The sequence below is a fragment of the Coffea arabica genome, chromosome 3c (assembly GCF_036785885.1).
Source record: "Coffea arabica cultivar ET-39 chromosome 3c, Coffea Arabica ET-39 HiFi, whole genome shotgun sequence".
NCBI lineage: Eukaryota > Viridiplantae > Streptophyta > Magnoliopsida > Gentianales > Rubiaceae > Coffea > Coffea arabica.
In genome coordinates, this window is record NC_092314.1 from 9,604,289 (window position 1) to 9,745,920 (window position 141,632).

The 141,632-nt window shown below is 35.5% G+C and overlaps 13 protein-coding genes across 22 annotated transcripts; 6 read left to right on the plus strand and 7 right to left on the minus strand.

Annotated features, from left to right (window-relative positions):
• The first annotated feature begins 7,813 nt into the window (after positions 1-7,813).
• Positions 7,814-13,112, plus strand: LOC113703410 (uncharacterized). The gene is made up of 7 exons (XM_072082205.1): positions 7,814-8,558; positions 8,903-9,005; positions 9,194-9,720; positions 9,870-9,963; positions 10,075-10,940; positions 12,426-12,530; positions 12,627-13,112. The coding sequence occupies exons 1-7, from the start codon at positions 7,911-7,913 to the stop codon at positions 12,708-12,710; spliced, it is 2,427 nt and encodes an 808-aa protein (XP_071938306.1). The 5' UTR covers positions 7,814-7,910; the 3' UTR covers positions 12,711-13,112.
• A 749-nt stretch (positions 13,113-13,861) lies between these two features.
• On the plus strand, positions 13,862-17,761 carry LOC140037792 (putative late blight resistance protein homolog R1A-3). Its single transcript, XM_072082916.1, has one exon. It carries the CDS (start codon positions 13,862-13,864, stop codon positions 17,759-17,761), a length of 3,900 nt encoding a protein of 1,299 aa, XP_071939017.1.
• Positions 17,762-20,752: 2,991 nt separating this feature from the next.
• Positions 20,753-22,402, minus strand: LOC113703861 (xyloglucan endotransglucosylase protein 1-like). The gene is made up of 3 exons (XM_072082207.1): positions 22,077-22,402; positions 21,353-21,546; positions 20,753-21,265 (listed from the first exon to the last, which is right to left on the minus strand). Exons 1-3 carry the CDS (start codon positions 22,335-22,337, stop codon positions 20,905-20,907), a joined length of 816 nt encoding a protein of 271 aa, XP_071938308.1. The 5' UTR covers positions 22,338-22,402; the 3' UTR covers positions 20,753-20,904.
• A 9,004-nt stretch (positions 22,403-31,406) lies between these two features.
• On the minus strand, positions 31,407-35,880 carry LOC113704555 (protein TIC 22-like, chloroplastic). The gene is made up of 7 exons (XM_072082206.1): positions 35,099-35,880; positions 34,482-34,556; positions 33,323-33,379; positions 32,419-32,478; positions 32,247-32,324; positions 32,018-32,053; positions 31,407-31,860 (listed from the first exon to the last, which is right to left on the minus strand). Exons 1-7 carry the CDS (start codon positions 35,741-35,743, stop codon positions 31,780-31,782), a joined length of 1,032 nt encoding a protein of 343 aa, XP_071938307.1. The 5' UTR covers positions 35,744-35,880; the 3' UTR covers positions 31,407-31,779.
• Positions 35,881-43,785: 7,905 nt separating this feature from the next.
• Positions 43,786-50,625, plus strand: LOC113703691 (uncharacterized). 2 transcript variants are annotated; one of them, XM_027225138.2, is made up of 5 exons: positions 43,786-44,064; positions 44,491-44,691; positions 44,829-45,068; positions 47,113-49,278; positions 49,677-50,625. In XM_027225138.2, the coding sequence occupies exons 1-5, from the start codon at positions 44,028-44,030 to the stop codon at positions 50,354-50,356; spliced, it is 3,324 nt and encodes a 1,107-aa protein (XP_027080939.2). In that variant the 5' UTR covers positions 43,786-44,027; the 3' UTR covers positions 50,357-50,625. The 2 variants fall into 2 exon arrangements, with proteins under 2 accessions (XP_027080939.2, XP_071938309.1); XM_072082208.1 differs by having other exon boundaries at positions 43,881-44,064; positions 44,494-44,691.
• A 1,581-nt stretch (positions 50,626-52,206) lies between these two features.
• On the plus strand, positions 52,207-56,759 carry LOC140003939 (pentatricopeptide repeat-containing protein At4g14190, chloroplastic-like). Of its 3 annotated transcripts, XR_011841559.1 has the most exons (4): positions 52,214-52,760; positions 53,178-55,178; positions 55,814-56,064; positions 56,269-56,759. XR_011841559.1 is itself a non-coding variant. In XM_072082209.1 (2 exons), the coding sequence occupies exons 1-2, from the start codon at positions 52,383-52,385 to the stop codon at positions 54,318-54,320; spliced, it is 1,401 nt and encodes a 466-aa protein (XP_071938310.1). In that variant the 5' UTR covers positions 52,207-52,382; the 3' UTR covers positions 54,321-55,429. The 3 variants fall into 3 exon arrangements, 2 of the variants coding, with proteins under 2 accessions (XP_071938310.1, XP_027119179.2); XM_072082209.1 differs by lacking the exons at positions 55,814-56,064; positions 56,269-56,759 and having other exon boundaries at positions 52,207-52,760; positions 53,298-55,429; XM_027263378.2 differs by lacking the exons at positions 55,814-56,064; positions 56,269-56,759 and having other exon boundaries at positions 53,178-55,429.
• Positions 55,660-61,828, minus strand: LOC113736423 (protein PUTATIVE RECOMBINATION INITIATION DEFECT 1). Its single transcript, XM_027263377.2, has 9 exons — positions 61,384-61,828; positions 60,748-60,857; positions 60,491-60,666; positions 59,335-59,640; positions 58,064-59,027; positions 57,245-57,959; positions 56,885-57,165; positions 56,144-56,810; positions 55,660-55,960 (listed from the first exon to the last, which is right to left on the minus strand). Exons 1-9 carry the CDS (start codon positions 61,822-61,824, stop codon positions 55,733-55,735), a joined length of 3,888 nt encoding a protein of 1,295 aa, XP_027119178.2. The 5' UTR covers positions 61,825-61,828; the 3' UTR covers positions 55,660-55,732.
• A 2,730-nt stretch (positions 61,829-64,558) lies between these two features.
• Positions 64,559-73,124, minus strand: LOC113736411 (protein transport protein SEC23 E). Of its 3 annotated transcripts, none has more exons than XM_072082210.1 (13): positions 72,130-73,124; positions 71,867-72,040; positions 70,855-71,016; positions 69,820-69,962; positions 68,946-69,021; positions 68,650-68,819; positions 68,389-68,470; positions 68,099-68,176; positions 67,409-67,570; positions 67,058-67,321; positions 66,626-66,730; positions 65,108-65,283; positions 64,719-64,927 (listed from the first exon to the last, which is right to left on the minus strand). In XM_072082210.1, exons 1-12 carry the CDS (start codon positions 72,916-72,918, stop codon positions 65,134-65,136), a joined length of 2,355 nt encoding a protein of 784 aa, XP_071938311.1. In that variant the 5' UTR covers positions 72,919-73,124; the 3' UTR covers positions 64,719-64,927; positions 65,108-65,133. The 3 variants fall into 3 exon arrangements, with proteins under 3 accessions (XP_027119158.1, XP_071938311.1, XP_027119159.1); XM_027263358.2 differs by having other exon boundaries at positions 64,750-65,003; XM_027263357.2 differs by having other exon boundaries at positions 64,559-65,283.
• A 7,370-nt stretch (positions 73,125-80,494) lies between these two features.
• On the plus strand, positions 80,495-84,941 carry LOC113736412 (pentatricopeptide repeat-containing protein At1g79490, mitochondrial-like). Of its 3 annotated transcripts, XR_011841561.1 has the most exons (4): positions 80,527-80,675; positions 83,666-84,016; positions 84,125-84,259; positions 84,414-84,941. XR_011841561.1 is itself a non-coding variant. In XM_072082211.1 (2 exons), exon 2 carries the CDS (start codon positions 80,998-81,000, stop codon positions 83,122-83,124), a length of 2,127 nt encoding a protein of 708 aa, XP_071938312.1. In that variant the 5' UTR covers positions 80,534-80,675; positions 80,870-80,997; the 3' UTR covers positions 83,125-83,288. The 3 variants fall into 3 exon arrangements, 2 of the variants coding, with proteins under 2 accessions (XP_027119160.1, XP_071938312.1); XM_072082211.1 differs by lacking the exons at positions 83,666-84,016; positions 84,125-84,259; positions 84,414-84,941 and adding an exon at positions 80,870-83,288 and having other exon boundaries at positions 80,534-80,675; XM_027263359.2 differs by lacking the exons at positions 83,666-84,016; positions 84,125-84,259; positions 84,414-84,941 and having other exon boundaries at positions 80,495-83,288.
• A 1,998-nt stretch (positions 84,942-86,939) lies between these two features.
• LOC113736414 (peptidyl-prolyl cis-trans isomerase FKBP62-like) lies at positions 86,940-91,686 on the plus strand. Of its 3 annotated transcripts, XM_072082212.1 has the most exons (14): positions 87,232-87,422; positions 87,885-87,971; positions 88,090-88,156; positions 88,265-88,525; positions 88,626-88,700; positions 88,778-88,858; positions 88,931-89,125; positions 89,211-89,297; positions 89,476-89,651; positions 89,745-89,867; positions 89,957-90,231; positions 90,520-90,640; positions 90,763-90,802; positions 91,285-91,686. In XM_072082212.1, the coding sequence occupies exons 1-14, from the start codon at positions 87,375-87,377 to the stop codon at positions 91,422-91,424; spliced, it is 1,776 nt and encodes a 591-aa protein (XP_071938313.1). In that variant the 5' UTR covers positions 87,232-87,374; the 3' UTR covers positions 91,425-91,686. The 3 variants fall into 3 exon arrangements, with proteins under 3 accessions (XP_027119165.1, XP_027119166.1, XP_071938313.1); XM_027263364.2 differs by lacking the exon at positions 88,090-88,156 and having other exon boundaries at positions 86,940-87,422; XM_027263365.2 differs by lacking the exon at positions 88,090-88,156 and having other exon boundaries at positions 86,973-87,422; positions 90,763-90,826; positions 91,285-91,454.
• Positions 91,687-91,839: 153 nt separating this feature from the next.
• Positions 91,840-94,539, minus strand: LOC113737321 (receptor-like protein EIX2). Its single transcript, XM_027264569.2, has one exon. The coding sequence runs from the start codon at positions 94,537-94,539 to the stop codon at positions 91,840-91,842; it is 2,700 nt and encodes an 899-aa protein (XP_027120370.2).
• A 3,830-nt stretch (positions 94,540-98,369) lies between these two features.
• LOC113736416 (small ribosomal subunit protein eS8-like) lies at positions 98,370-101,308 on the minus strand. Its single transcript, XM_027263366.2, has 5 exons — positions 101,140-101,308; positions 100,977-101,049; positions 99,667-99,997; positions 98,756-98,931; positions 98,370-98,674 (listed from the first exon to the last, which is right to left on the minus strand). The coding sequence occupies exons 1-5, from the start codon at positions 101,141-101,143 to the stop codon at positions 98,593-98,595; spliced, it is 666 nt and encodes a 221-aa protein (XP_027119167.1). The 5' UTR covers positions 101,144-101,308; the 3' UTR covers positions 98,370-98,592.
• A 10,843-nt stretch (positions 101,309-112,151) lies between these two features.
• On the minus strand, positions 112,152-113,383 carry LOC113737804 (CYC02 protein-like). The gene is made up of 2 exons (XM_027264975.2): positions 113,250-113,383; positions 112,152-112,725 (listed from the first exon to the last, which is right to left on the minus strand). The coding sequence occupies exons 1-2, from the start codon at positions 113,332-113,334 to the stop codon at positions 112,433-112,435; spliced, it is 378 nt and encodes a 125-aa protein (XP_027120776.1). The 5' UTR covers positions 113,335-113,383; the 3' UTR covers positions 112,152-112,432.
• Positions 113,384-141,632: the final 28,249 nt, after the last annotated feature.

Below are 141,632 nucleotides of genomic sequence, written 5' to 3' on the forward strand. Positions count from 1 at the left end.
TGGCCTCTCTATCTTTTTCTATCTCTAGTTCTCTTCATACTCACTAACTCACTCACCACACCTGTCTCTCTCTACACCACTGATTACCATTGCTGACAGAGCCTCCACCATCACCAGGACCACGGTTCACTAATGCTGAAGGTAAGTTTAGTGCTTTACTTTATAGATTAATCAGTTGCCCTAATTTCGAAATTTAATTGATTTGAAGCATGTGTAATTTTGGGTGAAACTGAAAGAATTTTGATGCTATTGACTTACGCACAAACACAAAATTTTGTTGCCATTGATCCTACATTGCATGTTTATGAAAGTCGTGGAAGAGACATGAAAAACGTTCATAGATACCGTTCTAATGGTTCTTTTTCTCTTGCTCCATGAAGAAAGACAAATATGTTAAACATGCTTTGAAGCATGTGTAATTTTGGGTGAAACTGAAAGAATTTTGTTGCCATTGACTCACGCACAAACACAAAAAGTGTTTTTTTTTCTACTGCCGATTGTCTGTCAGCATAGTAATTAGCATTTCTACTGTCCAGTGATGACAATTCTATATTGCTTTAGTATTGCTTTAGAATGAAAGGAAATGATTCTTAATATATTGACACACTGGATTTTCTAGCGTGTGCATATGGACTTAAATTGATGGACTTAGTGAATATAAGTAGAAAATAAGGTAATGATGGATCTAGCGTCTTATTGGCAAGATGATAATTGACACTAATCAGATGCCACATTATTGTTCTCCAGCGTCATTAGTACTAAAGAAGTGATTTTTACTTCTGTGCAAACAAGCAAAATGATTTCCAAGTGCCAGGGGATGATTGCTGTCATTATTGTGTTGTCAAGTTTTTTTTTTCTATTGTTGGTTGTCTATCAGCATAGTAATTAGTATTTCTACTGTCCAGTGATGACAAATCTATATTGATTTAGTATTGGTTTAGCATAGTATTGCTTTACTTGTTCCATCCTGAGATTAAAAGCACAATTCTATATTTTCATGAGAGCTAACAGATTCTGCTCTTGACTAAGTTGATTAGTTCTATGCTCTTATTTCATTGTCTAATTGAATTTATATTTATTGATAATTGATTGTTGCACTAAATTGTATAATTTTCTTGCTCAGATTTACAAAAAAAAAAAACTGAAACTATGTCTACCGATGGTGAGAGTAATCCAAGTCACGAGAAGCTGGAACAAGAAGGATCATCTGGAACTCTTCCTCCTAGTCCTACTACACGAAGCTGTGAAGAATTTGGTTTTGTCAATAAAAGAGGAGAGTACAATAAGAGCTTCAAAACTTGGGATCATTTTCATGTAAAGCATGTGAATAGAGTTCATCATGCAATCTGCAAGTACTGTAAGAAGGACATAGTTGCGGATCCCAAAAGTAATGGTACGACTCCCCTTAATACTCATGTAGCTAAATGTCCTCTAAATCCTAAAAATAAGCAAACTGGTCAAGCTACATTGTGTTTGGGTGAAACTAAAACCTTAGAGGGAGGGGTTAAAGGGGCACTTATAAGTTGAAAATTTGATGCGGAAGTCATTAGAAAAAGCATAGCTTATATGGTAATTGTTGATGAGTTGCCATTTAAACATGTAAAGGGAAGAGGTTTTCAATATATGATGCAGACTGCCTGTCCATCATTTAGAATTCCTTCGAGATGGACTATTTCTAGAGATTGTTATTAGCTGTATTTAGATGAAAAATTTAAGTTGAAACATCTCTTGAAGAATAACAGTAGCAGAATTTGTCTAACCACAGATTCCTGGACATCCATTCAAAGGATAAATTATATGTGTCTCACTGCCCATTTCATAGATAATGATTGGAAACTGAAAAAAAAATCCTAAATTTCTGTCCTATTGCTAGTCACAAGGGAAATGAAATTGGTAAGGCCATAGAAAAATGTATATTAGAATGGGGAGTTGATGATATCCTAATTGTTACAGTTGACAATGCAAGTTACAATGATTTAGCTATCCAGTATTTACGAGGAAAACTTCAAAATTGGGGAAAAGCTGTGTTAGGGGGGAAATGGACTCATGTGCAATGTGTAACTCATATGGTGAATCTAATTGTTAATGATGGCATCAAAAAACTTGGGAATTCAGTTGATTGTATCAGGGCAGCAGTTAGATATGTTAGACAATCACCTTCTATATTGAGAAAAATTCAAGGAGTGTGTTGAAATTGAAAAAATTGAATGCAAAAGATTGCCCATTTTAGATGTCTCTACTAGGTGGAATTCTACATATCTAATGCTAGACACAGCTCAAAGGTTTGAGCAAGCTTTTGGGGGGTTTGAGGAGCAGGATCCTTATATGCTTCAAGAGTTAGAAAATCTACCAACAAAATCTGATTGGACAAATGTTAGATTCTTGGTAATTTTTTTGAAAAACTTTTATCAGCTAACTGTAAAGGTTTCCGGTTCCAAATATTTGATTTCAAATAATTTTTTTCACTGATATTAGTCACATTCATGGCACTTTAATTGAAATGACAGCAAGTGATAATGATGAGTTCAAAGGCAATATCAATGAAGGAGAAATATGATAAGTATTGGGGAAGGATCGAAAAGATGAATATGCTGATTTTTATTCCTCCATTCTTGATCCTCGAACTAAACTTGAATACCTTAAATTTGTGGTTTGCCAAATTTATAGTGACTCCAATGGTACAACACTAGCTGACCTTGCAAAAGATGCAATGTTTGAGTTGTTTAATGAATACAAGATGCTCAACACACCTGTCTCACATTCTGCCTCTCATGCTTCTTCACTTTCAAGCGATTCTCAAAGGATGTAATACTATATTTCATGGATATGCCTTTAAAACAATCACTAATAGGTACAAGTTGGAGTTTAAGAAGAGAAAAGCGGAACTTGGAAGTAGGGATGCAAAATCTGAATTAAAGAAATATTTGAATGAGGAGTGTGACGAAGATGATGAGAGATTTGATATCTTGTTATGGTGGATGGCCAATAGCCTTAGATTCCCAATTCTCTCCAAAGTTGCTCGTGATGTGTTGGCAGTCCCAATTTCTACCGTGGCCTCTGAATTTGTTTTTAGTACTGAAGGTCATGTTCTTGATACATTTAGGAGTTCTTTGACTCCTAGAATTGTACAAGGATTAACATGTGCTCAAGATTGGTTTTGGTCCTCCAAGATAGAATTAAACATAGAAAAAAATCTGGAAGAGCTTAAAGCCTTCGAATCTGGTAAGCTATCAAAATTTTTATTGCAGAATTTAAAGTATTTCTTTATTTCTAATAATTGCCTTTATGATACTTCATGAATTTTGTTTGTTCTTGCAAAGTTGCTGAAGTTTGCGTTTTGAGAGTTGAACCAACTCTTCTGGCAAGTTGCAGTTTCTAGACAATTGGGTTTTAATTCTGGAGTGTGGATTGTAGTTTATGATTTCTAGACAAGTTAATTTCGACTTTTATTTCTATTGAGTTATGATTTCTGGATTGATTTATGATTGTGGATTGTTGTTTCATGAATTTTATTTCTAGACAAGTTAATTTCGACAAATTTATACTTTTATGGATTGTGGAGTGTGAATTTTAGTTTCATTAGTTTGTAGTTTGTAGATCAGTGATCCAACTATTATGTGTGTTATAGATTGCAGAATATCAGTACTCATTACAAGTTCATGTTTGTTTCATTGTTTATGGCTCAGTTAGTGTAATAGTATTGCTATTTGCTGATAAAAAATGTTCCAAAGAATTTCTTTTCTGAAATTCGGTTAAATCGAAAAATGTCATTTATCAAAAATTACCGATTTCAAGCTACTGAATTATCGACTTCGAATTCGATGCTCACCTCTACTCTATACAATAAGATACTAATTGCACATTACACCCCTAGCAAAGGACTATTTGGTAGCTTCCCTAATAGTCCAGTAAATTTTCTTAATTTGGACTTGTTGGAGGAACAATTTGGCATCAAATTTCCTGAGTCAGAACCTCTCCCCAATACTTTTTCCCCAAATTTAAGATTTTAATATTTATCTATCCAATTTTTAGGTGGTATTACATCACAGTCCACCGTAAATTTATTCAGAAAATTATGTTGAGTCTCTTGTTGATTTGCACTAGTATCTGGCTAACATCTTATATCTACAATGACAACTCAACATAATATAGAAATCCTGAGTTATAATACATGCAAGTTTTCCAAAATCTTTTTCTTTTCTTGCTATGCTTTTACTTGAAAGACAAACAAAAGAGGAAGAGAGGTAGATGACGAAAGTAAAAATCTGAAGTGTACGTTTGCGAGACGTAACGAGTGTATTATACTAGGACCTTCATGCAGAGTCTGTGCTAGTTTGATTATTTCAAACCTAATTTTTCTCTATAATTAGTTTGTGCAAACTTGGAACAAACTAGAACAAATTCGTAGTACCCTAGTTCGAAGGAGTTAGGATCTAGGCAACTTGAAATCCTAAACTAGTTCGACTACATTTTTGCAAGCATCATGAATGTGTTTAAAACTAACCTTGTAAGACATATTATGTATAGTTTTACAAGCATATTTGCAACAAAAAGGTAATTTTATAGGAGTAAATCTTATATATATATATATATATTGACAGTTTATATACTATCAACGTTGGATTCATGACATATGTGCAAAGGTTGAATTTCAAATTCAAACGTTACATACTTGTTATTCATCTAATACTGACAGTGTATAGGAAAGATTAATCCATTTTATACATATAGAAATTTATTCACAACAAAAGTATTGAAACTAAATTAACAAAGAATAGTTGAGATCTAACTTGTTTTTGAATAATCGATGCATATGTTTTTCAAAAAAATAAAAAAGAATAACCGATGCATGTATATAAAGCCAATTAAGTACTTGCGAGTCGCTTTTTATAAGCAAGATGCTAGTGAATAGGTTACCCACTAAAAACTATCTTATCAAACTACTAAAATACAACTAAGTAGGGTTGTAAACTAATAAAATCCTTAATGAATAGTTTGAACTCGATTTATTAAAGGTTTGTTTGACTTCAATTTTTAATGAACTCGAGTTCGACTTCAAACCGATATTTTGAAAATCTAGCCCGGATCGCTCAATCAAACCGTCGACCGGATAGTTTTTTGGGCTAAGTTTAGGCTGAAACCAATTAGTCAAAAAACTACTTTATTTTGAAAGAACTAGCTGCACCGTCCAGTTGAATCAGTGAACCAACAAATCGGGACAATTTTCACTAAATCGTTTGGATCTTGATTTCAATTAAAGAAGCAAGGCCCACTCTTGATACACGTTGTGCAGCTCCTAGCTACTTTTCTTATATTTTTCATCTAATCCTTTTGTTTTGTTTAGATTACAAAGCCACCCTAAATTTTGGCAATATATATTATTGTGGTATTTCACCTTCTAAAAATTATAGTTTAGTTCTAAATTATTTAAAACTTCAAAATTTTTTCCTAAATTTTATATTTCTATCTAAAAAAACATTATTGCAATTCTACTATATATATTGTAGCTTAATTTTTGTATAAACTTTTCAATTTTTATTCATAAATTTGTAAGCTTTTTTATTTTTAATATTATAAAATATCATGTTTTATGAGAGTTAGTCCTTTTTTCGTTTGTAATGATCTATATAATAATAAAAATAACATATTAATCATTTATGACATATTTATAACATCATGGGTCAATAACGGGTCGATTACAGTTGGCCTAACAGTTGAACCAATAACCCTTGATCCAATAAGATTTTTGGTTCACTAAACAGTCTAGGTTTCAAAACCTTGCTTCAAACAAGAGTTGATATTTGATTAAAATATCAATCAAATATGAATTTGTATATATTTAGTTTGTTAAGGCTGACAAGGTTTGACTATATTTTTATATTTTTGCTTAATATTTTTCAATAATTTATACATTTATTATTTTATAGTGTAGATATTATATGTGCATTATTGATAAAATTATACTAAAAATTTGTAAAATTAAATAAATTTTTGAGCTCTCGAATCAGACTTGAGCCATTCAAATGTTAAATCGAGGCAAACACCTAAGTTCAAAAAGTTAATCATTTTAATTCAATTCATTTACAACAACCTACAACCAGTGTTTTTAGAATCGAATCAAACCATCGATTCAATCAATTGGACTGGCCGTGGTACCGGTCCGGTTCTAAGAGAAACCTAGAAAGTTAAAAAAACCAATTAGAGACGGTCAAAACCGCTAAACCGAAATGAATCAGTTAAAATTGGTCAAGTCTCGTTTTTGAATTTTGACTTGGACTTTTTTGTGGGTTGCTCAATTTTTGTAAGCTTTTGGGCTTTGTCAAAGCCAAACAACTATAGCTAATAGTCATCTAGTACAACTAAGTTGATTAGTTAACTTGATGGGCCAATATTTCTCTCAATAAAAAAAAAAAAAAATCTTAGTTACCCAATTTAAAAACAAAATGACTAATCCAACTAAAGTTGTAAACAAATCGAATTGAGTCAAATTTTGAACTTATAGAGTCTAAATCAACTTGTTTATGTGTGGGCTCAAGTTCGAACCTGAGTTCGACAAGTCAAGAAATTGGAGTTCAATCTGAACTCGACTAAGGAAAAGGCAGGTTCAAACTCGAGTCAACAAGACTTGCGAGTTGAAGCTCAATTCGTGAGCAATTCGAATTGTCAACTCGTGTTGTGTTCGATTTTCTAGATCACAAGCAGGTCAAAGTCAACTCGAAATTGTATTTAGGAAATCGGAATTATTGTAAATTGTAATTGATAGAGAGGCAATTATGTAATTTCATATGCACTCGAGCTAATCAAACGGCTCGTCAAGCTATCGAGCTTGCGAAAATATCAATTTCGAACTTGACTCGCTTATGATAACGATCCACTGATGTTCGACTGGAGCTCGGTCTAGTTGTATGCAGCCTTAAATCCAACTAAAAACTTAAAAAACCTTAATTCTTCCTCTTCCAAGAATCTCATCTCTGAGAGCCATACTCCAATCTCACTCATCTCCCTTTTTTTTTTGGCCCCCTTCTATTTTTTTCATTTCTTTTACATTATTGGTGGTGAAGATAATGATGAAGTTGAGTTCAATAGATAACTAGACACACTTGTTTTCCTTTTCCTCATCCATCATTTCTTTTCATATTCATGATTTTTTCCATTAATTTTACAAATCTAATATACAAATATGATATTACAAATCCTATTAGATTTGTTATTGAGTTAAGAAAATTAAACTCTTCCTTGTTTAATTTAAGATATTGGACAAATTTGTTCATAATTTTGTTGATTCCTTAATTTTTTTATGAAATACTTTTTCTTTTATTTGGTGGATGAATTAGAAGGTACTAGATTAGTAAATCTTCTCTAGAAGATATTACAAAATTTATGGTTTTTGTGTTGATTCTACATATTTTCTACTTATTTGTTATTTCTTATTTTTTAAAATTAAAAAAAATCAATGAACTAGGATTAAACCAGTTGAATCTTGACCTGGACACTTTACCAATTCACCCACCGGTCCAAGTTTCAAAACATTGCCTATTACTCCTACTAGTTGAAATTGCATCTCACTCACCATGTATTAAAACAAGAAAAATAATTATAATAGCCCGCCTTTTTTTTTTAAATTTCTGCATTACATCTAATAAATCATATGCATCTATATATCAAAAAAAAATCTTGCAATCTTCACTTGCATTTATTTAATAACAAATCATCATACCAATAAGCATTTTATTATCATTATATATATATATTTAACGGCCACCAAGAAAATCTCCCGCCAATAGCTTCATCCACTACTAAACTTCCCGCCAAATCCCATCCCCATCCCTGGCATCTTCCCGCCAAACAAAAACCACTATTCTTTCAGCCCTCTCCTCCCTCAGCTTCGATCAATCGTTCTTTCAGCAGCCATGGAGAAATCATTGCAGATTCGTCCCCGAAAACGGAAGCAATACTACTCATTGAAAACGTCTTCAAACCCCTTCATGGGCAGATTCACTCGCAGCAAATCTCAAGTTCATTTCCACCAAAACCGCTCCGGCCGGACCTGGACCGATACTACCTCTGATAAGTCAATTTATCACCAGAAATTGCTGCAAATTTCTCCTCTCAAGAAACCCAAAAGGGTCCACTACGAGATAGTAGAAAATGAAGCTGCATTGGACTTGTCCATTAAGGATCTTCGGGCCCGGGCCCGAAGAGTGTTCTCACCCACTACTGCAGTTGTTGAAGGGGAGAACGGTACTTGTCGGGTGGGATTTGATTTTGGGGAAGAGAATTGTAATGGGTCCTCTAAAGTGTTGAAGAATTTTGGAGATCTTGAGTTGGGGGTAAAGGGTTTGGATCCAGATTTGGGCTCCTGGGCAGGCTTTGGTGTGGCTAACCAAAAGGAAGGGAGGAATGAGAATAAAGAAAGTGTTAATCCGGGTTCAAGGGATCCTGAACCGGGAACGGAAAGTCATGGGCCTGACAGTAAGGAGGATGAGGTGGATTTGAGCAAGATAACCTCACCTGTCAAGGAGAAAAATGGGTTCAACAAAGTTTCTAACTCTGGAATGGTAATAAATTTGTTTAGTTTTTCTATATTCTGTTTTTGTATAATTGTTTTAATTGATCTTTGTAAGGAAAATGGTTTATATGAACACTCAATGGGAGCTTAAATTTTGCAATTTTTGTGCCTTGGAATTAGATGGACTAAATGGAAGAGAGAATGAGATTATTTGTTAATTTTTTACTGCAATTCTATTGCTTGGTTACTTATCTCCAATAGCCATAGATCCTTTAGTAGATGATGCCCAATTACTATTAGTCTTAATTTTGGTATTATTTTGCTTTCTTTTTGTTGTCCTTTTTTGTGTTTTCTGGGCTAATGGTAGAATTTGATGTGGAATTTCTTGTATAGATACTCAATTCCTTGTCTCGAAGGAAGGTTTTCAAGTCTCCAAGCTCTTTCAGCTATAGAAGATTGCTACCATTTCTAATGGACATGGCGAAGGATGATTCTGGTTAAGTTCTTCCCCCTTTGAGCAGTCCTTACTTTTTTCTTTTATGGACAAGTAGTTGCAAATGTATCAGAAGAGAGGTTTCTTTTTCTTGGTCATGTAGTAGATGATATGGATCAAAAGTAGAATTAGTGGAAAAAAAAAAGAATTGATAGACATCATTGTTAACATTCTCTGTATTTTGTTTATAGGTACTTCAAGAATTGAAATTGTTGACAAAGATTTTTCTTGCCAAGTTCAAAACCTGAGTAATGTAGATTATACTGTGTCATCAGCTCTGATGGATACTGAGAATGCTAAAACCAAGGATGTTGGTCAACATATTGATGATAATAAATTGTTGGAGAAAAGAGATATTGAGAATGTCAAAAACAACCTTCATGTAAGGGAGCAGGATCCGAATGATCCCAACAAGAAGTTGCTTCAAACTGAAGAAAATGTCAGCTCATTTGTAGAGGGGATTGCTAATGAAAATGGTTTAGCTAGAGGTGATAAATCGATCGAAGATTGTGTACAGACAACACCGCCTGATGCCACCATTTTGAGCGAGATTCATGATCATGATGATAGGGCAAATGGAGAAATTAACAATTTGAAGACTGGGAATCACATCCTTGGGCATCCAGCAAATGGAAGTATGTACAGCAATCAAACATTCTTGCATGAGAATTTGCATAGGAGTCCTAGAAGAAATAACACCATGTCAATGACTAAAATGGTAAGCAGTTTCTCCATTCTTGGTTCATATGCTTAATGTAATTGAAAGTCGAAGATCAATATTTTAGCACCTTGCAATGTTCCAGAAATATGATCTGAGATTCTCGAAGTGGTTGAATTTGCTAATTAAGATGTCTTGACACTGCACAGATTCTTAATCCATGTTCTCGGTCGAAAATATTCAAAACTTCAAGCTCCTTCAGCTACAGAAGATTATTGCCCTTTCTGATGGATGTTGCCAACAGTAAATCAATGATATCTCTTATCTTTTCTCTTTTTCGGAGCAACTAAATCTCAAATCAGCATGCAGAGGCTTTCACAAACTAATCTTTATTATACCAATTTCTTCTTGTAGGTTCTACCAACATTGATCAATCTCCTAATATACGGAAGATGGAGAATGATCAGCATTCACCACTATTGGCTTCTTCAAATAAGGATGCCTTCTTGAATAAGAATGAAGTTGACATATTCCAGGAGAAAGAAGCTAAAAATGATGAACCATGTTGTCCAATTGCTGTCAAGGTCCATTCCATTGATGGTTCATCTGATGACGTCTGCCCAGATTTGTCAACTCCCTTCTCCTGTTCCTGCAGTTCTAATGGGAAGTCTAACCCTGCATCTTCTGAGAATATCTCTCAATGTGATATGCTGAATTGTTTGCAGGTGGAAAGTTCTTCAACTTGTACACATGGTCAATTGAATAATCCCAGAGATTTGGAAGTAGTACTCCCTACAGCTGATTTCAGAGTTTGTGATGGTGAAACTAACTGTTTAACAGAGACATCATGCTCCGCCATTAAGGATGACTCTTTGCCTAAAGGATCCCTACTGGAGTTCTCGCAGCATGAACAAGTTGATATTGGAAAAAACAGCCTGGTTAAGGGCCTGGATAATAACAACAGTAAAGGTGCCAATATCAGATCTCTCTCTTTGGACCAATACTCATCAGGAGTTGGAGTTTTTTCCTTTCAAGGAACTGATAGTTCTATAAAAGGAATATTAAAGAGAAATCCAAGAGGATGCAGAGGGCTGTGCAATTGTCTGAACTGTGCTGCCTTTCGCCTGCATGCCAAAAGAGCTTTTGAATTCTCAAGAAATCAAATGCTTGATGCTGAAGAAGTAGCTCTGGGTTTGATTGACGAATTAGCTGAGCTTCGAAATTTGTTGGAAACATCTGCAGTTGATGGCAGCAAACTTGGTGCCTTCCCCTTCAATAAGGTATAACCGCACATATTAATAATATACCTCTCATGCAAGTTTTGCCCTTCTTGTTTAGTCTTTGTGCTAGTCAGAGTCGATCTCCTAACTGTTTGCATCATCTTTGGTGCATTCTTTTGGATCTCTGGCTTTCTGTACTGAAAGAGTTGCCCGACTCAATCTTGTTCTCTTTCGCATTCTCATTCGAGTGAAATGCATAACACTGTGTCCAGCTGAAATCCAATGCTCTTTCATTTCAAAGTCCTTTGTCTTATCTTTCATGACGGGTGAGGAACATGCAGATTGCTCAGAACCTTGTCTATATGCTGTCTTGGTGTTTAGATTGAAAGCAATTCTGTACTCATAGCTTTAACTTAATCTGAGAAAATTTGGGGCTGAAGTGTAGTGATTCTTTTCATAATTTCTCAACACACTAGTTTTTAAATAATCTGCAAGTCTGCAGCTAGATTTCTCACTAGATTATTTTAACTTTTTATCTTTGCCAGTTTGATGCCCTACTAGTTGAATTTGCCCAAGGAACTCACTTTGAATTACTGATACACAAACCTAGTAGACCTGACAAGGTTGTCATCAGGACCATTTTGCATAAAGGAGCATATTGATGCATCTTCTACTGCATCGTCCTGCTTTTTTAGTTATTAGGGTGCATGGTTGCTGAACTCTATCCAACAAGGGCATCTTTTCCCATCTTCTAAAATTAAACCTAGTTCTATGCTCAGATGCTTGTCTTTTGCTCGTAACTCTTTTTCATCTTCATGTAAAATTCAGTGATTGTCCCATGCAGTAAGCACCCTTAGAAGACAATGTTTGCTCAGGTGGATCCGTGAATATTTATTTCAGATGCTCCTCAATCTAACAGTGGGGAGTCCTGTGTTAAAATATGCTCTAAAAAATATGTCCTGATCATACTTAATCATATGAGATCCATAAAGAAAGTTGAGACTTCATGCTATACGGATCATGTAAACTTACCTGGTATTCACTGTTGGAACATACATCTAATATTTCCTGACATAGGGTTTATATAGCTAAAAACATGAATTCTTGTACTTCTCAAGTTACAATCTGGTGGATTTACTTGACTTCCAGTGAAGATGTTTAACACTGGATCTGTACTTTAAACATGCATTCAGTATGATCTTCTCTTTGTTGGGTTCACCACCAGTGTGACTACTTACCAGCCATCTGACACTAAATCTGAAACATAAATCATGCATGTTGCTTTTATGCTTTAAATTAGTATCAATACTTGAGCTACTTTGACTTTTCAAGAAAATCGGGAAAAGAGTTTCAATCAGTATCAGTCTATGTTTTATGCATTGATGAGCTCCAATGCTGATATGGTTGTGTAAGCCTAACTATTATGTTATGCACTGTCTTGACTCTTTTCTCTCTAATATGACAAAATGAACTTGTCCCCATTTTATATTGGGAAAAGCTGTAGATGTCCAAGCATCTGATCGTTTTTATAATTCATGGTTTCAGCTTCTGGTGAGAGAAGCGTGTCAAAAAGCATTGAAAACAGAGCAACAGGCCAAACAACGCCTTGGCCAAATGATTGATGATCTGAATGTGCATTGCAGAATCACAGTAAGTGGCAATTACTGTTTGCTAATGCTTCTTTATTTACTCAACTTGTATAATCATTTATTACTGAATACTTTCTTACGTGCTGTGATGTCCCAGCCCCTGCAGCCCCCGGGGGTGACATTTTCCAGATGTATTGAAGAAAAGTCTATTCCAAGCAGGGACCTTTCAGCAAGACCCTAATCACCCAAATGGAGAGCAAAAAGAGAGTGATTTTAGAAGCTCAAAAGTTCATATACATGCTAGCTGCCTGCAGAATGCTGAAGCAAGATAGAGTGGTGCATCTTCTGGCAGACTGTTAGTATCTTAGCACTCAGTGGCAGCTTTGGCTGCAGAGACAGGTCTTATTGTAGTTACACACCTTAACTTGTTTCAGTAATTATGCGTTGGACACAGGATTTTTAGTGTTAAATGATGGTAAGGCGAAGTGCAGCATACTTTTTATACATTTGTATGTACAGGGTAAATTTTTTTTTTTTTTTTGCCTATCTATTTAGGAAAGATTACACCTGGCTTTCATTTAAGAATTTTGACATTCTTAAGGACAAAAAACTTCATAAACATGTCAAGATTTCTTTCGGCTTCTTTCTGTTAATTAACATCTATGCTTCAGTTCGTGTAAACATGCAATTTCTACGGAGATGCGTTGTAGATTTGTCTTCTAGTTTCATTTCTGTGATTAACAAATCGCACTTGCCCTGCCTGGCTAACTCTCCCCTGCTTCCTTCCTCATTTTACTGATCAGTTAAATTGATCAAACAAGCAAAGAATTGGTCTTTTAGTAAAATTTGTCATCAATGATTGAACTAAAACCAACCTAACCTGTCCCACTTTTAGTTGCAAATTAAATTTATGCAACTGTTCATGCATAGTTCAATTAAACGATATTAAGAAGTTTAAGAGAAAGTGAATCACAAAGGCCAAAACACATGGAAGAAAGTTGTCACTTGTTAAAGGAAATGAAGAGAGAACTCACGAGGGGGTTAGTAGAGAAATTTCGAATTTTGTAGAAAATGAATAATCTTTGAAAGGGCAAACACTCAAAAGCTTTTGTTGGAAACAAGAACCATATGTGAGACTCAATATAAGCGAACTGCGAAATAATTATTTAGTGGAATACATAGTTCATACTGAGGGAGCGAGGCTTCTTTGGCTTTTCGCTACTTGAACAAAAGCGAAAAGAAAAAGCTTCTTTCACTTTTTCCTTCTTGAACCCTTTCCGTTGACTTAGAATTTCAGAGGAAAACAGTGTGTGAAAGCTAAAGGTTCATAGTTTAAGCTGTGAAGCAAAGCATTTTAGGCTGTTTTCCTACTCAAAAGAGGGATAGAAACTTATGGAGATTGCTATAGATCCTTGTAGCTTTGACAACACCTTAAGGTTTCTGGAGTCCGTTGAGATTAACTGGGATTTGGAAGCTCCAGTCAAGGTTCAAGTCCATACCCTCAAATTGAAAGCAAGATTTCTCAAAGCTTTTTTCACCTGCACAGGAAAGTGGTACATCAACAACAATGGCTTGAAAGCCATCCTAAGGCAAGTTGAAGATGTGGTCCTCAGTGCAGATCAAGAACTTCAACCTCTCTCGTTGAATTTGATACCAGATAACTTGGTTTGTTCAATCTCAAGTGCACTAGAAAAGCTTGATCCAATAAAGCCACTCATTCAAGAAGTTTATGCTTTGGTTGCGCAGTCAACAAGATCCATTAGCTCAACAACTGATGCTGTTGTGGGACTTATTGACACTACTTTAGGCTATCTGAAGGATCTGCTGAAATATAAAGCTCAATCAATTGCCAATCTGAAGAAGGAAACTGAAGCCCTTGAAGAGAATCTGAGGTATCTGGGATATTTACTAAGAGTAACTAAAAAATACTTGCCAAGGGAGCATGATGACAGGTTAAGGGATGTTCTGATTCATTCTGAAGCTGCAGCTGATAGCACGGCATGTCTTATGTACCTGTGCTTGGACAACAATAAGATGGATGAACGCATGCTGAATGAGGTGAAGCTTCAACTTTCTTATCTACAGCATAGGATTGAAGTTATTCTGCCAGATGTTAGAAAGGTGTATCTCAGAGCCTGGAAAGCTTCGAGTTCTCTACAAAAGAGTGATTTTTCATTGAATGAAATTCTTTATCTTGAATCTCTAGGCAAAATTAAGGAGATATTGCAGGTTAGTGTCAGTGTAGAAACTTGTGTGATGCAGCGGATCAATGCTCTCGAGGATGAGTTTAAAATTCTAAGGGATTATCTTATGGATACTTCAGCTCAAGAGTACACTGATACTCATCCAAAATTGAAGCATCTATTTCTGCAAATCAAACATGTTATGGGCAGGGCAGCATGTGTTATTCCCTCGTTCATTGACAATGATGTTACTGAGGACACTGTTAGACAACTGGACCTTGATGCTCGTGTTTTGCTTGAAGAGTTCAAGGTTATCAAGCAAGAAGCTAGAGATATCTATGACAGCATATTGCCAAAATCCCAGAGGACCAAGTTCCCCACAACAAACGAATTAGGCTTTGTGGATTTTGTGATTCAGAATGCGAAGCAGCTGCTACACTCTAAAGATGACTTCATTGCTCTATTGTGGCATCAAATTGAGATGGTTCATGATCACATATTGTCTATGAGGGGAGATTTTATTGAAATTGCTAAGCATCCAAGAGAACATCAAGATCTGAAAGATCCCTGGACACGTTTCAAAGATGTTGTGTACCATATAGATTATGTTGTCGATTCGTTCCTCATCAAAGATCAACCTCTTTGGTATCATAAGTTGGGGCTATTTTATGCCATTGAAGATATTAAGATTATAAGCAGAGAGGTCAGTGATATCAAAGACAGAACAATGAATCACGTTGCAGCCCTGAAATTTTCCTCCAATGTTGCCGGTATTTCTTCACAAGCTAATTCAGGAGAGTTTCAAGTATTGTCACGTTCCATTTATGGGGCCGGAAATGAAGCAAACAAGCCTGGTGATTTCGTGGAACTTTTTGAGGATGAAGCAAAAAAGATAATGGAGCAACTCACCAATGGTATAATGCCATTGCAGATTCTCTCAGTTATGGGGATGCCTGGAATAGGTAAGACAACACTAGTTCATTCAATATTTGAAAATCCTTCCGTTCTTCTGCACTTTCATGTCCGTGCAAGGTGTTGTGTAACTCAGGTCTATCAGAAGAGAAGATTGTTGCTTGAAGTTCTGCAGCAAGTTAGTAAAGTAAGTTACAAGGTACTTGGAATGACTGACGACAGGCTGGCTCTGAAATTATATCAAAGTCTAAAAGGCAAACGTTATCTTATATTTGTTGATGATTTGTGGGATATTTGGCCGTGGAATGATATGAAGGCTTCTTTCCCAGATGATAACAATGGGAGTAGAATTGTATTCACAAGTCGATTTCATAACATTACTTCACAAATCACAACCAATAGTATCACCATTTTTCTGAATCCAATATCAGATCTTAGTAGTTGGGAGCTCTTGCAAGTCAAGCTATTTAAACAAGAAAGTTGCCCCCAAGAACTTTTTGGAATTGGACAGCAAATTGCAGCAAATTGCAAAGGCCTACCAATTGCTGTGGATTTGATAGCTGGACTACTTGGGACAAAGGACAGAAAGAAGGAATCCTGGAAACAAATTGCAAATGGTTTGAATGCTCACCTTCTAGAAGACCAAAATGGTCAGTGCATGGGCATGCTAGAACTCAGTTATGACAACTTACCAAATCATTTGAAGCCATGCTTTCTTTATTTTGGAACATTTTGTGAGGATATAGAAGTCCCGACAAGTAAGTTGATACGGTTATGGATTGCAGAAGGATTTGTTGAACTGCAAAAGGATGATAAAGGAAGCTTAGAGGGTGCAGCTCAGAAGTATTTGAATGATCTAATTGCTAGGAGCTTAGTAATAATCTCCAAAAAAGGATCTCGAGGTGGAGTTAAAGCAAGCCGTGTTCATGATCTCTTGCGTGATTTTGCCTTGGCAAAAGCTAAAGAAGAGTCCTTTTTGCTAACAACCAACGGATTTGAACAATTATCTTCGGTTGGTGATTCATTTTATGAGCCATATCGTCTGTCCATCAATTCTGGATCGGACTATTTTCCCAGAAGTTCTTTGAATCCAGCACATTTGGCAGGAATAACTCAAATCCAGTTATATTTTGGACTCCCTCTCCCTGCCTGTCATGTGTACCAAAAGCATGTGGCCATGGGAGTAAATCCTTGTCCACGTACCCGCTCTATGGTATATCGTGGGAGTATATTACGCAAGGTTTCATTCAGCTTTGACAATTTCAAGCTCCTTAGAGTGTTAGATATTTGGGCCATCGATATCGACTATTGTCCTAACATATTTGAGTTGGTTAATCTAAGGTTCTTGTCACTCAACCACTACAGAAGAAAGAGCATCCCACCAGAAATTGGCAACCTCCGGAACCTGGAAACTCTTATGTTGGGGAAAAATCACAATATCGATGTACCAACGACTGTTTGGAACCTGGTGAAACTGAAGCATTTGCTGATAAGGGGCTCTTATACCTTGCCTCCTTGCAGTCAAGAATTTCTGGAGAAGCCCTTCAAGTTGCATAGCTTACAAAGCCTTTCCACGCCGGATTTAGCATTTGGAGAAGATACTGAACAGATCCTGAGAGGCCTGTGCAATCTTCGAAAGCTAAGTTGCAGGTTTTTGTATTCTTGGGATTACACTTCCAACTGCATCCAGTTCCCAAATTTGGACTTCCTCACCCAACTTGAATCATTGAAGGTGGCCTACAGGGGAAAGGCACTTCATAAGGTTCAATCTTGTAAGTTCAGCTTTCCTGCGAATGTTAAAAAATTGACATTGTCAGGTTTTTGCTTGCCCTGGACTGAAATTTCAAGCATTGGGAACCTACCCAATCTTCAAGTACTCAAATTGTTGGATGATGCATTCGAGGGGACAACATGGGACATGAATGAAGGAGAATTTCGTAATCTCAGTTTCTTGAAATTAGAGCGGTTGCAATTATTACATTGGAATGCTTTTGAAGATCATCTTCCCAGCCTCAAGACAGTAGTGCTGGTAAATTGCAAAAAACTTGTGGAGATTCCCCCTTGTTTAGGAGATATACCAACATTGCAGAGCGTTGAATTGCGAGGTTGCAGTCACTCTTGTAGGTGCTCACTAGGAGTAATTAAGGAAAGGCAGATAGAAATGGGAAACGAGGAGCTAGCTGTCACCCTTGGGTAGCCATCAGAAGATTTTTTTACTAGCTAGAAGTGGTTAAAAAGTTGTATGTTTTCCTAGTTCCTTGTGTATTTATTTCAGCAAATTTATTGCTTTTCCATTAGGAGAATGTACATGTTGATTAGAAAAAAGCTCTGAAAAACAGAACAACAGGAGAAATATAAATGTTTCAAAATGCTTCTCTAATCTTTTTTTTTTTTTGGTTATATATCTTGTTTGCAACTGACTTATTTACATGTTACAATCTACCAGCATTTGCGTGCAGCCAGCCAAGAGCATTGACCTTCTTCACAGAAAATGGAAGAAAAATCTGTTGCTCCATGCTAGGAGCTTCCAATAATACCCTAAGCACTAGAGGGAGAACAAAGTACAAAGTGCTTCCAAAAGCTTAGTTCTGTAAACTTGTATCTTGTAAGCTGCCTTGTGGTTGCAAAAGCATCATAGTTTGATGCATCTTGTGGCAATATATGACTTTTAGTCGCAACTTTGGTTTCAGGCAGAGCACCTGTGACCTGTTGAGAAATGTTGCTGGAAATTTGACAAAACTCTCATTTGTGACTATAATGGTCAGATTCTATTTATGCCTGCCTGTCTTAATAAACTATGCCACTTATGTCTTGGAGACTATGATAGTTGAAATACAAAACTTTTCTGAGATTGAATTCAGTTCTAATTTTCCAGCTGATTAACATTCTGCTTCAGTCAGTATAAACATGCATTTAATTCAGGATAGTGGCTGTGATGCCCCTGTAGTATTTTGCTTTTCTTTCTAGTTTCATGTTTCTTTTATGAACAAGTTTGAGTTGCTAGCATTTGTGAACACTTCCTTTGATTCCTTCCTTGATGAATGGTGAAAAAAAAAATTTCACAGTAGGATTTACACACACACACACACATAAGCCTATAAATTCTCAATCCTAACATACCTTATAAACACTGATTACTTGTCACTAGAGCTACTCTTTCCTTTTACAGGTTTTTACTGAATGACTGCGTACAAGAAAGTCAATATGAATTAGCTGTTCAGGATTAGAAGTTAGGCAAGTAAGGAAACAGAACTAGGATGGTTGCAAGTGAGAATTTTCTCTTCTGCTTCAGAAATAAAATGGGATAATTGCAGAAACCTCTCCTGAGGTTTCTAATAATTTCACTTGGCTCCCCTAAGGTTTTAAAAATTACACCTACCTCCCTCGCCCATTTAAAATGACAATACTAACCTTAGCATTTTTAATAAAACTCTCTTGTTACTATGTCTATGCAAAGGATGGATTTTATAATTTTTTTACATTTTTCATTCTTATTCATTTCTCTTATATTTCATTAGAAGTATAGAAGAGCTATCAATGCTGCTCCGAATATCTATCCAAATTAAAAATTAAACTAGTAATATATTTTGATAACTTTTAATATCATCCAATTTTTTTGTAACTCTTTTTTTTGGTATCAAAATCAAGGATAAGTCAACAATGATTAAAAACAAATAGCCCAAAATCACTATTAAATTATGATAGTTCCATCAACAAGCTAGTCCATAAACTTTTATTAAAAAGAAGTCCATAAACTTTAAAAGAAACAAATTAGCACTTTTTTCTCTATTTTAAAATAAATTTATATTTCCAATAAAGCACTATGAAAAATACCCTATTATATAAAAAGATTTATTGTTATAATTGATTATCAAATAACAAATATTGGCATGAAAAAATTGACACTCTTCTTGTTTAGAAGAACAAATTGAACTTTGTAAGATAAGAGCATTTTAGAGTATTCATTAAATTTTTTACTCTATTTTAAAGTTTGGTTACCAAAGTATCAAATCAAGGGAGGTAAATGTAATTTTTAAAACGTTAGTAAGAAACCTCAAGGGAGGTTTCTGAAATTGTCCCAAATAAAATTAGCAGAAGTCCCTTAATATAGTGTATTTGTTTTACACACATGCCCTGTATCTGTTATTGATCATATTTATTCTTCAGAAGACACCAATAAATTGTACTTTTGGATGGCATGTTATTGAGATTCAGTCAGGATCACTGAGGGGTTCAAGTCACTGTCAGATGATCTAGGATACAGCAGGCAATGCATGTAACTGAAATTGACCACAATGAAGCATAATTGAAGACGCATCACTGTTGCCAAATGGACAAACTACTACTACTAAGACAGATCCTCCTCTACAAATGCACACGCCCAAGTGTGTGTGAGCGTCTATATATATATATATATATATATATTTTGGGTGTAAGGCGGCATGAATTGATTGGGTACTATATATCCAGGAGCACAACACCCTGCAAACCAGTGCTGCTGGCTAATCCAGCTCACAATATTCAGTGGGGACTGGACGATTTGAATTGCTAGAGCAATTGCACCATACAATTAGTGATCCAGATGGGGTTGATTTGGAAATTAATGGATGAGGTTCACTGTAATGCACGAGTTTCAGTGAATGGAAAAAGTTGCTTTTTGTACATTTTGTTACTTTAGTGTCTATATTTGTTGTCTTCGTGTGTACATCTTTTGTTTTCATGCATACATCTCAATTGAGACAGACAATTGTACAGACCACAAACATTTCTGTATAAACGAGGTAAAGGACAAGGTTTTCTAGCGATGGTACTTTCTATCCATCAAAATGGTCCAAGCATGCAAGAAATTGTCTATGGGCTGTCGGTGCAAGGAAAAATCTCGGATATCAAACGTCATGAGATTGTGTTTGGATCTACAGCAAAACTCGAATTCGAATTTTATCCTATTCAAATTAACTCAGAATTCCAATTCCACCCCAATTCAAGTCCGATAGATAGTTGAGCACGGTCTGGAATTTTCTCAATGCAGTGCTGAGTCATGCATGGCCCAGTTCTGCAGAACTGATACATGTCATGTTCTGGATTGTAGTGATTTGGAGTTCAAAGTATGAATGACTAGTTGGATAAACAATACCAACAAAGTGGGCTTCAAATTTCATTGTATTTGTATGGTGAAAGAAGCTATAAATTTTCAAAGAAGCATAGAAAATTTTATTTATTCAACATGGTACAGCAAAATGAAGGAAAACAGGAATAAACAAATGAAATTCATATCAGGAACAATTGTTCAAAACCATCTCCAAAGTTTCTGTTTCAAGACATGATCAACTAGTGAAATCTTCATAGTCTGCATTCAGGAGGAAATCCTTGAGGGAACCGCTTATAATCAGTGCAATAATTGTATATCATAAAATTCTTCTGAACCCATCTCAATCTTCTTCTGCTATTGGCATCAAGTTCCTGGTTCTGCCATGCCCCATTGGAGAGCTTACCAACAGTAGCGGTCTGAGCATTGAAATTCCTGTAGTACGCAGTAAAGGGTGCCTGTGTCCAGTCAGTTTTCACTAGTCCACCTCTTGTAGCCCAATCATCAGCATTCCAGAGGCTAGAGTAAATCCTCATCGGTTGGTTTTTTGGGTATGGAACGCCAAGAGACTCAGCATTCTTGAACTGTCTGATAGGAGTGTTATCTACCAAGAATCTGCAGGAGAAAGTTTAGAATATTATTAACTAAAATTTTGCTTATCGAATCATGGGTTGGGAAACATAAATTGAGCCTTTTGCTTACATAATGTGGTCACGAGTCCAGGCCATTGAGTAAGTGTGGAAGTTCTTTGTCGGATCAAACCAGAGATAAAATTGTTGTTCCCTGCCTCCCTTTCCTTGAGCGTAGACGTTAGTATGGAGGATGTAAGGCTGACCAGTGACATTCCCCAGGAATTCAAAGTCAATTTCGTCATGTGTTGGTCCTTGAGAAGATAACTGCACAAGAACCAAATGATTGTTGTGCATAAGTGGAAAAGAAACAAGGATTAATCGCATATTATTGCATAATGAACTTCATGGATAACTCTGAAGAAATATGAGCGTGGCTTCAGAGGCAACTTAATGCCAATTTGTTACTGACTTACTGAGAAAACATGATTTATAGCAGAGTACTGTATACTCTGTGTAACTATCTAATGGAACTATGATTAAAGAAAGATGTTAGTTGAAAATCCCAGTCTTTAAATCTGTTACATCAGTGATGAAATAATAGCAAAGAACTGGAGAAGGATTCAAATTTTAACTATCTTGGCCATTCTGCTGAGGGACTGGCCTAGCAACCCTTATTGGAGAATGGAGAATGAAAAAAGGGTGATAGAAAAGGCTTTTTAGTAATATGTGGTAGCATTTTTTTTTCCTTTTTTTTGAGTAAAATTAGAATATCATTTCAAGAAAAACACTGTTTAGCAGAGTGGTTGAAGAAAATGATGCAGTACTAACTTAATAACAGTTAAGTTAATACGTACGTAGTATGCAGTAACAGTGCCAGCAGAGTTGCCAGCAACAAGTTTAAGCTGCATATCAATTCTTCCAAACAGATACTCTCTCTTGGATCGGAAACCAGAGCCAGATTCCCTGTCCAAAGACAAGGAAAGCAGCTGCCCTCTATTGAAAATCTTTGCTTTATTACCACCCCATGTAAGATCAAAATCTTGGTAGAAATTGCCACCATATGCAACCATACATGAGCTTAACAACACTAGGACTCCAATATGTGAAAAAGCCATTTTGCTAATGGGATTTTGTCACAAATATGACACTACTACTTTTTGTGACTAAAACCTTTGAACTTGGGATGTATATATAGGGGTTTAGGAGGGTTCTATATAGCTATTATTAAATGGGGTAGCAAAATGCTTGTGATCAATGAGGGAGCTAGAGTTGGGGGCCCTGAAGGAGGGGTGGCCTAGCTAAAGGCTGGTGCCAGCTGAGCAGCATGAAAGCTGGAAGGTTTTGTTTTGTTTGGGGGATTGGTGGTGGGTTTAGGAGTTTTGGTGTTTAGTTAAGAAGGCTTGAGATGGAGCTTCCAAGAATGATTCTGTCCTATGAGAGCTGCATTGCATGGGTATGGCCCTCCTTTAGGTATTGATTATTGGACCATTCAGTGGATGCCAACCAGATTGTGTACTTGCTGACAAGTATAATGAGCCAAAAGAGATTGGTGCAATGAACAAAATGTGTTCTTTATCCACTTCAATTTTTTCTTTTTTTCTATTTGCCAAGATTGAACCATTTTCAACTGAGAAATTTTGAATAAATGGAACGCTGGAGATGTTTCACAGTAACTGTAAATACCATCAAGAAAAGTTTGGCGAAAAGTTGAATTCAATAGTACCATCAAGAAATGAAAGTGCTCAAAATAGGATGAAATTGGTATCCTCCACCAGTAAATTACTTGCACGCTGAAAGTGGATTAACACTTAGATAATGCCTAACTTGCAACTATAGTAGGTTCAATGTCAATGAAATCTGTCAAAAAGGACTATTTGTGAACTGTGCATGTCCATGAATGAAGTACCAATCCCTCTCAAGTCTCAAACTTATCCTTAGGATGTGTTACATTATTGGTCTTCTGTCATTGTTTAGTTCAAAATTTTTACGTGATGTACAAGCTTTTATGGCCAAGGTCACTTCAACAAGGCCAGCCAGCTAAGAGCTAACACTCAATTTGACTGTTTTCAATAAAGTTCGCTTTCCCGAAAAGGAGGGTTGGGTATGAGGCCATGATCCATTCAAATCTCAAAACCCTAAAACTATGGGATGGGAAGTCTTGTTGTTTTGTTTGTAACAGTTTGTACTATTTCTAGCAATTTCATGCTTGCAAAATTTGTTGCTCGACGAACAATTATAGAACGCATCATGCAAAATAGGGAAATGAAGCGTCCTTTTTTTTATTGACAAGGGAACTGTAATTATTATTCGAGAGCGTGCACGGGATAAATCACGTTCCATATAATAATCCACCGATTACACGAAAGGGTAAGGCATATTAGGCAAGTCTTGTGCGACAAGCAGAAGAAAAATAAGGCATCCTTACCTAAACAGTTAAATATTCTATCTATCTAATAGTATTGTGTTTCTTCCTCCTTTTAGCTTGATGGTCTTTCTACCTAAAACAGAGACGCTCTCACAATGAAATGATTTTGCTCATGGGGATATTTGAATTAAGTACTATAAAAGATGCTTTCTTAGCGGTGCTAGAATTTCATGGTTCAAAAGTGGTAAAGCTGGGAAACCCAGGGCATTTCCTCCCAAAGAAAGTGAATATCCAGCTGGTGATAAGCCGCGGAACCACATAAATAATTTCACAAGTTGAATCTACAGGAATAAAATGCTCAAGAAAAGGATGTTGTTTTGAAATTTACAGCTGCCCGGCCGGTCATCATCACGGGTCACTCTCCAGTCATGAGAATTCTTGCATCTTGAGCTCATGGATCCTGATATTCCCCACTTTGTAATTTATTCTCCCTGTGATTGCATTGGTTGCGTAGAGATTACATTTTTAATCAAGTTGGCAAGTGGTTTAGAACATTAGATGTTTCAAAAGCAAAATTGTGTGAATTTTCAATAGTTTTTAACGGAATGATGTTGAGTTCTTGGTGTACTTTTTAAAGCCTATGAGTATCACATACGATAAGGTCGTGTTTGATAACGTAATTCAACATTTAATGAATTCAGATTTTAATATTTTTAAACGCATTTGATAATAAAAATTTAAACATATCTAAATTAATTATATGACACTGAATTTTTTGAATAAAACTTGCTCCCAAAAATAAGTGGTGGACTATTCACTTGTCCCTTAATTTGATGTGCACTCAAATATATCTGACTTAGTAATTAACAATTTAATAATTCAATCGATTTAGATTTCATATTTCAATTTTTTAATTTCAGTTTTATCAAATGTTCAACTTAAAAGTGTGTATCATCATCTAAACCTACTAGTATACCCGAAAAAAATCTTATAAAGGATTCAATTATGATTTCCTTAATTTCTTTTTGTAGAACACATTATAATTTCATTAATGAAATCTTCACTGATGGCCAGAATACCCCAGGCATATACAGGTTTTACATATTTGAAAAAATAATAAAAATTTTCTTAGTTAGTATACAATCACGATTCCTTAATTAGTTAGTAATCAATTGTCGGTGATATCATTATTTTAGAAGAAGAAGAGTGATCTAACTAACAATTAGAGTGAAAGCATAATTTGCTAATGGATCTATTGAAAGAAGACACTTTCACAAAAGTTTCAATCAAGTTTAACTAATTTTCACCCTCAAAGAAAAAAAAACGTAATAAATTCTGCAGATTCTGCCTGTCATTCAATATAGCATACTTTACAGGCTGACAACTTTCATGACATTTTTGTTTTACAAACGAAAGTGTTCCATCCACTAACACACACAAAAAAAATGTGTAGTTAAATGATCCCATAGTTGGATACAGTATCTAACTGATAATAAACTATAGCTTAATCAAGTACTTTTACTTTTCCAGACATCAAAAAGCTTATTAGTACATTCACTTATCATCCACAAACAATTAAATGGAGTTTTCCAAATAAAAAAGATGTCAAATTTGATTATATGCAGAGGGATTTGTGATAAAAATATGGTGAAAGAAGCATATAACCAACTCAAGGCTTATCTTATGTGTAAATGGTTCATCTCATGATATACTAGTTTGTAGGTTTAATTTTTTTTAGTAGTTTTTTTTTTTTTTTTTGCATGAAATTAAATATGTTGAGAACAAATTTTACCATGTTCGATAATCTTTTCTCGAGTTCTTTTCCTTCTTCTTTTGAAACACCTTGTCCCAAGAATATATACTTTTCATTTGTACACCTCGTGACAAGAAGTTATCCAAATTAACATATGTACGCAAATAAGCTATACCAAGGCTATTGTTTAGAATCATCTAACTCAAAATTCATGTGTATTCAACTTCTTATAGCTTTTGGAGCATCACGTTATTCACTTATCACGAAAAAAAGAAATACAGAATTGTAGTTTAATTTGACTATATATATACAAAAGCAAATCAAATATGAGGTTAATATGTGAGTGTTATGCTTTTGAGTTCTCAATTTTTCATTTTCTTTCTTTTGTACAAGAAGGGGAATGTTTAATCATTTATGTCATCATTTATCAACTTAACCAACCAATATCTTTGTCGATTAGTGGTTACAAAAGCTAATCCCTCCAATAATTCATCTCATCTGCATAGGTTTCTAGCTATATGGCTTCCTTTGTTTTCTTTCTTTAGTACAAGAAGGAGAATGTTTTATCAACTTTGGTATCAATTATCATCTTGACCAACCAATTATATCTTTGTATATTAGTTGTTGCAAAAGCTAACCCCTCCAATAATTCATCTCATCTGCATAGGTTTCTAGCTATATACGTTAGAAGTAAAATCCAACAAACAATTCATTGACTTAAGGGCTCCCCAATTGAAATAATTAAAAATATTTCAATTTTCAATTCGAGGCTAGGGGCATCTGAAATGAACCTAGAAACCACCCCCCCCCCCCCCCAACAACCCAAAAAAAAAAAAATAGACCAATAGTAGGAAAGTGGACCAAGATAGTAGAGTATGTTCATCACCGAAGACCTAACTAGTGTGAGGCTCAAAACCCACCGCCGTCAGGGTGAAAGGGTCCACTTTGATTCATTTGTTTGAATTATGATCATCTACATAGTTAATGCATGAACAACCCGTGATAGAAATGATAAAGAAGTGAGAGTTCTTGAATTCTAACCTTACAAATTTGAATCTATTTTAATTTTATGTTGATATTTATTTATCATTTCTTGGTTGATTGTAATTATGCCGAGTTGTAGTATATTGATTGTTGATTTTGATGCACCATCAAACGTAACTTGTTCTCTGATTTTAAATACAAAAAGAAAGAATTACACGATTGATTGTAATCTTGTTGAGCTATAGTACACTGATATTGATCCCACCATTACATGTTACTTGTTATCTGATCTTAACAACGGAAAAGAAAAATAAGGGAGGAGGCGGGGGAGGGCAGGAGGTATTCGCTAACTATAAGATGAGCAGAAATAATGAACTTTAATTTTCAAGTTCTTTATTTTCTTTTTGTGAACCTTCAATTTTTGAATTATTTATAACCTATTCAGGGGGTCTACATTCAATCATGAGAATAGACCTACAAACTAACAAAGTTGAAGGTAGATATAAGACATAAGTAGTAGTACTGCATTATTAGGGGCCTGTTTGGAACCTGAGTTTTTTGGGAGTTTGTCTAAAACTTTACTGTAGTGCACTGTAGAAGTTTTTGAAAAAATTTTGTAGAAGTTTTTGTTAGGTGAAAAATATTGTAAAAGTTTTTGTAAGGTGAAAAACTTTTTTTTTCTTTTTTCTTTCTTTCCCTTTCTTTTTCTTTTTCTTTTTCTTTTTCTTTCTTTCCTTTTTCTTTTCTTTCCTCTCTTTTTCTTCTTCCTCTTCTTCTTCCCCGTTACCTCCAGCACCCCCAGCTGCAACTCTACCTCCCGCCGTCCCCCTCTGCCCCTTCCCCTTCCCCCCGCCTTCCCTCTCTCCCCCGCCGTCCCCCTCCCCCCGCAGCCCCCCTCTGCCCCTCCTCCCCTCCCGCAGCCCCCCTCTGCCCCTCCTCCCGCCTTCCCTCTCTCCCCCGCCGCCTCTCTCTCCCCCATCTTCCCCTCCCCGCAGCCCCCCTCTGCCCCTTCCCCCTCCCCCCGCCTTCCCTCTCTCCCCCGCCGCCCCCCTCTGCCCCTTCCCCCTCCCCCCTCTGCCCCCCTGGCCGCCCCTTCCCCCTCCCCCCTCTGCCCCCTTGGCCGCCCCTCTCTGTGCCACCCCCCTCTACGCCAGACGTAAGAGAGAAAAAAAAAAAAGACAAGGGAGGATGATGGCAGGGGAGGAAGAGGGGGAGAGGGAAAAAAATAGGGAAAAAAAAAAGACCGGCACCGGCATCGGAAATTGGTGACGGATCCGGCAATGGAGGTGGTAGTGAGGGAGGAAGAAGAAGAAAAGGGGAAGGGAATTTTTTTTTTTGTTGTGTTTTGGATATTTTAAGTGTGTAGGTTAAAAACTTTGATAAGTTTTTTGGGGTTCCTGTAGCAAAAGTTGTTAAAAAACTAGTTTTATACAAACTTGGTAAAAAACCAAGCTTCCAAACAGGCCCTAGATGTTGACCAGAAAATTTCAGAGCAACTTATCCGGATGGTCACTGAACTTTTGACATAGTCGAGTTTTGACTACTAAACTATTAAAAGTTTGGTTTTGTCCACTGAACTAACTAAAGTTTAAATTCTGGGCCATTTCCTCAGATTTAATCGTTAATTATACTCATTTTTCTTGTCTCGTGAATGGTGCAAACATTTAAATCTATCATATTTAACGATTAAATCTAACAGAATGACCCAAAATCTAAATTTTAGATAATTCAGTAACCAAAACCAGACTTTTAATAATGTGATGATCAAAATTCAATGATTCCAAAAGTTTGGTGGCCATCCAAATAATTTGCTCAAAATTTTATTGTGAAACAATTTGGTGCACATCACAGGTAGATATACTTTGTGCAAGAAATGGACACCGGACTTTTGTGCACTTTAGAACTTTTTTTTTTTCCGACAATAATAATATTTGTATAATCTAATCTATCTTAGGGGAATCTAAAGAGTCTGTGAAAGAGGTTAGCAAATATATAGATCTGACTAGATCAAAAGGGTGCTCCGACATCTCTTTTGAATTTTTTTTCATTGTAGGTGAGATTTGAACGGCGGATCTATAACTCAAAGAGAGACTTAATCCCTTTTTGGAATGCTGATATACATCAAAATTAGTTTCCTAACTTGGGAAGCGACAAGTCATCTGGTCATCAATCCTACAAACAAGTAATGAGGTAGGGCTATTGTACATAGGCTCCAACTATCTGTTTTGCTTCTGATGTTTGCAAGTAATTGAGAACTTCATTACATAGACTACATAGAATGGATAAACATGTCGAAAAACAAGATGGTAATAAAACTAAAAATTCATTCAAAATTAAAACTTAGTAAATTGTTTCCTCTAGGAAAGAAAGACAATGCCTGGATGCCATTTATGTTCCAAGAAATGCTAGACAATTGTTAGACCCTTTGCCTAATATGATTTCATGGTTATGGTTGAGAGTTCAGAATTTAGAAGTTTTGGATTTAAATTCCTCTTATCTTATCTCCTCTGTACTTATTAAATTTCACCATTTTTCTGCTAAAAATAAAACAAGAAATGAAAAAGACGGACAAAGTATTCCAAGTTCATCATTACTACATATATAAGATAATTCATTAATATAGTGCATGCATTATTACCTAAAAAGATAATGGTTGTATGAGCAGAGCTGTGTGCCTATGGCTAAAGAGAATCTGTGTAGTACATCAGCATGGTCACAGCAGCATTAATTTACATCTAATTAGTATGGCCAGAGTTTGGTGAAAAGAATTTTTCCTCACGAGAGATTAATCAAAGTTGATAGCAACGTTAGCTTGAAAATTTTTAGAGGGTCTCAATCATATTGATGAGAGAATGAATATCTTCAAGGAAATATTTGATTCGACCTTAGACTATATTTTTGCCAAAACGGGCAATTTACAACAGAAAAGACTATAAAAATGAAAATGATTTCAGTTGGCAAAAGTGCTCTTCACTTGAATCCAAAAATTCGTTGACATCTGCAATTTTCAATAACTTATTTTTGAAAGATTTTACAACCGTATTTACTAACAATCTTTTATCTCACATTTATGATATCTACTTTAAAAAGTGCTACAGAAATATCTTCTTAAAATTTCTCCACGTTGAAAATGAAATTGAAACAAATTTTGGGTCCTAAATTATTTTTAACCTGTCGAACTTGAGATAAAATAATAGCCTTGGGAATCAAAGGTCTTGGACGTCTTCCTCCCTGCTTCTTAAATCACATCCATTCCCTACTATGAAAAAATTGAAAGAAGAAGATAAAATAATACCTATTTTCTTCAAAATTTGTCACTGCACAAGAAAAGAATAACTTTTGGGTTCTATTTCCATCTGATTCGAGTTCTAAATTATGAGCCCTTTTGGTAGATGAGTTTTTTTAAGTGATTTTCTTAGCTAAATAATTTGGTGATTATATATGTTCACAATCATTGCTTATTCCTAGAATCTCATAATTGTAAAATATACTAACTAGAATAAAATTAGTGAATCTCAAAACCATACAATTAGGTGTAGGTTACTGACAAACCGGCCTTCTCCCAATGAGAAAAGCTTCAACCCATTTTCTAGTAAATAAATTTTCTTGTGGGTACCTAAGGGAGCAAATGAAAATTGAAAAAAAAAAAAAAAAAAAAGGATGTGGGTAGTTCTTCTTTTAGAAAGTTGAGTCAGGTTCAGTGTTTTTTTTTAACAAGAATCTAGGAAAAAGTCAAATCTTAAAACATGTAATAAGAATATTCCTGAAGAATTTTAACAAAAGAACTTCGAATCATTTGTACTCACATGTATACTGACTATTTTCTTTTTCTTTTTTTTTTTTGTGGGAGGGAGAATAAAAAGCAAGAAGGCAAAAGAATAAGGATATTTTTCTAGTCTTCATTTTGTCGATTTTCATCTCTAAACGGGCGTGTTCTTGCTTGCTTTGAGGTTTATAAAATTTGACGAGAAATTTTTTTTTTTTTTTTGTTTTCTTTAAGGGATAATTTCAGAAATCTCTCTGAACGTTTTTCATAATATCGCTTAGTACCTCTTAGGTTTCATTGGTACTTTATCTTTGTTGATTGAGGGTTCGATGACTTAGTAAACTTGCAATCTTTGACCCTATGAAGCACAATTTAATTGTCCCTCCTGAGAGTGAGAGGTTCCAAATACAAGTTCTTTTGTCCATTCTAAGTGTTCCATATACTGCCCATGATGTTATGAATTCTTCCATTTCATTTTCCAAAGAAAAAATCTATTGAGATTCTGATTGCTATGTGTTTTAGTTTTAGTTTGTTTCACTCTGATTTTGATTCCTAATGCTTTGATTTTCTTGTAACTAAGGCTGCAAACGAATCGAATTCGATTCGAACTCAGTCAACATCGAATTCGAATCGAGCTCGAACTGATCAAGTCGAACTCGAGTTCAAAAATACTAAGTTCGTTAGCTCGCGAGTCAACTCGAACTCAATTATATATTTTTATTTTTTATTTTAATAATAAAATTACATATATATATATATATATCTCAAATATTTTATTATTTGTTAAAAATTATTATTTTATTCATTTTTTAAAATAAAATATTTATTTTTTTAATTTTTTAAGTTCGAGCTTGAGCTTGACATTTTGAACTCGTTAAACTCGAACTCGAGTTCGAATTTCGTAAAATTATGTTAAGACTCGGCTTAATTAGGTCGAATCTCGACTCGATTCAACTCGTTTGCACCCCTACTTGTAACAAAAAAAAACGAGTTCGAGTTTCGTAAAATTATGTTAAGACTCGGCTTAATTAGGTCGAATCTCGACTCGATTCAACTCGTTTGCATCCCTACTTGTAACCAAAAAAAAAAACTGAGAACAAGGTATCACCATCATCACAAGACACAACGGCCATGCATGTAGTTCAACTTTCCAATTGGTCCTTTCGATTAGGGTATCTGTTAAGTGATCCCTCTGGCCATTAGTACATTTTTCTTCTGCCCCTTCATATGTCACAGTGTTTTTTCTATTGCAGTCTCACCTCCCAACCCTCTAAGAGGAAGCAAATTTATGTATACCTCCATGAGTTCAAAATTAGTAACCAGGAAAGGGAAAATCACTATTATTCCATTAAACTTCATATGTGATATTATACCATGAGCTAATTTACATCTACCCACGTTGAACTGTTAACAGTGTCAAATTACAACATCATCTTCTCTTCTGACAATCACATCTCTAAGAATCAAATTACCACCCAAATACAGATCATCAAGGCCTCAAGGATGTCAAAAGAGATACCAAGGCAAGGACAAGGGAGTTGCACTGGAACATAACTACGGGAACACCACAGAGGCTGATAAAGCATAACTAACTGAAACCATGGCATACCAACCCTGTTGCCACGTGGGTGATCCATTGAGAGTTGAAACAGGTACTGATGACCTCCACAGGTACCATTTGCAGCTTGCCTATCGACGGGATTGACCAGTAGCAACATCAAAACCAGGAGGTATGAAAACAACATCATCCCACTTCGAAGATGAGTCATCCTGCATTATTGATTATGTGTTAACTCAAATTTCTGTTCATGAAATCCAAAGAAAAAATGCTGAAATACAGGTAACAATAAGCAGAAGTCAGAATATATTAGCAAACCCTTGAGGGTGAAACATTCAAATTCGGAGTATACCGACAAGATTTTCTTACCTTCATCCCTCTTATTATATCTTCAAAAACAGCAACCTACAAGATCAAGTCAAAAGTTGGTATCTTGAAGCTTGGACATGTCTAAAGTTTTGACATAGAATGGACACTACTATCTAATGCAAAATTGGTAATATTTTAGGTGATTGTTTACATATACAGACACCAAACTTAGAGACGCTCAAGTACTCTTATACTTGCTGATAATAGTTGATGCATCCAAAAACTTTACCTGAATTTCTCCCTCTCTAAAAGCAGGATTCAATCTCTCATAACGAGTTGCACGATTCAGGGATTTTATCAAGTCCTCCTACACAATAGCAAAGAAGGGGAAAAAGCCACAGTCATACAGAATGGAAGAATGACACTGGGCATCCAAATGATAAATTTAACTAACAGCTAACCTTCCTAAAAAAGACAGGGCGATATCTCTTGTCTTGGGTCCTCAGAATCAAGCTTTTTGACTGTAAACCACCACATTTTAGAGAAGTTAAAATCATTCACACCACATATTGATGAGCAGACCGAGAACTGCCTACAATTATAGACCATATTTTAACCATTAGTAGTTTACGAGCAGCATGGGATCAGTAGAACAAGTCTTGTTAATACCACCGGAGAAAATCTTTCAAGCACACGTCTGTCATCTATATTGCTGTCATCATACATTAGTAAAGAACATATATGCACGAGTTCAACAGATCCTAACCAAAGCAAAGTGCTTAACGGTGAGTCCAGAAACAATATCTCATCGTTCATCCTTGTTTTCAAGGTTTGAGAATTTCCTAATTGGAGAGTTTAACCAAAAAAAAAAAAAAGACAATGCCAACAGCATTCCAGAAGAAAAAAACATATCAACCAAGAAATATGAACAATCATTAAACTTGACAATACGCAAAACCATCTTAAATTGAATTTCCATCATGAATCATCATTACTGCCCAATCCAGAACCCTTTGTTTTCAGGTTTCTTGCTAAATGGACAAATTCTTCTAATTTAACAACTTATCAACCAATTAATATTTTCTCCTTGAAAACACATCAAAAACTCCAATTCACATGCTAACACTATGATTGTAGCAATAAGAAGGAAAATCAGTTGAGACAAAAATCAACTCGAACCAATAGATGCTGCCACCCAAACTTTCCGGCTTTTAAAAAAATAAAAATAAATTAATTAAGAGAGAGAGAGAGAGAGAGGTACTGCCATTGTGGGGAGAAAAAGAAAAAAAGTGTCAGTGAGTTTGGGTGCAAGTAAGAGCCAGAAAAGTGGGAAAGAAAATTATCTATTACTACAAAGGGTTAAACCTGGAAAACTGGAACCCCGAAAAAGCTCTCATCATATGCACCAGACTTCTTCCTTTCCTACAGATAAAGCATAAATGAAATTAGATTAAACATTCCATACCTCCAGTTAGCAACAGAATTCATACGTAATTAATTGATGTGCTGGACGTAGCATTTGCACTAAACTTAATTTAGGCCAAAACTAATGGCCAACATCCAAGTGTGTGGTTCAATTTTATTTGGAGGTGCATAAAATTAGGGTGCACTTTTGTTCAAGGACTTTTTAAACTCTAGACATAAGCCGTTCCTCAATATCTTATACAGCAGCAAAGGAAGAAGGCCAACAATTTACTGACAATACTTCTTATATTCAGAGTTAATATTTATATAGCACTAAAGGAAGAAGGACAACAATTTTCCAACTTGCTTTCTCATATTCAAAATTAACATAGATATCACTCATGTTTCTCAATTTTATTTTCAGTTTATTAGATTTTTTCAAGTCTCCTGGATGTATTACGCATAAACAAACTCGAAATATTTCACCATTGCTACAGGACAACAACATAAACTAGAAGAGAGACAAGATCAGCATAGAGCCACTCTTGGCAAACCACGCATGCATAGAATTTTACTGTTGTCTCCCACAAAATTCTATTGCTGATTGTTAATTAACATCATAGAAGATCAAAAAAGATGCAAGGCACCATTTATTGTGAGAAAGCCAAATTGACCAGAAGGGCTTATCTCCAGATATGCCACCATTGCTTGTAAAAAGAAAAAGAAAACCATTTCATTTTTTTTTTTAATGGGAGGTCTTGAACCCAGGACCTCCTACTTACAATTCCCCCCACCTTATCACCCAACCCAACCCAACCTCCCCCTCCCCCCAACCATTTCATATGTACATTTAATAAAAAAAAATGCACGATTTGGAGTTTCAGCTTTCAACCAAAATGTGATGTTTCTGGACCCTTCATTTTCCAATGATAACATACAACACAAACCACTTGGAAATTAGACAACACTGCCATTCTGAAAAAAAGAAACTCAGAATACAAATCATAACTCAACAATCAAGTTTGACTCATATATACAGTGAATTTACTGCAAAATAAAATAAAAAACAGAAGAATAACTTTATTTTTATTAAATTCGTTCATACTGCAAAATTCTTTACCTTTATTGCATTCTGCACTTGAGACGCCTCTGGTATCAACCTAAAAGCTACCCCATCAACTTTAAGCTGAAATACCTGCAACGCAATTCACTCCATCAGGCTCCAATCTCTAGCATTTCACCACTTGGTTACGAATAAAAGAAATGCACTATCGTGCTCCAATAAATATCCATCTAAAGAAAACAGCCTAGTCATCTTTAAATCAAACATCCATCAAACTTTCTCCAAGACCACATAACATACCATTTCAACAGTGTCAAACACCAAGACTTTGATCATTGCATATTCTATCAAGAATCCTATGAAGCAGAAAAGCTAGTTCGTATGCTATCGCCTTAATTACATGTAACCAATTACACTTGTCCTCCATTATTCACTAAGTAGGCACATGATAAACAACATCCAACACCAAAACGTTGATGATCACCCTGTTTGCCACAAACATCAAACATCATGAAGCTAGTTCTTATCCAGATATACATGTATCATTAGCAATTTCCTCATAATGACTAAAGCAGGCATATAATACACACAACTGAGAATAAGCATTCATCAAATTAGCCAGGTAAGTATCCAAAAAGACCTATTTTTACTTAATTTACGGATTTTCTTCGGACCTTATTGAGAGCTACAGCAACAACTTTGGAGCCATCACGCATAGAGGGATCCATGGACTGCATCTGGTGAAGAAGGGCTTTAGCATCAGCTTCATTCAAGCAGAACAAGCCAAGATTTCTCCCCGTATTTTCACCAGAAACCAACACAAATTCCTCAGAAGAATTGCTGAGAGCATAGACAGGGACCCCGGTTAAACGCTCCTCAATAACCTCTGTAGTCATAGCAAGATTCCCACTTTTAGCATCAGAATTAGTAATTCCAGTATCAGAGGAAGAAGGAGGAGGAGAAGGAGATGGGGTTGTACTATCAGAAACTCTGGCCCAAGAGGGATTCTTAGGAGAAGAGCCGGCGGTGGTGGGGAGGGGGAAAGGGAAGGGAGAGTGGTGCAGGAAGTTGGAGAAATGGGATTGGAAGGAATTGAACACTTGGTTGAGGTGGTGAAGAGGCGCTGGTGGTGCTGGGGAATTGGTGACGGTGGGGAGAGGGAAGGGGAGGGGAGAATGGTGGACGAAGTTGGAGACATGGGTTTGCAGAGAGGTGAAGGCTTGGTTGAGGAGGTGGAGAGATGGTGGTGATGGTGATGGTGGCAGCGGCGGTGCTGGAGGTGGTGCTGGTGGTGGGGCTTTGGTTTTGAAGAAATTCATTGGTTTTTTCCTGGGTATATCGGAACTGGGGATATGGAATTTTGAGGGGTTTGATGCATTTTGAGGGGTTTGGAAGGGTTTTGGTGCAGAGTGCTGAGGAGTGTGTTGGAAGAGAAGAATTTTAAGCTTTTGCAAACTGAGAGAAGTTTATTTTTTCCTTTTGTTTTTTTCCCCAAAATTTACATATGGATTGTTCAGAAAATATTGGAAGGAAAGTGTTAGCATGTGTTTATTAATGATAAGAAATATATTTGGATAGAAATTGGAAGATTCGTTAGAATTTTTTTTTAATAATAATGAAAATAGCATGTACGGCAATGTGCAATATATGTGAAATAAAAAAAATAAGTAGTAAAAATTTAAAATAAAAAAAGTAATTCAAGAACACATTTATCATGTAATAAGACAAAATTTTTCCAAAAAATTGGCAATCGAGACAAACCTACATATTTTAGGGATATTATTTGATCAAATTTGTTTGTATGAAATTTATGTTTTCAACTTTCTTTTTTCCTAAAATCAAATTCTACGACAATGCTTCTAAATAATTCTGTCCATATCGAGCTCATGTTCCTTTAGAAAAAAAAAAATACTCGTATCTGCATCTTTTCCTTTGAAAAAAATATTGGTGTTTCTTTTTTTTCCTTTTTTTTTTTTAAGAAACTTGTGTTTCTTTGAAAAGTATATACTTTGGCTAATGGGGCAACTTGTCAAGAAGGACCTTGTAGTTTAACTTTTTGCAAAAGTGATGCTAATTTTGAGAAAGTGCCTAGTTGTAATGTGTGCATTTACCTGATAAGTGCTGTCAGCATAAGATTGGAAGTTAGGATCCAAATCTACAATAATATAATTGACATGAATTTTGAAATTTTAGTATTCAGTACCAAGGATGTTGAAGAATGCATTAACGATGGCTAACGATATTATCAAAGTAAAAAGTTTCCCATTGGAGCGATTTTCACCTAATACCTAGATTATCCTTGTTAAAGTTAGGACAAACCGGTTGAGGTTTTTAGAGAGTTTATTTTATTTAAATTAAGAATAACAGAAGGTTCTGCAGTTCATTTTAAATATCATACTCATAAACGAAATTCACCGTCGGATGTTGAATGAAACATTATTATTAATCCTTAGATTAAACATGGTTGAATATTTAAAATTTAAATTATTATCTTTAGTGAGAAATACGAGTTGTGGGGATGGTACCAAAAAAAACCATAAAATTTTCTAGGAATAACTAGCAACTGTGAAGTCCATCTGAATTCTGTATTTGACTTTGAGTAATTGAGGTGAACTCTTGAAGGTAATGCTGTCAGTTAAGCAAATTTGCTCTAGCTCTATACTAGCAATTACAGTTTGCGGGCCTATCAAGAAGTTGGACTGTTTTGCCCATGTAAGATGGACCACAAAAAGATCTGTAATCTTCCACTCGGTCTATTTTTCTCATTTGGGCTCATTCGGAATATTAACATACAGATTTGGTCACGGTCATATTTGATGTCAATGGACCCAAACATTCTTTTCTCCGGTAGGACTTTTCCATTTCATTCTTGATCTTTTTATTCTAGTTTCGTAAATCAGTACTGACTACTGAGAGAATGCATGATGGCAACAACCAATGTTGAGCATTGGTCTTAAAATCCGATTGTAATTTGCATTTTTCCCCAAAATATTTATACGTTTTCTGTGAATCTATTTCCCAATCAACTTTTCACCGTACATACATTAAATTGCTACACTACATTTTTCTACAAAAACTTCAGAAAATAGTAATCTAAACGGCTCTATATCTTTAGAATAAAATAGCATTACTGGCCAAATTTAATCTTTTTTATTTTGTACAAGCTTTGTGTTTAACATAACAATGTCGTCCAGAATGCTCAGTGGAAAAACACAAACCTTCAAATTGGAAATCAATATCTTAGACAACCAATGGTAATATTTATTATGTTTGCAATATGATTTCTGAAAAACATTCTAGTGAATTTATCCAAAATATAATTGAGAGCACAAAAATTTGGTAAGTTATTGCTGTGAAGTACATGATAGAATTATAGAACAAAATCAAAGAGCTTTTAGAAGATAATGAAAAATGTTAATAGAATCTCTTATTTGCTAATGACACTTCTCTTATACCTTTTTCCACTATGTGTGGAATAAAAGAAGGGAAAATGATCGGTTTCATCCTTCACATTTCACAAAAATATTCTTTTCGTCCCTCACTTTTAAAACGAAGCAATTTCGTCCTTGACATTTAAAAACTGAAGTTCTTACATCCCTGAACCCAAGTTTCAATCTGAATCAAACCACCAATCAACCTGATTACAAAATTTGGGGGTGTAATTCGTAGATCATTTGGTTAACTCAACTTGATATTCATGTGAAATTTAATGAACCCAAAAATAAAAAATTATAACATAAAAAAGAAAGGTTAATCTTTTCTATATTATCATTGTATACATTGACGGTTTTATGTACCGCCATATCATTTTCATTTAAATTTAAACACCAAAATTTATATTTATGATACACATCTAGATTTGCAAGCGGATATACTAACGATGTATGAAAAGATTTACCCGAAAAAAAAACTCTACTATTCCAAGACAAAGAATGACCTTTTATGTTATAATTTTTATTTTTTTGGTTTAAAAAATGTCATGTGAATATGATGAAATTGATCGAGTGATCTATCAATCCTATTTCCGAAATTTATTACTGAGTTATTGAATGTTTTGATTCAGATTAAAAATTAGGTTCAGGAATGTAATAGTTTTAATTTATAAATGTCAGGGATGAATTTGCTTCATTATAAAAGTGAGGGACGAAAAGAATATTTTTACGAAATGTGAAAGATGAAACATGTCATTTTCCCATAAAAGAAATATCGACTTCTTTAATGAGTTGCAATATTTTTAGCCAATTTACACAATCAGAAGGTCAAAAAGAGTACAAGTCATAAGGGGAATGCCTTTAACATTTCCTAAGATAAATTTATTACTTCTTCTTTTATAACAAATTTATTACTCCTATATGTTCTTATAGCGAAAACAAAAATCCCACTACGTTGCAAGTATGAAATAAGTTAGTCTGCAATACATTTTGTCTAAGAGAATGCTGCAATATTAACCTTTAGCAATCATGGCTGAAAAAAGTTTACTCTGAAAAGCTTATGAACATATTTTAGATCCCGTTTTGGGTTACGGTACTTTTACTAAAAAAACACTATTATGTACTAAAAGTACTTTTGAAACGTTTGATAAAAATCATCCCATGAAATCAGGAGTAGAGTTTTTTGTGTTAAAAATACTTATAACAAAAACTCAAATTTAATGCTTTTAGAATAGATTTTGTGTTTTAGAAAATAAAACATTAAATTTAATCATTTAAATTTAAAAATTTTAAATTGCAGACTATCCAATATAACAAGTACTTATTAAACTATATATCCAAATAATATACATAAAAGCACTTAAGTAGTTAATAAATAAATTTATTAAAAATTTTATTGGTGAAGTATTTTCCAATAAATTAGGGCAACCCCAAATAGGCCCTCAACAAGATTTGCCAAACATGAAACTAGAATGCACAAGGGGCTTTGCATTTGGTTTGTTGGTACATTTTTGTTACCGCATGTTAGTACCATAATACTTCAGGCAGTTGAAAACGACAAATGGCTGACCAGAGAGCAACTTCTGGTTTGGAGATTTCAATAATTATTAGTACCAATTAAATTATACATACATAATAATGTAAACAACATTAAAATGGTAGTCACAACTACTAAAATTGGAAATCCTATAATGGATATTGTTCACCCAACAATCTTATCATATCTTTAGAATTTCTCCAAATTTCAATCTTCACCTTACCAAATTTAGATAGGGAGATTTTAGCCTCGAATTGTCTCCTACAATTATTCATTACAATTCTCGAGAACCTCGTTCTGTATTTATTTTTCTTGAGGTGACAATCATATCAAATCATGTAGTCCTATCAATTTTTTTCATATATATAAAAAGCAAATTTCATTACGAGATTGTTGAAAATCGCCCAACGCATCATTATTCTAATAGCAGGTTAAACATGTAGGAGAGATAACACACTTGTAATTCTTGTAGCACTATTAATTTGTCTGGTGCACAATCAGACATCCAAATTCCAAATTGTACATTTGTTAGGGACTTAGCGGTTGGTGACACCAAAAGGAAGCAATAAAATGAAGCTTTTCAAACACGTGATAGCTATACACAATCGGACATAAGTCGTTGAGTGGGCCTGTATAAAGTCATTCCTTGGGCCATCCTTAAGCTTTTATTTCTTTCGATTTTGGCCCTACGCTTTTTCAATAACCAAATGGTGAAAAAGGAAAAAGAAGTTCCCACTAATTGTTTGTCCATTCTTTGAGTTAATCTTATTATGATTGAATGCATGATGTATATGAAAATTTTAAAATTTAAATTTAAATTAAGATTATGTATCAAGTATTTAATGGAGAAAGTATATACCTTATTAGTGTATAGAAAATTAATCTTTTTTTTTATATTGGAAGTAATGCCATTATTCTTTCATAAGATTTTGAAAATACTTTAAAAAAAAAAATTCAGTAGAGGAATGATGAGATTTAAGAAGCAGGGAGGAGCCAGGGGCTATACCTTTGAATATTGAACTATGAAATTTTTTGTGAAATTTTCAAGGTGATGTAAATGATTACTTGCATGTTGCTAAAAATGGTTAGATCAACTTAGATTACCTTTTTTTTTATATCTTTTTCATTATGCTTGTAAAGTTTAATTACTTTGCATCTAGCCATCAACTAGATTTTATTCAAGTAACTGCTTGATCACCTTATGTTCCCTCCATAATGTTGTACTTAGCAAAAGTTGAAGTGATGTAGAAGATAAAAATTGTTGGGAAAATGACATGTTTTTTCCTTCACATTTCGTAAAAATATTCTTTTCGTCCCTCACTTTTAAAATGAAGCAAATGCGTCCCTGACATTTAAAAATTAAAGCTATTACATCCCTGAACCTAATTTTCAATCTGAATCAAAGCATTCAATAACCTAGTAATAAATTTCGGAAATAGAATTGATAAATCATTCGGTCAATTTTATCATATTCACATGACATTTATTAAACCAAAAAAATAAAAATTATAACATAAAAGGTCATTCTTTGTCTTGGAATAGTAGAGTTTTTTTTTGGATAAATCTTTTCATACATCGTTAGTATATCCGCTTGCGAATCTAGATGCGTATCATAAATATAAAATTTGGTGTTTAAATTTAAATTGAAATGATATGGCGATACATAAAACCGTCAGTGTATACAATGATAATGTAGGAAAGATTAATCTTTCTTTTTTATTTTTTATTTTTGGGTTCATTAAATTTTACATGAATATCAAGTTGAGTTAACCAAGTGATCTACCAATTATACCCTCAAAATTTGTAATCAGGTTGATTGGTAGTTTGATTCAGATTGAAATTTGGGTTCAGGGATGTAAGAATTTCAATTTTTAAATGTTAAGGATGAAATTGCTTCTTTTTTTAAGTGAGGGGACGAAAAGAATATTTTTATAAAATGTGAAGGATGAAACCGATCTTTTTCCCAAAATTGTTTTAACAATAGCATTTAGAATTTCCATATTATAGCAGTATAAATGTAAATCTTCAATTAATTTAAAATTCACTAATTATATTTTTTTATATTATAGACAGTATACATTTAGTGCAGTATAAAGATTTAGTCTATATATAGGTGTTTCCATATTATAGCAGTATAAATGCAAATCTTCAATTAATCTAAATTCACTGAGTACATATATTTTTCTATTAAAGATAGTCTATATTTAGTGCAAGTCCATTTCTCTATCAAGGAAGGGTTAGATAGGATGACAAGGTAGGAAAAATTGTAAATACGAAAGCTTGTGTTCAAAGCTCTCACTTATAGAAAATAGAAATAAAAAGTGCATTTCTCTACTCACACACTTATATTCCCAGAATTATTGGCAATATATTTAATGTACCTCTTATGTTAATTTTTCCTTAAAAAAATGTCTGCTTACATCATTAAAAAATGGTGTGGAAAATACAAGGATTATCAGTTCATAATTATCATCACCATAAAGATTATTCTTTACTATTTCATGCTAGCTGTTCTGAAAACAACAAGAATGTCATCATCAGGAAGCTTGAAAAAAATCATAGCTTCACATTTACCAACCCTTAAACATTGTCTAGTACAACTAATTTATTGATTTAATGATTCATTAACTTTACACATGTAAGCATAATGGTATACAAGAATTTTTCTTCTGTTCATGAATCTTTATTTAAATCAGCATTTTATTTTTGATGGTAAAGTATTGTCATTATCCATAAACATGCAAAAAAGTGCCACCAACAAGAAGTTAAAGCAATTCCTAGTGTCACATTCACTACATGTCTTCTTGTGTTAAAGAAATGGATTAGCTTATACCTACTTTTATATACAATTCTTCATAACTTTATGTTAGTGTAATGCAAGTACTTTTTGTCTTTTTTATAAAATGAGTAGTCTTTTTTATTCTGCATCGCATCTCTGTCCCTTAGATGCTAAGCCTGTGATGGACCTGGTTGACCAGGACGTCAAAATATAGGGCATTAAAGGGTTGCTAAACGGCTTCAGCAGTGACGTAATTTTGTCACAGTGCACAAAATTTGTGAAAGAGGACACCTCAAGAAACTTTTTTTTTGTACTCAGTGTGAATTAGTTTAATATCTATGTGTGTCTGTATTGGAATTGGCAGTCTGGCCGTATTTGAATTGCTATTTTTGGAGTTTTTATAGAAAAATGTATTATAATAATTATTTGATTTATATCAGAGATAAAAAGATGATTAAGAAATATATTCATGAAAAATGTATAAATTTTTTTGGAGAAAAATGACTCTCCAAACAAGGCCTAACGGTTGTCACGGTCATGTAAGCCTATCATTCCCTGGAATTTAAGATTTAATGCACCAGCAACAAATGTGGTAAATGCTATTTGATAATTGACAGGTATGTTAACGATTTCTTGTATTCTTTACCAAAAGATCCAAAAATAAAATTCTCAATATCTTGTGGCCCTATGGTATTTAAATTTTTTCTTTTATTGAAGAAAATAAATAAGAAAAAGGGCCAGAGGAAAAAAGAAAAAGATAACAAGGGAATTGATTTTGGTTATACACTTTGTTAAGAGGAAATAAGCAAAATTATAAGTTAATTAATCATTTGTTAGTCCCAAATTTTGTTAAGTAGCTGATCTAAATTCTTGATTTTGTTTAAATTAAATTATTAGAATTAGTTAAGCAAAAAATTATTCCACAGGTTCGTAAAAATAACCACAGGTTTTTTGGATAGCAAATTATTTCAAATAATATTTCAATTGCATCATAAACACATTTTTCAATTCATCTTTTTATATTTCCAGTCACTTTTTTATCTCGCATACACCACATTACAAAAAGCGTTACAGTAATTATTTTAAAAATATTTCAAATAATACTCTGCCCAAACAAACCCACAATTTCCATAGAAAACATCAAGACACATTTGCTTCTCTTCATTATTAAAATAAAAGAATAACAACAAATTAATTGTTTGCGAGAAAATCAAAATACCAGAAGATAAAATAGAATAAATTCGCATCGTTCTATCCTAAATCACAGCTAAATCCACATCTTTTCATCTTAAATCCGTTAATTTCTATGGTATGAACAACTCAAGGCGCACGATAGGGTCGAGAGTGTCTAGAGCAATACAGCTGCCACGTGCAAATTTCCTATTGGCATTTTATCATGGACTATTCCGCAGTCCACCTTTGTTGAATTTGTTTCTATTTTATTTTTTCCTTCTTCTTTTTATCTTTTTTTTTTCCCACTATTTTCCTTCTGGATATTTTCTCAAAAGAATTTTATTACCTAATATAAAACCAAAAAAAAAAGATAAATAAAGAAATGGAAATAGTGAGTAGTAACTGATTGATAATACTCACATGCTGTCCCTTCTTCCTTTCATCGCCTGTCTTTCTTACACTCTCGCTCTCTCCCCTCTCTCTCTCTCTCAAAGTCCTGATACATTCCGCCAGTCTTCCACAGAACACACACACACACTCACACGCACACACACACAGTCTCTCTCTCTCTCTCTGTCTTAGTACATTTCCCATTCTTCATTCCATCAACTGCCTTTCACACAGGATACAAAGTCTCAGTCTTTCTGTGTGTGTCTCTCTCTCCTCTGAATTTTTCTACCATTATGGATGTTCAAGATCACAAAAAAACCCCTTCATCAGGTTTGTTACTCTCTTTTCCGACATGGTTTTTGTCAAAGTCCTTGCTTTTTTTGATACATCGGTTGCTCTGTTTCTTGCTAAAGTCTTGCCGTGTATTTCAAGAATTTCTTTCTTTCTTCTTTTTGGTTTTACTTTCTTCAGTTGGGTTTTCTTGATCCTGCTCTTTGAGTTTACTTGGTGAAGTATAATATATTTATTTACACGCAGAACACACACAAATTTGTGAAATTTTGCTGCCTTTACTTGTGTATTTTACTTTTCTTGCTGTCTGAGTGATGATTTTGTTCTTTTCTTGAAATGCTGAAACATGTTTTTCCTTGCTTGTTTTTACTAATAGTAGTTTTATGTTCTGGTTAGTGTGAAAAAAGGGTTTTATCATATGATAATATTAAAGTTTTCTACATTTCTTGATGATTAATATTGCAGCAGGAGGGCATGAGGGGCATGGGGTTCATGTGTGCCACAAGTGTGGTTGGCCTTTCCCAAATCCACATCCCAGTGCCAAACATAGGAGAGCCCACAAAAGGGTTTGTGGAAAAGTTGAAGGTTATAAATTAGTTGACTCAGAAACTGACCATATATCTGATGATGACCATCTTTCTGATGACGATATTGTGAAAACCCCAAGTAAGAAATATTTTGATATTTTCTTTACACAGAATTTAGTTTGATATTCTAGTAAATGTATTCTCTTTTTTTTTTTGGTATTATTGTTATTTTTGGCTTAGTGCTATTTTAGTGTTTTGAGAATAATACTTTTTAAGGTCCCAAGATGGAGAAAGGAAGTGTGAAGGAGGTTGGGAGTGGTGCAGGTATTGGTCTGAAGTCAAGTAAATCAGAAGATGATGTGTTTTCAGATGCAGTCACGGAATTTTCGGATAGTGGGATTAGTCCAAGCATAGAAGAGCGCCTGGAGAGTGTTAGAGAAGTTGATAACACTGTGGGAGCAGAACTGGTGCATGAGCTAAATGATAGCCAAAAATCTGAGGATTGTCGAGCTGATGGTAAGCAGTTAATTAGACTGGTACCTTGTTTTCTCTTTTTTTGTTTCTCTTGTTTGAACTGTATCTGCTTTCTTGCATGAGTACCTGATGCATTTAATGACTGTTTCGATATAAACAGTTAGTAATTAAACTTGTGCTTCAAATCTACTAGAAAATAGTTGGATAGCTGCTACAGTTCACTGATTTATTTGGTAATGTCTCAAACAACGCTCTTATGATTGTTCAAGCGTTAAACATGTAAATACATCTATGGGAATTTCATTGTTCTGTTTTATTGCATTCCAATTTCATATTGTTGCAAGTTAATAAAGTTTACTATAGGAGTGAAAATGAAGGCCTTTCTCTGACTCCTTAATGGTGTGCTTTCTTTTAAATGAAGAACCCTCTTTTCCCCCAGCTGTTGAAGGGGTGTTGCATGGCGTCAGGAAGGATGTTACAGGCTTTAAAGTCACTTTCTGAACACATCATTTACTTGTCATTGTAATGCTATCAAAGAGTCCAATGTAAAATGTATCTTGTGCTACAGAGGAGTTAATGCAGTTGCAGATCAGGCACTTGAGATTTTTTGCTGATTGAAACTGAAATCTGTTTTTTCATGGAGATGTAGGTCTAGAATTAGTGGTAAAATTGATATATGCCTTTCCTTTTGACATTCGCCTGCCTTAGTTATATTTCTGGGAACCATAAGTGGAAAAGGAGATGGTCCATTAGACATGAAAAGCGAATTAAAAATTCCTTGAATTTGGTTTTGGAAGTTGTATCATAGTGCTCCCGTTACTCTGTTCCGTATATTTGGTGGACATGGTTAATTTCTCGCTTTATGTGCTTCTGTTGATTCAGAGAATTAATAAACTGAAATTAATGAGCAAAGTTGGTCTTTTTTTTTCCTTTTTTCCCCGAATTGTGGTTTTTGTATGAACATAAATAATAAGAAAGCATGCCAGAGCATGTTATTAATTTTTTTTGAGTGTTCAGACTTATCACTGGAAATTTAGCATTAAATGTTGGCAGGACAGAGCAATCTGCATAGGGTGCATAAAAGAATGCCATTTTGACTTGTCTGTGCTAGGCTCTATTCAAGTATAGAAATAGAATTTGTTTTCTCTAATCAATATAATATCTATATGGTACTTACGAGGAAAACAGAAAACAGAATATTGCAGTGATTGAGTTCCAGGACAAGCAAATTTCATCTTTTATCTATTACTTACTCTGCTTTTCTAAATAGGTTCCATATTTCTCCTAAATAGGTTCCATAGCTTTGACATTTTAACATTTCAAATGTCTAGTCATCTTTTTGTGTTTTGACATATATTTCAAAACAATGGAATGCAAGATATCAAACATGTCTAAGTAGTCCAATACGGAATTTCTCTTCAACATAAGACTGAAAAAGTTGGAATGTTCTTAAACACAACAATTATTCAGTGTTTCTTTTAATCCAGGTATCTAAGTAATCATGTCACAAGGGTCAATCCATGTGCGAACCCATTTGTTGATGTAGCATGTTATGGTTGTGCCTTACTGGGTTTCACATATCTGGTCTGAACCTGATCCAACTAGTGTTATTCTTGGTCGTCTTCAGTTATCGTGTCCCTGACTGAAATTTCACCTTTATTGCAAGGTTGGAGATTTTTAACCAGAAATCTGCATCTTATATTTGTCAGTATGTATAGAATGTGTAGTTGTAAACATGAAACATCTTATTTCTTTATTGACCTCTCTGAAACTCTTGGAAACCAGAGATCTTTGCATTCGTATGTTCTGTTGTTCTCTTGCTTGAATTCTTCTGGGAATACATGTCCTCTCCTGTTGTTCTCCTGTTGCATTTGTTTGTTAGTTTGAATACATGTCATCTCCGTTGCTATCAAATACAGCCTTAAGCTAACTTTTAATTCTTGGTACAGATGAGGCCAATTTTGTGGTGTATTATCTTGTGCTCTTGACTTCATTGCCTCCTAGATCCCCTTATCAATTTAAAATTACTATGTGGCATATTCTCTGGCTGCAGAACTTTCTACATTAATATCTTTTTGCACTGTAGATACGACCAAACAACTGGATGATTTGACAACAGGTAGGGAAATCTCCAATGCTGAGGTTGTTGAAAGTGTAATTAACGAGGCAGAGAATACTAAGCCTGCAAGTGATAACAGAGCTGAAGAAGTTTCTTTTGGAGTTGAACAAACAGATGGTCTTCAGATCAATTCTTCTCCTAATGTATTTGAGACTATTTCAGAGGACTTAGTTGCAAATGCTGAGAGTGGCAAACAGAAAGAGATCGGTTCTTCTAAATCGGAAACCAATATACAAGTGAAAGAAAGTGTTAATGAGGTTGAATCCTCCACAGAATCTGTAGTCCTTCTTAGCAAGTCTCCAGATGAAGCATCTCTAAGTAAGTCTAAGTCAGATGTTGCAGAAGGAAGTTCTGGTTGTTTGGTAGTGGAAACAATGGAACACGAAGCAGACAGAAAAGTTTCAGATACTATGACCATGGAACCTAAGTTGCATGAGGCCAGTGGAAGTATATCACATGCTGCAGCAGTCAAAGAAATTGTTGAACAGGAGAAAGAGCCGAGTAACAAGTCGGAAGCTAGGATGACAAGTGTTTCCACCATAAATGAAATTATTGAACAAGAGAAAGGGTTGTCTAATGTGTTACAGGCTGAGATGACCAAAGTTGATCTCCCCTCTCAAACTGAGCCTCATAAATGCACTGATACTTCAGTTACTACTCAAGCTGAAGCTGATTCTGCGGGGGATACAATACGAGTTGGTCATGATGAGTTGGCTAAGGTTTGTGATTTGAAGGAAGGAGGGGATAAAGAGGTGCATGTAGTATCAGTTGCTGAAACTTTACCTACGGTAGAAAATCCTGAGATCATGATTGGAGATTTTAAAGACTACAAAGTTTTAAGATCCAGTTTTCCTGTGGATCTAGGGGATGCTGAAGTTACTAGGTCTGGGGAAGATGCTAACAAAGTCAACCTGCCTGAGTCTGTCCTGAGTCCCAGTTCAAGCGTCCCTGTTGGAAGGTTGCACACCTCTAATTTAAATTCTAGTTGTTCAGAAGCTAGTCTTGAGAAAGAAGGCCTTTTAACACCTGTTCAAGGGCAAGTTGATACTTCTGGGTTAAGGGGGATCAGTGAAGAAGGCTCTGGAAGTAATGGCCTGGAAGGTTCTTCAGTGAATTCTGGTTTTGAAAAACAGGTTATTGAAGGATGTCAACCTAAACCGACTGATAAAGAATCATCACAAGATGGAGTTTCAGCACCAAGCTCAATTGAACATTCTGATGTGATGCGTGCTGTGTCGTCCATTGATGAAGAATTCAGCAGTCAAACAACCAAATTAAGTAACTTTGATAATGATGTAAACTTGAAAAGTGATCATGTGAGGTCAGAAAATGGAACAGATCACCTGTTGGATGAGGATAATATTTCAAGTTCTAAGAAATGCACAATTGAAGTTGATGTGGAAACCTCACAAGGAACTGAAACAGGTAGGAGCACTGAAGTACAAAGGTCTGAAGGTGTATTTGTCGTGGATCCTGATTTAATTCCTGAAGGCCATAGTGTAGCATCAGGTGAACAATCAGAAAATCCTAAGGAGATGGAAGCACAAATTTCCAGTTCAGATTCTCAATTAAAACCTGAAGATCATGGTGGAGCATCTGACAAAAAATCAGAAGATTATAAGGAGGCAGCAGGTTTGCCTGTAGCTTCTACAAACTCAAGCCAAAGTTCTGCTACTGTTGAAGACAAAATTACCAATGATGCAGTCACTTCTGAAATAGGTAAGAGCACTGAAGTACAAAGGTCTGAAGATGTCTTTGTCGTGGATCCTGATTTAAGTCCTGAAGGCCATAGTGTAGCATCAGGTGAACAATCAGAAAATCCTAAGGAGATGGAAACACAAAGTTCCAGTTCAGTTTCTCAATTAAAACCTGAAGATCATGGTGGAGCATATGACAAAAAATTAGAAGATTATAAGGAGGCGGCAGCTTTTCCTGTAGCTTCCACAATATCAAGCCAAAGTTCTGCTACTGTTGAAGACAAAATTACCAATGATGCGGTCATTTCTCAGCCCTTGCTAGATGGAGACAATGGCAAGCTCACAAAAGAAAGTGTACACGTTTCTGCGGTTGATGACTCCGTTGTTTCAAGCAGCCGAACTGAGAGTTTGGATGGGAACTGGGGATCAGTATCAGGTGCAATTCCATCTTCCTGTTTACGATGCGATAACAAAATAATCATTTCATTGCAATCTCTGTTCTAGTTGGTGCCACATGGCTTTTTGTTTTTTATTTTTAGCTTAATTGTTAAGTTTCCGTTTATTTCACTTGCAAAGTGCATCGATATTGAGTAAATATATTAACATGAGTGCAAGTATCAGAATGGCATTCATGTATATGTGTCCAGCATGCAGAGGCTTGGTAGTCAATTCCTGAAGTCGGAAGTGTGTAGTTCATGGTATATGTGCCTGGCTCTTCCTCTCATGCTGTTTGGAATGTTGACCCTCATTATGATGCTTAGCAAGATTGCATACGTTTTTCATGTTTTGTTTTTGCTGATTAAACAAAAGCTTACTTCTTGGCGGATGAAACAGTACTTTCTACCCAGTCAGATGGGACAGCTCTTGTGGATGCTGAAACACTATCTTCAGCTGGTAATCAGGGACCAGAGAAATCTGGGGTCATGTCATTAAAGCTGCAAACTCCGTCTCAGGATAGCCATCCTGACAAGTCAGATGCTTTTGAGCCTCCATCTTTCATGACATTGGTTGAATCTCGGGTCGAGGATGACAAGAAAGATGTGGCCACAGAAACACATAATATCCAGAAGACTGAACAGCCAAATTCTGAAGCTTTACAGGCTGGCTGGTTTCCATCTCTGACCAATGTCGTTAATGAATCAGAAGGCAGAAAGAAAAATGAAGAGATTATTGCCAAGGTAACAAACTGGAATGCAGGGAAGCAGCACAGTCCTTTGAAGAATCTTCTGAACGAAGCTCAAGCTGAAACAAAGGTGAAATCAGCTGACCAGAAACAAGTTCCTTCTGTGAATCGGGGCAACGAGACTGTCTCGAAGAACAATGGTGCTGCAGTGACTACTGTTGGCTCAATTATGGGATCAGAAACGCCAGTTGACAATGCTGCCAAGAGGGACATGGAGAAGGAATGGAATTCCCCAGCAAGATACCCAGTTGAGATCAAGAAAGAAAAAAAGAAGGGAAAACCATATTGGGTACCATTTGTGTGCTGCACTTCCATACACCAAGACTTGTAAACCTTTGGTCTCGCATTGACCGCAAGACATCATCTTGGAGGCACTTCGATCATTTTCTTTTTTCGATCACTTTGAACATGAAATCCTTTGTACCTATTGACTAAACTGCGGGATTGCTGCTTTAGCATAAGACTGGCTCTTGTAGACTCTAGATAAGGTGTCTCTTGTTACGAACATATATTGCTATCAGCTGCTTTTGTGTGCGTGTATATAGCTATAGCATTCCTGTGTTTGAAAGCATAGGTGAGCTACACGATAATTTCCTGAAAGCTCTTTTGACTCCTTTTAAGTTCAATTCCCTAAATTCGATGCTTATTTTGTCAATGTTATGGTGGAGTTTAATTAATCTGGATTTTGCCAGCATCTTAGGAATGCTGAGAGATTGAGATGCAAATTAAATCATTCTTACCTCCCCTTGGCCTCCATATGCTGTACAAGAAAGTGCTAACTGATAAATAAGCAGACTCTACTTGGGGTGACTTGGCCTCCTGGCAGATTGGGGATGCTTAGAGCTACACAATCTCAGCCTACTGGGAAAAAAGCTATAGAGTAAAATGTTATCATTATTTAGTCAATATTGCCAAACTTCCATTATGGGGATGATTTGACAGAACTTAATCAAGCCTAAATCTTAAATAAGCAAGCAAGAGATGCAGTTTCTTAGCATCCTCCTCCGTTTATAGTGCACATTAATCCTACTGTTTTTAAATCTACTATATTACTATACACTATAGAAACAAAACAAAAATGCAATCACTACAAGAAAATGTCTCGATCGTGACGACATAAATGGTTGGATTAAGGCATGTATAAGCTACCACATAAGTACATTTACGTGTCTAATGAGACAACAGATAATTCTCCAATTTGGCATTTACAAGTTATCTGCTGTCCCAATATTACATTTAAGGGAAATTCTGCAATGTGGTATACCATGACTGTGGAACCAACTATTCCTAGAATAGTTGACTATCAGGAAGAGTTTTAAACTTCTTCTTGACTTACATTCATGTTAGGATTTCTTAAAAATTTCACTTGCGCCCATCTGGTTTGGTGGTGCTTCAGTTTTCTCTGATTTCACCATTAACTCCCTTGGGTCCACCTCTTCCCTTTAGTGTAGAGTAGGAGTAGGTATAGAATATAATTTTTTGTATTCAAAAAAAAAAGAAAAAAAAGTATACCATGTTTGTGATACCGGTAGAAACAAGAGTGTAAAAAAAAAAAAGAAAAAAATCATGAGATACTGTAAATATGGTATGCCACATGGTAGATGATCCCTTTTATTTAATCTCTCAATTGTAAATTCTTGTGCCCAAATTCTGATATATTCTGGAGATGTCGCATAATGCCTTCTAATTAATTGGTTTGATCATCATATCTTTACCTACACATGAAATAGAGCATTGCCATAATGACTTTCTATTTTTTATGGAACATAGGAACTGCTACAAGTTTGGCTGCAGAAATCTGAGTATATCTACTGAATAGACAGTTTGAAGTACCTTCTCATATGGGCGTATGATTGCAGATTTCATTGCAAGACTTTCATTTAAAAGGTTGAGGTCTTATCCTGACATACATAGAAGGGAAATAAGGCCTCTTTTCCAGTACTCTCTAATCATGTAAACTGATAGAATTTCCATATAAATTGACACAATAAACATGAATTATAATTGAATTGGTGTAAATTCACGATTATACAAAAAAATATCTTAGTTTGTATCGAAATTGTATCAATTTACACAATTGGACGGAATCTCAACTGAAAAGGCTCAAAAAAAATATTTGTGTGATACTGTTCTAATTCATCCTTAACCCTTTTGTAATCAACGTTTAGCAGGGTCAGGACCACTTTCTTTTGCTTTTAGAAATTTATTAGAAGTTTGGTTAACAAATCACTTGTAAATATACCATTACTTTCTCCTATTTCTACCCCCAAAAAAAAAATGCATTGCCATATTTACATACCATCTCCACTTCCCGCTTACAATGGCAGAGTCCTATTGAGAGTATTATTCCCAGCCAAATGACTTGGGCGCCACCTACTGCTTACCATCAACTCCATAAGCCCTTCACAGCTTTCTTGAGCCCCTGCAAAACCCCAGCCTTGCACCTCCTAATTTCTTGTTCCTCTACTGAATCTTGTAACCGGGATAATAAGGGTCATTATCACTCTCCATCCCGTTCACGACAGTCACTCCAGAAAATAAAAAAGAATCATTCTTTACAGCCAAAATGGTTAAACCAGAAGCACAGAGGAGATTCTTTTGTTGAATGGGTTAAAGAAAAAAAGCAGTCTGACCCAACTGATATTCTTCAGCAAGATGGAGATTGGAGCAAAGAACAATTTTGGGATTTCATCAGATTCCTTAGAGAAAGTTCAAGGACCAGTGAGATTCTTCAGGTACTACCTCTCCTCTTTGTTGGAGTCATCCAAATCTCTTTATTAAACTTTGGTTAAATGGTCTTTGGGTTTGCTGATACTTTGTGGGTATTGGCTCTTGGGAATTTGCTGGGATAATTAGAATGTAGAGTTCTTTGGTTGATGTGTGAAAAGCTCAGTTTGATTGTGGTTTATTTTTTCTCCAGTGAAAGGGCAGAAATATGGTTGATTTTTTTTTCCCTTTTTTGGGGTGGTTTTTTTTGGGGGGGGGGGGGGGGGGGGGGGGGGGGTGGGGGTGGTGCTGTTGCTGTTGCTGTCTTTATTTTCATTGTCCATAATGCATAAGTGTTTTCTGAAGTTAGAAAATAGAAGACAGAGTTGATATGAAGGACGTATAGTTGTCATTTATGTCTTTGTATGATTATAAATGTGTTGTAGGCGTTTGACCTGTGGAAGGACGTGGAAAAATCGAGAATTAATGAGGAGAACTATGTGAAGATTATAAGCTTATTGTTTGAGGATGGACTGACAGATGCAGCGATATTGGCACTCAAACAGGTGGAGAGCCATGGAATTAGGCCTTCTCTGGAAATGTACAATGTCGTGATTCATGGGTTTGCAAGAGCGGGGCGGTTTGAGGATGCTGTGTTTTATCTCGAGGAGATGATGAACGCTGGCTTAAGGCCTGATACAGAAACCTATGATGGGCTTATTCAATCCTATGGTAAGTATGGAATGTATGATGAGATGGGTAGATGCCTGAGAGAGATGGAATCCAGTGGGTGTTTACCTGATTATGTTACTTACAACTTGTTGATTCGAGAGTTTGCAAAAGCTGGATTGCTCAACAAGATGGAAAGCACATATAGTGCTCTTCTTGCAAAAAGAATGGATCTGCAGAACTCCACTTTAGTTGCAATGCTGGAAGCATATGCCAACTTTGGAATTTTGGACAAGATGGAAAAGGTTTTCAGAAGAGTTTTAAACTCAAAAGCTTATCTAAAGGATGATTTGATTCGTAGTTTAGCCAGAGTCTATATTGAGAAACTTATGTTTTCCAGATTAGAGGACTTGGGACTTGATTTATCTTCTAGAACTGGCAGCACTGATCTTGTGTGGTGTTTGCGGCTCCTTTCTCATGCTTGTACTATGAGCAAAAAAGGAATGTATTTCATTATTCAGGAGATGGAATCCAGTGAAGTGCCATGGAATGTAACAACTGCTAATATAATGGCATTAGCCTATTTAAAGATGAAGGACTTTACGCACTTGGAAATTTTACTCTCTGAATTACCATCTCGATATGTAAAACCAGACATTGTTACTGTTGGAGTACTTTTTGATGCCATCATGTCTGGGTTTCGGGGCAATCCAGTAAAAAGATTATGGACAAAAACAGGATTTTTTGATGATACTGTTGAAATGAACACAGATGCTCTTGTTCTGATTGCATTTGGAAAGGGGAAGTTCCTGAAAGATTTTGAAGAGATGTACCCCTTATTTGAAGCCAAAACTAGAAATGGGACTTGGACTTACCGCCATCTCATAGATTCTGTCAGGACTTGGTTTGTGGGTGGTTGAACAATTTAAGCTATAGGAATTTGAAGTATAATGAGAGCCTTGATGAAATGGAGCATATATGTTGTCATGTTGATGGACATCTTGAAGGATTCTGTGTAAAGTAGATAAGAAGAGGATCAGAGTAACACTTGACATATGGGTGGTTAAACAAATTGAAGCCTAGATCAAATCTATATACGAAATGCAAGAAAGTTGTTGGCATCTTGATGGGTTTCTACGTGGTACATAGGAACTGCATTAGAGAAATGAATTTTGGGCCTTCGGAAACTTGTGATAGTCAAAGATTCTGCTTTAAATTCATTTGCCTAACCTCCAAAGACAGCATTCTAGTTGCATCTGTAACTCAAGGACATCGATGTTTTGTTAGTTGAACTAAGTGTCAAATGACAAATATTTAGATGCATTCTCAGATGAACTTGATAAACTGAGTGAATTGTTTGTTTTCTGCTCGCTGTCTTGAAATACAAGGTTCTTCAATCGCATGGAGGCTGCCAACATTTATAGTTTCTATTTACGTGCTTCTGGTATTGAAGAAGAGACTGCAGATAAATCACCCTTAGCAATAAAGATGATAAAGAGTATACTGACAAAGCTTCCATGTCTTTCAGAATACAGAAGCTGCTTTGGAATTTCTTACAGGAAGTCTTAGCGGGAAGAGGGTGGGCCAGGTAAGGGGGTTACTTAAGAAAGAAATGTTGGTTAGCGGAAAGGTTTGAATCGGGGGAAGGTTTTGCCATGAAGATCCTTCAATATGTGTCATCTTCTTCAGCTGTTTATTCTTGGTTTCCAGACCATAGGCAGTGATGGCAAGGAGCTTCCCCTCAGTTATAGCTACACGAGTTCCCTGGAAATTCCAAGGTGAAACATGAATTTGTATGTTTTATGAACTTTCTCAAAATCTTTCTTAGTGTAGTTTCAACAAGTCCTTATGATTTCAATGGATAGAGTCAAATAAAAAGGAAAAGAATGGAAAATACAATGAGCATATGCCCTTTCCCCCTCATCTTGGCTTGTAAATTATTTCCGGTCTTGGTGTGTGTTCTTCAGGTTCAAAATTTTCTGCTGTAGAGTACTGAAAGATCATAGTCTTGGTGCACATTGTCTTTTCCTTCCAATTTCCACTGAGAAAATTGATTGCCAGTCCAAACTGGATGCACTCTTGGTGATCTAGTGGAGTAAAGACTAGCCAAGAATAGGCGACAAAATGGAAACATGATAACTTTTTCCTCTTACGTTTTACATACAATTGGCATGATGCAGGCATCTATGTTTTGTATAAGCAGCATATAGCTTCATTACAAACAAAAATATAGACCATGCCATCACGGCATTGGGTACCTTTTCCTAGTAAAACATTGGATACATGATGGCAGATGCCCTTCAGATGCAGACTGAATTTCTTCAATTTAGATTCAGTCCTCATCCATTAGACTCTTTGAGAATGAATCTATTTCTGCCAGTAGTTCCTCATTTGTACATTGTGATCTCCCTAGGCCATCATGAGAAGATAGAGATGACATAAGGTTAATGAGGATCTCACAAACTTTCCCTGAACCATCAGAAAGTCCACTTTCTTTCTCCTTTTGCACCTCACTGGTGTCATTTTGAACTTCATCCACATATAAATGTTTCCTGCAAGCCTGCAAGGTGAATGTGAATGTAAGTTTCTACTGGGAGCTCGCGGAAGAATGCTTCTGCAAGGACGACCACAAAGAGCTGAAAAGAATATTGGCATGTCAAACAGGTATATTAATTTCTACTGAGGTTTAGTGATATCATATGAAAGGAAAAGGAAACTAGAAATAAAGGTCCGCAAACGTCACCTGGAAGACCCGATTTAGGCTGGCAATATGTTCAGCCTTTAGATACCCAGAATTTAGAAGCTCCCGAAACAAAAGAACAAGTTCCCTGCTCACATTACTTGTTGTAATGTTTTGAACAATTGCAGTTAAAGAAGAATCATCTAACACGGAAGCCATCCAGTGGGGAGTTTCTTTTGATTTTAGCAAAGCAATAGCAACATTAATTGCAGGCTTGTGATGGATCATGAAAGATGTTGATCCGATGCGTGGAACTGCCAAAAACATTACTAGTTCCTCTACTATCATCCTGCACCAGATGTTACTTTCTGCAGCTAATTCCTTCCCATCCAGCTCTTTCCAGTCAAGAAACATTGACAGACAACGAGAACAATTAAGAGAGGTTCTGACATCACTCGAAAAAATCAGGCCTTCTAAAATAGCCATTATGGACAATAGATAGCCACTTCTAATGTTTAACCCATCTGACTCTCTGCTTCCTTGATCTGATATTTTGTTTAATAGCTCCAGCAAGCAATATGAAGAGACGAGTTTTATTGGGGGAGAGCCAAAATGCAACAACTTGCAGAAATCGCGACAATGCAAACTAATGTAGGCTATTGGCTGCTTCTCATTGCCATCCTTCAGTAGATTATGCAATTCTGTTATCCCTGGTAGAACAGCTGGTAGACTAAGAAAGAACAGAATTACTTTCATAAAGATGAATCAATATGCATCTTAAAAAATAGAAAAGAAGTAATTTACCTTCTTAAAGAGAAGAATATCAGTAAAAGCAAACAAATAAGAGCTTCTCCATTTTTTGTTTCTTCATCATGGTCAACTAGAGCTGGTCCTTTTGAACAAGCTTCAGCAATAGCTTGTTTTATTATTGAGGCTAAAGGAGTACTCAGAAGTATGAGTTTGGAAGTTTCAATCAGCACTTGATTTGTAGAGTGGTGCAATACCAATGCAAAAATGCTGATCACCATAATACTTTCTTGGGTCCAACAATCTGTTTTTCTTGTACCTGTCAAGTAATTCATCAACTACAAAGTACGAAAAGGACCAAATTAATAGTCGGCAACCAGAAGAAAATGCAGAGAAGTAAATTTCAACTGATTTTACCTTAATGGAAATAGCAACCCAAGTTTCATCATCAGAAAGTGACTCAGATTGCACTGACCGTAAAATTAAAATAACTAGATTGGAGATGTCGATAAATAAGTCCGGAAGAGAAGAGTATCTTGAGTGGCTATAAAAATTACAGATTGGACTGGCTATCCCATGCACGCATAACAGATCTGAAGTAGCTGGCATCACTTTAATTATTTCTGCAATTGTATGAACTACTGATATGATGTCATCTTCTTGGTCATCCTGTTCTATGAGCTCTCCAAGTAAACACACAAAATGCATTGATCCAAAATCATGTCCCGACATTATCAACTCTGCAATTGATCTTACATCTAAGTTCAGCTTATTTTTGCCAAAGGCAATAACACTGCTTCCTCCAGAACTGTTGCTTCTACAAAAATTCAGCATCTGTTCTGACAGTATCTTAAAGATTTTATCTTGTTGGAACAACCATCTGAGAGAAGTAAAATGAAACTTTATTGAAAGTAAATTCCAAACCTCATCAGTCAATAGATGGAACAGGATTCTTTCTGCTTCTGGGCTATAAGGGACTTGGTAACTCATCTTGGCAAGACCTCTATATAGCCCATAAAGATTCACAAGTAACTCAATTGTCAGTGAAGGAGAAGCTCCACACAAGAGATCACTGCCATTAAGCAAAATATACTGCTCTAAAGAAGCCAACGCCATCTTATCATCTGCAAGCCTAGGAATAAGCAACGAACAAAAAAACACAAAATTCATGTGAGACAAATGCAAAATAAACATTTATGGAGCAATAGTGTGAGAAATGGTCAGCAAATCAATTACCTATCATCATAAAGAGAGCTTACATATAGTATTAGAAGTACTGCAGATTGACAAGAAAATAGATGCATATTGTGAGAGCTCTTCTGCCCCAGAAGGAACAGCAAATCTATAGGGTCAGATGGTAGGTGGAATGCAGCACCTCGTATTGGCTGTCCTGCATCTTCACCTAGGAGCAGATCCGCTATTAAACTGAAAATCAGATACACCTTCATTTTTAAATTTTCAGAAGGAAATGACCCTAAACATCCTAATAGGACACTAAACCAGGATGAAGAGACCATAATCTCAGCCAATTTCTTGATTTCAGTGTCAGTATCCTGAATCATTATGGATTCAAAGGTTTCAATCACCCCCAGGATAATATCTTCCTCTTCTATGTCATTGATGGTTGTCATGAACCATGGAAGTATATCTTTTTGACATACGTAAATGATTCCACGCCTCAGACCCAAGTTAATTGGTTCACTACTATTTTCTGCATGGCTATATGCATATGTTTCTTTCAACAGGTAAAGGGAGTGCAAAAGTTGATCAGGGTGCTTATCATAGTTACCCAAACAAGACAACACAGCGTCTCTTGATGCATCATGAAGTGAGCTTAAACTTAAAGCCCCACAGGAAGATGAATTTTTCATTAGAGTAACTAACAATGTGCAGGCCAGATTGAATGTCTCTGGAAGAATGCCTGACTCCCCGCCTGTATTTTTCTTAAGCATCCCTGTCATAATAGTGCTTAGTTCTTCAACATCAGATCTGGAAACTATTCCTGGACACTCTAGCACACAGTTCCCTACAAGCTTCAGCAACTGAGTTTGGGCAGGATGAAAAGGAACTTTGGCTACATGATGCAGAACAGGAATCAGGGTTGCAAACCCAATGGCAAGCCTTTGTCTAAATGCCTGCTCAGCTGTTGATAGTACATCAAGAACCTGAATGCAAGAGTTTACCAGTGGATCCTTGCATCCTAGAAGAGTAGAGGAAAAGTTTTCAGCAGATAAAATATACACATCAGTTAGTGGTGGATAAAATAAATGAAATGCCAACACATTATTAGCTTGACTTTATTATAAGCTAAGCTGCACTTAAATGCCAAAACAGTGACATGATTACAGGACAGGACTCAAGACATAGAACTATTAAGTACATCATGCTCTCCAGCTTTTTCCTAGTGCTTATGTGCAATATCAAATTTGCAATTTTCATTCCTACTTCTGCGACAGACTAACACATTGGATTGGCAAAAGTATCACAGTTTTCCTAATGAAGCTAACCTGATAATCTCAGTATTTCAAGTACATAATCTGCAATGTTCTCCTCTACCATTACTGTGATTTCTTCTTCAGTGCCACCTTCACATGCAAGCACCAAAAAAATCAAATCCAATGTGGCAACTTGAACTTGGCAATCTGAGGAAAGCAGGGGACCTTTGACAGCCTCAGCAAACAAGCTAATGAGAGGACGGCCATCTGTGGTCTGCTCTGATATTTGCATCAGATTCTCTGCTTCAATAGAATCCTTTACTTCATTTCTACATGTATTCTCAAACCATCCTCTAAGAGCAAACACTGTCAAAAGTGCTACAAGGCAAAACAGGAAATAATTAGGTCAGATCAATCCAGAAGTAAATCTTTGTTTGCATAAACACCTGGTAGTATACGAGTCGCTATTGATCTAATTGTGTGTATTGATGCAGTAAACAAGCAATTGATTCGTATGGTTTAGCCCAATTCTAAAGAGCTTAGTGTTTTAAGCATCATAGCACGAAGGACTTGGAATCATATTTTGAATTTGAGATCTTAGTGATTTGCACCCAATATGGATCATTTGTTTTCACAACTTGATACCCAAAGATAGAACTAGTGTACCAAAGTCATCCTGACTTATAATAGCTTCCACAACAATATGTCCTGCAACAATTAATGCTTGACCCAAGTTGTTTCCAAAATTACATGATGCAGTTCAAACTTGACAAAATTATATTCTTGGTGTCTGGGTTCAGACTGTAAATCTTATTCATGTGGAACAATCATTATAACATAGTTCCTTTAAAAACTAGAAAAGCATATCAAAATAGTACATAGGTGGAAGATCTTTACAGTGCTTGCCATTTTGGTCAAGGTAAGGCTGCATAGGCATATGTCATTGTTCTCAGTAGCATTCTGAATTTAGAGACTAAAACTAGAATCTTTATTCACCCAATATAAACCCTCTATAAAAATCTTTCCTGCAACCTGGTAATCCAGTATTGTCTGCATCAAGGAATATCTGCCTCCTAAAGGCAGCTGCTATCTGTATGATGAATTTGACTCAGGTCAATGCATGCCAACTCCACACTAAGGTTACAGTAGGAAGCATGGAAATTACGGAGAAAAAGAGAGAAGAGCATGCTAAAGTCAGTTATAGCCTCATTTCAAACAACAGACCAACCTATACAGTTCAACCGAACATCATCACTTTGAGTCTTCATGAGGGCTTCCAGTGATAAGACCAAAAGCTTAGCACAATTCGCATCTAATACTTCAGAAAAATCATTATCTTCATTGGCATTGACCAGGAAAGCTATTTTGTACAAAACAAACAGAATCTCTCCTTGGATTTCTTCACTGTAGTAAAAGGAGGAAAAATTAGATAGAAAACCACAAAAGTTGAGGCACATAAAGATATTTCATCTTTTATGTAATCACCTAGGCAACTGAAGACCTGCGATAAGGTTGAAAACAAGGGCACCTTTGTCTTTGACATATATATGAGGATTACTTTTCTGACACTCCAAGAGAACGCCCAAGCAATGAAGCTGCAATCAACAAGATTAGGAACTTAAACTTTCCAAGAAAAAATGAAACAGATAAACTTCACTCCCATAAAAATTGCTCTGGAGTCTTCAAATTTACAAACTAATTCATCTATACATCACTTGATAAACATTTGGGAAAATTACATCTGATAAAGGAAGGAAAGATTACAGGCACTGAAATTGTTTACTTTGTGAGAAAAAAATAGTTAGTAGATGTGAAAATCCTCCAAAACCAGAAATGAGAACAAAAAAGAGAAAATGGACATCATGGAGCACAAGCATTATATTTATCCACACACACAAAAGAGGAAAATTCAGACAATCAAATAGAATATAACATAATTTTGTACTACTAATTATGAAGCCTGATCCAAGCAATAACAGAATAACGATAAAACAACACTAGAAATGAAAATGAAATGTAATTTTGAAATAAAAATTCCAAAATCTTCATTATTAAGAAAACTCAACCACAAATAAAAAAGGAATACTTTAGTAAAAAATGAAAAAAAAAAAAGGGAGTTACAATTTGGAGCTGTTGGCAACTCCAAGCTAGGGAGTAAGACGAGAGACGATCAGTAACTTTTGCGACGAACTCTCCGTACACTTGACCATCCTTAGCAGCGTCACATATTAGCAAAACCAAATCCACGATTTGTGCGGCGATGGCAGCATCGTTGAAGGCGGAAAGGGACTGAATGAGAGGAGAAATTAGGAAATGAGAGTGGAAAGTGACGAAGGAGTGGAGAAATTGAGGTTGAGCCAGGGCTTGGGAGAGTTGAGAGAGGGCGTAGGAGACGTGAACTGTTGGGGATTTGGGATTGGAGATGAGATTCGAGAGGCAGACTAGGCAGATCCTTCCGCCTTCCGAAGTTGGGAGGTTTAAGGCCGTGCTGTGGCCTTGCGAGCATGCTTCGTACGGCGGCGGCGATGGTGCGGAGTGGTGGTGCGCGGTGGTGAAGAACATTTTTGGTTCTTTTTTGAATTTGAACAGGGAGAACTTTTGGCGCGGAGGGGAGTGAACGGGATTTTATAGTTGGGACTCGGGAGAATGAAAGTTGAAAATGGTAAGAGTTTTTTTTTTTTTTTTTTTGCAGAAAAAGGATAAATTATGAGTTGAATCAAAATGTGAAGTTTTGAAATGAAAATTATGGATCCAAAAGATAAACGTGTGATATTGGGATAAAAAGTTTTATTACGTGACGAATATGAAGTAAAAATAGAATTAAAAATATAAACATGTAATTAAAAAATGTATTTACGATATAACAAAAAGAATTCTAAAATAATTTGGTATCCAAACAATTAGTGTCATTCGTAAATTGTACTGGAATATTTCAAATGTCATTATAAGGCAGTTGGATAATTGAGAATTTAAAAAGTTAACATTCAACTATAAATGATGAAGAGAATAAGAGTGTACAAAAATAAAATAAAATAAAATTCAAACGAATTGGATTTCATTTGTCATCCCTCAAGTTTAATAAAAAGAGAAGAGGAGTAACTATAGCAGCCCCAATGGTTGCCACATGGCTCTCCTTCTTTTTGACAAGTGGCATATTTCGTGATTTAATTTCTTTTCTTTTTTTCATTATTTTTCCCCTCATTTTCCCCTTCCTTTTTTATCAAGACAAAAATCTACACAAATCCTAATGTACCGTAGCTTCATCCCTTCCCATCCTTTACCTCTTTATCTGCTCCCACGCTTTACACCTTTCTCTTTCAATGTTCGTTTTTTAAATGAGGCGAATTTACTAACATAACTCATATTGTTAATTTTCTTTCTAAAATTTTGCCAATGTATTCCCATTTATATTTTTCACTGGAACATTATATGTTAAATGATGCTTTTAGACTCTGAGTTGCGAGTTGAATGAGTTATTTTTTTCTAACGATATTGACACAGTTTATCATGCTATTATTATATTTTCAAGTAAGGACATGTGAAGGTGTATGTATTTGTTAGAATTAATTTTACAAAAATTTTTTTCATGCTTTCTTTTTTTAGTTAATTTTTAACTTAGGACTGTCTTATTTTTGGATTAATGTTTTTGAATTAGCAATGCTAAACAGAAACACTATCATGTTGAATCTATATTTGTTTGCCATATATTTAATTCTTATATTGCTGCTATTTTTCTAAATAAAAATGTAATTATATATATTTTAAACAATATTTTACATGGGCCCAAGCACAGCGTGGTTTTCCTAGTATCATAAAATACTGAAAAAGAAAGAAAGATTTGATTAAGAGTTAATGTATAAAACTTACTGGATGGAAAAAAAAAAAAGAAAAGAAAACCAATAGGTAAAATGGAAAACAACAAAATAAGATAATTCTAATCAACAATGTAAGATTCACAATCCTCCCAAAAAGAAAAAAAAAAATAAGTGCTATAGATATAGTAGGTGAACTAGACTGAAAAAATAGCATCATAGTACTTAATTTGAACCAAAAGAAACCAATGCAAAAAAATGACAAAACTTGTCTATGACCGCCACTAAATAGTCTATGCGTAGACAATTCACTTTCTATCAACAACTAAACCGTAATCAATTTCAACTTCAGGTAATTTGTTCTACATTTATCAGTCACCTCAATGAGGTGCATTAAACAATATTCATATTCTCATTAAGACAAGAACTATCGAGAGTAAGACTTGATTATGACTACAATTCATCATAAAAGAATAGCTAAGTCCTATGTGTAGAAAAAGTGTGGAGGAGATAGAAGCCAGCCATATATCATCTTGTTCTTCTGCAGATGGAACTTTTGGAATTTGGTGGAGTCAACTACAAGAGGCAGTGGAAAGGCAAGAAGGGAGGGAACATGCTGACTTGACATCAAATTTACAAGGGTAAATCTGGAAAGCCAGGAATCAGAATTGCTTTAATTCAGAGTGTAGAGAGAAAGAGGAAACAGAAGAACTGGGAAGAAATAAGACTGTTAAAAATCCAAGAAACAGTGCCATATAGCAAGCAACGAACATCTTCACTGATGGTGCATCTGACAAGAGCCCAGGAACAAAGCTGGACTAGGTGTGATAGTTAAAGACAACGAAAAAACATTCTCATGGAATGGCTACTTGGGAATCCCTGTGAATTTTCGTGCAAAGATCATAAAAGCAAATAGTAATCACGTCTGACTTTGCTTTTTGCCATGGAGAGTAAATTCGTGCATCTATTTGTATCTCCTCTAATTGCAATGAAATAGTTACCCAAATTGAACAATGATGAATCTTTTCTATCTACTGTATCACAGGACATTTGGAGACCTAAGTATTGCTTTTGAAGCAGCTCTCTCATTTAGATTCATAGGCAAGAGAACAAAATATTAGCCCTTGTTTGGCAAAATTTTGCCACTAAACTCCATGATGTAAAGTGGGAACTGGAGAGGGAAAAATTTTGCCACTAAAAATTTGCTCCCTGACGTCAAGGGAGAACTAGAGTTCTCCATGGATTGGGGATAGGGAAGTTGCCATTAATTCTAGACTTAGTTCAATACAAAGCAGGTTACATTTCCATCCCCCACCCCAGAAAACAAAAATAATACTAATGCTTCCTAGGCCGAGTGAATCGGTATTTGAAGGCAAAAGACGCAGATTTAAGCTTCCAGAGAATAGTTACATGGTGAAATCTAAATAAGATCAATCTTCAATACAAAATGAAAACATAAATAACAACTTTGGAAAAAAAGTTCATTGGTAGAAAAGCAGCAAAAGAACTTCATAGCAAAGGTGAATTGACTGAGACAGCCTGCAGAACCTTCCAAAGTGCATGTGTATATGCTACATTTCAAATGCTATAGAACTGTCAAAATAATCAAAATGTTCCAGGATTTTCAACCTAGAGCGCTGGAGCAATTAAAAGTACAGAAGTTCAATACAACACAAAATCTAAACCTGGATGATAAATTACAACCACAAAAGGCAAAATGTAGCTGCGATCTTCCTAAGCAGCACTCCATGAGAACACAGATGCCTCTCTTAACCTGTATGCTCACTCGCCCTTCCAAAACATCTTCAACATAAAGCTTTTGGGCCCCTTACTTTCAAAGAAGCCAATGCCGCCTGACACACCAAAGAATGATGGCTCCTTATTGTTCAAATAATTTAATTTAGGTCCGACCTCTCATTTCATGAATGACTGGAAAGAAAGGAATGAACACAAATTGAAGCACAAGGATACCAAGGGAGAGTAACATCTCATCTCATTCTGGAATTCTTACAAAATCAAGAATCATTACATACTAATCTCAAGGGTCCGATCATTTCTCTCAAGAAGATTGCACTGCCAGCCGCTGAAGATGCTCAAAAAACACTTGAAGACTCACATCATCGGTGAAGATTATGTCTGTTCCAGCTGCCATCTCATGCGCATTATTGTACGTAGCTGACGGGTTCAACTTTGCCAGTAGGAATCTTGCCTGATTTAACATTGACAAAAACTCGTATTAGCAGCAAACTCAAGTTTGCTTGAAGGGGGAAAATATACAACAAATTAGCAATAAGACCAGCTGCAGAGCATGTCTAGTTTTCATCGTGAACCGTATTGATCACACTATTAATTTCACTCTTCTTTCTATCTAAAGTGGAGAAACTGAGGGATAAAGCTGAGGCATAAAATGAGGGATATCACTTTAATACTGAGGCATAAAGCAAGAGGGATATCAAGAAAAAAAAAATGATGACAGCACAAAAATAAAAATGAACAAATTGATGGATAAAGATAAACAGAAAAAAAAAAAACAAATTTATACCCAAATATCTCCCCAGAACCTCACCCCCAATCCAATCACCCCTGAAACTGACCAGCACCTTCATTAAATTAGTTGAATACATCACGATGTCTTGCATATGTTTGTAGCTCATGTTAAAACACAATTACAAAGTACCTTGCAGAATGTTTAAACAGACCAACCCATTGTTGTGTATTCCTCGTGTATACACAAGTTTACAGAATAAAAGTTTATGTCAAATAGCGAAGAGTAGAAGGTACAGATGACTTTCAATGATGACAACAATCAAGACAACCTGTCACAGTAGCAAAAGTACTCGACAGCATTAATTTTCGTGGACTCCTGTTACATTTGTTTCATAAAAGAGGTTGAGATTGCATCATCACAACCAAGACATCCTTGGCTAGGCTCCTAAGGACATCATAAGAGAACTCTGAAGTGCCCCAAAGGCATGTGTACCCAAATCCCAACTGGTGGCTTATTAGCATTGCATCATCGGAATGATCCTTTCTGTATATTCTCTTCCACCCCCTTTTCTTGCTCTATTCTCTTATCAGTACTGTGCTAATAACCTAATCTTCTGTCAAAGAAAACTTTTTCTTTGTATTCCCCTATGACTGAAAGCATCAAACCTGTCTCTATCTAAAGGAATGACCCAACAAGATGTAAATCAACTGCATTTTCTCATTGACCGGTCTTAGAACCTTAAAAAAGCAGATATCATACACACTTCTACACAGTTTTCCATTACAGAACAGGTATTAATTCATCATAAGGGGACAAAGAAGTACAAAATATCACCCTGTGATTTCGAAAGTCGGAAACAAGTACCCAAACACCATAACAAAAAAGCAGCCTAAATTTCCATGAGCCAGTAAGTATTTTTTGAATGTTTCACCAAGCAGAGTTCCCTGCTTTCCAGAATGAAGTAAAAAGCAAGGATGCAGACTAATATAAAATCTAGAAGAGAACATGTATCAATATCATGGCAAGACAATTACAGGCAAAGCTAGGATCAAACAAAAATAACCTGTGACCCATGCTGATCGCAAACCACCAATCTGGGTGTGGGGAACCGATCACGAATAATTGTCTGGGCATCTTCTTGAGGAGCTTGCAAGAATTGTGCAAATACCTACATAGATGATGAAGAAAATAGTCACAAAGAAAGAAAGAAAAGGCCCCCGTACCAGGGTACACAGTTGATCTTGTTATCACAGCACAATCTCATTTCCATATCAAATTAGATACTCATAAATGGGAAAATAGCGCGAAGTGATAGCAAAGAGACCAAAGAATTATCATAAGAAAATAGATATCTATCAATACATAAGCTCATGTGAACCCATATAGAAGCAAGCTGATAAGCTGAGTACTTACCAGGAGAAGCAAAACCAGAAAAACATATTCAAAATAGAAATTCTGACCAGTGGAAGAAGCAAAGAACAAAACGCACACAAACCTGGTGTTCTGGTTGATTCTGGTAGCCCATGTTTCTCCACTGAGCTATCGTCATCCCATGGAAAATTACAACACTGAAGTATGTATCTAACAACAGAATACGATCAGCTGCAATTGATGCCACATCCAACAAAGCAGGTGTGGGCAATGAATGGAAAGAATATGCCATCAGTGATGGTTGAATCATAACAACGGAGTTGCTTATGCTCTCCCGGTTGAGCAACATGCGGAAGTATGCCGTCTCATCTGGACTGTTATTAAATACCTACATAGAAAAGAGAGGGTTCAAGCCAATAGGATGAAAATTGACAAGCTATAATTCTAAGCGACATTCTAAAGCTCCTGCCTATACCTGCACAAATTGTGAACGCCGCAGATTAAACATGAATTGAGGAAACAATGAAAAAGAGGGATTTAATGTAAATGAGGACGGGTCATCCTTCCGGTAGTCACCGAATTTGGCACAAAGACGAATCAGATTCCGATCCAACCACCGTGTGGCATCAAAACCATCCTGAGATTTATATCCATCAACAACAATATAAAGTTACAGTCAGCATGTAAGTACAAGAATCATTTACACATTTACTTTTAATTAAAATATTTTATTGCCCAATATGAATCTGGTATGCAATTTAAAATTTCTTTGCAAAGTTTTAGTGTACCACTACACAAAATTCTACACAATCAAGCTTGTTAGCCTAATTCACATATTCTATTACATAAAATAGAACTTGCATGAGAGAGTGAAAAGAATACTCTTGAAAACCAATTACATTATACGAAGTTTCAAGTAAACCAATTCCAGAATCATAAGTAATTCACAGATGTGCAGAAACCTTAAATAAATTCTACATATACCAAAAGTTTTCAAAATAAGGCCAAAAAAAAAGTAAAGCAACAGTGTCAGCATCTGTTTCTCTCTCCTCTTTTTTGATGTGTCTTTTAACAACCACCATGGATCAAAAATTATATTTAACGAAATGAGCTTGTTGAATATGCACATGAAGGTCATTAACAGTTTTTAAGAAAGAAAGACTACCTCATTCTCCATTTTATAAGAAGCAAATCTGGCCACTATGACAGCAGCAGTTTCTTGGTCAAACCCTTGGACCAACTCCTGCATGTGAAAAATGATTAGATTTAACATTGAACTGACTGCAGAACTCAAATTTGCCTGATAGAACAACAAACGCCACTAGACCAAAGTTGTCCACCCAAAACAAGAAAATGTTATTTAAAATAGAAATTAGGGTTACAGAGACAGGAAAAAAATGCACGTCAAAAAAGAGCAAGTGAAACAACCAGCATTATACACCACCATGTCCTTACCTCTGTGCCAAGAGCACTATCCGCCCATCTTTTGGTAACAGTTGTAACTCTCAACAGCGATTGGCCTTCAGGGCTCCGGTAGCTGCATGGACGTTTATTAATAGCAGAATTTGCACCCAGACCAAAGTGACATCACGGATGTAAAAGTACATGCACAAAAAAGAAGCTTATTGTCAAGCAAACAAAATGAGGGCCCACAAGATAAACAAAAGGAGGCCAACTTCTAAGAAAAAAATAACATGCATGAAAAGGACCCAATACCTTGTAAGGAACTGTAGGAATAATTGAGGATTTGATCCTGATGGATCTGATTTTTCACTTGACGATATATCAAAGAAAACAGTCAAGCAAGTATTCCTATCGAGGCCACACAACTTCCAAGATGTAGTGTTCCCTTCTCCAACAACCGTACTGGCAACAGAAGGCCCTTTCTGCAAGATTTCCATTCATGGAAAAAAAAACTTTCAGTATCAAAATTACACATAGTTACACTATTCTTAAACAAAATAGAGCACTCTATTCAGTTAAAGGAAGTAGTGCTTCAAGAATGAACAAACCTTCTCCAAAGATGTGCAAGGTCCAATGACACCTTGGATTTTGATGTCCTTTGAACAGTTTATCTCGAGTGTGCCACTGAAAAGGAGTTGCATGACTTAAATTATTCAGAGAAATAACATGTAAAGCATAAATGACAGAATATAGCACAAAGAAAATATTACAAAACAGTATAGCCCTGACAACAAGCCATAGAATAAAAAGACGGACCAAATAGGCAACTCTCTTAAGTTCAAATTAATAGCATCTACAAGGTCAGCTGAAGTTCCAACACTTTTGGAAGACCAGCATGTCAAATTGGCAAATACAAGCATATCTATAAAGATATTGAGAGCAAATGTCACAAACAAAAAGATCATCAACCTTTTGCGATTAGTCAATGTAAATGTTAGACAACTCATAGAGGAGCAAAAATTCGGTCATTTAATTTGCTCCCTTCGACCATATTTTCCGGTTGCTTCCCACAAGCAAACTTCAATTGCAAAATTCTCTTCACTCCACATAATTAAACAGTATCTTGCATAAATTCACTGAGGCATGGAATTTTTAAACCAAATAGCATTTGGTCTAAAATGTTAATTTATGTACTTAAAGATGCTTAAACTACACATGAACTCTCCTAATTTGTAGCACGTCCAAAAATAACATGCCAAAGTCGTTAATGCAAAATTTAATCGAGTTCTTATACTTAACCTAATTTGATGTTTCCACAATTAAAATGCATCTTTAAGTTCCCTCATTTACACCAACACCATCTAGCCTACAATATGATAATGAAACATAAAAAAATTTAAGAACCTCAAAAGTTACAAAATGCAGCAGCAATTTAGCAAATGAAAGAGGTGCAGCTTGAAATCGTAAAATTAAGAAACTCACTTATAGGAAAGACCAAGAGACTGTTCTCCACCTTCAAAAAGTCGTTTGAAAGAGTCTTTAAATACTGAATGACCAAAACTTTCAGCTAAAACAACAAGTCCACCAGTTTTTTCAATGGCAACCTTCATCTCAGCAACCCCAACCTAAAAACTTCCTTCTATTAGCAAAAGCAAATAAGGTAAAAAAATAAAGGAAAAAACTCCATGGACAAAATCAATTAGATTGAGCATATACACAAAAAAAGAAAAGAAATAGCTAAACCAAGCAGCAGAGAATCAATGGTGACCTAATGGAACGGAATATAAACACATACTGAAAGTGTGGATATCCAACCATATAGGAAACACACCAGATAAATCAGCAGAAGTCATTTAACTCCAAATTGACAGTAGGAAATCTTTGAAGTTGTAGAATTTTAGAAATTGATTTTACATAGTTTCTATCTTCTTCCCTAATGGACAATCAATTTAAGGATTAACATATGTTTGGCTTTCTTCTTCCTCGCTACTTAAATTATGCATCCTATGCTACAGGTGTCTGGAAAATCCTCCCTTCCAGCTACTTATACCTTTCTAGCTCCACCATCACACTTCATTCAGTTTAAAAAAAAAAAAAAAGGGCTGACGTGTAATCAGTGAAAATTCTTTTGGTTCAATGGCTTTGAGTGAGTGCACTAAGATTACTGGTGTCCAACAATCACGACAGCCCACATTCCTTTTGTAACCAAGTATAATGAGGCAAAGTGTTGTAAAAGACAACAATGAAAATAAACACCACCTGCTTTGATTAAGAGTTTCATATCTCTCATGTAAGACTTATTGAGAAAGCAGTAAAGACAAAATGAAACAAAAAAATGGTAGATGAGCAAAAGCAATTTCCACTGATGAGCTCCAGCAGTATGCATCTATAGCATGTGAATCTAAGTAAAACCCATCTTTTGAAATACAGGCTATAAGAAATGGTGTTACAGCCTCACAGAAGTATAAAGTTAATTATCTAAGATGAATAATGAGTGCTGAGTCGCGACATACAAACCTGATCAAGAGCAGATGCAAAAACATCCAAGACATGACCCTCACTGACAAGTTGCTTAGCTAGCTCTTCATAGAAATGAACAGCTTTTTTGAAAAATGGTGCAGCATCCTTGTCTAAATCCTTATGTGAACGAACTGGATCTGATAGATCCTTGGAAACAATCTGGAAAAAGAGGCATATGTCAGCTATTTATAGTAATCAATAGTCAAGACTCAATTTATTGAACCCAAACAATTAGAACTGATTTGTTCAGACATTGAATAGTTCATACTTTCAGTCCTTACCCCTGGGACATAAGTCTAAAAAATGCTTTTCTGTACTGCTCTAGGACCACCATACCATGAACAACATAAGAAAGAGAACCAAAGAAAAACAAGTAGTATTACAAATAATCAAGAAGCTCAATTTCAAATAACAGCAGCTATTGCTCAGACACCCCAAAGTTGTTAAACCAATCAGAACCCCAATACTTAAACAAATTTGATCTTTTCATTCATCTTGAAAAAAAAATTACATTTTCCATCAATGAAGCTACAGTTAAAACCATTTACAATATAAAACACAGTTACAACATTTGTGCACAGCAATACCAGAGGGTTTTTCTTGCACATGATCTTAATCAGCTTGTGTAGTATTGCTATCCATGACCAGTAGACAGGTGTGCAACTGCCATTGATTCCAAATGGGAAGTGAGATAAGCTTTTCTTTTTCTTTTCCCTTCCCCCAAAGTGATTCAGGAAATGCCAATTACATAACCATGCAGACTCAAAAGACTCCCTAAAATCCAACTTCATGACGTCGTTACCAGATAATAATGAAAATAGATACAAATCTACACTTTCTACATTGTCATCACTAAAACTTCTTCCTTTTTTACCGTGACAGCAAGGATGTTCAAATGAAATCCGATTGAACTTGTCAATCAACAGCACACCATATGCATAAATGAAAAAAAGAAAATCAAATTCTAACCAGTAATAATAGAAATTAGAAAGACCAGAAGAAGCTTTACCACTCCTGGCCCTTCAGTACATGGTCCACCAACTAAAGCAACAATTCTTGCGCTTTGACCAGCTGCGCAAACTCCAAGCAAACCAGCTGCAACACTCAATGCAACTCCTGTACACCGTAACGACCTGCTCCCAGGTGGCACCAGCCATCGATCCGTCCCCAACTCATCCAATAGCTACAAAAAAAAGGCAGAATCATGACGCAGATTCATCCCAAGTAAAGTAATTCCCTACAATAACCAACAAATTCCATAAAAACACGCACCGAATTGAGCGTATATTCGCACTCAGAAGCAGGCAACAGGAATCTAGAAAAACCGGGATTCGGCATTCCTACAGGGCTACCTCCAACTCTCTGAATTCCAGGCATTGGCCGTCGTGCTGCCCCAATAACACCAAGTCCCAACTGCTCCAAAACCTGATCTTTCGTCAAATCCTTAGACCCTCTAAAAACATACACCTTAGACAATTCCGAAAACCCCAGCTCGTGAACCTGCACCTGCGTCCCAAACGATATAAACCCAACCAAAGCATTATCAGGCAACATCCCAATAGCCCTTTTCAACGCCGATTTCGCAAACTCCAATTCCTCCTCGAGGACACAAGTATCCAAAACGAACAAATAAACAGCCGAATTCGGCTCGAAAAAGTTAGGGTTTTGATTAGGGTTTTGATGGTGATGAATCGGCTGCAGGGTGGGGAGGGTATACTGAATGGTGGTGAATTGGGGGTAGAGCTCGGCGGGCATATTCGTCTCCGAAATTGCGTTGTAATGCTGGGGAAAATGATTCCGAGAGAAACAAAACGGGCAGATCCAAACTAGACCTTGGAAATCGACGCGGCAAAATGGGTTGAGGACGGCGGTGCAGGTTTTACACTTGAGCGGCGGGTATGGGAGGGTGAGGACGTCGGGATGAGATCGGATCGGAGAGATCGAGGCCGCGAGTGGGATCACGCACTTGCTCAATTCGACTTTGGTCCGTGGCCAGACGTTCCACGTCATCCGAACTCCGTCGATTCCTTCTGGATCCATCTGAGCCATCTCCGTCGCCATAATTCAATCGAATTCTCGGTGATCGGAGGATTTTTGCTCTTTTTTTTCGTTCTTTTTGAATTAAAGAATTTATTAGGGGATTTATTTAAGGGGGTATTCAGGGGGCCCCGGGCTGCCGGGAAGAAGAAGAAGAAGAAGCAGAAGAGAGTCAAAAGATGGATGAGGGGTAAGTTTAGTGTGTGTGTGTGTGTGTGTCTGTGTGTGAGACAGCGAGTGAGGTGGATTTTTGGGTGTGATGACGTTGGGGCTTTTGGTGTTGGATCTCTTTTGCTAACGTTTATTTTGTGCTTATTTACAATTTTTTGTCAAGTCTATTTTTCCCTTTTGTTTTGGGGTAAAAGTAAAAGTTTTTTATTAGATAGCCAAATAAAAAGGTTTTAATACATGCTTGATAGAATAGTACTCACTAGCTATTGAGGCGCATTCAATGCGCGTGCAATTTATTAAAAAATATTTTTAATTGTAAGAATCATAAAAATAGTACCAGTGAATATGGCTATTTTATGTAATATATGATAAAAAGTGTATAATATATAAATATGTACAATTGGAAATAAAAAAAAACCATTGATAAGAAAGAATGTGAGAATTGGACGAATGTATTTTTGATTGAGTAGAATTTGTATGTCAGCTGATATTTAAGACAAGGGTTAATGGATAATAAAGATAATAGAGATGGATAATAGAAATAAAGATAAATTTAGAAACAAATAAAGTTAACACCAATTTAACCACCTACATAGATTTTATTATTGTAAAGAAATGATACTTTTAAGAATGGGTAATAGTTCATATTGTGTTAATTCAACCGTCGAAATTATCTGATTTTTAAGAATGGTGGATAAAAAAATTTAAATAAACCTTAAAATATTTAGATTTTTTTAAATATTTAGATTGTATACTGTTGACCAATGAATTAGTTTTATTTTTTACAACTCATTTAGTTTATGAAAAATGTAACTACAACTCCGACTTCATAGGTATTGGGACATAGCACGAAGTGCTTTCTTTATTTGATGTTAAATTTGTTATTCTTTATTTGATTAAAGATTACTCATATTAATTCATGAAGAGATGCATATACATATATATATATATATGTATGTATGTATGTATGTGTATATATATATATATATATCCATGAAAGAGGAAGGAGGAAAAAGATTCGAGAAGTAATTACAAGAGAAAGAAGAAGACAATAAGAGAGAAAGATAAAACACAAACAAAAATTATGTATAATAAAACAATTTTGAGTTAACATAAATAAATCTAAAATTAATGGAATTGAATAAATATAATGGAAAAAGTAAACTAACTGACTATTAGTATATCACTTTTGTGACTTGAGTGGACAATTTGAAACAATAAATGATTAATTCGGAACGTGTAATGTAAATAGTTTGATTACTCATCTTTGTTTGAATGTTTATCTTTTAAGATGCATTTTGAAAAATTTTCTGAATTTCTTTAACTAAATCACACCCAACCTATTATATAAGTACACACATTAATAATTATTACACCCCCTTGCATTTATACACATTAGCTACTTAACTTTATTTTTTTAATTCAATTGGCACTAACTTATTTTTTCTGTATCACCTTCATTGGAATAGACTTCATGAGTTAAAGAATTGTTTAGAGAACATGTAAAGACAAATTAAAACAACTCCTCGTCCAAACAAGGGTCCTCCTCTATTTGGATGGTCAAGTTTTATGGAAATTAGTGGGAAAAGAACAAAATTGGAAATTTTTTTGTTGCAAACAAAATAATATTATGAACTTTTGTTTTGCAAACAAAAGAAGAAGTTAATAGAAGTTAATAGAAGTTAAAATAGTGAAAATTATTGGAAGTTTGTGAATTTTAGTGGTTATCATCTTTACTTTTGAATGGTAACTTTTTTTTTAAAAAAAAAAGGTGATAAAAAATTTTAACACCTAACTCATATCTCATGCTTTATATGTGTGTGTATATAAAGATGCTTTGAAATTCTTTAAATACATTTCTCAATCATTTTTTCCTCGCATACACATTTGCTGATAAGGCACTACACAAATTTTCCTAAAAACATCGAACATGTTTCATGTTATTAGTGGTGGGAACGCGTTGAATACCTGTTTCGTGCACCATTTGGCTGACGTGATCCGCACTTGTTGGTTAGTCATTTCCTGACTCTTACCTAATATGGGTACTCAGTCACTGGATATCTATTGAGATAGGATCGGACCAACAAGTACCCTCCAACCCTGCCCTGTTTATTATTTAATTTTTTTAAAAATAATTTATAATAATTTAATTTTATATCTTATATATTCATTTAAGATTTAACAATTTCCTCAAAAGAAGTCTCCTACCAAGAAACAAGTATGCAAAGAGAATACAAGAAAAAGTAAAAAAAATTAAAAGAATTTAAAATCAATAAAAATTTGAAATAAGTAGTACCTTTTTAAAATATATATTCCACATCAATTAAACTCTTTCCTAAAAAAAATATAAAATCAGGTTCTCTACAAATAAATCTCGTAAACAAATTATAGTCCTCCATATTTGTAGTGTAATTCGCTCAATAAAATTACTTAATTAGTTCTAAAAATATTATTTTATAGTATGTGTATAAAATAAATAAATAAATAAATATATATATATATATATATATATATATATATATATATATATATATATATATATATATATATATATATATATATAGTATGGGTCCAGTACCTATGGGTTTTTAATCTTATGATCATACCCCGTCCTGTATATAAGCAAATACCCGACCATTTTTTGATCCAATCAATTAATGTGAATTAGATACCCTTTTTTTTGGATCGAATCGAATATAATGGGTTTTCGAATCAATGGATATTTTTGTCCATCCCTACATGTTATACAACAAACCACCAACCTTTGGGCTGGTGGCCACCACCTAACTTGGTGGGGTGGGAGGCAAGGGGTGTTTGTCACATTTAAGTGGTTTGCTTCAAAAAATTCAGGCGGGTGTGTTGTGCACCCGTTTGGTCCGGTGGTGGTTTAGTCCCCTCCAGATTATCCCCGGACCTTTGTGTTGTGAACTACAGAGAGTGTTCTCTACATTAATATCCATCAAAAGCATATCCAACTATGTCATGGAGTAATGCTTTAAGAATGTTGAAGAAATTCCCTTCATGACGGAGCCAGCACTTAATTCTAGTGCTTTCAAACTGATCCCTAAAGCCCTCACCTGGCCACATAAGCACCATGGCCTTCTTCGAGAAGAAATCCAAGAGAACGCACAGCAGGGTGAGGATCTTGGACTATACATCCACACTAGATTGTCACGCGAGTGGTTCCATTCCCATCTCTCATGTCTATTCCCACGAGTAGTTCAAGCTCATGGCCCTGCAAGACATTACAACCATTGTTCAAAGTCGCGCTCGCAGTTGCGACCGCGGCTTGGATCGTTCCACATCGGTTTCGACATATCGGTCGCGGTTTTGGCAAGACGCGAATTTGTGAAATATTTAATATTCTAAAAATTGTAAAAAATATGATAAACAAAAATAATTAAAAATTTTAGTAAAAATAATAAAAATTCAAGTTGACTCGGGATGACTCGGAGTGACTCAGTGTGATTCGGCCGTTTCAACCTTTTACAGTGACGTCTCGGTCTGTCACGTATCTCGGAAACGTTTCGTCGTGATCTTGTCTCGGACTAGGCCGAGACCGAGACGACTCGGCCGGCCGAGTCTTCGAACCATGATTACAACACTTTCTCAGTTAATTTATACAACATTCTGTAATAATCAATAACTAAGAGTGCATTGTAAAAGGTCATCTAGGAAACCTGTTGATAAGATAGAGGGTGTATCATTGCACCACTGACTTCCAAGAAGTAATCTGGGCTTATGGAGCGAAGATCTTGAACCTAAGCTATTAATATAACAAATGAGATATACAAGATAGAGGATCAAGCAAGCCACATTAGACGTGCCTAGAAGAGCGCCAGTACAGAATCATATTAACTGTAATAATCAGTAACTTAATCCTATTATTAGTCTGCATGCATGAAACATAAAACCCAAGAACCCCAAAAAAAAAATGGAATCCATCACATTGAGGAATTTAACTGGATCTGTTTGAACTAAATACTTTCAACCATTCAAGGTGAAATATTTTCACTGCCATGCTCATTGTAGATGCACAAAAGCAAAGGCAACAGGGAAACTTCATCTCAAAGGTTAAATTTCTCAGGATCAGTGAAATGTAAAGCCAAGAACGAATTTATGTACTTAGCACTAACTGAAGACTTGTTTCTGCGACAATCCAAAAAAATAGAGATCATGACAAGAAAATCTAAACCATGAAATTAGACAACACTACAAAACTGACCACCAAGTTCATGACGACTGATTTGCCACCCCTTTCAATATGCAGTTCAACATTCTCGTTGACACTGTCATCAAATAAAGTCTCCATCTTCAGGAACTGGGTAATTACCTGCAACGTGTTTCCAATGTCAACAAATAATTCAATGGATTATCATGCATGAGTTCAAGAGGTTATCATGATTACCATGAAAAATACATATCCAGTAACCAAACGGAGTCCTAGAAAAGTAATCTCGACTATTTTGTCTAGGCCTTTGAAACTGAATTGTTTCATCAGAAGAAGACCCAATAGCATTTCTCCTCTTTGCAGCGTTACACTCTCGACGACGAAGAAGGAGATCGGCCTTCTCATTATTCGGCATTTCTGCATACCTTTTACGTCTTCTGGCATTTTTATCTATCTTTGGATAATATAGATTGAAAAGATAACAAAAGAAGAGGCAAGAACACAAGAGCCTTTAAAAACAGATTTAAAAGAAAACAAAAGGTTGTACAACATACACAAAAGAAAGAATGGTTTAAAAAATTCTAAAAAAAGGGACAAAGATAGCACAGACCGTTTAAAAATGATCAAGAAGAAAAAGCTCTACAACCCTGTCGTAACAAGCACAATAGGAGAATACACAGTATTTCTTTAAAAGGAATGTACTAGAGTAAATACCTGAAACAAGAGCTGCAACAAAGGAAAACCAGAAACCAGGTGAAGTAGCTAAAACCAAGCTGCATAATAAAAATGAAGCAAAAGTCACTAATGATAAAGCAGAAAATTTTATCAGACCAAGGCTAAAACAAGCACCAATGCACTAACCAGTGAGGAAAACAAAAGTTAGAGACAAAAATAAAGAGTAAGGAACAGTAAAGCAAAAAAATTATAATACAGCAGAGAGGAGAACCTAATAGCAACACAGAAAAGGTGCTAAAAACACACAAACAGAGCTGAAACACTAACTAATTCAGCAACAACTACAGCCATTCAGCAAGCAGCAGATCGGGTAATTCTAAAGTGTAAACCACAACCAAAATCTAAATAAACATAAACCTAGCAAAAAAACCGAACAAGGCAATTTGATGAGTAGACCGTCTATTGTTATGGTACAAATAATAAAGTTGAAGCTACGATATCAAAGAAGAAAACCAAGGAGGACAACAAAAGTATAGTAAATACACAAAAAAGCTAGCCAAGAACAACAATTCAACTACAATAATGCACATTTTGCAAACATCCCATGAACAGATTTGAAAGGAAAAACACTAAGATAAGCAGAAGAAAACTAATGGAGAAAACAAATCACGCAGGGTAGACATAAATAGTAGCATACATCTAGCAAAACATGCATAAGTTCATTTAAGAGATAAAAATGCAGTCGAAACAAAGATAAAAGTAGAAAAGGAAAAACATACAGGACACAGTAAAATAGCTTCATAAAACTACAGAAGAGCTCGTCCAACATTGTCAAATGGCGAACAAGAAGAAGAAGCAACATAAAAAATAGCCACTGTCATATCAATTAATAACAAAGAAACTTGGAAAAGCAACCGATTTCATCGTTACAATCACTTAAGCCTGGGAAAGAATGACAAAATGCTGGAAAAAATGTACGACACCTCATCCACAGAGGTCTCTTGCCGACCTGCCCCAAGAAGGAGCTGAATTTCTGGTTAACCCAATCAGATGTGGCAAATCCCACATTACCAATACACCTCTCAAAAAAAGCAAAAACTCCAAAATACTTAAAGGCTCCAGATGTAAACAGGGACAAACCAGAGTGCTAAAACTGTAACTTCACCGGGTTTTTGAGCCCAACCACCACAATAGCAAGCCAACTACTTCATTGTTTCGCAAGTAGGCCACGTCCAGCACATGAAGTTGCGTCCAATGGATTTCGTGCCCACCACATGAAGCCCACGTCCAGGAGGAAACCACCAAAGCCAATTCACCATCCATGTCATGACAAGCCAATCACCTACCGCCACATGGGCGAACGATGATTCCTACGTAGCAAGGGGGCTTTCACCCTTAGCCTATATGGTTAATAATTCATATTTTATAAAATAAAATAGAACTTTAATTGATTAAATGAGTGTTTCTTTGAATTGTTAGCATCTTCGATAAATTGATAAATTAATAATTTATCAATTAATTAATATCTCTTTAAATTAATAAAATTTGTATGGTCACAATGTTATTAGTCTATAAATGTTTACTGTAATTAGAAATTTAGTATAGATGTATTAATAAATTTAGTATAACTAATTAATAATTTCTATTAATATACATGTATAATTATTAGTATAATTGATAATATTAATTATATTACATATAAACTAATATACATTAAATAATATTTATAATAATATTATTATAAATTTATGATTAATTAAATTAAATATATATATATAATTATACATTTAAATTTTTTTAACGAATGGCGGAGCGATGAAGGGTGAGACATACTTAGAACTGTTAAATGAACCGAGCTGTTTAGTAGCTCGGCTCGTTTCGACTCATTCGTGTTCGTGAAAGACTCGTTTAAAACCTTAAACGAACCAAATTCGAACGCATTTTTTTGTTCGATTAATAATTGAGCGAATATGAGCATGTTTGCGAGTTTTAATATAAGTTCGCAAACACGAGCAGGTTCGCGAATTTTAACGAACGTTCGCGAAAATGGACATAATTATCATTTGACAAATTTTAGGGTTAATTTTATGGCTGGATTTTTATATTTGGAGGGCAAATTGCTTTGTTTTATTTGTTGTTTTTATGTTAATGTTAGTTATATAGTTAATGAATAATAGAATTTAGTCACTTAGTGCTTTAATTGTTTTTGAGAATAATTAATGATTTGCATGGCATATTTAACGTTTAAAATAATTTGGAATCGAGTATTTCGAGTATTTTCACGAGCGGCTCGTTTAACACAAACTCGAATTCGAATACGAACTTTGCTTAACAAACCGAACACAAACACAGGTTTGGAGTTCAAAAATTAACGAACAAACACGAACGTTGTTCGAATCGTTTAACGAACAAAATTCAAACATGAGATACTCGATTTGATTCGGTTCGTTGACAGCTCTAAGCATACTTCCCTATCCCTGGCCCTGTTTTCTAGTCGGGGCGGCCCACGCCCCGACCCATCAGCCCCAGCAGGCAGGCAGGCATTCGTCCAATTGTCATACCTAACCTGACCGAACCCGGATTAAACCCGAATAATTCCCCCGTTTCCGCCCAAGCTGCCCATTGATTTTCATTTTTCACCAAATACAAATTTTCACCACACACTGGGTTTAGGGTTTTAGCTTGCTCATCCCCCGAGGTTTTCTGGACGTCAGAATATGATTTTTCGCAGTCTTCTGCTCTCCAAGAATCTGAATCCCACAAGGTATTTACTCAAAGGTTCTCATTCCTTGACCAGAATTTCTAGTGTTGGTTCAGAATTTGTTCCATTAGTTAATTGCAATAGCATAGTAAAGTTCAGATTTTTATCCTACTTGCGTTCTTTAAATTCAGTTCCCTATGAAAAATGTGGGTTCTCCATTTCCAAGAACCCAAATTTTATAAGAAACTATTGCTCAGGAGGGGATAATAGTGGTGAGGAGTCAAATGAGTGGACTGGAGAAATAGATTATTTGGATGAATCAGGTGGTGTCATTTACTCTGGAAAGGGTGTAAGATCTGTTGAGCCGGGTATAGATGATCATGTGATGGTGGGAGGGTTAAAGAAGCCTATTTTGAATGCTTCAGCTGTGGCTAAGATTGTTGAGATAGTGAAAAGGTGGAAATGGGGTCCTGATATGGAGACCCAATTGGATAGGCTTCAGTTTTTGCCTAACATGACTCACATTATTCAGTCAATGAAGATTATTAGCGATGGTGAGGCTTCGTTGAGCTTGTTTCGGTGGGCCAAGAGGCAATCTTGGTATTGTCCGACTGACGAGTGTTATGCTGTGTTGTTTGATATGTTGAATGAGAGTAGGGATTATGATGGGATTCAATCAGTGTTTGATGATATGGTTCGTGATTCAGGTGAAAGTGGTATATCTTCATTTAGTGCGTATAATCGGGTTATTCAGTCATTAGCAAAGGCTGAGAAATTGGAGGTGACTTTCTGTTGTTTTAAGAAGATGAAAGAAGTTGGTTGTAAGGTTGATACACAGACGTATAATTCATTGATAACATTGTTTTTGGATAAGGGTTTGCCGTTTAAAGCTTTTGAGATATATGAGAATATGGAAGAAGTTGGGTGTTCCTTGGATGCATCAACTTACGAGTTGATGATTCCAAGTTTGGCTAAATCAGGCCGTCTTGATGCTGCTTTGAAGCTCTTCCAAGAGATGAAAGAAAAGAACTTCCGACCAGGTTTTGGGGTTTTTGCTGCACTTGTTGATTCAATGGGTAAAGCTGGTAGGCTGGACACGTCCATGAAAGTGTATGTGGAAATGCAAGGTTTTGGACTCAGGCCGTCTGCCACTACATTTGTTTCTATGATTGAGTCATTTGTTAAAGCTGGGAAGCTGGAGACTGCTCTCAAGCTATGGGATGAGATGAAGAAAGCCAGGTTTAGACCTAATTATGGGCTCTATACTATGATGGTTGAGTCCCACGCAAAATCTGGAAAGCTTGAGACTGCCATGTCTCTCTTTTCAGATATGGAAAGGGCTGGATTTTTTCCCACACCCTCTACCTATTCTTCTCTTTTGGAGATGCATGCTGCTTCTGGTCAAGTTGATGCTGCCATGAAGCTCTATAACTCTATGACAAATGCAGGTCTTAGACCAGGGCTCAGTACCTACACAGCCTTGCTGTCTCTCCTGGCAAAAAAGAAGCTTGTTGATGTAGCTGCAAAGGTTTTACTTGAAATGAAGGCCATGGGGTATTCTGTTGATGTGAATGCTAGTGATGTTCTTATGGTGTATATCAAGGATGGTTCTGTTGATCTAGCTTTGAGGTGGCTACGGTTTATGGGCTCATCTGGGATTCGCACAAACAATTTCATTATTAGGCAGCTCTTTGAGTCGTGTATGAAGAGTGGATTATATGAGTCGGCCAAGCCTCTTCTTGAAACATATGTGAATGCTGCTGCTAAGGTTGATCTTGTACTTTACACATCAATTCTTGCCTATCTTGTAAGATGCCAGGAAGAGCATAATGAGAGGCATTTGATGGCCATCTTGAGTGCTACGAAACATAAAGCTCATGCTTTCATGTGTGGTCTCTTCACAGGGCCAGAGCAGAGGAAGCAACCAGTTTTATCTTTTGTGAGGGAATTCTTTCAGGGAATCGATTATGAGTTAGAAGAAGGAGCTGCCAGGTACTTTGTCAATGTTCTTCTTAACTACCTTGTTCTGATGGGACAGATAAATCGTGCTCGTTGTGTATGGAAAGTTGCATATGAAAACAAGCTTTTTCCCAAGGCAATAGTGTTTGATCAACACATTGCCTGGTCCCTTGATGTTAGAAACTTGTCAGTTGGGGCTGCTCTTATAGCAGTGGTACACACCCTTCACAGGTTCAGGAAGAGGATGTTATACTATGCGGTCGTCCCAAGGCGGATCAAATTAGTAACTGGGCCAACTTTGAAGATTGTTATAGCTCAAATGTTAAGTTCTGTCGAGTCACCCTTTGAAGTTAGTAAAGTTGTTCTGAGAGCCCCAGGGGATTCCGTCCTGGAGTGGTTCAAGAAACCGATAGTTCAGCAATTCCTTCTGAATGAGATTCCATCAAGGGCTGATATTTTGATGCATAAACTGAACACACTTTTTCCTAGTTCTGCACCCGAAATTAGATCCCTATCCCCTCCAAAGCCTCTTCTTGCAGGGAAGGCTCTATAGTCATGGATAAGTTGTTAGCTTGGTCAGGCATCATTTGTTTGTAATATAGAATTATAAGTTACATTTTTGTTTGTTTAAAAAAGCACTTGACATCTACATAGAAAATCGCATGTTAGTGTACATGAGAAAATACCTTTAGAATTTCAACTTCAGCTTTTCAAAAATATCTTTGCAATAGAGGCTTCCTGGTTTCAGATTGGTGGCAGCTAGTTCATATACATAATAATTAACTGAGTAACATTTAATAGTTTAATCTGCAGACAGCAATTTTATTTTGCTTCACTTAGATGCTAAATTGTGTTCAGGGGTGATATTTGCATTAATACTGGTCATGCCTTATCACTCATTTACTTTGTTAATAAGACCAGCTCTTATCACTCATTTACTCCCGCCCTTACCTTTTTTCTCCTTATCTAAAGGCATATTTACCATGTTATGCTCTAGTTCTTAGTAATGCTCTCTAATCCCTAGTGAAACTACAAAGCACGTCTTTAAGCTCAACATACTTGATATGCACAGCTGATTATCAATGTATTTCCAGTAAGAGGCTTCTCTGAAAACAATGTCTGCTGCTGACCATCCCTATGTTTCCCACCTATGTTTCCCATCAAGGCTTCTTGGGAAAAATGTCTTTAAGCTCAACATACTTGATATGCACAACAGATTATCCACGTTTTTCCGCTAAGAGGTTTCTCTGGAAAAAATGTCTGCTGCTGACCATCCATATGATTTCCATTGAGGCTTCTTGGGAAAAATGTCCGGTCAGGAGGAAGTAAATCAGGTTAAGTAATTTTAAACTGCTGCTAGGAATCAGCAACAACTGCAATGCGAAGTACTTGGCAGTGGCAGGGCTGCTGACATGAGCCAGATTCCTCTTTTCTGCTGCCATCCGGTAAGATTTATCCCAGATTTTAGTTTTTCATGGACGCTATTCTATCTCGAAAGCCTCATTTACGCCTAGACTACTGAAACTGTAACTTTTTTCCTTGTGATTTACCAGACCATGATATGTATCAGGCTGTTAAAATTGGAAGTGTCGAGGATCACTTCCAAGTGACAAACAGGCACGAGTTGCAGTAGCCCAGACTATAGAAGATAATCAAAATTAAGAGTAGACAAAATTTGTGCTCCCTCTGTAAGTTGCATGCTGCTTCTGTTATCCACTGGTTTTACTTTACTTGTCTTCATCGACCAAGATAGGGTCTTGTACACATACCTAGATGATCACAGCATATACAGATACAATATATACAGTACACATAAAAGTTATCAGTTGCCTGTGTTCTCAGGTACCATTTGATCCACTGATGATCAAACACATTTTCAGGACATGGTCAATTCTGCTGAAAACGATAGGTTGGCTGGAAATTCAGATTTTACTCTTTGAGAGGAGGAGGACGTTTGGCTATAGGATTTCTTGACGAATGGTCCGTGTAACCTGGGTTGTTCAAAGTTCAAACTGGTTTATGGAACTTAGATATATACATTCCAAGAATAGGGGTGAATTATGTGATATTGGAAAAGTGAATTGCTATGATTTTCGTCATTTAATCCCATGTCATATTGCTGCTGAAAAGCAAGATTTTTGTACAACTTTACAGATGCAGGGCTAAGAGTCTGATTTACCTCCTTGTCTTGGCCTTCCACAGATAATAAACTCTGGCAGAAAGAGCAAGCCTTCTGTTGTCCCACAAAATTCTGCTGCAAAGCTTCCTGGGATAGCCAAGGCCCAAGGCAACTATGGATTCCAAAGATATGACTTCATTTGTGGAACCTTTCGTCAATCAGAATAAAGTTGAATTCTTTTCAAGAAGCAATGCATTCTATTCTTTCCCATCCAACATGATTTTAAACTTCAATATGAAAAACTAGTATTGCATTACATTCTTTAACCACTCCTGCCCATAAAAAACAATTTAAGGTCAGGTAAAGAATGAAGTATCTATTAGAAAAAGAGGCTTAAAACTAAAATAAAGAAAAAAAAGGAATGAAGAATCAACCTCATTTGAGCCAATGCAGTTTTGATTTATCTCACTTCCCTCCCTCAAAAAATGTTGTGGCATGTAACTATCCCTTCATTGCTCAGTGGCCACCAAAAAGGGACTAAAGTCCCTCTTTAGATTGTAGGTCAGAGGTTAGAACTCTATCTGTAGTAAAAACAATTCAAAGGAGGTGTCAGAACACCCTTTTGGTGTAGCAGGTTCTTATTTCTATTAGCTCTTTATACATAATCTCTTTAGGCTCTCCTCCTCTTAGATTAGGATAGACTAGATTATAAAAATGTTATCAAAAAGGGACTTCTTTGGACTGTAGGTCAGGGTTTGAACCTTACATGTTTTGAAAAAAATTCAAAGGAGGTGTCAGAACACCCCTTTAATCTAGTAGATTCTTATATCTATTAGTCCTTATACATAATCTCTTCAGGCTCCACTCCTAGATTAGGAAAGATTAGATTATAGAAATGTTACGGTTGCCATAAAAAAAAATGTAACTACCCTTTCATTTTCTCCAACTATTCACATAAACTTCCATTTCATATATTCTGTCCACAATTGCTTAAAAACAATTAATGTACTTTAGTGCTATATTTTAGTATTCGATTTGCTAGGAGACAGATTGGTCAAGTAATCGTGCGAGTTAAATTTATAATTCACGTGATTGTCTTTTGTCATAGGGACTAATCACAATAGGTAGAAATTCAAAGTCTAATTGGCATATTCTTGAGCATAACACAATAGATAGAATTTTGCAAATTTGTTATTTTTAGTACACATTTATCGTGCCAATCATGCGGATTTCTGTCGTGCTGGTCCATTTCTAATAATTTCGTTAATGAAATTCACTTTTTATATAAAAAAATATTGAATTTATCTTATGGAAAGCCAGACTTCCTCCTCAAAAAAAAAAAAAAAAAAAAAGTCTTTCGCAAGAAGAGGGGAATATATGCCATTTCATAGAACCAAAAGAACTAAAAAAAATAGTAATTGAAAATTACTATCTTTGAAAAATACATACTCTCTTTATTACTACAATTATGCAAAGAGACATCGGGAAATAACAATTCCCATACCAACAATATTGTTTGAAAACAAGGCAGTATTTGCTATTGGCATTTTCTTTGATTTTTTTTTTTTAATTACGCGAACGACAAATATAAGGCTGTATCTCACGTCTATTACAATGACCTAAATTTCTATCAAGTTCTAATTTGAATGATATTCAATAGTATTTATGTCTTTTTACATGATGAAGAAAATCCAAAGTGCCAATATCAAGCCCCTTATGTAAAAATACACTGTAGTCTTGCCAAAAAGAGAAAAAGAAAACTTGGCCATTAAATTCACAAAGAACAAGGAAAAAAAAAAAGAGAATGCTCTTTTAGTTAGTACAAAAGAACAAGCAAAAAAAAAAAAGAGGAAAGAATAACAAGAACTTATAACAAATCGCTCAAAAATGAAAAAAAGAACTTACAACAAATCAGATTAAAGGTACGTTTGCTAAAATTGAAATCTAAAAATTATTAAATTATTAAATATTAAAATTTTAATATTTGAACGTATTTAATATTAAGTCATGAGTGACCAGTTTATCATTTTTTTAGAACAAATTTTACTTAAACAATTCAGACCAGTTAACTAATTAATATATTCTATTTTTTGTTACAAAATACGTCTCAACATATTAAGGCCGAAATATATTAAATTTAGTTTAAATAAAATATTAAATTGAATTATTAAATCAGGCCTAATCCTTTTTATTGGGGTTATTATTGAATTTAACAAGATTAATGATTCCCTCCCAAAATCTGGAATCGTCCTTTTCATTGACTGTCATAACTAACTACCCATTGGCACCAAAGTCTTCAGAACTCTCCAGACTCCATCTTGTTCACCACACTCTAACAATAGATCCCTTAATATTTATCCAGTCCTAGAACTCTCTAGACCTCCCCAACTCAATTAAACTCCTAGTATTTAAATTCTGAAAGATCCAAAACCCTTTGTCTGAGGAACAGTATTCAGCCTTCAGTTGTCTCTTGCATTTTCTTGCTACCTAGTACTCTGGTAATTTGAAATCTTCTACCACATTTTTACAAGAAATGGATGATGATTTTGATTTTCCATCAGCTAGCAATGCTGCTGATGAGATGGGGATGGATGAGGAATTGGACTTGCCTGAGACCAACCCAGTAATTAAAGTTGGGGAAGAGAAGGAAATTGGGAAGAATGGGTTGAAAAAGAAGCTGATTAATGAAGGTGAAGGCTGGGAGAATCCCAGTTCTGGGGATGAAGTTGAAGGTAAGGTTATCAGCTGTTTTGGCTCATTAAATCCTATTGTAGTTGAAATTAGTCATATTCATCTGCCCATTAATCAATTTTTATCTAGATTGTTAATGGGTTGACTTTCATTTTGGCTTGATTATGCTGCATGATTCTCAAAGTTGGGATCTTTATGGTGTATAAGACCCCAATTGGGGTTATTTGGACCGTTTCTGGAAAAGGGTTCTTCTTAAAGTTTGAATGAATTGAAGAGTTTGTCATGTAAACTGCTTAGAAATTAAGATAATTTTATTAAGTGTGAGGAACCTCAATCAACAGTTTGGTATTGCTTTTGACGAAATGGGCATTACTTCTTGTTCTCAGTTAGGTGTTGGCTATTTGATGAATGAAATGATTTTTTGATTTGAGGGAGTTTCATCCACTGTATCATGCTGATAATGTTTTTTTATTTTATTTTATGGTTTAATGTTGATTGTGCAGTGCATTATGTGGGCACTCTGCTTGATGGAACTCAATTTGATTCGAGCCGTGACAGGGGAACTCCATTCAAGTTCAAGCTTGGCCAAGGTAATGACTAGCTAAGTTCGGTTGAAGTTCAAGGATCAGTAGTAATTTGAAGTTTAATATGACAGTTGTTTAGTCTTTTCATCCCTGCTGACAATGCAATTTGCCCTGTTTTAATCAGGTCTTAGTTTGTCCAGTTTGGATTATTGGACAGTACAAGAAGATAAAAGAACACTCTTACATTTTAGGCAATTACCAGCCTGCCAGCAAATATGTTGTTAACAAACATCTGGAGTAGGTCTATAATTGAAAAGGCTTCTATTTGATTGTGGCATTTTGATTTTTACCTAATGCAGGACAAGTTATCAAAGGTTGGGATGAGGGTATTAAGACAATGAAAAAGGGTGAGAAGGCCCTCTTCACCATCCCTCCTGAGTTGGCCTATGGGGAGTCTGGATCACCTCCAACAATACCTCCTAATGCCACTCTGCAGTTTGAAGTTGAGTTGCTTTCTTGGACTAGTGTGAAAGATATATGCAAAGATGGTGGAATATTCAAGAAAGTACTTGTTGAAGGAGAGGGTTGGCAGAATCCTAAAGATCTTGATGAAGTTTTTGGTGCGTCAATCATCTATCATTTCTGTTATAATTGTTTTCATGGCTTTCATTGGATGACCTTGGGTTATTAAATTTGCTAAATGTTCTCCTTCTCTTGCAGTCAAATATGAGGCACTGCTTGAGGATGGAACTCTTATTTCCAAATCGGATGGAGTTGAGTTCACTGTGAAAGATGGTAATATGTTGTCCTCATTAACCTTGTTCTTTCTCCAGTTTTCCGGGGACGCTTGTAAAAGTTTGATCTGCTTGCAGGTTTCTTCTGTCCTGCTTTAGCAAAAGCTGTTAAAACAATGAAGAAGGGTGAAAAAGCTCTCTTAACTGTCAATTCACAATGTAAGTTAGCTTTCTGCGTCCTGGATTGGCTTGCAATTTGTCCTTTGGGTTGCTGACTGTTGGTTATTGCAGATGTGTTTGGAGAGAAGGGAAGGCCTCAAGTTGGTGATGAAATTAGTGTTCCACCGAATGCTTCACTTCAAATTAATCTTGAATTGGTTTCATGGAAAACTGTGTCCGATGTTACCAATGACAAAAAAGTGTTGAAGAAGATCCTGAAGGAGGGAGAAGGATATGAGCGCCCAAATGATGGCACAGTTGTGAAAGGTAAACTGCAGAGCAAAAATGTAAACTCTTTGCAGTGATCCACCATTGGAATTTTCATTCTAAATTATCTTTTAGTGTTTGGCAGTGAAATTGACCGGAAAGCTGCAGGACGGAACTGTTTTTGTAAAAAAGGGACATGATGGAGAAGAATTTGAGTTCAAGGTAGATGAAGGTAATTGGTCATTCACCTAATGCAACCTACAACTTATAAGGCTCTAGCTGCCTTTAATATTTCATACGGTACTATTTTACTATTTTTCCCTCCTATCAGCAAACAATATGTGGGCATGTATTGTATCCTCTTCTACTTGTTCAGTTGTGTTGAACTTACCTTTTGCTGTCTTCTGCAGAACAAGTCACTGAAGGACTTGATAGAGCTGTAAAAACAATGAAAAATGGTGAAATGGCTCTTGTAATTGTTCAACCCGAATATGCTTTTGGTCCATCTGAGTCACAACAAGAGCTGGCTGTTGTTCCTGCAGATTCAACCCTATACTATGAGATTGAGATGGTCTCCTTTGTCAAGGTGAGTGAGCACTTTTCTCTGCACACAAAGATGTTTGCCTTTCAAGCATCTGGATGAGGTTTTGACTATTGTTACATTTACTGCTTACCATAGGAGAAGGAATCTTGGGACATGAATGCCCAAGAGAAAATTGAGGCTGCTGGGAAGAAAAAGGAGGAAGGGAACGTATGGTTCAAGGCAGGAAAATATGCGAGAGCCTCTAAGAGATATGAGAAGGTGCTGCACACTTCTGCAAAAAAATTTAAATCTCCTGTCCATGATTTTTATTTCAAATGTCCATAAAAGGCTTCTTTTATTGTGCTCAGGGTGTGGGCTTCGTAGAATATGATTCATCTTTCAGCGATGAGGAGAAGCAACAGGCTAAATTGCTCAAGATCAGTTGCAATTTGAACAATGCAGCTTGTAAACTGAAACTAAAAGACTATAAAGAGGCAGTGAAATTGTGCACAAAGGTCTTGGATATTGATAGCAGGAACGTCAAAGCACTTTATAGAAGGGCCCAAGCATACATCCAACTTGTTGAACTAGAATTGGCAGAACAGGACATAAAGAAAGCTCTTGAAATTGATCCAGATAATAGGTATGAGTTCCACAGATCTGTCGTAACGTATTAAAATGAACATTTTTGTAAAAAATTCATTTTCTTCGATCTAAATATGATTTATATACTATATGTCAAACTTGAACCAGTATGTTATTCTTTCATGGCATATATATCTGAGATTAGCCTAAAATATCGGTAGATACAGAAGGAAGCAAAATGGCAAGAAAATACATGTAGTTATGATCAGCTTAAAAACATGTTTTATGTTCTGTGTTTTACTATTCGTTTCTAATGCCTTGCATGATTGGGAACGTGGATGGCCAGGGATGTAAAAATGGAGTACAAAATCCTGAAGGACAAAGTGAAGGAATACAACCGGAAGGATGCACAGTTCTATGGTAGTATATTTGCCAAGATGAGTAAACTGGAGCAACAAAATTCTAGTGTGAGTCATTGAGTTACCGATAAGGTTTTCTTTTAATTCGTTGGAATGTAATCTTATAGTGGTAAAATAATCATGTTCTAACTACTTGTTGCTAATCTAATGAATGCGTTGTTGAAATGCAGAGTGCAGAAAAAAAAGAGGCAATGCCAATGGCCATTGATAGTAAGGCCTAAAAGTTCATCTCTAGTAATATCTTCTCTTTTGTTCTCTTCTCTAAAATGTGCAAGCATCGAGTCTGTACTTAGATATAGCATACCTTGTGTCATCATAGAGAGTAATAAAAAGAGTTGTCTGTCTCTGAGGTGTCGAGTGAGTCCCTTGTACTAGAAAATTGGTATATCATTCGTGTCGAAGCATGTTTGTTATGCTTAATCAAGTGACCATGGCAAATCTCTCTCTCTCTCTCTCTCTCTCCAGCATATTCTATCTTCACAGCACCTCTGAAACTTACCACTTTTGTTTAGTTCACTGAAAGACTATAATGACTATGAAGCAGCAAGATAAAAAGCACCTATAACGATGGTGCTTCAACATATGTCATATATTGTATCCTTCTGTATATTGAAATGCATGTGTAAAATGTATTTGATTGCCAATCTCTTCAGTGCCTATATTGACTTGAGATAAAATTTTGTTCCATAAAGGGGCAGTACATTTAAGGGCAGTATCCAGCGTCAGCGCAAAAACAAGGGATTGCTGGTCTGCTATGATAACTGCAGTAAAGGCAGGCCTTAGGAGCATTTCTACCCGGCTAAATGCCCCTGTCAAGAGCAAAACATCATAACAAGGAGCATAATCTCAGGTTTAGCTGAAATGTCTAGTAATGCTTGTTTGTAAGGTCATACAATTGAATGCTTTCTGTAAGACCATAAGGTAACTGTTGTAAGCTTGAAAACAATTTCTGTAAAATATCAGATGAATCTGAAAGGACGATGTGTAACAAAATGGGACACTATGCCTCCCTGCTAATCAGGGAGCAGAATGACAAGCTCAGACTTGTAGAACTATGCTTTTAACTGTAATAAATACAACCAGTTTTACAAACATTATGGATGTACTATTTTGGTGCTCAGAGCAAAAAAGTACTTGTACTATAAGATTCTAATCTGTTAAATCTTCTCTTATCAGATAGATTGCCTCAATACAACACTAACACAAGAAACTCCGACAGAACAACTGAAGCCTCAAACTGCTATGGTTTATCCTAGAACTTTAAGCAGGCATTGTCTCCGGAAAGTTGTCATCACCAAACTTCCACAAAATCCCAATGCATATCCCAATCCTGTTAAAAAGAAGAGCCAAAATTTTTCATGCATTTTTTCGTTCTTGTCATCATCAATCTGTCCTTTCCCATTGCTGTTTTGGCCAGTGAGGATCTGACATTTTGTAGGCAATGGTTCCCCACAAAGTCCAGGATTACCACCATAAATAGAGGGATCTTGAAATGTAAGGAACTGGTTGGTTGATGGAATTGGTCCAGATAAGTTGTTATGAGACAAATTCAAAAAGTTTAATGAGGTCATGTGAGACATGGCAGGAGGAATACTACCAGAGAGAGAGTTCCATGAGAGGTCAAGAGTTTCCAACAGGCTTAAACTGCCAATCTTTTTCGGTATCTTCCCTGTGAACTGGTTTCTAGATAAATGTAAGGTTCCCAGAGCTAAGAGATTGCTTACCTCTTCTGGAATGTCTCCTTGCAAATGATTGCTTGAAAGATCAATAATGTTCACAAGCTTAAGTGTTTTTGTGTACGCCATTGCTCTCCCTTTCACAACCAATTCTACTTGAGGTACAAATGCATAAGGTACATCTGGTGGTACTTTGTGGTACAACATCACATCATGGAAGCCACTCAAATTGCCCAAACAGATAGGAAGATGTCCTGATAAATCATTGTCTGCAAAGTCCAAGACATGTAGCATCTGAAGACTGCACAACTCCTGAGGTATGCTGCCTATGAACTTATTGTTTCGCAACCTTAGCACTGTGAGTGAGGTTAGCCTTTCTCCAATCCATCTTGGTATTTTCCCGGAAAATCTATTGTCTCCAAGATCAAGCAGACTCAAGTATGTAGAGTTTATTGTTGTTCCGAATGGGAGTTCTCCGGAAAGATTGTTCCCATTCAATTTCAACCAGAGAATGTAAGTTGGTAAAAACATTGAACTAGGAAGATTGCCTGAAAGGTTATTCATTGACAGATCAATAATTAAGAGAGCTTGTGAGTTCCCCCAGTTATCATGGATTTCTCCAGAAAATTTGTTGTTTGACAAATACAGCTCAGTCAAATACTTCATCTTCCCCATGGAGAAGGGTATCTCACCATTCATAAAGTTACCTGACAGATTAAGGTAAGTCATGTATGGCATTTGTTCACCAATGCTCTCCGGGATCGATCCTGATATCGAATTGTTGGCCAAACTCAGATATGACACATTGCTCCATAAAGGAAGAGGGCCTTCGAACCGATTTGAGCTGAAGTCCACCCATGCACCCCTTGGAAATTCCAGTGATTTCGGGAGCACTCCAGCTATCCGGTTATCAGAGATATCTAACCTGATAATTTGAGGGGTTAATTCCCAAAACCAATTCGGTACAGTTTCTGAGAGGCCTACCCCTTGAAGATAGAGTGTGGACAGTTGCTTTTGAGTCATCAGCCAGGTTGGGAATCTATCACCAATTTGGTAATTGGTGATTCTCATGAATTTTAGATTGAAAGGAGGAATCCAGTCGTTGCTCACATTTAAGAAAAGCTGTTTGCTTGAAGATGATAGAGCCAGAGTTTCCAAATTATTTAGCCTGTGAAAATGTTTCTGGGATAGAGAACCTTCTCTGGAATCCTGAAAGAGATACAAGCGCTTTAATCCTGTTAACTCTCCAATGCTTTCTGAAATCGAACCATTTATCGGATTGTAACTGAGGTCCAATACCTCCAAGCTCCTCAAACTTCCTATTGATGCCGGAATAGAGCCTGAGATCAAGTTGTTTGAAAGGTAAAAGTACCTCAGTTCCTTGAAGATTTGTAAATGATCTGGTAGCTGTCCACTTAGTTTATTATAATGTAAATAGAGTGCCTCTAAGCTACCATTGCTGGGAGATAGGCCAGCAAATAGTTTGCTTACATCGCCTTCAACGTTGTTGTATGATAGATCAATCTCAGAAAAGGTAGTGAGATTAGAGAACCACTGAGGTATGGTGGAGTCTATGTCATTGAAGTACAGGTTCAGGACAGACAGGGAAGTGAAATTCAAAGTGGATAGAGTTTGGGGAATGTTGCGAAGCTCACAGGATTCTAGTCTCAATTCTGAAAGAGAAGGAAGCATGTTAACAGCTTGAAGCCAGTGATCAGATGCCAAACTAAGGTTGACATATCCCATGTTGAGGTGTTTCAAAGAAGAAAGACCTTGGAGCCAGTGCAAATCAGACACAAGTGCTCTCAGATCATACAAATCAAGATACTGCAGGTTTGACAGGTTTCCAAGATGGGAAGGAACTAGTCCCTCAAAAGATGCATAAGAGAGATTGAGGTAACTCAATTCCTCAAACGAGCCTAAAAATTCTGGAATAAGGCTCCCCTGGAAATTATTCATGCTCAAGTCCAAGTAGTTTAAATGCTGCAACTTAAGCAAAGAAGGACTAATCTTACCACCCAAGCACGAAGAATTTTCAGTGAGGATAGCAGTTTCACCTTCTTCATAACACTCACCATTTCTAAGTTCAAGCCTTACTACATTACCTGTTTTGTTGTTGCAGGTTACACCAGGCCATGCACAACAGTCTTCACCAGTCCAGGATGCAAGCCGATTTGAAGGATCTATTAGAGCTTCTTTAAAAGTGATGATTGCTTCCCTTTCAACTGGGATGCATCCAGTAGTTGCATGGTGTTGAAGGCTAGTTACCATAGGCAATAACGAGAGGACAAGAGAGAGAATTTGGACCAAAATGCTTGTCATCCTTCTTTGCTGGTTATTGATGGTTCTACAAATTTTCTGAATGCAAACGTGCCAAGAAAATTTCACCATCTCATCTTCAGGTAAAGAGGAAGACTTAAACCTCAAGAAGCACTAAAGTCATAACAATAATTTGAGAGCACAAGAAAATCTGCTGTATTAGACCATAGCAGTGTTTTTTGAATGCAGTTTTTTGACTTGCAAGAAGACAAAAAAAAAAAAGAATTCAATGATGACCCAATAACTTGGAAATTGGAATGCTAAACAATTTGACCAAGTCAATAATAGATAGCAACATAACATTCAGAACTTCACATTGCGGGAATGCAAATCCTTAACGCAAAAGAAAGCGCGTACGTCCCTTCTAAACATTACATCCTGACCATGGCGATAAATGAATTGAATCGAACCGAGTTTTGACTTAATTGAGTCAAACTTTGATTCAATTTTACCGAACTCAACTTCGATGAATTCTCAGCATAAACCTCGTCGAGCACGAACTTATGTTTAAAAAAATTTATTTTTTTAAAAAATAAATAAAATAGTAATTTTTTCTTAATAAATAATAAAATATTAAAAATATATACGTAATTTCACTAAATATATACACACACACATAATTTAATCGATTCGCGAATTAATAAGTTGAATTTATCTATGTTTGAACTCGACTTGGCCTCAATGTTGACCGAATTTCAATCGGATTTTAACTGAGTCGGCTCACGGGTACTCACGAGCGACTTGATTCGTTTGCTGCCAATTTAACCCACTTTCACTGCCTTGCTTTTGGTTTGAAAAAACAAAAGAACAAAATTGGGCTTTGGGATCGTAATTGCGTGATGAAACAGAACACTTGGTTCTACTGTGTAAATTTCCAGCATAGTTTAGATTTGAAATTCAATTAATTATAGTCCCGAATGCCTGAGTTCATAATTTATGCCAATAGTCCAATTTTTACTCTCTATTTAATCCAAAGTTCACAATTATAATCCAATATAACAGTAGTTCACAATTTAATTATAATCCAAAGCTGTATCTCTTATTTTACTTTCTATTTACAATTTTTTTCAATAATGTATACTAATATCTGTCAAATGCCCACAACGCGTGAGATTTGGATGGGATAAATCCTACTTCAACAAACTGGAAGCCATAATTGTGCACTTTCATTAGACCTCAAGAAAATTACTTCAAAGCTGGAGTTAAGCATTAATATGAGAGCAGTATCATATTTCCTTTACATCTGGAAGTCTAAACCACAAAGACAAGAAAGTCGAACAGGAAATAGAAAAATCATTTCCAAAAGATGGTTATTCCTAATTGCAATTTTAATTGCAATAATGCACTCTTATACTATTAATAAACCACACCACTCGAATAATTGTAACCCGAACAATCTCTAGGATGATAACCAGAAGTACATCCTCTGAAAATTATGAATTATTTAAGCAAACAGGACCAAGAAACAATAGCCCACATGAAGAACTAAATCCTGTCACGTCTCACTTTTCTTTTTCCTGGAGAAGGGACCTAAATTGTTATATGCCAAAATGTCCTAAATTGTTATATGCCAAAATGTTGTATTACATAACTGGTATCTACAAATGAATAAATATCGGCTACCCCGTCCTTCAACAGCCCTCCATGCATTATATCTACCTTGTATATAAGAAAAAAAGCCAATTTACTGTAGCAACCCATCTTTTTGACACATGTACTGTCTATTTTTTGACAAGTGGCAGTTTTCATTTTTAGTTGAATTTTTGCTCCTCTATTTTCTTTGGTTAATCAAAATTCATAAACATCGCCTCCTAATTCTTCTCTTCTTCCTCTTTCCACCTCTACCTTCAATCCTTATCTCTCTCTTTTTTGTTCATCTCTCCTTTTTCCTCTTCAAATTTTTTCTTTATAATTAATTATACTGGGATTATTTTCTTATTTTTTTTAGGTGATTATTGTTAACTACAGAGAGGTATCACAACTAGGGCTATTCACGAATCGCTCGCGAGCTGCTCAAATATGAGCTCGACTCAAACTCAGTCAATATCGAGTTCGAGGTCAAAAATATTAAACTCGTTGGTTCGTGAACGCAAGCTCAATTATATTTTTTATTTTTTTATTTTAATAGTAAAATTACATATATATCCCTAATATTTTATTATTTGTTAAAAAATTATTATTTTATTCATTTTTAAAAATATAATAATAATTTTTTTTTAAATTTTTGCTCGAGCTTGAGCTTGACATTTTGAGCTCGTCGAACTCGAGCTCGAGTTCGAGTTTCATAAAATTAACTAGAGGCTCGGCTCGATTAGGTCAAAACTCGACTTGACTCGACTCGTTTGCACCCCTAATCGTAACAATCAACTAATTTATACTGTCACTTCTTCTTCTACCAATTTTAACTCTTTAATCCAGTATTTTGCTTTTCCCTTTTTTTCCCCTCCATCCTAATTTTTCTTTGCATTTCCTCCTTCCACTCAGTCGATGCCTCTTTTCCTTTTTCCTCTAGAATTAATTGAATGTATTTTTTTCTTGTACGAGAATGGATGTTTCTTTTCTTTCTTTGTTCAAAAATCATAATTCATAATCAGCTCTATTTTTCTAAGAGAAACATAGGCAAGATCTTTTACCATTACTACTCCTACTGTTTGGTATGTTCCATTTTTTTTCCTATTTTTTCCCATTTCACACTGCCAAATATGGATTTAAGTTTTTTTCATTAATTGTATTTTATTTAGCTTTTATCATTTTTCTTTTTTTTTTTGCCTCTTTATCATGTTATCATGGTGTATTTTTTTTTTAAATTTTAGTTTGATCTCCTTGATATTCATCAACCTTCCATTATTTTAGTTCTGCAAGTCGATTCTCCTTTTGTGAGGTTTGTTTTAAATCTAAATGCAAAATTTGTATTTTGCAATTATGATGCTATAGTTCCTTTTCAATGTATAATTGAATCTTGCACTCTTTTATTAATTCTTTGGTACTAAATTTTTGTACCCTTTTATGCATTGAAAAGCCTTCTGTTAAAATTTCTTGGTAAGTTTTGTTGTGAATTTGTAAGATAGAAGTTTTTACATGATGATGTTTTATTTGAGAACAAAATAGTGGTGAAATTTTATGTATTTGTAATTATAATAGCATGATATTTGAGCCTTATGAAACAAATATCACTTATGTTAACATTGAATTGGTTTTGCATTTCTCAATTCTCATGTATTTGATTTTTGAATTCTTTGTTGTTGTTTGTCCATATAATACAACAAGATATTGTCTATACAATACAACAAGATAAATCTCTACTGAATCACGATAAGCAAGTTGAAACAAACTTTTGAAACATTCCACTAAAAACAAATTTTTTTTATTTTTTAGACTCATTTTTTGGTAATTATAATTGCTCTTTATTTGAAAGCAAATTATAATGTGATGAATTTTAGTTAGAATTTTATAGGTGGGCCTAGGCTGTGCTTGAAGCACAGCCTGGTTCCTTCTAGTGTTTCCAAACTCAAAAACGAATAGCTTCTAACACGTGTGACACGAGAACGCACTGATTTCTATAAGCTCAAGAGTTGACAGCTCGTTAGCCAAAAGTAAAAGATTCAACTAATACTAGGCCTTTGGCGCTAATTGCCTCTTCATATGACAACCTTAATTGATTTTTTTCAATGGAATCTCTATTCACATCGAATCCCCTCTCCTTCCCCTAGATTAGGTTTAGATTAGGTTATATGAATTCTATCGTTGCGACAAAAAAAAAAACTAGATTATTGTGCATGAGATTTTGCAGAACCATGTACCCTCAACAAAAATTTAACAGCAAATCGCAACTTCAGTACACATAGTTTAGGTTCTAGCCAGTCGAATATCAAAACTTTTCAGTACAATATTTGGTTACATATGGCGCACAAGTACTGGAAGAAAAAGCAAGAGAATGATGCCATCAAAAGCGTCTAAAGCTACTACTGCATCTGATCCAGCAAAGAGCTCAGGTGTATCAGCAGCTTAGGCAGCACCAGTACTCTTACTCTTCTTCCTCTGGATCTTCTTCATATAAAATTCCAGTTCCTTTCCTTCCAAGATATATCTGCGGAGGAAGTTCAAAGAATAAGATAACGCAGACAATATATAAAGTCCCACAAGTTACACAATGCCAGATAATACTAACCCATCCGCTCTTCCACACTGACCCGGTCGGGAAGAAATGCAAGCCAACAACCTACCAGATCCAAATTGTTCTTCAATGTGGGCATCAAGCTTACGCTCTTTCTGGCGCTTCTCAATCTTCCTGAGAACATGGTTACTTTTCTTGGTTTCCTCAGTTGCTGCAGCACCTTCACCTTCCTGCTCATCCACCACAAACATTAAAAAGAAGAATAGAGAAAATCACACTAACAAAACTCTATTACACGTACAAGTCATTGTGTCTCACTTTGTTATCAATCATAGGCTAGACACAACTCTCATCTAACCACATTAAAAAACCTTTGATATGATGTTAACTCCCCAAATACACAAGTACGGATTCCCATGAAAAGGGAGGGAGAAGCATATGAACCAGCAAGGAACAGCACTGACCACGAGTTGCAGACCAACAAGCATACTACACACTGAGGGAAAGAAAAAGAAAATTATGCAATCATAGATCAGCCAGTAACTACCTCACAGACCATGAATTCCTAGCATGGTAATAATAGCCATGTCAGCATCTTTTCTATCTATGTCCAGGCCAACCAGGACTAAAATATCATATCAGCATCTATGACATAATCTATTCAACCATATAATGCAACTTGGGCATAACATAAATCGTAGGGATAAAAGATTCGATGAGGGTTGTGAAGGAATTATGTCAAACAATCTAACAAAGCAAGTCAACAATCCAATGCAGAAAAAATAGCTATTCTGGGTCAGACTAAACCTTCAGAAGCGCTCGTCAGACTTAGCAGCATAAAGATAGAGCAAGTGGCAATGTTTGATATTATAGTGGTTTGTTTTGGATTAAGTTATGGTAGCTGCAACCAGGTGGAATCAAATATCAACTACTTGGCTGCAAAACAAAAGGACAACAGATAATACCTCTCCTTCCTTCTTCACAACCACTGCCTTCTTCTTCCTGCCAATATCAACACCATAGTGCTGAAGGTACCATTGCTTGAATGGGGCAGCATCCACCTGAACAATGGCACTTTTCACTAGGGTTTGAGTTCTCACAAGTTCATTGTTAGAGGCATTGTAGACGACATCAAGGATACGGGTTTTGCGGGTGACAGCTTCACTTCCCCAAGAATAGTTTCCAGTATCCAATCTGAGAGCCCTCCACTTGACATTGCCCCCTCTCACTCGGATTCTCCTCACTGTCTTGTCGCTTGACAGTTTAGTATTTGCAGCTTGACGACCAAGCTCATACCTATTAAATTCCAAAGGTAAATGGGAATACATTTTCTAGGATAAAAGCTCAAGACCTATATATCACCCACAAAGAATTCATTTGACATGAAATCTCACAAGATGGTCTCATTGGATGCACCAGCTATACTTGTACACTAGTAAATACAATTTGTAGTTCATTTACCTCATATCAATCTGCAACTTAGAAATTTCGATGTGTCACTCTCCTTTTGAAACAAAACTACGTTTTTTATTTTATGAGTGAACCAGTTCGACATTATTCTGCTTTATCCTTGAAGTGCACCTTTTTGTCATTCTATTCACCTAGCCATTGAATAGATTACAATCACCCCAATTAGAAAAAAAATCAAAATAAAAATAGCTATTGGTGTATAACTTCCAAAATTTGATAAACATTTCCCGATGGTTTTGCATTCCTTTTGCATTCAACACCAAATGAAATCTTACCTCAGTCAATTACTACTTTGAAAAAAATAAAAAAGAGATCCACCTTGCAACCTAATATACATGAAAACCATTGCGATAACAATTCATACTCCAACTGAAAGTCTATGGGCAATGAAACTAAATCATCTGTTAACAAATGAAAGTCTCAATCAGATTGGTATTTCTAAACAGAAATTTAATGAAAAATAAATACTTCCCAATCCATCTCATAAAATCTTTATGCAAAACTATAACTCCACAACTAATTAAAAGTATCCAAAATTCGTCATCATTTCCAATCCCCTGTATTAATAATATGCTTTTCCATAAAGTCATCACTTTTTCTTTTGCACAAATGTTTTCACCATAAATTCTTTAAAATAAAATAACAAACAGATCGATCCCCAGCAAAAGAACAAAAAAGAAACAGAAACAGAAAAAAAACCTCTCCTTTACAGAAATCTCACAGCAATAAAAAAGAGAAAAAATGAAGAGTTAAAATAGAAAAAATAATTTTATTCCAAATACTTGAAATGCAATCATAATCTTACTTTCTCTTCTTCCTCCAGGCCTTCTTCTTGCCACCAGTGGCACGTCTCTTGTGCATAGAATCACGTGAAATACCTGTTCCAGTATTACCCCATAAATTTATCGCTATAAACTTCACAGGAATCAGACAAAGAAAGCGATAAATGGAGATTTCAATTAGCTAACCCATGTTGACAGCGGCGGTGGCGGTGCTCCTCCCACTAGTGCTGTAAACCAGGCGGCGGCGGGGGTTCTGAAGGCGCCTCTCTCTTACACTGTCTATAAGAAGACTGAGGGTTTGGGCTGAAACCCTAAATCTATAGGCTTCTTTCTGAAGATGGGTACTTTCGTCTTTTTATTCAGGCAGATGTCTTAGGGGTATTGTTGTCATTTAATTCAATCTATTTCTTTTCCTTTTTTTTTTTTTTTTTTTTTTTTTTTTTTTATGTTTCTGTCGAGATGAAATGTTCCATCCCCTTTTGTTTGCCAAGTTTTTAAGATAAATTGTTGCTGAGATCCATTCCCTTTTGTTTGTACATATTTTTAAACTCCTTGTCAAGCCTTTCAAGGTCGGGATCCTATGTTTGGATTGCGATGGTTTGATTGTGATGATTTGAGAAAAAATAATTTGTTTCATAAATTTAAATATATTTTTTTATCTTTTCAATTATCTTTTTAACATATATTTTTTCATGATTTCAACTGCATCCCAATCTTTTTCTTTATCAAATGAACGATTTTAACCTATTTTCCTCTCACCTCTTATTAATTAAACTAGATAAAAAGATAAAATTATAGTTAAAAAAAGATAGATTTTTTATGTTTAGATTGTCTAAGTTTCTCAAAACCTATCTTTGGTTGCGTATGCAAGAATAACAATGCCCAAAATTTGCCCAAATTTTATGGCATTTTTCCTACTTTATTTTTACATAATTAGACATAAATGTTTTTACCTTTTTGCTTGCCTTTTCCTGAATAAGAAATATGAAAAGGGCTGGAAAAGAATCAACTTGTATTTATTTTCATCTTCTAGTTTTCAAAAATCAACTTGCAAAAGGGCAAATGTGGAAGAATATTATAGTCTCTCTCCTAAATACAATTTTTAATACTATTTTTGCCTAAAGGGGTTGATATGTTACAATAATGGTGCCAAGTGTGATTTCAGAAACTTTAGGAGTGCTAGGTGTGATTAGGAAAAACCTCAAGGGAGATTTCTGAAATTATCCCTATTATTATATTTATGATTTTTAAGTTTGCAATTCATATATATAGTAACAAATAATGTATTTCATGTGCAATCAATATAATGATATTATTGATTAAGGTTAAAATTGTGCTATATAAAGTGTTTGGGGTAGTTTAGAAATTACATAGAAATTCAAAACTACGTGTAATATATTCAAAATGTATTTTGATTAAACTAAACAGCTTGTTGTTTTTTTGTTGTATATCCAAATTTAATTACAGGATAATATGCATAGCAAAGTTGACTTTATATGTATATAAATCATCTATCTATTTATTAATAAAATAGTTAAGCACCATACATTTAGTTAACTATGATTTATTGATCGATTGTTACATCATTTTTTATATAAGAGGAAAATTAAATATTACATTTATGATGAAATGTTTTAGATATATTTTAACTAATTGAAAAATCGGTACACAATAAACAAATCATTAAAGAAAATCTTGAGAATAGAAATTTATGCTAAAAACATGTATTTTGGGTTCAAATTCATAATCTACTACTTATCCAGTTAGACATAGCAAAAGTAGTTAATTCATTTCTAAAAACTCTAAACCATATTAATTTATCAAAATAAAGACAACAAGTACTAGCCTGACCCTGAAGTGATAACCTATAGTAAAAATTATCTCTTCACTCTAGTGAAACATATGAGTCAAATTTAAAGATTCATCAATCTTGTAGGTTTGGAATTCGGGTGATTATTTACATGGATTCAAAGCATCTAAATCTGGTTTGCAATGCAATAAATGGCATTTAATTTCGAGTTTTCTACACAAAGATATGGCCATACTAAAATTGTTACCTAACTTTTTGAAAGAGTAGGATTATACTAGGATCTTAGGATTCTATGACTTGGTTCACGATCCTATTAATCTTGATAAATTAATGCCAAATTTAGATCCTAGTTATGATCCAGATTGTTATATCCAAACAATTATGCTTGTTGCTTTTCATTGATGAGTCAAATTTAAAGATTCATCAATCTTGTAGGTTTGGAATTCGGGTGATTTATTTACATGGATTTAAAGCCTCTAAATCTGGTTTGCAATGCAATAAATGGCACTTAATTTCGAGTTTTCTACACAAAGATATGGTCATACTAAAATTATTACCTAATTTTTTGAAAAAGTAGGATTGTACCAGGATCTTAGGATTCTATGACTTGGTTCATGATCCTATCAATCTTGATAAATTAATGCCAAATTTAGATCCTAGTTATGATCCAGATTGTTATATCCTAACAATTATGCTTGTTGCTTTTCATTGATTTCGTCCTAATATTTACATACAGGAATATTTCAAGGGTAAATGACAAAAAGAGTCCTTAGCCTTATCGCGAAACACATTGAGTCCTCCAAGTTCAATTTATGTTAATTAAAACCCGTCACATTTTTTCTAAATTATTATTATTATTGTTCCTTAGATCACTTTATTATTTGGCTTCTTTAAGATCAACTAACTTCCCACAGATTATCCAAAACCTATTGTAACTTAGTATACATACCCATACCTTTTTTTTTTTTTTGTAATATGCATACCTATAATTAAATATTCCATGATCAATTATAATATGAGGGTTTCAGCTGATTGTGATAACAAAACTAGTTGTTAAAATTCAAAATTTTAATAGTTTGACATTGTTATTGCAATTGGACCCCCAACTTGGTGCTTTTGGGGATTCTTTTTTTTGAGTGGAGTTAGCTGATAAAGTTGGAATAGTAGTTCTAAAAGGAAGATCATGACTATAATTTGGAATATATTTGGATTGCTATTATTACTACAATTGTGGGCAGAAAAAAAAATGCCGGCATTGTTTGGTGCTAATAAGAAAGAAGTAGCAGTGGTAGGTCAATGAATGTGAGAATAGCTTATGATTTGCTACTTCCTAAATTTCATGTTATGTTTTGAGTGACTATCTCTAGATTTCACAATATATTCTTTCAACTAAAATTGCCCATTTTAAATCAAATGTGGTTCAGAATAGTTAAGGACAATAGGTGACAAGGAAAGAGAGGAGAGATAGAGAGAGAAAGAGAGAGGAGAAGGGGATGCGAGAAAAAGGGAGAGAAAGGAAGAAGAATGGGAGAAAAATGAGGAAGAGAAGGAAAAGAGGTGGTGATTAGTGGAGAAGACGGGAAATCAAGGGGGTAAGGGAGAAGTGGTAGTGAAGTGGAGAGAAAAATAAAAGAGAAGGAAAAGAAGGATCATAGGTCATAAACAATGTAAAAATATTTTAAAAACAATCTAAAAGTATCAACAGTTTTATAAAACAACTAATATGGTCAATAGTTTTAGACAAATGCTCCAAATAATACATTATCCAAACGCAAGTGACTTGCATGAATGTGCGTGCTTCATGTGTGTATGAAATTATTCATTCAAATCTACCAATAAGGGAATAAAAGCAGTGGAAATTATACCAACATGAGTGTTGTAGGTGGCACTACTAGTAATGATAGTGTTTGTGTAGAAGGATAGCATTAGGAAAAGAAAGGGATAATTAATTTTGGGGGCTTTTCTAATAGGGTTTTAAATTTTAAACAAATACCGCAAATAATACACCATCTAAACACTAAAGATTAAATTTGTAGTAGAAGTTTCCATATGATTTTTGGCACAGGGATTTCAATAACTAGGTATATATAGGCACCTATAAGTCTTAACATGTTAACCTACTCAATTATCTTATGGATTATCACAAACCTTAACCATCCACTATCTATAGAATCACTACCTTTTTTTTTTATTATTAAAATATGGAGAAAGATCATTTAAATTAAGAATGACAATAAAAGTTATAATTTACCACTATCGAATTGCCTAAGGGTCAAATTCAATAATTCATGGCTTTTAAAGGTCATTACTATACCTACATTGAATTTTTGGGCTGAAAATCTAGCATACAATGTACATAAATAAACAATAATTTTCAATTGGATCCTTTTTACTTAAGATTAACTTCCTTCCAAGCTACACCATATTTTGAAGCACATATTTCTTATTATTCGAGTTTTCTATCACAATTGAGGAAATTGGTTACCCTATTTCAAAATCGATTATCTGAAAACATGTACGAATATTGACTTGTAATTTTCAAACCAAAAAATTCTTAACTTTTTGGTACTATTTTACATTCATATTGATCATATTTTGAAAATCAAGATACTCAACCAAATACATAACATAAGACAACAAACTATAACTATTTCATATTAGCATAAGATTCACTCTTACAAAGTAACTGTGAATTTAAAAGTAATGTATTTATTTGATAAATTGGTAGTAAGATGTGATAGTTAATATTCTTGATTCGCATACTTGTAATTTGAATTATAAATGAGAATATTAGGGTGCTTCAAAATACAAAAAAAAAAAGAAAAAGAAAAAGAGGAGCTTGATAGCAAAGTTGCTTCAAAAAGGAAGGAATGTAATTAAGTAACAAAAGGCTTGTATATTTGTCATTCATGCATTACCACACTACAAGAAAAAAAACCTATGCCAACACCTATAAATAGCACTTTTGCTCAAATGCCATGTTTACTAAATTATAATGGCATTCGGAACTTTGCAGTTTACTAGGTATATTTAAAACGACGTGGTCTTTATCCTATTTTAAATATTTGGTAAATAGATGCTGGTAAACTCCACTTATCCTGACACTCATGTTTTAACACTTTTAATGAACTCTACATAAGACAATGTTGAATGCCTTTTATTACCTGATTTGCCTTTCAATATCGGTATTAAGCAGTAACACAACTCCGTTACTTTCATCTTTCTTTCTCACTCTTCATAGTTCATCCATGACCTATTGTAAATTTTTCATTCCACACAACTTTGTAGCCCCCCTCCTGCCAAATACTTATATCAATCTACATAGTTTAATCAATATTAGAGTAGTTTATCATGTTTTGTCTCATAAATTAGTTTTGGGTAACAATCAATTAGATGGATTTGCTAGGGTTCTTATAGGTGCAAAATTATATTCAATGCATAATTTATGCAGGTAAAATTGAATACTATATCTATTATATATTGATCATTTGTTGTTTTTTTTTTTAAACTTAATTCTTATTTTGGTTTGTTAATACTCTAGGGTATTATTGCCAAAAGGACGTAAGAGGTGAAGAAATAACTGATCGAGGAGGATAAATAGACTGTGGACTTCTCAACATGGCGGGAACATTGTGAAACTAGAGAAGTGTGAAAAGTCAAGGCAAGGGTATGGATTCTTTTTACTCAATATTGAATTTCATTGTACCCTAATTAGATTCCGACCATTTAGCTTTTAACATTCTCAAAAAGAACAGGCTATATATTTTAGTCAAATAAATTATATAGTATTCAATTTTAGAGAATTGGAGTAAACTAGAGCTTGAGAAGCATGGTTAAAAAATCATTTAGTTGTGCCATTCATCTCGCATGGTCACCTTCGCTACAACTTGTTTTTCTTATGCCTTGCTTCAATTTGCTTATTGTTATATTTCAATTTTGAGGATTAAGCCAAGCATGTATCTTAGAGGATAGTAAAGTCTTCTTTTAATTTTTCTTTTTTGCATTACCTCCAGTTCCTATGTGCTAGAGTTGATTAGTTTCTGGTTGTTCATTTTAACCTTTTTTTTTAAAGTTTAGCAAGATTACAAGATGATGGTCCTTTCGTGTTAATGTATTTATATTGTTTTTGTGAAACATTAATTGTTTCTGAAAATCTAATAGGATGTTGAATGAATAAAATTTACAACATTGAACATCTTCAACTTTAGTTGATGCAATTCATGACGTTTGCCTTTTACATATATGAATTTCATTCATACAGTCTAAGATAGTTCATTATATATGGTTATCATTTGATTCTAAGTTTATTTATGGTGATACGTTTTGTAACTTTCACGGATGAAATTAGTATACTATGTGATTTTGGCCTTATATATATATATATATATACTCTTTTTGGTCCCTATTACCAGGTGAGTGAGGATTTTGTTTTGGAAGAGTTTGGTCTTTTCATTAATTTTCATTATTTTGTTCTAAAGTTTCATATCTAGGTAGATTTAATCTCTCCGTTGTTGGATGAAATGAACTTGGTTGTGAGCAAGTATTTAGCACTTTTATTTGTAAAATCATGATTAACTGGTCATTAATTATGATTATCCAATTGTATTAGATCATCAAAAAGAGTTGAGATTTGACACTAGTTTAAAAAAGTGCTAAATCGAGAGAGTTCATTCACGAGAGTAGAAGAGTACATTTGTGATTTTTTATCATGTAATTTTCTAGAAATTAATGAGCAAATAGTTGATTTCAAAACCACAAAAGTAGGCATGAACTGGTTATAGGAATAATTGATTTGCTACGAGAGTAGGTTTCACGTACATTAGAAATCATGCCATGCTTAGCCAAGGTGATAATTTGTGATTATCAGGTCATTTATCTAGCATGTTTAGAGAGAAAATCGATTCTAGCAGCTACTTTCATGTTTGTTTCTTTATTTAATTTATGTTTCTCAGTGTAGTGTTATACACTTGCAGTAGCGGAAGTTTGAGTCTAATTTAAAACTCCTCGCCACATTTATAATAGGAAAATTCACACCATTTATTGTTTAGTATAAACGTTTCGGGCATCACAAGAAAATTTCGGAGGAGTTGCATTTTCAAAAAACTTGATCATTCAAGACTAATTGAGTGAATTAGTCTTGGAAATGGTAAAGGAACTTATTGGTGATTCAAATTAGAAGATCAGGCGGGGTGGGCAAAATTATCCGCTAACCCGAAAACCCGTCATATCCGATCCGAAAATTAGGATATCCGATTTTTATTATTTGATCGGGTCAAAAAAGGGTCGGGTACCCGCTAAGATGCGGGGCGGGTTATGGTCACATAATTAAAAATCCGCGGGTACCCGATCCGCCCCGCATATATATATTTTATTTTATTTTTATTTTTATACACACACTATAAAATAATAAGAACTAAATAAATAATTTTATTGAACAAATTGCATTACAAATATGAGAGACTATAGTTTATTTACAAGATTCATTTGTAGAGGTCATGACCTTATATTTTATAGAAAAAAGTTTAATTAATGTGGAACATATATATAAAAAATTGTGCTACTTGTTTCAAACTTTTATTAATTTCGAATTCTTTTAATTTTTTTCCTTTATCTTATATTTTCTTCACATGCTTGTTTCTTGGTGGGAAACCTTTTTTTAGAAAAATTTTTTTTTTCTTAAATCTTAGATGAATGTGCAAAATATAAAATTAAATTGGTATAAATCATTTTTTTAATTAAATGATAAATGGGGCGGGGCGGGTACCCGTTGACCCGACCCTATCTCAGCGGGTACCCGATTATAGGGTACTCGCTGATATGCGAGACGGGTAAGGGTAAAAAAATAATTGACCCGTAGGGTACTCGCTGGTATGAATGGGACGGATACCCGACCCGCGCCCGCCCTGAGATCAGCTAATTCGTTGAAAGGTAAATGTTGAAACAAGTGACAATCTAGTGGATCCGCCCAGAGATGTCATGATTGAGAAACATCCAAATAAGTGAAGCCGGCCCGTATATATCTTTTTTAATGGGCCTAAAAATGGTGGTATTCACCGGTACAGAATGATTATGCTTTATCAGTACGTGAATAAAGTATGGTATAAAATACACGGAACTCTTCAATCCTATATCATTTAAAAATACCTAGATGCTTCAAAAAAAAAAAAAAAACCTAGAGAATTTCAAATTATCTGAAATATGGACATAAACCATCAATATTAATAGAAAAATTTGAAATTTCCGTACTACCCTTACTTCCTAAGTAACAGAAGTTAATTTAGGAGCTTAATTGCACTTTTAAAAAATTCATTTAATTTATTTTAGAAGAACGTTAGTTGAGGGGCATAATTTCAATTTGAAAAAAAAAATGTTTCTTCCCCAATTAAATCACATCTGAACAATCAGACCAAAAATTCTCCCTCTTTCCTGTTATTTTTCCCTTTCTCGTTCTTCTTCTTTTCTACAACTACAGTTTTTTTTTCCCATTTTTTTTTACAGCCGTAGTTTGCCTCAAACTCGTGCCTGTTACTATTTTTTCTTGTTAGATTGGTACCATATTTTTGCTCTACAAGTCATTGGGTTGGTCCTGACATAAATTAGATTAATTTTTTTCTTTAAGATTTGTGCATACTTAATTTAGGTAATAAATTTGAATTCCATTTTGGATTGATCGTGGCCCTTGTGTATTTTGTCAAAACAAATTAATTATGGTTACGTCCGAATTAAAGTTTAGAAATTTGGATTCATTTTACATATTTCTTTTGTAAGGATGCAGTTTGGGCCAGATGAAGTCTTGAGACTTATCTCATCAATTACTCAACTCATATAATAGATTAGCCCAAATTCATTCAATATTTAATGAAAAATAATAAAATCCTTGCTAAACCTTTCAAGATAAATTTTCCCATTCATTAATTAATTTATACTAGATATCTCCTAGAGTCTATTCATGTAATCTTGCTATATCTTCCATATATGGCAAATGGATTTTAATGAATAATTACATTTAAATGTTTAGCAGTAATCACGAAGCATGAGCTACTAAGATGATTTTGATGTATACACTAATTATGTTTCGCGTTTTGTGCTATGTTGATTTTGTTTTTGTTTTTTTTTTTTCCGAAACGATAGAATTTTATAACTTGAGAAAGTTTTACACTTTTGGAGCAAAGGCTCCTATCTTTACAAGAGTGCATTTAGCACTACAAAGTGGCATAATTCCACTCCAAATCACAAAAATTCAACAGAGCAATTTTGCTCAAGCTATAGCATAAGCTATCATTGTCTTCATTCAATCTTCCAAAAGAGCACATTCGAAACCATAATGACATTTGCTTGACATCCTCTAAAATGACATCTAACGCTATATTCCATGCTTTCCCTCTTTGGAACTGTGCCATCATGTTTTTATTTTCAAACCTTATGTTGATTTTCCTCCATTCTTTCCTTGCTGCCTTGACCATGCATAATCTCACTGCCTCTGCCAGGTCTTGATCTTTGTTCCCTGATGATCTCTCTCTTAGTGACCAGGCTGCTATTCCTTGGTTTGCAGCATTCAAGGCTGTGATGCCAATGCCAAAGGAACTATTTCCTTTCTGATGTTGGATTGCAAGCTTCAGAGTTACCGCCTTCGTGTCTGCTTGTTCCCCTTGTCCACTTTCCTGTTGCCTTCTTGTTTCTGCTGTGCTCCTCCTCTGATTGTGTTGAACTGCATCCAGGTACTCCTTCCATTCTGCAGTTGCCTTTTCACTTACTTTAAAAGGCTCCTTTTGCAATGAGTTGAAAACTCTTGCATTTCTCGCTTTCCAAATCTGCCATAGCACATTAACTGTTAAGGCTATGCGATCATCCCCTTCGTTCCTAGCTCTTGCATTCATCATCATATTCCACCACTGTTTGAAGCATCCAGTTTGGTCTTGAAGTCCATCCCACTGTACCAGTGCAAATTTCCATATTTCTTTTGCTTTCTTGCACTGCAGTAGTACATGTTCGATGGTCTCCATACTCTCTCCACACCCACAGCATACTGGTTCTCCTTTTTTTGTTCTGTTGAAAATCTGAGCCTTGACTGGTAATCCATTGTTGATGCATTTCCACACAAATATTTTCATTTTGTGTTTGATAGGCATCTTCCATAGAGCTTCCCACAGTTCCTTGTTTGTTTGTTTGTTGATAGCTGCATCCTTCCTCTCTGCTTCGTTTTTCCTTTTTGTCCATTTCCTTTTGTTGCAGGATTTTGTATCCATTTGCCACTGTGTATTGACCATTGTTGTTGTGCTTCCATATCATGCTATCTTCCTGGTCAGACCAACTTATTGGAATGCTCAAAATGTGTTCTGCATCTTCCTTGTGAAACACCTTGTAAATCAGATTTCTGTTCCACCTGTGTTGGGCCATGAGTTGTGAGACTTTTTTCAATTCACTGCCCTCTGGTTTCTGTGTCCTTATCCTTCCATCTCTACCATTGTTAATCCATTTATCATCCCAGATGTTAGTGCCTTTTCCGTTTCCCACTTTCTTTTGACAGCCATCCTTGATCACCTCTCTGGCACTCATAAGACTTTGCCAAATCCAGGATGCATTCTTTGGCACTTTTCCTTCTAGCACAGACCCTCCTGGGAAGTATTTCTCCTTCAATACTTTACTTACCAACAGATTTGGTTGTGTCATTATTCTCCATACCTGTTTTGCCAGCAAAGCTTTATTGAACATTTGAATATCCTTGAATCCCATCCCACCTTCTGCCTTGCTCCTGGTGAATTTATCCCATGCTATCCAATGTTGCTTGTCCTTCATTTCTTTTTGTCCCCACCAACATCTTGCCATCATGGTGCTAATGTCCTTGCAGAGCTTCCTAGGGAGTTTATAACAGGACATAGCATACGTAGGAGTAGCCAATGTCACTGCTTTCATCAAGGTTTCTTTCCCAGCTTGGCTGAGCAATTTTGTCTTCCAGTGGTCCATTTTCTTTCTGATCTTGTCCTTTATGAAACTAAATATTTGCTCTTTGGTCCTTGTGATGCCATATTTGCTCTTTAGCTATGTTGATTTTGTTTGTGATGCCATTATATAGAGTGATTATATATATTTACCACTTTTATATTGGTAAAAATAGTACATTCTAGTGATTTTCTTTTACTTATTTTTATTGTTATTTTTATTTAGCATAGTTTTTTAATAATTTTTTTTTACAATTTCTAGAATACTAGATGCTTTAAAGTATGCGTCATAGACTATGACTGGAATCGCCGCTTTAAACCGTGCTTCCTCCTTGGAAATTTGAACACAACTTCTTCCATTATCTTGACTGATTAAGTCACCACCTCCACCGTCCACCCAGGATAAAAGGTTGGGGATTTGAAATCCCAGAGTTTACAAGGTACAGAAGTTTCTGATGTAACTGAGATAGAGATCATCAATTGTAGTAGATGATCACGTAGATTTATTTATTCAACATGACAACAACACAAGAAGAGCACTCGAACTGAGTACTCATTGCATGCTTCCCCTGTTGATTCTACACCAATTCAAAGAGAAGCCGCACAAGTCTTTTACACATATAGGAAATCAACCATAGCATACTAAGGTAATAATATAGGTGTCACGGATCCTGTGTCACACCCTTATTTATTTAGCATTAATTTTCGACCTCATCTACGGAATGTAGCTTCAGGGGTCTACGGATGTAGCTTCAGGGGTCTCCTCAGCAGTTCGACAGCATTTTTGGCAGCGTCCATGGAGGTGCCAGCGGCAGCAACGATGTCTGCAACGATCTGCGGTTACGGTATCCTCATCTCCAGATGTAGCTTCAGGGGTCTCCTCAGCAGTTCGACAGCATCTTTGGCAGCGTCCATGGTGCCAGCGGCAGCAACGATGTCTGCAACGATCTTCGCTTATGCTATCCTGATGAACCTCACCTGAACTGGCATCGTGGACGCCAGTGGATTTCACGCTCTTCTGATCTGTGTCAAGACACATGGAGACATAAATATTTGGAGCTTTATCTTAAGCTGCGAACGTTAGGTGACCGGTTAGGCTGAAAATTTGCTAGATGTACGCAAAGAAAAGAATACCATGGATTAAACAAAACAGTCTAGGCATATAAGATAGTGCGACTTGGATATGAATTATTTTGCTTTAATAGTCTATTCAATAAATTATAATTAGAAGCATTTAATTTGGTTTTCGACGTTAGTTTAACCTTTAGTGTGACACTATGGAACGTGTATCCTTACAGCAAAACTATAAGGATGCATGAAAAATCAGATGTGCCACTAACCATTGATAGAAGCAACCAAAATTTACTTTTGCTAAACAATGAAAAAGATAATAGCACATTAATATGACTTGCTTGATAATATACAAATAGCCTTCCACAAAAATTCACATCCCAATAATGAGTCTCCTAATCTCCATTCATTTGAGTATTTAGGTGCAGCCAAAAAAAACAAAAAAGGAAGAAAATAAAAAAAAGGGGGCTAGATACCTGCAGCTGTTGCATCAAAGGAAATGAGGAGCACAAGTGCAAAGAGAACACCAAAAAGAAAGAGCAAATTTTTTGAAGATGCCATTTGATCACAAGCTCACTCAAAATGTAAGTAATGTGCTAAATTATTGCTATAGAGTGATAAGTGCATGGAGTTGCAGCCCTATTTATAGGAACTAGGGGGGAACACCACGCCTGGCGTGGAATGAATATTTTAGGGTTAATTTCAAAAACCTCCCTTGAGGGTTTTCATAATTTCACTAGCACCCTTGTTATATCCAATAATACAATGAGCTCCCTTCTGATGTTGATGGGACCTATTTGGGTTTGTTTGGACAGCTGATTATTTTCCCAAATATATTTGTTTACATCATCATTACAATTTCCAATATACATTTTTATCTTCCCAATTACCTTTTTATCTCATATACATCACATCACAAAAAGTGTTACAGTAAAAATATTTCAAATAACTTACAATCCAAACAAACCATATCATCAGGGGGAAATTGACCATAATGCCCTCACTAAAATAGCTTTTTTAAACATTATCTTAGAAGCACAATATAATCTTCCAATCTTACCAAGATACCATCAAAACCTGGTGCCAAAATTTAACAACTTTACTAAAAGTAATTTCTCTGTTGGTTGGTGAGCCTTGGAGAAGAGCTTTAGGAGCTGAACTTTAAGCTCCGAAAATCTTTAATTGGGTGAAGGAAGATTGCCGCCAAAAGTGCGTTATCAGCTATATTCCTTGACATCTATAAAAGGTAAAAGGCGGAAACTTTTTTAATTGAATGGTATGGTACCATGAATAAACTCGTTAAGTTTATCAGATGAACATTCTGGCCATAAGATATGTTTGAAATGTAGCCAGTAGACATGATGAGTCATTTGAGGTCCACACCATGAATATCTTGCTGTTATATGAGCAATTTATGATGGATAATGCCATGCATTATTGTTCTTTCTATAATGTGAAAACGGATGAAATATACCAAGCTGGTGAATTAAGTAGACTGAATCGATTTGGATATGTGAGTACGACTTTCTGATTGGTGGTTGCTCATTTTTTATCTTCTAGGACAATCTCCCAAAATAAGTTTCTATGGTGTTTCATTGTTGAATCACGAACATTCCTATAGTAAAAAAATTTAGTCTTAAATCAGGTTGAACTAATTATATGGAGGGAAAATTTTAGATACTAAGCAACTGATTCACTCCTCATTTTGTCATGTGTAGTCCCCAAAAAAAAGAGGCTTAAGTGGCTAATTATTTGTTAAAGACCGTATAAGATCACCTCCAAAGTAACGGTGCCCAAATTTAAGTCCAAGTTTAAGTTTGGGTTCGCTAACAAGATATTCATATTTATCATTCTTGATGTAAAAGATATTTTTATTTCTAAAGTGTATTTTAGATGTGTAATATTTATTGATAAGGTACTAAACAGATTTGACATATTTTCTATAAATTTTTTTTGCAAGAGAATAGAGTGCATGCCATATCAAGGCTAATAATTTCTTATCAACAAAAGAAATGGGTCCATCACACTTCCATACCTTAAATCTGATGTTTGACCAACAAAACTCCGGCTATCTACCCGAGGATTTCTTACTTGGGCATTGCAACCTCCAACCACTAAGGTGACTTCCTTTAAGGGCCGCTTCAGAATTTTGCAGTATAGCTTAGTTTTGTTTCCTACCTCTAAGTGTACTCAGATGTAAATAATGAAAGTTGTGAAGAAACTTGCTTCTTTTATTAATGAAGAAAGTTTAGTACAAGACATTGGCCTAACACACACACACACACACTCTCTCTCTCTCTCTCTCTATTTACCATACATGAGAGAAAATTTTCAAGACAATCGGAGAGTTGAACTCTTGATTCCCTCAATTCCTTCTCCAATTGCCTTCTTCATATGGCGCCTACCTATTTATATAGGTGTTTGGCAGATTTCAATATTGGACTTGAATTGATTTTTCAACGGACTTGTTCTGGTTTCAATCTCGCGGATTTGAACAACATATTTTGGATCTTGGGGGTGACTAAGTGCTTACGTCTTATTCCATACTTTAATTGCTTGATACCGTGTCCTTATCTTCCTTTTTAGTACAAGTTGGACACGTGTTATTTTTATGTTTTCTCATCCTGCACAAAATCTTGTTAGCTTTGTTGCCGGATTTTATTCTGCTGCTTTCTAGTAAGCGTATTTTCCAATTCAAATAATTCATTGCTGCTTCTGGAGTCTTCACCGCATATGTAGTCATTATAGAAGAAAATGCTCCATTTCCTCCATATGTACGAAATCCTTGCTTGGGTGTATTTTCTAGATTTTGCAAAAACGATCCTTATCCCAAGAGCTCTTCGATAATGTATTTTTCTTTAGAAAAATATTAATATTCCTTCTGTTGAGGGTAGACCTTTATTTCCAACTCATCAAATTTCATAACTTTGATATGATGAAAGGCATCATATCTATGAGAATCTTCAAAATCTGGTCCAACTGAAATAATCTTGAGCATTAAACTGTCTTTGGGACCGTATGTGCCTAACTCCTTCTTGAATCCACTGAGGGAGTTTGGAAATTTCAGCAAAAGTAGGAGTAGTCATATAGATAGCATTGATTAGCATTGATTACTCCAAAATTGTGCATTTTTGAAATTGCAATCACATCCCTACACATAATTTATTCGAGGATAGATCCTTATGAAATCCATATAATATGTTTCTGTATTTTGTAAGGCATATAATTCTCTTATGAGAGGATTGTACTCAGTGACGAGCGGGTACTCATTAATTATATTATCCATTATGGGTATCCTTTGAAATGTCTGTTTCAGGCTAAAATCCGGTTTCAAGGATATCCCATCATCAAGAGAATTTTTTCCAGATCTCTCAATCTGTTGACAATCTTCTTGTCTCGATGAAGGGGGAAGATTTTCTATTTCATCCCTTTTGAATGGGTCATATAATAAATTTTCAACCTTATCGTAAGGCTAACTGTATTTTGTCATTTTTCGGCATGCTTGATAAGAAGTTCAGAAACATCTTTATTTATATCTTGATAATTCATAATATCCATTACGTCATTGCATGACGTCTGCAATTGAGAAATTTTCTCTGATAATTCCAAGACTTTATTCAAGAGGATAGTTTGCTTATTCATTTGGTCTTCCATCTCTAGTTAGAAAACCTGCAAGACAATTTTCGTCAGATTTTATTAGTTCAATATCAATCATGAACTCAGATAATGCCATTTTCTATCTAATTAATCTTTTATTTTGAGGCAGTGATTTAATATTATTTTTAATAAATGCTCTTATTTGAGAATTATCCGTTTGTAATTTAAATTTCTTGGGTAATAAAAAGTAGTAAAATTTATGACATCCTCTTATTACTGCAAGTAATTCTTTTTCATTTATTTGATATCTTTTTTCTGTATTAGAAAATATTCCAAATGCATATCTACATAATAGATTATTTTCTATTTTTAAAACTGCATTCCAAACTTCTTCGGAAGCATCTGTTTCTAATATAATATTATTTTCATCAGATGGTAAAGTTAAAATGATAAATTTTTACATTGTTCTTTTATTTTCTTTACTAGAATTATATGATTTTTAGAGAATTCATATTTATTATTCTTCTTTAGCAATTGTTGTAATTCTTTTCTTGTTTTTGCTAAGTTGCAGATAAAATTAGTTGCATAATTTAATGTTCCTAAAAATCTTGGCAATTGTTTTTTATCTTCTAATTTATCAGGAAATGCTTGTTTTTTTTCTAAAATACGTGGTTGCATTTTTATTCCTTCACCATTTATTTCTAATCCTAGAAATTCAATTTCTTTTAATCTTGTTTTTGCTTTCTTTTCTGATAATCCAATTCCATGTTTTAGACATAAATCAGAGAATGCATTTAAATGTTCTAAATGTTCTTCTATTGAATTTGAGGCTATTAAGATATCATCAACATGTACATATAAGAAAGGATAATCTTTGAAGAATTTTTATCCATTTTCTTTGATATATTTGAGGGGGCATTTTTTAATCCAAACGGCATTATTAGCCATTCATATTATTCTTGAGGAGTATTAAATGGTGTGTATTTAATACTATCAAGATGCATTTTTATTTACCAAAACCACTTTTACAATCGAATTTAGAATATATTTTCTTTCTTTTACTCATATTTATGAGAGTTTCCTTATGTGGTAAAAAGTATCCATCAAATATGGTTTCACTATTTAATTGTTTATAATTAATAACCATTCTAAGTTTATTTCTTACTATTTCAGCATGATTCTTACCATAAATGCAGGCGAAGAATGGGGAGAATAGGAATTCGATTATCAGTTAATTCAATTTCTGTTTCCACAGTCTCCTTTATTTCATGAGTTTCTCCATTAAAATTTGTGTGCTGATAAGGATCTTGTAATTGAAAAATGGATAAGTGCTCAACCAATCTGTGAGATATATAATTTTCATTTACCCCTGTATCTAGTAAAATATTTTAGTTTGTCATATATTTTTCATTCCAATGGCTAGCTTCTATTCTATAATTTGTCGTTATTTTTTGATTAGTATTCATATTTGGAAAACGATGAGAATTACTTCTAACCATATTTCCTATATATGATAATCTGGGTAACAATATATTTGGCTTATCTAATAGGGGTTTTTGACTTATATCTAAATTGAATTACTTATCTAATTCTATATTAGTAATTTTTGGAGGATATATTTTTCCTACTTCGAAAAATAATTTAGGAAGACCGATGAATTCAATATTTGGAAAGTGTTCAGTATGATGAGTATTTGATAAAGCATAAAAAATCATATATGTAATAGAATATGGTCTATGTCCATTGAAAAAGAAATCTTGTATTAAGGAAGGTGTTTTATCAAAATCTTTATCTTGTATATTATAAGAAATTTTTGGATGTGTATTAAAAATTAGTTTTTGATATTTAAGATTTCCTTGAAGGATACGAAAAGTTGCTTCTTCTCTATTTTTTATTCGATTATCAGCTATAGTAAGATCTGTAGATGTATTTAGTCCTTCTCTAAATGTAGATCTAATAATCATTTGGATAGAATCTATATGAATCCATCCTATTGATTCTCTTATTTTTTCTGGCATTTTCTCTAATTTGCTATAAATATCTTTTTTAGATATTAATGGGATCATTATTTTATTTGTAGTAAGACTATATTCTAGTGATTTTTCTTTGAGATTTATTCCATAGAACATTTGGTGTTTTCTTAGATAAAATTTTATCATTTCTAATGTAGGTACATTAAATCCGCTATAAGAGTTTATTGAAAAATTACTTTTTTGAATTTTTGCCAGTATTTTTCTATCTATAAGTGCTTTTTGACTATATTCACCTAATTTTTCTAAATGAATAGCTATTATTTTAGAAGAATTATTTTTCTCTTCTTCTATTTCACTAATCTTCACTGCTTATTTCATATTCTGTATCTGTACAGATAAATATATTTTCATCAGAAGAAACTTCTTCTATTTTTGCAAATCTATTTATTTCTATTAATTCATTATTATTAATCAAGTTTTCAATATCATCATCCACTTCAAATCTCTTTTTATTAAATTTTTTAGGACATTGATTTGTTAAGTGTCCTTTTTCTTTACAAAAATAACATTGACAAACTGTTGTATTTCTTTTTTTCAATAATTTTTTCTAGTTTTTCTTTAAATATTTGAATTTCTTTCTTCAAATCTTTATATATATATATATAACATCATTTTTTGTATTTCAAATAGGTCTTTCTCTATTTTTAAATTTCCAGGTTCTATTATTTTATAGTTATCCAAATTCATGTATGCGTTCTTACTAAATGTAAATTTCGATTTGAAACAATTTTTTCTAAGTTTCTTTTTCAATATCTAAAAATATATTTGATGCTTCTAATATTATTTCTTCAGAGGAATATTTAATAATAAGTCATCTTAGCTTATTTATTTTAGATTTAGCTGATAGGTCTTGGCTAATAAAATTTTGACATTCTTGGCAGTATGTTATTATTTCGTAAGAATTCATGGTAGATTTAAATGAGCTTCTCTATAATAAGCAGTAAAATCTTTATTGAGTTCTACATATTTATTAGTTATTAAATATTTCTCATGTTCTTCATCTCTTAAGATCTTGTATCTATCATGGCAAGTAACCGGATTATAATCATACAAAATGACATGTATCTACCTTTCTTGATAATATGCAATTCTTTCATTTAATTTAGAGTTGTTAATTGAGCCGAGTCAAGCTCGAGCACATGATAACCGAGCTCAACTCGAACCTGCGATCGAGTTAGCTCGAGCTCGCTCGATTAGTAGTTCGAGCTTCAAAAGCTGCTCGAGATTGACTTGTCAAACTTGACTGAAAATTCAAACTCAAGTTGGAACTCGAGTTCAAAATCAAGTTGAGTCTAATGAGCTCGAGACTCGAGCTCGAACACCTAGACATTAGCAACCATTATTGTCTAATCTGTTAACAAAATTTTCAGGCAAATTCACAACTAAATCTGCGGTTGAAATAGATACAAAAACCACAATTCAAGCAGTTCACAATTCAAGTAGTCCAAACAATTAAACATCAGCCATCAAGTAGTTTTAAACAGATTCTAAAATGTCCAAACTCTAAACCAAGTTGACCAACATGTTTAACTTCAATTGTCCAAGAGTTAAAAACAACTTTCTTGAGCGAAAACAACTTGTGAATGATGCAGCTTTTGAACGAAATCAGCTTAGGAAATCAGCATGTGAATGAAATCAGCTTGCACCAATCAACATTAACTGCCACCAAATCAGATTGTGAATGACTCAAGAAGTTCAACTTCCTCAAATGTGATTGATTCGGCTACATCAAGTGATTCCTACAAAACAAAAGTATGAAAGTTATAAAGTTCTTGAAAATTAGATCTAATGAAACTTTTAACAACAACAAAAACATCCAATCAATTACTTACGCGAGACTTATTCTTTAGGCCATGAAGATTGCGGATCCAATCGTTGCCGCAAAGCAATATTTGCACCGTCTCAATTGACATAGAAGCTCGTCGATCATCAATTACTCTACCTCCAGCATTGAAAGTAGATTCTGAAGCCACAATTGTAATAGGAACGGAGAGTATATCGGCTGCCATTCTCGATAAGATAGGAAATCTCAATCTTTCCCCTTTCCACCAAGCCAAAACATCCAGATTCTCATTTGCATTACAAGCATACCTACCTTCTTCTAAATAAACATTTAAATTTGATTTTTCTGGTGGAGCCTTGTCAATTTCACTCAGATGCATGTGAAACTTTTCTTTACCAGTTAAAATGGTGGGTCCAGTCATTTTACTAGCTTTCTGACTAGAAGAACTAGAACCTTCATTTTGTCTCCTTTTTACAGCCTACCTCTATTGTTGTTCAAAATGGGAAACAATAATGTGACAATCAATATATTCATTGTGAAGTTCAAAAAGAATGTCTCTAATCTCAGCCATGAATCGAGGAGCTGCATTCTCACCATAAATCACCAAAAAAGAATGATTAACAAGAACCATTTTGTATCTTGGATCCAAAATTGCACCCAAAGATAGCAGTACATTACTTTTTCCCAAATACTTATCAAATTTAGTAGACATACTTCTAGCCATAGCCCGAATATGCTCATAAGGGTCAAGAGCTTTTCATTTAAAAACTCTTTAATCGTATAGAGCTCCACAAGAAAAATGTTAACTATTGGATACTCGAATCCAAAAATCATGTTAGTGATTCATGAAATATTTCTAAAAATTTGCACGCTTCTTCCACTTTCATCCACTCAGAATCAGTAGGAACATAGTGAAATCCGGGGTCAATGTCTGCATATCTTGGAAAGACATCCTTGAACTCTAAACCCGAACCCAACATCAAATAGGTGCTATTGCATCTTGTTGGACAGTCTAAAATTAGCTTTCTAGAGGGCAACTGGAGCTGTTTTTTAATTTTGGCAAATTCAAGAAGCCTAGATTGAGAATTGTTCAAGTACTTTATCCCCTCTCTAACAACATCAATCACATCACCAAGTTGACCAAGACTATCTTGCACTAAGAGATTAAATATATGTGTTCAATGCCTAACATGAAAAATTTTTCCTCCAATACTTAATCTCTTACTTAGAGAAAAATCCTCTCTCTCCTAATGCGCACATCATTATATGAAGCATTATCTACAGTTATGCTAGAAACCTTATTCTCAATCCCCTAATCAATAAAGCACTTAATTAGAGCATTAGCCATAATAACTCTAGTATGACGAGGAGGAACATTGCAAAAATTTAACACACGTTTTTGTAGCACCCAATAAGAATCAGCAAAATGACCAGTCACAACCATATATTGAATTTTTTGACCAGATTTCCACAAATATGTGGTAATATTATTCCTACCAGCACCTTTCAATAATGATTTCAGCTTCCTTTTTTCAATTGTATAAGTACTAATGTAGTCTTCCTTAACAGTCTGTCGATTAATCTTTTTATAAAATTGATAGGTTACAATTTTATTATTTATTTTATTATTAATTTCCCTTATTATCTGACTTAATGTGAATTAATTGCTAGATTCTATTCACTTTTGATACTTTGCATTTATTTCAGGGAGTAGAACGAAAATATGATAACAAGTGCCAATTTAACAAGAAAAGACCCCAAATAACAGAGCTTATCTCAGGGGCATTATTGGCAAAGGAAGATTTTTGCCCGTTTTGGTAATTTCAAAAGAAGAGAGCAGGGCAGAGGCTTCTATTTTTACTGGAGGGCTGGAGCGCCGCAGGGGGGCTCTGCTTCTTCTTCCTCCAGAGGCTTCGTCCTCTCCGCAAAGGGACCGCCGCGCAAGGAGAGCATTAGAATAGGATTTAGATAGAAATTGAAAGGGAACTTTCCGTTCAGTAGCTTAGGCTTGTTTTCTTTTTGACTTTTCCTTTGTATGCCTTTCTTCCCTATTGGTTTTCTCCGTGAATGTGATGAGAAAAGGATTGGAAAGCTTTTGACTTTTCCTTTTTCGTCTTTTAGTGGTTTGCTTCCTGCGGATGTCCAGACCGAAGGACAACTATGAATTACCTTTTGTAGCTTTCTTTCTTTATTGAATAGACGAATTGAATTCGCCCAACTTCCGAATTGATGGCCACAGCTTTTGCTTCAATTTCTTGTGGATTTTGTTCATCAACTATGAACTAATTTCCTCACCCTAGTCAAGGGATAACGGATGCCTTGGGTCGCCTAAAATTGTGAGATCGATTTAATTTTATCTTTTTCTTTTATTTATTGGTACTCGCATATTTCCTGGTTACAGTGCTTATGATTGTTTAATTAATTGATTGTCTTGGATCCGGATAATTAGTTAATTTGATAATCTATTGTCAATTGGGACGTTAAATCCGTAATTGTTTAATTGTCCTGAAATAGTGACAACTTGCACGATTAGATTCGTGTCAGGGGAATACGCGAGCTAATCTGAAATAACCCTGGTAGTGCGTTATTTGGTTAGAATAGGGCTCCTCTAATACGTAAGGCAATTGGAGAATTAAATCTTACGGGCGTACCTAGGATTGTTTTCCAATTAGAGAAGTGATTAACAGGCGTACCTTGATCACCGACACAATAAGGAGGGGTTGACTGCCATCGCTTGTCTGGCAGTTATAACCTATTTATTAGTGAATAATTGGAATTGCCTTTGTTTCAATGATTAATTAGGTGAACCATTGCTGAAGTTATTCTTTGGTTAGATCCTTTGATTTTAGTAAATTGTTATTTAATTTCGAGTTGGCTATTTTATTTTTATTTTTAGTTGAATTGTTTAAATTGTCACCCCTGAAATAAAAACACCCCCTTGTCACTGTGAATTTAAAAAGAAATAGTTACTCCCAGTCCCTGTGGATTCGACCCTACTTGCCCTTTCTACAAATTCATAATTATTTGTGAAAAGAAATAACCATTCCATTCGAGTATATCGGATCAAGCAAACTCTTCGGGAACAGGGTGAATCAAGTAACCCATTGCACACCTAGAGTTTCTGCTCCAGTACTTGGAATTGGGTTTGGTCATTTTAACTGGCAATTATGTTTAATTTTATTATTGCGCAGGCTGACATCCTGTCAATTTTTGGCGCCGTTGCCGGGGAAATCTACAGATGCAGTTGAAAAAGAAGCCGGAAAGGAAGAAATGGAACCCCAACCGCAACCCATTCAAGTGAAAGAATCCAGTGAAAAATCATCAAATATGGTGACACTACCTCCATTCCCTAACCCGCATTTTCTTAACTCTTACTCCATGATTTCTGTTAATGAGATTGATTTTGCTATACCGGAAGTTTTTGAGTCTCATGGCAGAAATAAGTTAAGAGTAGTTATGGTCAAATATCTTGAACCGTTGAGTGCTCTTGATGGAAGAGTTCATGAAAAATTGAGATCACTGCTTGATTATTTGGCGCCATCAACTAGTCCATGGAAGACCGTAGCTCGTGTGTTCAAAGATTACTCCATCTATGAGGGTTACCAGGATCACATTGAAGATGAAGCATTGAAGCGAGCCACAAGATTTTATCCTCCATGAGCAAAACATGATAATGTCTAGCCAAAGACATTAAAGAAAGGCGCTCATTGGGAGGCAACCCAATTATCCCTTTTAATTGTTTGTTTTGATTTTATTTGTTAGTTTAAATATGTTTTTCCTTGGATTTGACTGATTTATGGTTTCAATTTTCGTTTTTGATGATTTGTAGGTGTTTTTCTGTCATGACGCGCCCGCGTCATGACGTCTGGAAAGCTCACGGTCAGAATCGTCAGAAGGGATTCCTGCCCTCATGACGTGCCCGCGTCATGACCCATGAAGAGCTCAAGGTCAGAGAGCTCCCCCGTTCTCATTCCGTGCCTTCGTCAGAGAGCTGAAGGTTGAGTTTTGCAATTGTTATAGGAAAAAAAATTTAATTTAAAATTTTAAAAAAAACTAAAAAAAAATTTTTCCTTTTCACTGTAGCTTAAATTTCCAAAAGAAAAAAAATCTCTTTCTTTTTCCTTCTTTTCTTTTCTTTCTTTTTTTTTCTTCCTTTTCTTTCTTTCTTCTTATTTTCTTTCTTTCTTTCTTTCTTTCTTTTTTTTCTTCTTTTTTTTCTTCTTTCTTTCTTTCCCCGCTGCCCTCCTTCTCTCTGCGCATGCCGACGCCGCGATTGTTGCCTCCTGTTGCGCGCCGCCGCCGCTCTTCTTCCGAAGCTCGCTCCCTCACCGCGCGAGTAGCCCACCTCCACCCGAGCTCTACCTCGCGCGCAACCCAGCTGCTCTGCGCACGAAGCTCCACCGCCGCACGCCAGATTGCGCCACCACCAGCTCGATCTCACCGCAGCAGCGCCGTCCACCTCCTCGAGCGCCACTGTCCAGCCCACGCCGCTCCTTTCTCTAGTCAGCTCCACCTTAGCCACCACCTCACGAGCTCGCCAAGTTCCGCGTGCAGCCCTCTCCACACTGCCCAGTCGCCATCGCCGCCCGCACGCGGCCACTTCTCTCGCGCGGCAGCATCGCGCGCCACCACCAGCTCATCGCTTCCCCCCCCACACCATTAGCTCAGCCTCACCTCACGCCTCCCTCCAGCTCCAGCTTCACCTTGTGTGCCACTAGCTCTTCGCGCGCCACCACAGCTGCCGACAGAGACCAAGGTTGCCACCAAGCTTCTTCTGCTCTCTCTCCACTTCACCCACAGCCCACGGCCGAATCTTCACCTGCGCGCAGCTCCTCCTACCCAATCACTCCATCACCAGCTCGCGACCAAGGCTCGCTGCGCCTCTCTCCATACGACGCCACCAGCCGCCTGCCCAAGCTCCGCCTCCTCGTCGAACTCTTTCTCCAGCCGAAGCCCACGAGCCCACAACCAGCACGCCGCGTCGATCCTCCTCGCCTGCCACCACCACGCTAGCACCACCAGCTTGCCACCCTTTCGACCACCGCCGCACGCCAACAGTCCAACCTCCCTGGTGCCAGGTTTTTCTTTATTAATTTTCTGGTCCCCGATTCCAATTTCTTGATGTTGATGGGATTTTGATGATTGCGATTTCATTGAGTAAATTTGTTTGGATTGCATCTATGTTACTGGAGCCAGTGGGTTGGGTTATGTCCTGCAGCTGATTTGCCTAGTCTGATATAACTGTCGGTTGTTTAGGCTCTTGGAGTATTGTCTGGTGCTGTTTGTATTTCTTAGTGGCTTTGGTTGGCCATTTGATTTACTTTTTCCTTGAGCATTTACCAGTGGTACTGGTAGCAGTAGTTTGCCTCAAATTTCTTAATCTTAAGTGCTTGACTGCCTAATTGACTACTAGGCTCTTGTGCTTAAAGTGTTGCCCGAATTTTGCACTGTGATTGCTGGAATTCCCCCTCTCTGGGGTCATTTGCTATTTTTAGTCGGTTGAACTGTGTAATTGACTGTCCAATTGGAGACAGTTGTTGAGATTTTGGGTGGAGTTGTGTCCAATTGCTGAATTTGTTATTTTGATTAGCCACTAGCACCGCTCTTAGTTGTTCGAGTTGTTATTTTGTTGCATTGTTGGGAGCTGTGCTTGGGTATGGTGGGTCCTTTTCTGCGTCCATTTGCTGAATTAGGATATGAATGTGACTTTGCATTTGCTTATTGAAGTGAGTTGCCTCTAATTGCCTTGTGTGGGAGTATTTTGTCTTGTTCATCTCAATTACTTAGTTCATTGGGGTACCTTTACGGCCTTTGGGTGCCTTAGGTGTGCATTTTATTGTTTGGTTTGGCCGCGTGATTTACTTCTTTTCTGCATGTGCACCAGTGGTATTGGTTGAGGTGTTTGGCTTATAATTTATTCATCTTTTGTGCACCAATGGTACTAGTTGTGTTGGTAATCTCGGACTGCTTTGTTTCTACATCTGACTGAATTGGGACCACAAGTGCGTATTGATTGCCATTGCTATAAGTGTTGGGGTGTATGTATGACCTCTAGGTGATTGAATTGTGCATTTTGTTGAGGTGTTTGGCTTATAATTTATTCATCTTTTGTGCACCAATGGTACTGGTTGAGGTGTTTGGCTTATAATTTATTCATCTTTTGTGCACCAATGGTACTAGTTGTGTTGGTAATCTCGGACTGCTTTGTTTCTACATCTGACTGAATTGGGACCACAAGTGCGTATTGATTGCCATTGCTATAAGTGTTGGGGTGTATGAATGACCTCTAGGTGATTGAATTGTGCATTTTGTTCATTAGGTTGGCTTTAAATTGTTCTTGCTTTGAATTTCCAGCTTTCATTATTTGTTGGCAATTGTAGTCTTTTGTTGCTTAGAGTGATATCTAGAGTCCATGGTGAAGCCACGAATGGCACCAGTTCCAGATGCGAGTTGAGAGACTAGAGACTCGGATGACGCACATTGACGTCAATCTGCATAACCTGACGCAGAATTTATGCACCATGCAGGCCTTGATCCACAATTTCCACCTGAACCGCCCCTGTTTTGATGACTTCAGGGAAGTACCATTGCTCCTCTCCTTCCTTCTACTTTTACATTATCACATTGAGGGCAATGTGTGGATTAGGTGTGGGGGAGATCAGTTGGGGTGCTAGTATTTTTGTTTTTAGTTTCTAAAGGTTTTTCCTTTATTTTTAGTTTGATATTTATCTCCCTTTTCGTTTATTTTCTTTTCTTTTTTCTAGTGGTTCTTCTATGACTACCAAGTTTTGATGCTGAATCGTTGCCTCTAATTACGCTATTGCCAAGTTTTAGTAATAAAAGGGTATTAAGTTAATGTAGTTGAGTTCAGGATTATCTCTTTGGTGAATATCGGTAATTGTTTGACTTTTTCAATTTTTGGTTAACTCTTCTAGGTATAGGGAATGATTGTTGGCATTTTCATGTGAATTGGTCCAATTATTAATTTTAGTTCTCCATATTTGGAATTTGAGGCTGGCTGCTGTTATTTTTATGTTATTTTTAGTTATTGTGCTATATGATTGTAAATAAGAGGTGACTGTACTCCGCTAGTTATTACTACTGAATAACCGGGGATGTTCACCTAAAGTGTCGATTCTCGTGTCAAAAGATAGTAGCTACTACGAGTGCGTGGTCCCGCAGCGATTGAAGCTGAGTAACCGGGCTCCTTCATCTGGCCAATGTTGGAATTCGCGTCAAAAGACTCTAATGGCTAGCGACTAAGTCTTTTGTTACTATTGAGAAAAACAAAAGAAAAAAAGAGGTAAAAAATAGAAAAATAGAAAAACATGAAAAAAAAGTGAATGTTGTGTTTGTGTATAATAAAAGTCAGCTTGCCGAATTATGGATTTAATGCTGAGATTATGGTTAATAGCTGGACCATTTCCGGATAAATGTTATGTGTCATTCCTTCTTCTTAGATCAGTTAACATGAAATTGAAGAAGTCTATGGTTTAGAAGCTAACCGGAGTGATGTTTCTTGGACTTGACCATTGATGCTTGATTATTATTTTTCTTGGTATCTTGGCAATAAGGTATATAGAGCAACAGCCGTTATCAAATTTCGGTATCTGTCTACTGTTCTTATGCTTGAGCACAAGCATGGTTTAGGTGTGGGGGAAATTGATAGGTTACAATTTTATTATTTATTTTATTATTAATTTCCCTTATTATCTTACCTAATGTGAATTAATTGCTAAATTCTACTCACTTTTGATACTTTGCATTTATTTCAGGGAGTAGAACGAAAATATGATAACAAGTGCCAATTTAACAAGAAAAGACCCCAAATAACATAGCTTATCTCAGGGGCATTATTGGCAAAGGAAGATTTTTGCCCGTTTTGGTAATTTCAAAAGAAGAGAGCAGGGCAGAGGCTTCTATTTTTACTGGAGGGCTGGAGCGCCGCAGGGGGGCTCTGCTTCTTCTTCCTCCAGAGGCTTCGTCCTCTCCGCAAGGGGGCCGCTGCACAAGGAGAGCATTAGAATAGGATTTAGAAGAAATTGAAAGGGAACTTTCCGTTCAGTAGCTTAGGCTTGTTTTCTTTTTAACTTTTCCTTTGTATGCCTTTCTTCCCTTTTGGTTTTCTCCGTGAATGTGATGAGAAAAGGATTGGAAAGCTTTTGACTTTTCCTTTTTCGTCTTTTAGTGGTTTGCTTCTTGCGGATGTCCAGACCGAAGGAAAACTATGAATTACCTTTTGTAGCTTTCTTTCTTTATTGAATAGACGAATTGAATTCGCCCAACTTCCGAATTGATGGCCGCAGCTTTTGCTTCAATTTCTTGTGGATTTTGTTCATCAACTATGAACTAATTTTCTCACCCTAGTCAAGGGACAACGGATGCCTTGGGTCGCCTAAAATTGTGAGATCGATTTAATTTTATCTTTTTCTTTTATTTATTGGTACTTGCATATTTCCTGGTTACAGTGCTTATGATTGTTTAATTAATTAATTGTCTTGGATCCGGATAATTAGTTAATTTGATAATCTATTGTCAATTGGGACGTTAAATCTGTAATTGTTTAATTGTTCTGAAATAGTGACAACTGACACGATTAGATTCGTGTCAGGGGAATACGCAGGCTAATCTGAAATAACCCTGATAGTGCGTTATTTGGTTAGAATAGGGCTCATCTAATACGTAAGGCAATTGGGGAATTAAATCTTACGGGCGTACCTAGGATTGTTTTCCAATTAGAGAAGTGATTAACAGGCGTACCTTGATCACCGACACAGTAAGGAGGGGTTGACTGCCATCGCTTGTCTGGCAGTTATAACCTATTTATTAGTGAATAATTGGAATTGCCTTTGTTTCAATGATCAATTAGGTGAACCATTGCTGAAGTTATTCTTTGGCTAGATCCTTTGATTTTAGTAAATTGTTATTTAATTTCGAGTTGGCTATTTTATTTTTATTTTTAGTTGAATTGTTTAAATTGTCACCCCTGAGATAAAAACACCCCCTTGTCACTGTGAATTTGAAAAGAAACAGTTATTCCCAGTTCCTGTGAATTCGATCCTACTTGCCCTTTCTACAAATTCATAATTATTTGTGAAAAGAAATAACCATTCCATTCGGGTATATCGGATCAAACAAACTCTTCGGGAACATGGTGAATCAAGTAACCCATTGCACACCTAGAGTCCCTGCTCCAGTACTTGGAATTGGGTTTGGTCATTGTAACTGGCAATTAGGTTTAATTTTATTATTGCGCAGGCTGACACCCTGTCAAAAATTGAGATGCTGCTTTTATGAATTTGTTCAAAACTATATGATCCATCATAGAAAAGGGGTACTTATGTGCAAGAATCATGTGTGATGCAAGCTCTCTTACCTTGGCATGATCATACGAGAAATTTGTGATGGAAGTGATACCATTACTTGGACCTTCAGTGAATGATAGCACTTGTTGCTTCTGTTTGATTTGCTCCCCAATGGCCAGCTTCGTCTGTAGGCAAGAATTCAGGTGCCTCTTGTGCTGAGATGTAGCTCCGGTTGCACTCTTGGCAAAAAGTTCCTTGCAATGGTTGTACTTCACTTTGATTGTCCCATTATCTAGCGCAACTGTTGTCATTTCATCCCATATACTGGATTTCTTCTTCCATTGCTTTTTCTCAAAAGGACTATCTTCTTCATCTCCATCTATTTTCTATTCTCCTTCATTGCCCTCACCTTCTATCATTTCCATCTCTTCTTCACTAATCTCATCAATTTTTTCTTCAGTGTAGTTCAATTGTTCCACGTCTTCATTATTTTGCTCCATCACAAGATTTGATGATGAACCTTGAAATGAGTTGAATGGAGAGCTGTATATACCTTAATCAAAACACATGCAATAACCAATACAGCTTCTGCTTGGCCAAAACAGAAATTTAGAATAACATTTCTAGGAAATAAGGTACAAAAGTAACAAAACAGATTCCACGAAATAATATTCTTTCATGCCAGCCAGTTTTAACATTTCTTTAACTTGTTCCTATCTCAAGCTTAAATTCAGATTAATGAAATAACTAAGAAACATCTAAAACCTACGATTAAAACTTTCAAACATGTCCCTACATATATCTAAACCTTTTCAAACTTGGTTTCTGAAAATTTTTTTCATTATCAGCAAGACAATCATTAATTTAATCAATAACATAGCAAAGCAAATAACAAAATTTCCCAAAGCAAAGCAAAAAAATATTTGCAATGACATAATTATATGTGACTTTTGGTTCACAAATTCATTTGGCTTCCATTAGTCTATTGCATGATTCAGATGCTTGTCCTTTGGTGAGCAATTGTCCTCTTTAAAAAAAAGAGTAACTGTTATCTTTGAGTAATTTGTTTCAGGAATTTTAGAGTCTTAAATTTTGTGGCAAGGAATTAAGTTCTTGATCCTGTGAGTATTATTGCATAATAGGCAACAGAATAGTTCCTGATTTCTGTGGTTTTCATAATTAAGTAAGTTTCAGTTATATGATAAGCATTTGCAAGTAATTTATGCATGGATTGAAAATTAATTTCATGAGTACAGACAGTTGAAACAAGCATCTACAAAACGGGACCCTTTCCCTTGTCTTCATTGGTATAGCAGTTCAAGTGTTCGGACCAACTTCTGATTATAAGCCTGGTCCTTTATGACTGGCCATTGGAATTCTTTGGTTACCAAGGTTGATACAGGTTAATAGGTGGCAAATATTTCCAAGTTTGTAAACTGAAAGTTGTGAGTTTGCAAATTGTAAATTGATAAGGTGTCAGCAGTGCATTAAAGTGCAAAGTGCAAAAGCTCTGTAGATTAAAATATAGTAGATGAGAAATGGTACCAGATTAAGCAAAACCTAGACAGCCTCTTAAAACCACAAATAAATTGCAATGGCAGGAAATGGTTACCAGATTATGTAGCCAATCGGCGATATGGTATTAGCCCCTGACTCTACCGAGGTGGCTCCGTGGCGGACTCACAGCAAATTGCTCACGGATTTATGAGAACTGGCGGTGCGTCCCTAAATGGTGCTCACAGTCATGGACTCACGGATTGATTGATGGCGGTGAGATGGTGGATGGATTGGTGATGGCGGTGAAATGGATTGGTGGATGGATTAGTGATGGAGGTGAGATGGTGGATGGATTGGTGATAGTGGTGAGAACTGCAAAGGTACAGCTGCGGCTGTGGAACAGGGACAGGAAAGAGGAAAGAAAAATTAGGGCCAGGAACAGGAATGAATTAGGGTAAAACTATTAGATACAAAATGAAATGACGCTAATGCCTCTACTATATGAGCCTATCGAGTTGTTAGCGAGTCGAGCATGGCTAAGCTCATTTAATAGACGAGTATATAGACAACTCAAGCTTAGCTCGTTTTTCTCAGTAAACGAGCCAAGTCGAGCCCTTATCGAGCTGGGTTGAGCTCGGCTCGCGAGCTACCTAGTTCAATTAATAGCATTACTTTAATTGTTGTAATTGATATGCATATTCTTTAATAAGAAATAACATTGAATCACATATTTGACATTCTTCCATTTTAAGGAGATGGATAGTGCTAATCCGAATCATCAAATTCTATTCCATTATTAAATTATCTAATAGGTACTGGAATCTTCATCAGAAATATAATCATCGTTATTATTTAAGGGAATATGTAGATTATTTTTGGGAAGTGTGAGATCATTATGGCACCAAAAGGTGTTGTATTATCTCTTTGTTGAGTTTTTATCATGAACATTTTTTAGGGAAAATTAATCTTCAATTATCTTGGACTACATTGTCTTAAATTAGTTAAGTTTTTGTGGTAGAAAAAAGAAATATGTTGCAGCATAAATTCACTTGTCTGGTTAGATTACTTTTTTCGATGCCTTTATGTGTTGACCACCAATTGAAATCCACCGTGAATGTTGAACAACTAAGATGGGAACTGTTTCTGCTCTTGACATTATTGTGCATTAATTTTTTTTATTTGCTGTGTGATTGACGAATTTCTATAACTGTATTGGGTTGATTGTAATAATAATTTACTTGGAATACTCTAGGGGTCGAACCTACAAGAATGAGTTAATTTTTCCTACTTTAATTACTCTAATGAAAATAACAAAATTTAAATTCAGAGGGTTTTTAATCACTAATTAAGAAATTAAATCAAATAAGATATAGTTGAGCAAACAATTAGCAAAAGACTAGAGTTTCAAATTTTGATTCAGAATTGGAATTATATATCCAATTATTTTCTTAACAAGTCAAAGACGTATCACGTAAAGGTACTTTAAATTATCTTTTGATACATCTAAACTAGTGTGAATATCCGTGCTACACACGGAGCTAACTTACAACGGTGCTACTAAGTCGCAAACAATCTGAAAATGTAAATTTTCTATCGTAAGAAATTTCTCATATCAAATTCCATCATTTTTGTATCTAGAGGGAATTTGGTTCCTTCAAAAGTCAAATACCAATATTTGTGCTATAGGGAAAAATTTAACATAAAAACAATGACGGACATCTATTGCTCTGACCATAAAATAAATTTTTATGCTTACTGTTGCGTAATAAGTTGTTATTGAATTATAAGAAAATGAGTCTAAAATGATGACCTATTACCTAACATTTCACTTCTATTTAAAGACGAAAGACAATAACAACAATAATCAATCAAAAATATTACATTATTGGGAATAATATTTAAAAAACAATGGAAATGCAAATGTTTAAAGAATAAACAGTACCAGAATTTCTAATTTGTTGCGAACGACGTTTTAATCGGTGTAGTTGGGATTTTGTCCTTCGAATTTGATGTGAGATTTCTCTTTCGTCAATGCAAAATTGTTGAAACTTTTAAAACTGCTGTGTGGAATCGTTACGGTGTACGTTTCATTTTTTAAACAAATGTTTCCTCCTTTGCAATCTTACGAGTTTGAAATTTAGCTATTGTTGAAATGCTTGTAGGCGGGTATGTTCCATAGTGAAATTAGGTTAAGGGTTAAGATGGATACCATAAAAATGTTGAAGGAGATAATAAGTTCTTGGGAAAAATGCAAGAAAGTTCTCTTAATTGGAGTGAGCATACAAGAAAGTTGAACGAGAAAGCTATGTTTTGGAGGACTTTTAATTGGAGTGGAATTCTTCAATTGGAGGACTCTTAATTGGAGTGGGAAAGTGGGAAAAATGTAGGGAAAACGTGAGCATGATTATAGGATTTTTAGAAGCAGTTATAGGATTAGTTAAGAGATAAATATTTCTTAAATTGGAGGACTCTTAATTGGAGTGGGAAATGTGAGGAAAATGTGAGCATGATTATAGGATTTGTAGTATACTCAATAACTTGATAGTATACTCAAATCACCGATGAGGTAAAGTTTACCTAAATAAACTTTACAGTGTCCTAATTCCTTGCAAAAAAAAAAAAAGCGCTATATAGTCCTAATTACCATTGCAAGTTACGGCAACGTGCCAGTGACATCTAGTCCTAATTTTTTTTGAGGTCAAAATCTAGTCCTAATTGGTTCTGCTGTTTCTTGATCATGTTGTATGCTTCCAAATTCTATTTAGCGTGTAATAATTGAAAATGGCTTATTCTATTCTTTCATGGTATTGGACAGGCGAAAACCACACCAGAAGTGTGGCAAATTTACTATAAACTCCTAATATTATCTCCCCTAATTTTTGTATGCTTTTTAAAAAATTTAAACTTTTGTCAACAATAGGCTGGTCACGCAAATTAAAAAAAAAGGGATTGGTCACAAATCTCATTTTTTGACCTAAAGAATTCAATTTAGCAAATTTCTTAGAATAATGGTGAAAAAAATCATAACAATGGAGGAACCTAGGTTTATTTCTTTTTTTGGGATCTGAAACAGCCCTATTCATTTTTAAAAAATAAATAAATTGGCCATCTTACGTTCATTAAGAAAGGAAAAATTTTTTGGTCACTGGACATGGATGTCTGGACATCCTAAAGGCGAAAAAAAAAATAATTGTTCCGTTCTTGCGATTTTTTTTAGGGTTAAATATAGTAAACCCATTAACTTTACATTTAGTTGCACTTTACCCCCTCAACTTTACATTTAGTTGCACATCACAAATTATAAACGGTTTATGAAGTAAATAGTGGGAAATTTTTAAATTTTAAATTTGACTGGTGATAGGGTTAGTTATAACCCACTACTTTTTATGTATTAAAATAAATACAAAAATCTAGAAAAAAGAATGAGAAGTTTGGAAGCCATTGAGAGGCTCTCTCCTAAAAATCCACTCTGCAATAGATATAGATATAGATTGTATCTAATGAAATCTCACGTTGCTCTCGAAATCATAGGTATTTAATTAAATCTTTTAAGATCTTAGGTGATATAATTATGCCATACAAAGCCTAATCCACTTTCATGATAAGACTAAGTATGTTTATCTATCTAATATATGGTTGTATATTGCTTCTCAACTCAATACAAACCCTAAGAGAGTATCTATAGTGGCCAAGCACAAACATGTAATAAAGACAAGATAGATAAATCAAAACAAAAGCGATTTATCTAGAACAAATAATCAAATCTCCTTCACAAAATCCTAACTCTAGATATAAATTAGCTCAACATATTCATAGATAATTCCAAGAATTCAAATGAAAGACAAAATAAGAAGTTATAAGTAAAGAAAACTTCTCAAATTTTCCCTGCTCCAATCTCCATCTTGAACTTCCTCTTTGATTCTTCAACACTTCCTTTGTGATCTCTCAAGAAAAGAAGATATAAAAAGGATCAACTAATGTTAGCTAAATGCTTTCTAACCTAAAAGCATCCTAGAATGTCCTATTTATAGTCTCTCAAAGTTGTATCCGAAATATGGTAGGAATAGGTCTTGAAAACTTACCAAAAATCGAGTTTGACTGGGTTTTCCAATAAAGTTCGGCTCGAAGACCGGCTCTAACTCTGGCTGCGAACTTGTTTTGGGGCTCACAAATCATTAGAACTAGAAGAAGTCCTCGCAAAGTCCCTTTCAATGTTTGGCTTTGGACATAGGATCCACCCGCGGATCCTTGTGTCCTGGCAACCCAACGTTTCTTCTCCTTTTGTTGCGTTTTCGATTCATTTCCTCCTCAATCGCATGCTTTTCCCACAAAAACCAACATATACTTAAATTAGGCAACATCCATTCAAATTATAACTCAAATACAACCATTCATTGACAGTTAATATATATAAACCACTATTTTTTGTAAACAATAATACTTTTCTTATTAATTAAAAAATTACAGAGAGGAGGAGAAAACCTTACCTCCTAGAGTTCCACTCCACAAATACAAAGGTTTAGAAAACCCGAAAATTAGGATAACCTAACCTATCCAACTTGAGGTCTCCACAACCAATCGTGGCAGTTTCAACAATGAATCATACACTATATTGGAATTGTTATTCTTGGTTTTGATGATCACAAAAGTTCGTTTATACAGACCAAGAAAGTGAACACTTTGATCAGGCCTGATGGAACAAGGAAAGCATATGTCTGATTGACTCCAGTCTACGATGCTTTGGATGTGGCAAACAAGATTGAAATAATATAAATGAATTTAGTAATTGTTTTGTTCCGATCAAAGATACTGTCTTTTAAGTGTGTCTTGTGTGTCATTCTTGGCACTTTGAAATGTTTATCTAACCTTCTTCGAAAACAAGTGTTTTTGTCTATCCAAGAATCAGGTTCGAATATGTCATCAAAAGCAAAACAACCAAAATGTGAAGCAAAAACAGGACAATCAGGTCGGACGGCCGAAAGGAATCTGTCGGACGTCCGAAAGGATGAAGAACATCAGGAAGGAAGCTCTGTCGGACGCTCATATGGGAGCATCGGACGTCCGGAAGGATCGGACGCACACCTCGGACGCATATCAACCAGATCGGACGTCCGAAAAATTCCAAGATAACTTGCTAGCTCTCGGCCCAAGGTCGGACGCTGTGCTGTCGGACGACAAAAAACTCATCGGACGTCCGAACCTCAACATGGCTATCATCAGACGATTGGTTCGGACGATGATTCGATCGTCGGACGTCCGACAGCCCCAACGGCTAGTTGACTCTTCAGCTGCCTTCTATCCGTTGGAAGCATTGATGAAGCCCATTTCTGGTTCCCTTTAAAATTAAACTGGTCTGAACGAAATAGGGACTTTTGCACACTTTGTTTACAAGTTCTCAAGAGATATTTTAGCTAGAAAATAGTCTCCAAAGCAGATTTGTATTAAAGTGGTGTGAATTTCTGTTGAGCATTTCTTTTGTGGTTGAAAGGATCTTTAGTGTAGCTTTGTTGAGGGTTTTCTGAGTGATTGTAAAACTTCCTAGCTTGACTAAGTGAAGCTTAGGGCGAGGAGGAAGTGCTCCCTCCATTGTACATCTAGTTGATCTTCTTTCATCAAAGAGAAGTTGCTCTTCCTAGTGTTTGGTCTTCAAGTTTGAGGATAGCTTGGTAGACACCTGGTTTGATTCCCTATTTTACTTTTCTGTTTAATAAAATTCTCATTGCTTTTCTATACTTATTTTTCTGATCAATATTGCTCCTGTCTTCTAATCTACTTGGTTAATCATTACTAGAAAAGAAGGTAAATTTTTTATTAAAGAAAAAGTGCATAAATTTGGTTAGGATTTTAATCAACCCAATTCACCCCCCCTCTTGGTTGTCTTTGGGACTTACAATTGGTATCAGAGCTTGGTCTCCTTGAGATTAAGCTCTAACGGCTTGGAGTAAAGATGACAACCAGTCATGCTATGTTTGTTGAGGGGCAATCTGTTACTAGGCCTCCCATGTTCAGTGGCTCCAACTATGTTAGCTGGAAAGAACGAATGATTATCTTTCTGCAATCTATTGATATTGAATTATGATTTATTGTGAGTGAAGGACCGCATGAAGCTAACTTTCTTGATGCAGATACAGGGTTGCTTCGGCCAAAAACAAGAGTTGAAATGAATGCTCAAGATAGGACTAACCTCACATTGAATGCCAAGGCCATGAATGTTATTTATAGTGCCCTAGATTCAAATGAATCAATCAGAGTAAAAGGCTGCAAATCGGCTAAAGAAATGTGGGATAAACTAAGAGAAATCCATGAGGGTGGTGACTATGTGAAAGAATAGAAAAAGGCCATCTTGGTCACGAAATATGAATCATTTAAAATTGAACCTCTTGAGGATATTGACATAATGTATTGCAGGTTCACTGACTTGATCAAAGATCTCGAGGCGTTGGGCAAAGAGTACACCTTGGGAGAGAAGAACAGGAAAATTCTCAATGCCTTGGGCAAAGAATGGGAAAATAAAGTGACTGCAATAGAGGAGGCCAATGATTTAAGTTCTGTGCCTATTGAATCTATCATTAACTCACTAACCTCTTATGAGTTGAAACTGAAAACTAAAGTGCAGGAGGAAGAGGATGCTAGAGCAAAGAGAAACATTGCTCTAAAGACTACTCAAGGTGAAGATGATATTGCTCACCTGGATGATGAAGACTCGGATGGTGACGATAATGATCTTGCTCTCATCACCAGAGGATTCAAAAGAATCTTGAATAAAAGAAAGTTTAGAAGGGGAGGATCTAGCAATCAATTCCAGAATCAGCCATCTATCGCAAAGTATAAAGGTAAACAAGATTTCAACAAGAAACAGTTGGACAAATGCTTCGAATGTGGACAGATTGGACATTATGCAAACGAATGCCCTATGAAGAAGATGAAAGATGGAAAAGCTGATCGAAAGCCAAGATTCAACAATTTTCAGATTACTTGGAATGAATGCAACTCCGAAGGGGAAGTTGAAGAAGAAGAAGAATCTGCTCAAATGGCTTTCATGGCTATTGGAAATAATGAGGTAACTTCCACACACTCTCAATCTGAAAGTGATAATGATGAAGATGATGATCTTGAATCCTTTGTTGAAAAACTGCATAATGCCTTGAAGGAATCTTATGATAAAAACAAGCAGTTAAAACAGAAAATGGCTTTTCTCATTCAAGAAAATGCAAGTCTTTTTCAACAAAATAAACAACTAAAGACCGACAATGAAAGTCTAGTAAGAGCCGGATGTAATGTTCAAGATGAGTTTGATAGAAAGACAAATATTTGTGAAATGCTGAAGGAAAGACAGGGTGATTTGAAAAAAAGAATGGACAACTTGGATGAGACTCTGAAAGCAAGAAAGCAGGAGTTTAGCAAAAGGAACATGTTATTTACCCATCCTACTACTTTTCAAAGAACATTTGCACACAACAAAATTGCACATGGGTTCACAACATATAGAAGAGGTGGATTGAGATATATCAAACCAGTACATGTTAAGGACTCTTCCATTATGTGTGGTTTTTGTTGTCAAAGAGGGCATTTGAAAGGTAATTGCTATGTGAAAAGAAATCTGAACAAAGGGATGAAGTGCATGTGGTTAGTTAGATACAATGCTAACTATTATGGACCCAAAAATTAAAAAGGGTACCAAACACCTTTTCTTTTCAGGAAAAATGCTCAAACAAGTCCAAATGGTTCATTGATAGCGGTTGCTCAAGGCACATGACCGGTGATCCTTCCTTGTTCATAAAGCTGAAATCAAAATCAAGTGGAAAGGTAACATTTGGTGATGATGTGAAAGCTAAGACAATTGGAATAGGTGATGTTGGTAAGGATGGTGAAACTTTTGTTCATAATGTGCTCTTGGTTGATAACTTAGGTTATAACTTGCTTAGTGTTAGTCAATTGTGTGATAAAGACTTGTATGTGTTGTTTAAAAAGCATGAATGCATTGTACTTGATTCCAAATATAATGTTGTGTTCAAAGGTAAGAGGTTTAATGACATATATATTGTGATTCTCGATAAAGTTGATTCTTCTAGCTTAAAATGTCTCAAAGCTTCAAATGAAGATCCTTGGTTGTGGCATAGAAGACTTTGTCATTTTAACATGGATTTACTAAAGGAAATTTCGAAAAAGGAGTTGGTTAGAGGCTTGCCAAAAATTAGTTTTGATAAGGACAAAATATGTGATGCATGTCAATTTGGGAAGCAAACTAAAATTTCTTTTAAACCAAAAATGTGTGTATCTACTTCAAAACCTTTGGAACTCTTGCATCTTGATTTATTTGGTCCCACTCAAATCACTAGCCTGGGAGGTAAGAAATATTGTTTTGTAATTGTTGATGATTATTCTAGATACACCTGGGTGATATTTCTTGCTCATAAAGATGATGCCTTCAAGAATTTTACTTCAATGTTTGCTAAAGTGCAAAATCTGCTTGGGTTAAAAATTGTTAGGATTAGAAGTGATAATGGAACAGAATTCAAGTATTGTGGTTTTCCAGAATTTTGTGATCATAATGGTATAACACATGAGTTTTCTATTGCAAGGACTCCACAGCAAAATGGTGTTGTAGAAAGGAAAAATAGGACTCTCCAAGAGGCTGCTAGAACTATGTTGAATGAATGTAGGCTGCCTAAATATCTTTGGGCTGAAGCGGTAAACACCGCATGTTATGTGATGAACAGAATCCTCTTGAGACCTATTTTGAAGAAAACTTCTTATGAACTGATTTTTGATAAGAAACCTACGGTTGGTTACTTCAAAGCATTTGGTTGTAAATGTTTTATTTTGAATCTAAAGGAACATCTTGGTAAGTTTGACAAAAAATCTGATGAAGGAATATTTTTGGGGTATTGTGAGAATAAAAGAGGATATAGAGTTTTTAATAGAAGAACACTTGTGATTGAAGAAGCTATACATATAACATTTGATGAAGCCAATGATGATAATTCCAAAAGTTTGTGTGAGGATGATGATGTAGGTGTTCGAGAAGGAATGGAAAAACTATCAATTGGAAATGAAGGAAGTTCTAAACCAGCAGCAACTGAAATGGAAAATGAAGTTCATAATGATCAAGAAGTGGAAGATGAAGACAAAAATGATGATCCACTCAAAGATCTTCCCAAGGCTTGGAAATTCAACCAAAATCATCCAAAAGAGCTTATAATTGGTGATCCATCCGAGAAGGTAAACACTCGTTCCTCATCTAGAAAATTGATTGACAATTTTGCTTTAGTTTCTCTTTATGAACCCAAAAATGTCAATGATGCTTTAAAGGATGAAAACTGGATTTTGGCAATGCAAGAGGAACTTAATCAATTTGAGAGAAATGAAGTTTGGACACTTGTTGATAGACCTCAAAATCAACCTATCATTGGCACAAAGTGGATTTTTAGAAATAAGTTGGATGATAAAGGTGTTGTAGTAAGAAATAAAGCCAGATTAGTTGCTAAAGGATATGCACAAGAAGAAGGCATTGATTTTGATGAAACATTTGCTCCCGTAGCAAGATTAGAATCTATTAGAATGCTTCTTGCTTTTGCTTGCTTCAAAGGTTTCAAATTGTTTCAAATGGATGTTAAAAGTGCCTTTTTAAATGGTTTTATTGATCAAGAAGTGTATGTGGATCAACCCCCCGGTTTTGAAAATACAAAATTTCCAAGTCATGTGTTTAAACTTTCTAAAGCTTTATATGGTTTAAAGCAGGCTCCAAGAGCTTGGTATGAAAGATTAAGTGGGTTCTTGATTGAAAAAGGTTTCAAAAGAGGTATTGTGGACACCACACTGTTTACTAAGCATGTGTTGAATGACCTTCTTATTGTGCAAATATATGTTGATGATATTATTTTTGGTGCTACTAATGAGTATCTATGTAAGGAGTTTTCCACCACTATGCAAAGTGAATTTGAAATGAGTATGATGGGAGAATTAAATTTCTTCCTTGGACTTCAAATACATCAAGCTCTTGAGGGAATTTTTATAAATCAAGCAAAATATACCAAGGAATTGCTGAAAAGGTTTGGCATGGAGGACTCAAAACAAGTTGGAACTCCAATGTGCACTTCTACAAAGCTTGACAAAGATGAAGAAGGTAATCATGTGGATGAAAAGCATTATAGAGGTATGATCGGAAGCCTACTTTATTTAACCGCAAGTAGACCTGATATTATGTTTGCTGTTTGCTTGTGTGCTAGATTTCAATCTTGTCCAAAAGAATCACATTTGAATGCTGTAAAAAGAATTTTTAGGTATTTGAAAGGTACATTAGACTATGGTCTTTGGTATGCTAGATCTAATGAGTTTGCTCTATATGGTTATTCGGATGCTGATTTTGGAGGTTGTCATGTGGATAGAAAGAGTACGAGTGGAACTTGTCATTTTCTTGGAAATTGTTTAGTCTCTTGGTTTAGCAAGAAACAATGTGCAATCTCTTTGTCTACCACCGAGGCGGAATATATTGCCGCTAGTGCATGTTGTGCTCAACTTCTATGGATGAAGCACACTTTGAATGATTTTGGATTGTTGTATGACTGCATGCCTGTATTCTGTGATAATACTAGTGCTATCAATTTGACCAAAAATCCTATTCATCATTCTAGGACAAAGCAC

Excerpts from the sequence above, each read along its gene's own strand:
- LOC113736416 (XM_027263366.2), bottom strand. Across the intron at positions 99,998-100,976 it reads GCCTGGAGGAAGAAGAGAAA|GTATGAGCTTGGTCGTCAAG; the intron begins GTAAGATTATGA and ends GGAATTTAATAG. Across the intron at positions 98,675-98,755 it reads CAGTGTGGAAGAGCGGATGG|ATATATCTTGGAAGGAAAGG; the intron begins GTTAGTATTATC and ends CTTCCTCCGCAG.
- LOC113736423 (XM_027263377.2), bottom strand. The coding sequence starts at position 61,824 with ATGTTCTTCACCACCGCGCACCACCACTCCGCACCATCGCCGCCGCCG. Across the intron at positions 60,667-60,747 it reads GCAGGTCTTCAGTTGCCTAG|TGAAGAAATCCAAGGAGAGA; the intron begins GTGATTACATAA and ends CTTTTACTACAG. Across the intron at positions 57,166-57,244 it reads GGGTTGCTATTTCCATTAAG|TTGATGAATTACTTGACAGG; the intron begins GTAAAATCAGTT and ends CGTACTTTGTAG.
- LOC113736411 (XM_027263357.2), bottom strand. The coding sequence starts at position 72,918 with ATGGCGACGGAGATGGCTCAGATGGATCCAGAAGGAATCGACGGAGTT. Across the intron at positions 67,571-68,098 it reads CTTATAAAATGGAGAATGAG|GATGGTTTTGATGCCACACG; the intron begins GTAGTCTTTCTT and ends TATAAATCTCAG. Across the intron at positions 65,284-66,625 it reads GCGATCAGCATGGGTCACAG|GCAAGATTCCTACTGGCAAA; the intron begins GTTATTTTTGTT and ends ATGTTAAATCAG.
- LOC113737321 (XM_027264569.2), bottom strand. The coding sequence starts at position 94,539 with ATGGTAACTAGCCTTCAACACCATGCAACTACTGGATGCATCCCAGTT.
- LOC113737804 (XM_027264975.2), bottom strand. The coding sequence starts at position 113,334 with ATGGCATCTTCAAAAAATTTGCTCTTTCTTTTTGGTGTTCTCTTTGCA. Across the intron at positions 112,726-113,249 it reads CTTTGATGCAACAGCTGCAG|ATCAGAAGAGCGTGAAATCC; the intron begins GTATCTAGCCCC and ends GTCTTGACACAG.
- LOC113736412 (XM_027263359.2), top strand. The coding sequence starts at position 80,629 with ATGATTTTTCGCAGTCTTCTGCTCTCCAAGAATCTGAATCCCACAAGG.
- LOC140003939 (XM_027263378.2), top strand. The coding sequence starts at position 52,383 with ATGACTTGGGCGCCACCTACTGCTTACCATCAACTCCATAAGCCCTTC. Across the intron at positions 52,761-53,177 it reads GGACCAGTGAGATTCTTCAG|GCGTTTGACCTGTGGAAGGA; the intron begins GTACTACCTCTC and ends AATGTGTTGTAG.
- LOC113704555 (XM_072082206.1), bottom strand. The coding sequence starts at position 35,743 with ATGAATTTCTTCAAAACCAAAGCCCCACCACCAGCACCACCTCCAGCA. Across the intron at positions 33,380-34,481 it reads AAGTGCAGAATGCAATAAAG|GAAAGGAAGAAGTCTGGTGC; the intron begins GTAAAGAATTTT and ends CTTTATCTGTAG. Across the intron at positions 31,861-32,017 it reads ATATAATAAGAGGGATGAAG|GATGACTCATCTTCGAAGTG; the intron begins GTAAGAAAATCT and ends TCAATAATGCAG.
- LOC140037792 (XM_072082916.1), top strand. The coding sequence starts at position 13,862 with ATGGAGATTGCTATAGATCCTTGTAGCTTTGACAACACCTTAAGGTTT.
- LOC113703691 (XM_027225138.2), top strand. The coding sequence starts at position 44,028 with ATGGATGTTCAAGATCACAAAAAAACCCCTTCATCAG. Across the intron at positions 44,065-44,490 it reads CAAAAAAACCCCTTCATCAG|CAGGAGGGCATGAGGGGCAT; the intron begins GTTTGTTACTCT and ends TTAATATTGCAG. Across the intron at positions 45,069-47,112 it reads TGAGGATTGTCGAGCTGATG|ATACGACCAAACAACTGGAT; the intron begins GTAAGCAGTTAA and ends TTTGCACTGTAG.
- LOC113736414 (XM_027263364.2), top strand. The coding sequence starts at position 87,224 with ATGGATGATGATTTTGATTTTCCATCAGCTAGCAATGCTGCTGATGAG. Across the intron at positions 88,526-88,625 it reads AGATCTTGATGAAGTTTTTG|TCAAATATGAGGCACTGCTT; the intron begins GTGCGTCAATCA and ends CTTCTCTTGCAG. Across the intron at positions 90,641-90,762 it reads TGGAGCAACAAAATTCTAGT|AGTGCAGAAAAAAAAGAGGC; the intron begins GTGAGTCATTGA and ends GTTGAAATGCAG.
- LOC113703410 (XM_072082205.1), top strand. The coding sequence starts at position 7,911 with ATGGAGAAATCATTGCAGATTCGTCCCCGAAAACGGAAGCAATACTAC. Across the intron at positions 9,006-9,193 it reads CATGGCGAAGGATGATTCTG|GTACTTCAAGAATTGAAATT; the intron begins GTTAAGTTCTTC and ends TTTTGTTTATAG. Across the intron at positions 12,531-12,626 it reads ATGTGCATTGCAGAATCACA|CCCCTGCAGCCCCCGGGGGT; the intron begins GTAAGTGGCAAT and ends GTGATGTCCCAG.
- LOC113703861 (XM_072082207.1), bottom strand. The coding sequence starts at position 22,337 with ATGGCTTTTTCACATATTGGAGTCCTAGTGTTGTTAAGCTCATGTATG. Across the intron at positions 21,547-22,076 it reads GCACTGTTACTGCATACTAC|TTATCTTCTCAAGGACCAAC; the intron begins GTACGTATTAAC and ends GTTCTTGTGCAG. Across the intron at positions 21,266-21,352 it reads TGGACTCGTGACCACATTAT|ATTCTTGGTAGATAACACTC; the intron begins GTAAGCAAAAGG and ends TTTCTCCTGCAG.